Source organism: Acanthochromis polyacanthus, chromosome 15, assembly GCF_021347895.1.
Source record: "Acanthochromis polyacanthus isolate Apoly-LR-REF ecotype Palm Island chromosome 15, KAUST_Apoly_ChrSc, whole genome shotgun sequence".
NCBI classification, from domain to species: Eukaryota; Metazoa; Chordata; class Actinopteri; family Pomacentridae; genus Acanthochromis; species Acanthochromis polyacanthus.
Window position 1 is genome coordinate 18,947,589 of NC_067127.1, and position 144,179 is coordinate 19,091,767.

At 39.7% G+C, this 144,179-nt stretch overlaps 3 protein-coding genes across 13 annotated transcripts; 1 reads left to right on the top strand and 2 right to left on the bottom strand.

Moving 5' to 3' along the window:
• Positions 1-2,780: 2,780 nt before the first annotated feature.
• LOC110952671 (sorbin and SH3 domain-containing protein 1) lies at positions 2,781-51,060 on the bottom strand. 9 transcript variants are annotated; one of them, XM_051959720.1, is made up of 29 exons: positions 50,937-51,027; positions 48,434-48,502; positions 37,041-37,083; positions 36,657-36,743; positions 36,141-36,257; positions 35,260-35,366; positions 34,947-35,088; positions 34,693-34,725; positions 33,076-33,218; positions 32,572-32,632; positions 32,335-32,409; positions 29,989-30,024; positions 29,675-29,777; positions 28,548-28,662; positions 26,080-26,163; positions 21,857-21,906; positions 19,696-19,874; positions 16,296-17,753; positions 15,084-15,148; positions 14,060-14,230; positions 13,406-13,452; positions 12,946-13,060; positions 12,582-12,707; positions 12,246-12,440; positions 10,760-10,855; positions 8,970-9,016; positions 8,829-8,881; positions 8,593-8,699; positions 2,781-6,115 (listed from the first exon to the last, which is right to left on the bottom strand). In XM_051959720.1, exons 2-29 carry the CDS (start codon positions 48,485-48,487, stop codon positions 6,065-6,067), a joined length of 3,960 nt encoding a protein of 1,319 aa, XP_051815680.1. In that variant the 5' UTR covers positions 48,488-48,502; positions 50,937-51,027; the 3' UTR covers positions 2,781-6,064. The 9 variants fall into 9 exon arrangements, with proteins under 9 accessions (XP_051815680.1, XP_051815676.1, XP_022052014.2 ...); XM_051959716.1 differs by having other exon boundaries at positions 8,829-9,016; positions 34,693-34,722; positions 50,937-51,025; XM_022196322.2 differs by having other exon boundaries at positions 8,829-9,016; positions 50,937-51,025.
• A 2,101-nt stretch (positions 51,061-53,161) lies between these two features.
• Positions 53,162-69,188, bottom strand: pik3ap1 (phosphoinositide-3-kinase adaptor protein 1). Of its 2 annotated transcripts, XM_022196324.2 has the most exons (17): positions 69,041-69,188; positions 67,814-68,239; positions 66,528-66,883; positions 66,101-66,245; positions 65,827-65,969; positions 65,604-65,736; positions 65,190-65,386; positions 64,900-65,077; positions 64,745-64,807; positions 64,403-64,660; positions 64,250-64,306; positions 62,070-62,263; positions 61,913-61,985; positions 61,532-61,699; positions 59,067-59,137; positions 57,312-57,412; positions 53,162-54,002 (listed from the first exon to the last, which is right to left on the bottom strand). In XM_022196324.2, exons 1-17 carry the CDS (start codon positions 69,069-69,071, stop codon positions 53,888-53,890), a joined length of 2,709 nt encoding a protein of 902 aa, XP_022052016.2. In that variant the 5' UTR covers positions 69,072-69,188; the 3' UTR covers positions 53,162-53,887. The 2 variants fall into 2 exon arrangements, with proteins under 2 accessions (XP_022052016.2, XP_051815683.1); XM_051959723.1 differs by lacking the exons at positions 53,162-54,002; positions 57,312-57,412; positions 59,067-59,137 and adding an exon at positions 60,687-61,354.
• Positions 69,189-92,764: 23,576 nt separating this feature from the next.
• fam204a (family with sequence similarity 204 member A) lies at positions 92,765-112,329 on the top strand. Of its 2 annotated transcripts, none has more exons than XM_022196325.2 (7): positions 92,765-93,142; positions 93,447-93,531; positions 94,184-94,214; positions 94,853-94,958; positions 96,547-96,636; positions 110,539-110,648; positions 110,852-112,329. In XM_022196325.2, exons 1-7 carry the CDS (start codon positions 92,903-92,905, stop codon positions 110,901-110,903), a joined length of 714 nt encoding a protein of 237 aa, XP_022052017.1. In that variant the 5' UTR covers positions 92,765-92,902; the 3' UTR covers positions 110,904-112,329. The 2 variants fall into 2 exon arrangements, with proteins under 2 accessions (XP_022052017.1, XP_022052018.1); XM_022196326.2 differs by having other exon boundaries at positions 94,856-94,958.
• The last annotated feature ends 31,850 nt before the right edge of the window (positions 112,330-144,179 follow it).

A 144,179-nucleotide genomic window follows, 5' to 3' on the forward strand; every position in this document is an offset into this window, starting at 1 on the left:
ACACAAAATGAGAAAAAGAGACAAAAATTAGACAAAAAGCTGCAAAGCGACAAAAAAAATGGACAAACGAGACAAACAATGACAAAAGTGTGAAACAAAAAAAAACAAAAACGATACAGAAAACGAGTAAAGCAAAGCAGAACATGAAAAAATGAGACAAAAAACACAAGCAAGACCAAAAGGAAACACAAAACAAGAAACAAAATGACAAAAATGTGAGTACAACGATAGAAGTCAGACCAAAAAAAACAAAAAAACCCAACAAAAACAAGACAAAATGTTACAAAAATGAGACACTCAAACTAAACTCAACTATAGAACAATGAACAATCGAGTATTTTACTTTATGATCAAAACAACTTGACATGTTCTAGGAATCATTTAAAATTTCTAGTTCTTTAAGTTTACAATCTGCAGTTAATGTCGTTTCTGTAATTATTAAACACTCAGAGAGCCGGATTGGATCCTCTGGAGGGCTGGTTTTGGCCCACAGACCGCATGTTTGACACCCCATCTATAGAATGAGATAAGACAACTTTTTTAAAATTTAACTATTTTACCATCTTCACTTGGCTATATTGTAAATGAGACCCCCTTAGCTCACAGTATTGAGTTTAAAGAGATGCTAAAGAAATGAATTGTAGCATTAACTTGTATAACCGTCCATTGTGGTGCTTGTAGCTTGTTTGGTGCCCTGAAGAAAATCCTCTTTCAGCCCCACAAAGAGACAAAACCAACTACATATTCCCAGTATACGGTGACCTGGTGTACAGTGGTCAGAAATGTCGCCTCACAGATCAAACATCCTGGGAATTTACAGGTCATCCGGGGCCTCTCTGTGTGCAGTCTGCATATTTTCCTTGTGCCTGCCGGGCTTTTCTGGTAGATTATGTGGTGATTCTAAATTGTCTGGAATTGTGAGTGGGCTTGATTGTTTGTCTGTCTGTGTTGACCCTGGAATAGACCGGTGACCTCTTCTGTCCAGGGCGTACTCTGCTTTTTGCCCTGTGCCAGCTGCAACAGGCTCCACTGTCCCATGATCCTCTGCTGGATAAGGAGGGTGCAGCTAATGGATGGATGGCTGGTAGCATTCTGCAGTGTGACTGACTGCATCGGACTGTACAAAGTTAGAGGTGCGGCTTTTAATAGATTCCCCAGCTCCGTCTAAAATTGGCCTTCCTGTGGAAAGACCTGAGGTGACATCAAGCTAAGCGGCCCCTGCTGACATCATACTTCTGAGCTGTCGACCTTACGGACTAGAATGAGGGCGTCCTTTTTGCCCAGGTTAACTGACCTGTGCAGTGATACGATACTGAGGTGATGCGCAATACATGTGTGATATAATATGTGCAAATGTCAGCATTCTGAATTGTTTTTTTTTTATGTGGGAGAACTGTGCCAGCAAGATGCCACCCTGGCTGGCAGCACTCAGACTAAACAATGTGCTACATAAAATAAAAGGATAATCAGATAACAAACTGACAGCTGAGTGGCAAACGGCCCCACCTTTGGCTCCACTTCACAGCCTTTAAAAACCATTAACATGCAAAGTTTGCACATCATGTTGCCACCAGAGTCTTCTCTATTCAGGAGCTGAGACGAGGAGATGATGATCGGGAGCTAAATCTTAACCACAATGCAATAAAAAATATCAACAACAAAAAGAAACAGCTGTTACACATTTTGAAAAAATCCATTCAGGCTGACACTGATTAAAAAAATGGGGTCTGCACAGTGGATCGGTGGTTAGCACTTCTACTAGAAAGCTAGAAGATTGCAGGCAGAAGATTTCCGGTTTGTGTGCCAGTCTGGGCCTGGGATATTTCTGCATGGAGTTTTCATGTTCTCCCTGTTCTCTCCAAGTTTTCTGACTTCTTCTCACAGTCCAAAAACATGCTGAGGTTAATTGGTGATTCTAAATTATCCATAGGTGTAAATGTGAATGAGGATTAAGTGGTGTGTAGATAATGGATGAAATAACCCTCCTGTTGTCGTCATTTACGGGCACCAAAAAATATTGTTTCCTTGTCTGAAAAAATCCCAAAGTTCAGCAAAAAAATCCCCCAAATTTCTAAAAATGTGCAAAACCTTCAGTAAGAAAAATTCCAATAATTCCTTAAAGGTGTTGCTTGAAAGTTTTAATTTAAACAATCCCGCATATTTGGCAAGAAAATTCTTGTAAATATTTTCAAAAAAATTAGTAAAAATCTTCTAAAAAATCCTAAAAATATCTAAAGTGATTACATAAATATCAGTAAAACTTCTGATATTTTCTTTAAGAACATTCACATAAAAATCAACCAAAATCCTGCTGGATTTTGGTTGATTTTTTTGTGAATGTTCTTAAACATTTTTAACGTTTCTTTTTTTCCACCAAAAAATGTTCAAAGATTTCCCAAAAATGTTGAAAATGTGGACATCAGAAGTTTCACTGTGAAAATATACCCCCCCACACACATTTTCAAATGTTAAAACAGGTTAATTTTGACCTGCAGGACGACACGAGGGTTTAAAAAAATGTTTGTTCTATTATATGACAGTCTGCATTTAGCAGCAGTTTGCCATGCAGACAGAAACATTAATGAGATCTCACTTTGTGTGCCACCTCAGTGTGAGTAATGTTCTCAGCCTGTCCACCCCTATAAAAACCGTCTGGCTCCATCACTGAGTGCTAAAATCACAGATGACTAATGTACCAACATATGCTTAAATGCAGCAAAACCTTTACCGCTGCTATCATCCAGGTCTTCACTAGAAATCAAAACAGCTAACACACCGAATGGTTTAAATGGTTTATTAAATATTGCATAATACCGAAGTCACAGCAGTGTATAGTATCTTTATTTTAATATTGTCAATGTAACAGCACTGCAAATTGAAGCAAACAAACCAAACCTGCTGCAGGTTGTGCGTCTTATCAAACCAGTCCATTCTTATGATTATTAATCATTATGCTGAAGCATCGTGTCACACTTTTAGGTACTTGTACAGAAACAGACAAGTTCTTAGTAAATGTTCTCCCAACGTGGAGACTAGGGCTAATGGGAAAGCCGTGGTTACGGTAAATATGTCATGGATACATTTCAGTGACAAAAAAAAAATGCGATGAAAATGAGGCACAGTTTTGTATCTAACATAAGGCATTATGATTCTCACAAATGGCAGCGTAATGTTCAAACGCGTCAAACTTTCTGTGCTCAGTAACGCTCCACTCTGTGCCAAAAATCCTTCAGGCAAATAAACCGCCGCGAGGGACGGAGAGCTCGACGTGACACCCTCATTGCTCGCAGTGTAATTTTTATTTTACATATTTACAATCCTTCTTGTGCCGTACTACTTCTTTTTTTTTATAGCATATTATGTGTACACTGCCTGCACCACATTCATATATTCATACATTCATACATCCTGTGATGTTTCATGGAGCACAGAAACAGGACTTGCTCTGTGTTTCAATGACTGATTGACTATATCTTCTGTTGGAGACAGAAAACCCGTCTCCCTTTGTTCCGTCATGGAAGAGAAGCTATTTTAACAAGGCTGCAGGTCAACAGACTCCCAACCAGTCGACACATTCATGAGGAGCTGCAGTTACAGAGGAACAAAAATGTTTAGCCAGCAGTGGAGGGAAAAAAAACACACAACATGCTTCTGTGGTGGAACAAAATACGTGAACGTTATATCAGTGCTATACAGGCAAACCCACAATGCAGTATATTATATTACGTGTTTTATCTTGCTGAGAAAATATTCCCCTGCTGATGTTGGCAAAATAGTCAGTGGTGATCTGAACAGGAAGAAGAAACCTATCAGTAAATGTCAGTGGATGAAACACCGATTGTACTGAATTTGGTTCAATTAATTCCTCAGTTATAAACTTCATATATGTGGTGCATTTCAGGTCAATGTTTATCATCACTGCACCACTGTAGTGTTTGCAAAAACAAAGACACAGTCAGCATACACTTCTAGATCTAGGAGTCTGACTGTCTTGTATTCCTATAATTCACATTATGTTTCAGATTCGATGTATTCAGGTAATCACAAAGAGCTAAACGAAAAGACAGGACCACTGATCGTCTGGCAACAGCATGTCGGAATTGTATCGGCAGGGAAATGATGATCATGTTTGCACGCAGCTTCTTGGAGCTTCAAAGCAACTTACTTGAAAACACTTTTCTTAGCAATTGCTTCACAAACTACACCCATCCGCTGCGCTGCACAGGTCACAACAAGCGCTGAGAATTACTTGCAGGTACTATTTGACAGCTCTGTCAAGGACTGATGAGCAAAGTGCAGAGACTGATGACAACAAGGAATTTGATGGGAGGGGAAAAAAGCAAGCCAAGAAAAACAATAGCTATCATCTTTCTTTGTGTGCGTGTAGAAGATGCACTGTGATGTGTGGGGTCTGTTACAGGATCCGGTGGTGTTGGAGATGAGGGAGCTCTGTACTCGGCTCTGATGCTTTGATAGCAGAATTGAAAGTAACCTCCCATCAGGGTGCTACTGAAGTTCAAAGAGCAGCATTAACCCTGTCATTACTTCTAAAGGTGCAGATACCGAGGTGGTGGCTGATAGTGTTTCATGCTCCAATCTGGTTTTGTGGTGCATGCTGTACTGATGCTGACCTTATAGTCATTACATATGAAAATGTGTAGACTCTTAATGTTTTCTGTAGGCATTTACATGTACATTTACAGTCTTGTCAGTAAGGGCATGGTTAAAGTCTCAATACGCTTTTAAAAAATCATCATGATAATATTCTAAGACACCTCGTCGGCTTTCACTTCAAACATCAAATAGCTTTTGGTCATCGCTGATTAGTCTGCTATTATCATGTTAGGTGGGATCTTCCTAAATGAGCAGATAGGAAGTTAAGTGCTACCACGCCTGTCCAACGGTTGGACTGAAGCCAGGCGTCTACCACCAGCTACCTTACAGGCATCAGCAAACACAGTTTACTTCTGTTTCGACTTGGAGGTATAAAAGGACACATACGTTGGTTCTGAAAATACAGGGCGTGTCCACACAGTTTCGCTTCACTTTTTTTTGAGACATGCAACACAGTCCATGTGGTAACTGAGGAAAAGAGAAGCTAACAGCACACAGCAACACTTTAGTGTTTCGAGTCATGCGCAGGACCGTGTTAATAACTTCTGTATGAGAACCTTTGGATAGAAAATAAAGGCAACACTGAACTGGTATCTAAAGCATCTGGGCTACACTGAGTTCTGAATTCAATACTGATTTAATAACCATTCAGAAAATCCAAAAGAAAGCAACACAGGCATGTCAGATCAGCTTCTAAAGGCGCTTCATACACAGGGCTTCATGTATCTAAACTCAAAAGAACACTGATTTTTAACAGTGTTCTTTCTAAACTGACAGACGTCTGTTTGACAGCATCAGAGAATGACATTTAATTTCACGTCTGCATTGTCAGTCAATCCAAACACTTAAAGTTTAATTTAGACAAAAAAAAAAAAAAATCAAAGGGATTTCAGAAAATGTTTGAGATGCACAGTCTGCATCACCCTTTGCCAATCACGTGTAACACCTCTGCTCCTGAAAGGTAGCTCATGACAAACAGCTCAACACGCATAAATACATTCTGACTCCTTCAAGGTCCACTTCGGGTAATAAGATCCATGCTTTGATCCACACACTGCTCTGCTGCCGGCCTCTACGCTGAGGTGCTACGTAAACACTTGGAGAATTACATGGAGGAAATGGAAGCTACTATTTGTACAACAAAAGCTAATTTGTGGAAGGCTTTCACGGAGAGATTCCTCGTGTGGAGATGGATGAATTCTGTGAAGAAGTGTGTAACATGTGACCAAGGTGTGCACCGTACGGAGGTTTGGCCAGTGAGCTGTCCCCGTCTTCGCCTCTTGCAGTTTGACATACCTCAGGCTGAACGGATCACTTTCCCAGACAAAATACATTCGCCTGGCTAAAGGACTATTCTAACCAACAGCCATGCGCGATAGTAATGACTTCCCAAGCTTGACAGGCAACCATGTGTTACAGCCAGATATGATATTTTACAGTTTCACCTCCTTCACGTAATTCCCAGGGAAAGTCCCAAACTGTTTTGTCCTCTTCGACGTACCTGCAGAGAAAATAAAAGACTGATCAGGGAGAAGAAAGGAAAGGGACTGTCTCTCTGAGTAAGTGTTAATGTGATGCTAGTTTTACAAGAAAAATAACCCTCGTGTTGTCCTGCAGGTCAAAATTGACCTGTTCTAAAGTTTGAAAATGTGGAAAACAAAATATTTTCACAGTGAAACTTCTGATGTCCACATTTTCAACATTTTTGAGAAATCTTTGAACAATTTTTGGTGGAAAGAAAGAAACGTTAAAAATGTTTCTTTAAGAATGTTCACATTCATTTGTTTTTTGTGAATGTTCTTAAAGAAAATATTAGAAGTTTTACTGATATATATAATCACTTCAGATATTTTTAGCATTTTTGTGTAAGGTTTTTGTTTCTCATTTTTTGAAAATATTTACAAGAATTTTCTTGCCAAATTTGGGGGATTTTTTTGAAAGTAAAACTTTTAAGGGAAACTTTCAAAGAATTATTGGAATTTTCTTCCTGAAGGCTTTTCAAATTTTCATAAATTTGGGGGATTTTTTTGCAGGATTTTGGGATTTTTTTCAGACAAGGAAACAACATTTTTTGGTGCCCGTAAATGAGGACAGCAGGAGGGTTAAAATTCCGTAAAACGCCTGCGTATGTACACACGTGGACAAAATTGTTGGTACCCCTCAGTTAAAGAAGGAAAAACCCACAATTCTCACTGAAATCACTTGAAACTCACAAAAGTAACAATAAATAAAAATTTATTGAAAATTAAATAATCAAAAACAGCCATTACTTTTGAATTGTTGATTAACATAATTATTTAAAAAAACAAACTAATGAAACAGGCCTGGACAAAAATGATGGTACCTCTATAAAAGATTGAAAACTATTTGACCAGAGTGACATGATTAACTCAGGTGTGTCATTTAATTGACATCACAGGTGTTTCCAAACTCATAATCAGTCAGTCTGCCTATTTAAAGGGAGACAAGTAGTCACCCTGCTGTTTGGTGAAAAGGTGTGTACCACACTGAACATGGACAACAGAAAGCGAAGGAGAGAATTGTCCCAGGACATCCGAAAAAAAATTATAGACAAACATCTTAAAGGTAAAGGCTATAAGACCATCTCTAAACAGCTTGAAGTTCCTGTGACAACAGTGGCTCATATTATTCAGAAGTTCAAGACCCACGGGACAGTAGCCAACCTCCCTGGACGTGGCCACAAGAGGAAAATTGATGACAAATTGAAGAGACGGATCGTTCGAATTGTATCCAAAGAGCCCAGAGCAACCTCCAAAGAAATTAAAGGTGAACTCCAAGGCCAAGGTACATCAGTGTCAGATCGCACCATTCGTCATTGTTTGAGCCAAAGTGGACTTCATGGGAGACGACCAAGGAGGACACCACTGCTGAAAAAAACTCATATAAAAGCCAGACTGGAATTTGCAAAAATGCATGTTGACAAGCCACAAAGCTTCTGGGAGAATGTCCTTTGGACAGATGAGACCAAACTGGAGCTTTTTGGTAAGGCACATCAACTCTATGTTCATAGACTCAAAAACCAAGCATACGAAGAAAAGAACACTGTCCCTACGGTGAAACATGGAGGAGGCTCAGTAATGTTTTGGGGCTGCTTTGCTGCATCTGGCACAGGGTGTCTTGAAAGTGTGCAAGGTACGATGAAATGTGAAGACTATCAAGGCATTCTGGAGAGAAATGTGCTGCCTAGTGTCAGAAAGCTTGGTCTCAGTCGCAGGTCATGGGTCTTCCAACAGGACAACGATCCAAAACACACAGCCAAAAACACCGAAGAATGGCTGAGAGAAAAGCGTTGGACTATTCTAAAGTGGCCTTCTATGAGCCCAGATCTGAATCCCATTGAACATATGTGGAAGGAGCTGAAACATGCCATTTGGAGAAGACACCCATCAAACCTGAGACAACTGGAGCTGTTTGCTCATGAGGAGTGGGCCAAAATACCTGTTGACAGCTGCAGAACGCTCATTGACAAATACAGAAATCGTTTAATTGCAGTGATTGCCTCAAAAGGTTGTGCAACAAAATATTATGTTATGGGTACCATCATTTTTGTCCAGCCCTATTTCATTAGTTTGTTTTTTTAAATAATTATGTTAATCAACAATTCAAAAGTGATGGCTGATTTTGATTATTTAATTTTCAATAAATTTTTATTTATTGTTACTTTTGTGAGTTTCAAGTGATTTCAGTGAGAATTGTGGGTTTTTCCTTCTTTAACTGAGGGGTACCAACAATTTTGTCCACGTGTGTACACTGCATTCAGTCCAGTGCTCTCCTTCTTTAGGAATCCTGTATTAAAAACAATGTGACACATTGGAAATGACTACTTCTCCGAGAGGCCTGAGCATGCACATTGCACGTGTGCAGTCCTTTGCTGTCATTTTGCAGAAACCCTATATGGATTAATGCGACACAGTGAGTGTGACTGCAGCTCTGAGGAATCTATCCGGAGGCACATACCGACGAACCAGCCGTCATCGCACTTCTCCATGACGCTGACGAGATCCCCCTCCTGCAGCTCCAGCTCGTCTTCGTTCTGCGGCACATAACTGTACAAAGCCTGGAAACTGGAGCAGCACACAGCGATAAGTTGGCAAACATGCATAGCAGAGGGGACACAATATGTGAACGCTGCCTAGAAATAAAAAAGAAAAAAAAAACTGTGTGAAACTGAAACCGAAACAGATCTCACTCACATTCCACAGCTGAGACGGCTTGGCTCCGGGCTGCTGCTGTGGGACTGGGGTTGCTGGGAAATGATGAGAGATTGTTTACTGGGGTGGGGGTGCAGTCTGAGGACAGAGTCATTATGGTGGTGGGACAGGGTGCTGCAGTACCTCACCGAGGTCTCAGCTATATTCAAGATCTCATTACACACTGCCTCCTAGTAGCGGTAGTAGTCGTCAGAGAAAGACAGACAGCGAGTCCCGGTGGAGGCCGAGGTGAAGTTGAAGGGGGGAGGTGAAGAGTTAGAGAGGGAGGAAGGGAGGGCGAAGACAGGAAGGTGGGTCCGGTAAGTAGCAAGGCAGAAAAGGAAGCGATCCGTTAAAAATCGGGAGGAAAAGTGAAGGGGATGTTGGTGGAGCCCAGGAGAAGAGACATGAAAAGGCAGGACACCAGAGTAGGAGCATGTAGACAGGAAACATGAAATATTAGTTCACTTTTACAGGATACTAGTCAGTATGAGCGTGCAGAAATAAAGGGATGCGGGTATGTACAGCTTAAAGGAACAGTTCAGCATTTTAGGTAGTACTCTTATTCACTGAGAAATAAATGAGAGGACTAATAATACATTTACATCTGTGCTGCCAGTATGAAGATGGAGCCAGCAGCTGGTTAGCTTAGCTTTACACACAGACTGAAAACAAAATAACCTTAGAAACAAACAAAGCTGGTTTTAGATGTATATTGATGAGATAATAGCCATTTGAACAATAACAACACATAATGAGAAAGCCAATTAAAGTAATTAGCTTCATATTGTTGTTTTTTTTTGTCATTTTTAAAAATATTTTGTCACAGCATCACAGACATGAAATTCAAAGGCATCATCCAGTCACATTCAACAATCTTTGCAGCAGGCTTTAGTTAATATGCACTGAAATTTAGGGCTGTATTACGTCATGTTCACAGCAAGCTTCCTTTGTGTTAGCTGGAGAAAATGAGCATCACAACTAACATACTGTTCTACCACTCTGACGCTCAATGCAGCTGCTTATTTCTAACATGACAGCTGCACTTTAGAGCTCTGAAGCGTCCAACATGATAGATGTGCATAATGAAGGACGCTTTAGTTGTGACCAAAGTGAAGTTAATATTATTGATTGAACATTCCCCAATGCCAACAGACTAATCAATTTCTAACCTGTGTTCTATTAGCTGCAGCACCAGCACATGAAGGCCAAACAGAACAACTGCATTTTTGCATCACAAACAGTTACCACTGTAACCGCATGGTTTCATTCGGTGAAATTACTAATGTGTGGCTCAACAGGTTTGCAGATATAGCAGATATACTGCGTCCCCTCAGCTGAGAAACTGTGTCGCTCAGAGAGAATCATCAGGAAACAAGTTGGTGAAGGAGGGATGCGTCTTATAGCTGATATAAAATATCAAAAACTAAACATAGATCAAAACATAGACACTGTAAACTCTGACTTTAGGCTCAACATGTCTTCGTAGTATTCCTCAGCACACCAATGCATCCTATTAAGTAAATATGCTGCACACAACTGTGTAAAGTGCTTCTGTCAGAAATAATGCTAATGTTAATTAGTGGTGCTTCAGAGGTGCTGGCTGGTGAATTTTACTAGCTTCAGACAAAGCTGAGCTAGCTGTTCCCTTATTTTCAGTCGTTGTGCTAAGCTAATGAACAGGCTCCAGCTTCATACTGATAAAAACAAAAGTGATATTGACAAAATTGTTATTTCTTATCTCACATGTCAAACATGTAGAACAACTATAGAAGCCATGATGAAAGTTAAAGATGATGCGAGTTAAATGGATCTTGAAGGTGTTATGTTTGATAATGGAATGACAAAGTCACATAACAAGCAACACATTAGTTTTTCAATTGTTTAGTGAAGTTCCAAAAAAAAAAAAAAAAAAAAACTTTCTACAACCTTACCGCAAATGAGTTAACATTGTTGTTGTCATGGATGTCAAACAGCATCACAGGGCTTCTGGAGCTCCGTCCGTGATAGTCGGCCTCGTTCTTCACAAACTGCAACACATCAGCATGGACGTGTCAAAGTTACAGCTCTTCTGTGGATGTTTTTTTCTTGCTGTAAACATTTTTACACCGAAGAGGCAGCCGGGTTGAGTTTCCCTTTGCGTCAAAATTTCAAATTTGCAACAGCCTTTGAAACAGAAGCCAACACGTGAAACCTATAAAAATGTCACTATGTCCTAAATAAACGGACAACCTCCAGTGAAATCTCAGTTATCACACCTCTGCATGGAACAGAAACAACATGCAACCATATGCTGAATTTTACAAAGACAGAGAAACCTGAGATCAATCCTGGAAGTGCAGGCACAATATCTCCTCTAAGTCTGTCACAGTTAGCAAACGTAAAACTCACTACATAAACACTCAAACACTGTAAAACTTTTGCGTGTTAGTAGAGCACACACCACATGCAGACTTGCAGGTGTAAGCAATGTTTCCAGTTTAACCAGTCTGTCTTTACTAAACCAGCAGATCATCCCTCCATGAGGCTTAAATCACCTTCAGGTCAAATCTACTCATCTACATTCCACACATTGATTTCTGCTTCATTATTTCAGAGCTTCTACTGTAAGAATCAAACAGTGGCCAAAAGCCCACGTTCCACAGTGAGCCTGAGATGCAACACCACACACCATGCAGAAGATACCTCTGCAGGGCTATTCTGCCTGCTGCCCCGGGCTGCACGGCCCCTGTCCCCCTCAGCGCCTTCCCCCTCTGTCAACTCCTTCTCCCCCCTCAGCCAGCCCTCCAGCACCGGCCCGCCGCAAGGGCTCACACTGCGTGACAGATGTGGGGAGGGAGGGGAGAGCAGGAAGTCCTCTCCCTGAGGCGGGGTGAATGTGAGGAAAGGAGTGGCGGAGCTGGGTCTGGGCGGGTAAGGCGGGGGCAGAGGGGAGGCAGATGGGGAGGCCATGGGGGAGACGCAGTATGGGCTGCCGGTGATGGGGGGCACGGGGCTGGCAGAGAAAGGTGGGGGCAGGTACTCGCCACAGCGGTAGGACACGGTGGGCAGCGGCGGCAGGGGAGGGGTGGGAGCGGCAGGAGGGCTTCCACCTCCCACAGTCAGGGAGATCCACTCAGAGGAGATAGCGTGGACCTCAGGGGACACAGAGCGGCGAGGGGAGCGAGGGAGAGGCAGGGGGGAGGTGGTCAGACGATTACGATACAGCTTTTTAGCGCAACGGGGTCGTGGGAGGAGAAGAAAAGATGGAGGCAGAGAGAAGAGGAAGGAAAAGGAAATTAAAGATGAGACAAATTGAGTGGATAAAACAAATCAAAAAGTGGGTGTGAAGGTGGACACAGAAGGGACTACTGATACAATGTGGGTCAATGTGACACCAGCTTTACCTTCAACTGTATCCAAGTTTGGTTGAGTTCTCACCTGAGGAGAAGCGTTGGTGCTGCGCTGTGGCGACTGGCTGATGGGAGGGTCGGGGTATTCCACCCCGTTTTTGACGCGAGGTCGTTTGTGCACATCTACGTAGGTGACGGGGAAGATGCCTTGGCGGTTGGTGCCTGAGATTTTGCCTTCATACCAGTTCTCATCAACTCTGCGAATCAGTGTGATCCTCTCTCCCTGAACACACACAGGGCAGGTTCAGAACATTTGTAGCAAACATGTTGATGTAAAACTGGGAAATGTGTTGTGAAATTAAGAAATCCGTGGTACTGAGAAACGGGTCATGTTCAGTTTGCAATGACTGATCCCACTCCTCACCTTTCTGAAGGACATTTCCACCACTGTGTCTCCATTGAAGTTGAAGCGGGCTACAGCCTCTCCATATTCCAGTACCTGCACTGGGGCACTTTTCTTTGGCTGGGCTTTCTCTGTCGGTGGGAGGAGCTGTAAGAGACGACAAATGAACAAAACAGACTGATCAGGAAAACACAATGACTCGTCTTGACTTGCAGCATCTCAAAAATGCTTTAAATGCAGGTAGAGATGATGAAGACAGTATTTCTGTGGCACTATCAAAAAAACAGGAATTACAATTGGATGTATTATTTAACAACTGTGTCTGCTTTTAGCTGTTGTTGAAATCTTATTGGGAGTAAAAGGAAGGCAGACAAACTGAACACACCTCAACGTAGCTTCGAGGGAAAATACCAACTCTTCCATGATGCTCGCCCTCATACCAGTTTTGATCCACTTGTCGAATGATGTACACAATGTCTCCCTTCTGAAATGGTAATTCCCTGAAAAACATGCAGAAAGATTAGTTTCTCATGTATTAAAAAAGGATCAGATGGGTGGGATTAGGTCAGACTTGTATCATTACCACTCTCCTGCTATTCTAAACAGTAATTTCCTGCGATTGTCAGATTTTTTTGGCAGCGCTTCATTAGAAGTTGGTTACGTCACTTACAGTATGATACATTGTGATTAGCCTATAATTCCTTTAGCAAAGTCTAATCTGTTAATATCTAGATCCAAACAGATGATGTTGTTCAGGACTGCAGTGAATTATAAAGCCTGTATTTTCATTTTAATTGTATTTTGTTCACCCTGTTTACAAATAAATTCTGAGGATTTCCACTTACTTTAGAGATTCTGCTCTGAAGTCAAAGCGAGCCATGGCTGGAGTTCTCTGTGTAAATATAAAAAAAGAAATTGGATGACTCTTATTTTAAGGCTACACCTGCGAAACAGTTACTCATGTCATCATACTGAGTTGGTGAAAGTTTTCCTGAAGACTAAAGACTCATAGGGTTTTCTGGAAACTGTTGTGAGCTGTAAATCTGTCCGAGTCGTCCTTTGAGTGCCCTCTTTGAACATAAATATTCTGACAGTGACAGGAGTGAGGTGCTTGTGACTGACTGGGTTACTTGACCTCTGCAGCATGCTCAGTTTTAAGCTACTGTATGTTATTCATTATAAAACTGTCCGGTTAAGAGAGATGGCACTTAAGTAAATATAAGGGTGCAACTAATAGCAATGACAGTGCATATCACTGGTAAACAGTGTGACTTTGAACTCAAACTGTGACAAACTCAACCCATATTTTGTCCTCTGTCACTGCTCCCACCCTCTAAGTTTTTGACCCAGATGAGAAAGCCATCTGTTTCTGCAGAGGTCGTGCTGAGAAGCACGTCACACTCTCACACACAGGCTGACTCACATACAAAGTGAGCCACGCACAAACTGCCATCTTTCTTCCTGCTTACAGAAGGATAAGACAAGGCCCTGTATTGTACCTCGATGCCCGATTTCCTTTTCTCTGAGTTATCTGTGATGTTGAGCAGGTCTCCGAAGCGCTCATTGGTGATGAACTGGTGGTGTGTCGGGACAATGCTCGTGTGTCGTCTGGATGCTGTATCAGCCTCTTCCTGTTCCCGCTTCAGCCGCCTCTGCTCCTCCAAGATTTTCTGCCAGGAAACCACACTGAGCCGTTTGTTCCCTCTAGATATGGGTCTCTTCAACTCATTTATTCATGTGACACATTTTTTGTAATGTATAATATATATATATATATATATATATATATATTAGACCCTCCAGAAAAACACGGGCTAAAATCCTTGATGATACGAATAAATATGTAGGGTTTTTATGCCATTTTATGCGGGGAAATTGCGGAAAGTTGCAAAGTATGCGAATAGTTGTGAAATATGCAAAAATATGTGCGATTCACCTGCCGTCTGGCCGCGGAGGGATGTGTCCTCTAATCAGACACTGGGACTGCTGCGGGGTTACTGGACTGACAGCCTGTGCTTTGGGACAAAAAAAAGTCGCTAGGAGGCTTTGGAAAGTCGCTAGATTTAGCGAGAAAGTCGCTAAGTTGGCAACACTGGCGCCGCGCTCCGCATCAGCTCGTGCTTCTAGTGTCTGTGTGAATGCGCGAACTGATGACGTCAGGCCGGGTGTCACATAAAAACTCACTCACAACTCCATTTATATTGGTTATAGTTTTCTCATTTTATGCGGAAATTGTGAAATCAAGCGGGACCCAAATATTTGTCTTTTTTTTCGTGGAAATGTGAGATTCTTGCGGGAATTATGTGCCGTTTTGTGGGGATTATGCGGCCTTATGGGAAATAATTGACCCCCGCATAATCAGCGGCATTTTGGTGATTAATGCGGGAATTCATGCGACCGCATAATCGCGTTTTTCTGGAGGATCTAATATATCACTCTTTCACACAGCTCTCTTTACTAAAATAAGGCCTGCTGTGAGGTTGAATTTATGAAATTTTGAAATAGATTTACAAAAAAATTCACCTCTTTGTCCCCATGACGCCTCCTTAATACTTCATCCTGGCTTTCTCCGTGAGCTGGGGACGAGTCTGAAACAGAAACAGAGAGGTGAATATGCTGTTATGCGTCTTCCTGACAACCTCAAGGTAAATTAATGAAACAAAGAACTAAAATTTTCAAACGTTTCCAATTCTAATGAATAAAAATCATAAAACTATACACTAATAATAACCGTGCATGCTTAAATGAACACCATCATATTTGCACCACTAAAACAAACAGCGCACACACATAAAAGAAAAAGCCAAATGTAATCCTGCATGCACATAGGAATAAACACAGAATGAGCCAATATGCGTTCATGAAAAACAAACGCAGGAAAGAAAATATGACACCTACTGTATCTTGGCAAAAAACAAAAACAAAAACATGATCATGGTTTCACTGATGTTGATCGACCAACCAGCATCCATTATTTTACTGAAATTTCACTTCAATATTACCTAATTTGCTCCCCATAGATGTTTCATTCTGTGTCCCAATGAGGGCCACTAGAAACAGCTATTAATGTTTCAGGTTTGTGCCTGATGCTCCAAGTACCGTCTGTTACACTAAAACCAAAAGCCAAAGCAGGAAACATCCTGTCTAGGGAATGAAAAATGATAGATGTCAACAGTTCCAAAAAGCAGAAAGAATACAAAAATGAACACGATAGGACATCAATTTGAGAAACCGTATGCATTTTTTTAACACATATATCCTGCTTAAACATTACAAATGAATTCTGGGATTGTAGATGCATATAGTGCAGGTATTTCATTGTAAAGTAAGGCATTCAAAATTACCGCCTCATCGCTACATCATTGTGATGTAATAAAATACATGTAATGCTTATGCAGCCTCTAGCGCTCATGCATACACCTCAAATCTGATGTCCACTGAATATATACGTTACCAAAAGCTTCCTGAACCTCCTACAGTCACTGAAGTGTTTTGATGCGTTTGTGGGATCATATTCATTCACAGTGAAATGGAAGAGCACCAAACAGCACACTCAGAATGAGATGGAGGATTCCCTGTCACTTTGTAAACACACCACACGGACTACAGATGGAAGGTGGCAGCATTGCTTTGTGGAAAAAAGGAACACAAGGTGAAGATAGAGTCGAGATAAATGAGTGACCACAGAGGGAGGAGGGAGGATGGTGACAGTGGTGAAGGGATGGAAATAGCCACCTCTGCGGTGAGCTGCCAGCGGCTGCAGGAGGTTCCCGTTGGCGTCCAAGCCCTGCCCGTTACTCAGGTGGTCAGTGTTGCTTCCCTCCCCGTTACTCAGCCTGTCCAGGACCTCCAGGGAGGACAGACGCTGTGGGATTAGAGGTCTGAGCTCAGGGGACAGGCTGCTGGGCCTCTGGGTGCCCATGGCTACCTTTGTGGCTAACAGCGTCCTCCGAGTTTGGTGAGACTGGAGGTTCTTCCTCAACCGGAAAGGAGCAGGGCCCATGAGGAAGAGGTTTCCAGGCAGCGTGGTCTTCTTCTCTGAAGCTGGCGGCTTCTCCTGTTGGGTTGTGGCCTGCTGCCGCTCATGCCTGAGGATGGTGGTGAAGCGGGTGTAGGAGGCCGGGCAGGAGCCTTTGCATTTGCTGGGTTTGAGGAGGAGCTGATGGTTCAAGTGGTGCAGCAGGTGGTGGTGGTGGTAGTGGAGGTGGTTGTGCTGTGGAGGGGACGTTGTAAGCAGCGCTGAGGGACTCTTTGATCTACTGACATTTTGGTGGATCAATTCTGGGGAACTTTTACTGAAGATTTGCTCAACTTCAGCCTCTGTGTTGCAAGGGGACTCAGTCCTGACGTTATGTCCATCCTCTGAGGAGGAAGCAGCCTCCTCCACAGTCACACTGTCTGGTGAAACAGCCTCCTCTGCAGAGCTTTTGCCCTCAGTCTCCACTAGGGAGCACACATCTGTCTGTGTGGTATCGGCTACCAAAAGAGACTCCGCTGACACTGCAGACGCCATGTAAAGATGGGCAGGGCTGTGGTTGGGACTGTGGTTGTGGTTGTGGCTGGAGTGCAGGGTGGGCAGGGAGGAGGAGCGGCTGGGAGCAGAGCTGGACCGCTGGATGATCATTTCAAACTCACTGACCCGTGACGACACAGATTCCCGTGGAATGTCACCCCCACCTTCTGACCTCTCACCCCCCTCTGCCTTTGCCTTCTCAAACAGAGAGGCCAGACTGCGAACACTGCCATGGGGGCTACAGCCTGCTGAGCTGGGCCGCTGGATGTGATGCATGGTCCTGTACAGGCTGGAAAACTCAGAGGTGCTCCTTCTAATTGCAGGGGAAACATTCCTGAGACCGTCAGCACACTCAGTGGACTTGTAGTCTGAATGTTGCTCACTCTCTCTTTCTTCTGCTCCAGCATAGTCTGTGTCACATGGCCCTGTGTAGAGATCCTCACAGCTGTGGGCCTTTGGGTGCTTGACAACTCTAGTCCTGCTTTCCTGACCGTCACCACTGGGTGGCAGCAGCTTGGGCTTGAACTTAGAGGGCAGGATTTGGGGTATGCAGGCTTTGGCAGCAGATAGGGACTTCTTAGTCTTACACTGGTTACCTATTGTATTACCGGCAAGAACCGATCGACTATTTACAGAGGAGCAGGGTGAAATTATATAGCCATTCCCACCTTTATAATCCACTGGCAAGCATGCAGGACAACAGAATAAACAACATATTAGATTACAATGGTCACAGGATTACACACATACACACTAAAACAGTCGGGCACATTTCTAAAATAAAGACCGAGTTCCATCAAAAGTAGATGAGAAGAGGAAGCAGACTTGATGCACTGTGCATCAAGCAATAGATGACTGTTACACACTGGTGCTGCAGTGAAGAAATATGCTTTGTAAAAATGGAACCAGAAGAAATGTACTAGCAGATTCTTATATTATCATTATCCCTGCAAACAGCAACGTGACAGGTGAAACAAAAAGCATTAAAACAGCAATATACCATGAATGTTATATGATGTTGGAGGTTATATAGGAATTCTTAACAAACCAATACTATTTAAATCACTTGCTATCTGTTATGTTTTCACGTTAGTAGTGAAATGTCCTCCCTCTGCATTCACCTCCTCCACAAATCTCTAATTTTAGCAATTATAGGTAGACGGCTGCAGTGATTAACGGCTGCTGGCATTGCTGTTAATACACTGCTCCCCTACACAGCTGTAAAATTTAAAATGTATCCTCAGTCAACCTGACCAGTAAAATATGAGTGTCAGAAACCTCTGATAATACTCATGTCAGTTCCTGGCTATAGTATGCTTGTGGCAGCACTGCAGATGGTACTGGGAAATGACACAACACTTTCACATGCTGTGAGGCACGTCTGCAGCACGAGTGACCAATCTGTGCAGTCATATCTGCCAGAAAAACACACACTGAGGAAGCGGACTTGATATTATATCCATGGCAAGTAAAGAGTTACTATTCTGGCCTCTGAAAATCCCTGGAGGAGCTCGGTTCTTAGGAACGTGAAGAAATACAGATATCTTTTTGTTTCTTGAGCACAAGACAGAAACACACGATGTTGTGTTTGGTTTCACGCATTTCATTATTTCTTTCAGATCGTCTGCAAAACCTTCTGTGTCATGAACAGTAATGATCAAGGTGGTGCCTCTGGCAGGAGACTAATGGAGGTGCATGCTAGTCAGTTGACTGTTGAGCCAAATTCATTTACTCCATGGTCATACAATTCAAATAGGTAAAAACTAAAGCAACTACCTCTATGTATATACTATTCTGCTTTTGCAATATTTATGCTTACTTAACACAACAGGTGCTATCATTGTGTCACCTACATCAAACTTTAACTGGGGACAGTAGTTTCCAAAGTGCCTGCTTGTGTCTTCCCAAATGTAATAACATGTGCTGGGTCACACTGTCCCTTTCCTTACATCTCCTCTTCTCCCCCCAAGTGTGTTTCTCTGCCTGGCCATGTGCGCAGGCATTCCAGCTCCTGACCTCACACTGACAGCTGACTTCCTCATGCCTGCCCACCCTCCTGTGTCCCTCATGTTTATCTCAGCCCTGTCTGGCCGGGTTGTGCAGAGCAGAGCGCTGTTTATCTCGCTTATACCTCCTCATCCATCCCCTCTCTGGCCCTCTGTTCCCTGGCGCTGGAACACTCTGGAGTCTTGCCCTAAGCCTGCCTAGCGACTGGCGACACACAACTGGAGCAAGAGGGGGGACAAAAGTCCTCAAGGTTAGCTTCCATCGACTTAACAAGACAACCTCGCTCCCTCCATGAGTTTTTCAAAGCAGATGGCCAATACACGTTTCATGAAAACATCCATGGCATCAATAATAAATCAAAAGCTGTTAAGGGAATGAATGCTGTGAGGTGATTGGCCAATGCTGTGAGGTCTGGGAGCAAAAAAATGTGTGAATTCCAACAGAAAGGTAAACAGAAACACATGTACCCCTGGCTGATGATTTGAACGGTCCAGCATTAGTGTCTGTAACTCACTGGTTCTGTCTCAGCAGGAAAGGCCTTTATTGGCCTGCTGTCTACTGCCTACCACATCCACATACACACACCTTCCATATGTAAAGTGGCTGGTATCCTACCTTTAGAGGAGGAGGAGCTGCCTTGGCGCTTGTTTAGAGCTCGTAGACCTTGTAAGGGAATGTCGCCGCCCTCCAGGACACTCTTGTAAACATGGCGGTCGCATTCTGGAGCCCCGGGCTCACTCGTGGAGGATCCTCTGTCCTTCTCCACCTCGCTGTGACCAGACTTGCTCGAGGAGCTACACAGCAATATAGAGGAACACAGACAGCTAATTAAACACAGTCAAATTCATTCCAAAGAGTTGTGTTACAGGTTTTTGTGATAAACAGAGCCGCACAAATTGGCTAATGAGCTGTCATATGGTTCTAATTTAGCATATCTCGCGGTAATTCCTGTCTTTGCAGACTTGTGGGAGACAAAATAATCAGAGACAGAAAAGCCAAAAAAAAAAAAGCCAAACTTGGGGGGGGTGGGGGGAGTGTACAGAATTTACAGGCTGATGTTGAGGGAAGACAGTGGCTACAACAGATATCTTGGCATTCCAGAGGGGGCCAGCGGGACAGATTTCTATAAATATTCTTTGAACATTCCCACATGGTGCATCAGGCCCTGCCATGCACCTGTACTACTCTCAGGTTTACTCTCCTTCACATGCTGTCATGTGTTACTGACACTGCTCCTCCGTCTGTACTAAAAAAGCATGGCCATTAAACAGACAGAGGCTCCAGTAAGGGAAAATAAAGACCCCTACAAAACCTTTTTGCTGGTGTTAGGAGAAAGGGGAAAACATTTTCCAAAATGTGCTCAACATCTGAAATTTTGCCAAGAGTGTTAAATGCTTGCACAAATGTATGGATACATTACTTTCCTTGTTCACTACCTGAACAAGAAGCTCTTTCATAGTTATTAGAAAAAAAAATCTGTGAAGGAATGACGGTAGGGATCTATAAAAATCACTTTAGCTCCAGGTTAGAATTTATATAAATGCTTAACAGGAAATGTACAGTACAGGGCCCATGCAGGAGTTAAAATAATCTCTTGGGAAAGTTCTAGTGAAATCAAATGCCAGTATGAAGCCTGGGAGAGGCAGCAGCAGTAGTGTAAGAGTAATGTTTATTTATCTGGTCTGATGAGGCGGGCCTTAAAATGCTGTTCATTGAACATGCACTGCTGCATCATGAGGACTCTCATTCAGAGTTCATACAAATAAGATCATTATTTAACAATATCTGCTTGCTGTTGGAGTTGTACACTTCCATGACAATAGCAGTCATTTACACACAGGGGCTGCGTTGCCTTAAAACACAAGGTTGGGGGTTTACAATCAAATATGATCTTTACAAGGAGGTTCTTTAAAATGTCTCCAATTTCAAACAGCCTCCAAGTGAAAAAAAAAACCCATATGTGCCCGCCATAAATGCATGTGCCTTTGAAGGAAGTCAGTTTATGAGCTGAGGTTTCCTTTAAAAACTTTTGGGTGAGTGAGCTTCCACAACCCTTTCATCAGCCAAGTCTTCCTTTCAAATTAACAACAGATTATTGGATTAAAAAGTTGGATTAGGAACCTCTTGTCAAATAGTTGGCCATGATGACATAATGGTTGCAGCAGATGGAAAGTTCTTTGCAGAAATGGAGGGAGAAGTTAATTTTCTCTGGACTGTAAGCGCAAGACAGTAACTGTTGCTCTGTCTTGAATTCTATACATTTTATTGCACAAACAAAAACAGAAGATGCCAATCTCATCATACAGCGACAAAAACATCAAGAGCTTGGGAAGCTTTGCTTTAATGTGAGCTCGCATCATCTTTCCTAATCCAGCTGCTGGTCATAGTTCGGCACACACATGCTCAGTAGGAGATAACGGTTTTTAAGTTATGCAGCAGCTGAGTGACTTCCCTCTATCCCAGTGACATCCAGGTTGCTGTCTTTAAATAAATCACCACATAGCAGCCATGTTTCCAAACTACAACCACCCACCCCACTAAAAAAATCAAATACAGACAGAGGACACACTGTTCTGGTAGCTTTTTGCTTTACTAATAGGATCTCCTCAGGAAGCAGGAGTCCCCCCGCTGCTGGCGGACGAGCTGTACAGGGTGGAGAAATCGCTCGCTGACATTTATCCCCACAACAAGCTGTAAATAACCATCTTCAAACTGGAAGGATGAAGCAAGATTTAAAGCACAAGTATTCCAATAAGAAGGAGAGGCATGGACTTACTACTGCTGCAGGTCGGAGGCTGTTTCCAGGGGACTGAAAGAGGGGGCACTCTGCAACAAACCAAACAAAGAAGTCATTGATACATCCACAGGAAGGTCTCCTCCAGCTAGAACAGAGGCAGGAGCATTAGCTAGGGCCAGATTCTCTCTTCTTTTCCTCTCTGCCGTTCACTCGCTGCTCTGGGTCTGTGTCTCAGGCACCCGGGGTTCTGAGCTTCTCTGGACTGGGCTTGGCATGAAGGAGTAAGCGTGTGTTTTGGCCTGCACGCAAGTTGGAGAAAACAAGCGGCAGTAAAGACAGTGGAAGGGAGGGGGGTGGGGGGTGGGCGTGCATCGGTCAGGGGGCGCCCATGCAGGGAGGGGGCTGTCACAGGCTTAGCCAATGGGCTGCTGTCTCCCAGTGAAGCCATCTCTTTTGTCTGGTATTGAGTCACTCTCATTACCAGTGGACCAGACCGGGAGACAATTAACCAGCTGGTGGTGCAACGAGGCCAAATTACACACACTCACACTCACGCTCAATATTCCACCTCATATACTGGTCAAAATGGACACAAATGGCCAAAGTAAATACAGTACAACACATTGAGTGTAGAAACGGATAACTATGTTATGAAGACAAAGAGCCAGCACATAAAAGGTAAAAAGAAATAAACTGTGAGCACAAAGTGAGTGACTAAATGTTTAAAGGGCTATAAGAGTCAGTGTAGTTGTTATTTAGCAGCAGATATTGTCTCCAAAACACAGTGTCTGTGGGGGGGGGGGGTCCTTCATTCAGCATGGTAGCACTAGCACCAGCATTTTGAATGGTTTAGAGCCAACTAAATTTAGCCCACTGTTTCTGTTGCTTTCCTCTTTTCGGACGTCACAGCAGGTAAAAATAACAGACGCGACATGGGCACTATGAATAAGAGCACAAGTGTTGTTTGCAAATACGATTGCACAATCCCCATCCCAGCCAGCCTGGCCCTGCTGTTAATACCACATCCACTTCCCCACGGCACGGCCAAGCCTCCTCTTCCCACACCGATGACCAGACAAGGAACATTCTGAACAGCTCATTTGCCACAACATGCCTTTCCACTTAGTTGCCAGGGCAGAATGATCATTAATAACCTTTCAGAATAAGTGCCTATCTTTATAAGAACAGAACATCGGGCTGGCAGGTCTATAGTCTGATCTATTTATAAAGCCAAATGTTCCATGTCGACTTGGAGAACACACCAGTGTCATTGAATAATCTGCAGCTCCTTCTTGCGCTGCCACATCTTGTATCCCCCCTCAAATCTGATATCAGGGGTAGAAGATAGTGTCCTCCGACACCCCTGGGTAATTGGGCTTACATACACACTGCATCAATGGAAAGTAAACAGGAAACAAGCATGGAGGGCTTATCTGGGGCAAAGGAATGGAATCTTAATCTGGTTATTTACACGATGCCTGATTAGTGTCAGTTCATGTGAAGTTTTCTTTCTATAAAAGGCTGAAACTGCTCAGTTTCAAAGTAATCCTGCAATGATATCACTAACATCACATTATTCTGTGACAGTTGTGTAACTTTTTTTAATCGACTTTATGATATATAGGTGACAAATAGAAGATAAGGTGTTGAGAATGGAAAAGACAGATGCTATAACTGGTCTGATGTATCAGGTACAGATGCACATAACGGATGACTTGCTTAAAACTGTAACAGTGTGAAAGGTCCAAAGCTGTATATGGACACGAAGGAAGGCCTCTGTGAGTCAGTGGAACACCGATGACAATATTTCTTCAGAATTTCATGTGCATGTTTCCTAACAGGTGCCCCCGGCTACTCAGAGCTCAGACTCCTGTATGCCGCTTTCATATTCAAAATAGCGATCATGAGTGGGTCATGGTAACATGAATCCCATTCTTTCCAGGACCTTATTTGTGTTGATATGTTCTCATGAAAACAAACAGCTCCCCCAGTGTGAAGGGCCTGTTATAGCCTCATCTCCCCTCCACTAAATGCTTAAAGGTAAAGGTTAAGTGTATAACAGAGGTTAAATATGAAAGCACAATGAGCTGACAGGCTTATAGAGTTGCCTCCTTTAGAATATGTCAGGTGGTAGGGGCAGGCTCTATGTAACTCAGCTCTGAGACAGTGTGACAGCGGCTCCCTACGTCAGCATATGCTCGACTGATGGAGTCACTCTGTCGGTTGCAGAGGGTCAAAATGCTCTTCCTGACCATAGATATGCGTGGGATTCCAGTTCCCGCTAGACATGTGTATCGATGAGCCACCATAACTGCCACTGGATGTATTTTCAGACTCCTCCTGAACCGAGAACTTGTCAATATTAATCAAGAGGACCATTACTGTGATTACACACGAGTGTCACTCTTACTCAGTGGCTATTAGGTGACTAGAAGTGGCCACTAGTGGACAAGTAGTGATGATTTTTCAGGTCAGGATGAAGGAGAAAGCAAGACAGAGTGCAGATTACTGAACACATTATTTCCAGTAAGCCTGCTGTTTAGAGGTATTTGGTTGATAACCGGCTAATTAGTAGTGTAAAACCGCAGACTGCTATAAAGATCAAAGGAATCAGATGACCTTTCAGTATTGTCAGAGATGTTTCCCCTTATTGTATTACTACCTCATTAGGAGAAGTGGTTCCTCTCAGTGCTTTGAAGGTACAAATGAGGCTTAACCGAGGCAGAGCCAAGAAGGGTCTTCATTTAACCCCTGAGCACTGTCGTTTTTACAGACTTTCAGTCATATCTCCCCTCCAGTAATGCCAAGTGAACACTGATATGTCAATCAAACTCCAATGAGCCAGTGTGTCTGGCTGAGCCTTAAGGTCAAATACTGCACATACCAGGTGCAGCTTTAGAAGTGACTTTGACATTAAACAGGAGCCAGTCATCAAGCCGAGCTCATCTGGCAAGCATCCAGGCGGCCATGAGACAGAGTCGGCCGCCTCCACCACTAAACCTCCTCCACGTATACACTAACCTGGAACTGGAGACTCAGCCCCTGTGCCTGGCTGATGCTAGGACGTGACCTCATGCCGTAGCCAGTGGTGCCACCTCATATGATCCAGGGTGTGGCGGTGCGGCTCTGACAGACAGCGAGCGAGGAGAATCAACATCTGTTTGTGGGCAGCCAGAGCCACACTTGTCTGGTGCCAACTAAGGCCTGAGGCACGGGTTTGTCATGACACTGAATACGGCTTCAACGTGCCTGCACTCCTTTGGATATTTTGGTAAATATACCAGATAGCAGACAGACAGCAATTATTATTTCAAGTGCAGGGGATTATCCTGGAGCCTAACGCTCGCGTGGACTTCAGCCTCTCCAAGTGAAGAGTGACTTCTGGATGAATCCTCCCGTGCGGGCATCCAGCTTAGATATGTATTGTTGCTGGCAGGATGCACATCAAAATGACTAAAACAAAGCGCTCCTCTTAGGTGTTGAGTCAAAGCCATGGAAGAACAGGATGCTGCTACAGCTGGCAAGACACCAAAGCATCCTATTGTAAAGAAAATATGCCAGTAATAAACAGTCCTGCTATAATTTAATTGTTGATCATGGGCCTTGTGCTGCTGCAGGACTATATTAACTCCTAATCAATAATAAGCCCTATTAAACTTCAATTATCTAAATTGCACAGGGATAAAGGCCACAGCTACCATAACGGTTCAGACAGTTTTCTGTTATTTGAGCTGATCGTGCTCACTCAATCTCACAGATGCGCACAAACTGCTGAGAAACTCTTACCACGGAGGGCAAAAACAGATCTCTGTTGACTATTTTAGATTAATTTAGGGGCAAAATCCTTTGAAATTGTATGAGAAATGACAGTAGCTATTTCAAGGGTTTTGAAATGTTTGCTGCAGACAGGATTGTTGATATACATCTTGAAAAATTATAGAAATTCAAAGAGATTATGACGAGCGAATAGACAGAGCTAAAGTTGATCAGTAGTTTGTCTCATTAAACCACGTTGATGGGACAAATGATAGCAAATTTAGTAAAGGAGGAAACACACTTTCCTCGTACACATGCTACCTCATGACTTTACATGTGCAGGACTGATTAAAAAATATTCATTATAGTACTGCAAGTGACAGTGGGAGAAGGAACTGAAGTAGTCCTTACAGACAGACAGTTTGTTTAGACAGTATTTGAACATGGATGTTATCACATGCAATAGAATACAATACGCTGTCAATCTGAAGACAGCGACCACTTACCGCTTTGTCAAACTCCATCTCTGAAAAGAATTTATACCAAGGCTCATTCTCTAAATCTACATCTTCTGGACTTACATCCTGAGTCTAGGGGGGGCATGGCAACAAGAAGAGGAGGAGAAAGACAAAGAGAAGACAGTTCAGACAGCACAGAATATACACACCAAGGTATTGAGTCTATCAGACATTTTACACTGAGCCATGGTTTCTACCCAACACCATTAATCATCAGCAATATTGTGTTCTCATTGAAGCAGACACCCACTGATTTGAAGTAAATGAAAGAACAAGTTCATGTTTTTTCACATCTATTTGGAATAGTTTGACATTTTGGAGAAAATGCTTATTTGCATTCTTGTAGAGAGGAAGCTTGATATGAAAAAAGAACCAGCAGCTGGTTAACTTAGCTGAACATGAAGAGTGGAAACTGTGGGAAACAGCTGAGTTCTCACTGCACAACAGTAACAAAATCCACCTACCAGCAGTTCTTGAGCTCACTAATTAATATGTAATATCTCATTCATCTGCCGGTCACCACAAGGTTGCCAAGCAACCAATCGACAATCAGGAAGTCACTGTTCCCGCTCAAGTAATAGTCTGGCATGCAGCTGTAATTGTTTTCCTATTTTAGATCTGATATACTGCTGCTGCTGTTTCCCTGATTCCAGTTTATGTACTAAACTAAGCTAAACTAAGTGGCTGAAGGCTTTAGCTTGATAACTGGACTGATTACATGAGTGTGGAGAAAAAATAAAGCATACAAAATAAGCAAATTTCCCAGAATGCTAAGCTTTTCCTTTACTACAGTACTCACATACGCACAGCTACTCCATCTACTAAATGATAAGTCACTGTAAATGTTTCTCCTATCCAAACTGTTACTGTCTACTGATAATCCTGCATAGACAGACCTAACTCCATCGGGCTGCATCAGTGCTCAGTAGGGTCTGTCTGCACATCATGATCACTCTGCATTAGGATTGGTTTGCTTCTATTTCTTTAAGTTAATCACAGTTCTCTACACCCAGGGTGCAGCGACGGTGCCCCTGCAAAGTAATGAATGTTGCAGGCAGAAAGTGAGCACTGTCATTAAAATGGCTAATGTTGTTTGCCACGGTGAAGGGAATTTCTGGAACACTCCGAATAGTGGAAAAGGCGCAGACAACTGCGTGAAATGATCAATGAAAATGTCAGATACCCAAAGTCTACATCTGGTGAGTCAGACTAATCCACTGCAACTCAGCAAGAAAACGATAAAATACAATGAGAAAAATTACACTAAGAAAATTAACACTGGAAGATACTCACTTGATTTGACTGTTAATACTATCCTCTGCTGAACATATTAATACAATTCTGCATTGCTTCCAATACATTTGTTTTAGGAGAGGACCTCTTTGCAGCCAGTTTGGACAGGAGAAACACTTGAATTCACCAAAAAATGTTGCCTTGTGTACAAATGGGATTATGTGTATTGCATTAATATACACTAAAATATTAACCTATCCTTTAAGCAAATCTTTTACCCATTCAGTGTTGTTCTTGTGCTGTGTACTACATATTCATTTCATTATGAACAACATATACACAAGACGACCAACAACATGCAAACTTATTCTTGATCTGGAGCATAATCATTTTTAACACATATACGCCTAATCTACAGGAGGCACCACAGAGAAAAACAAATGGACCCGACAGAGAAAATGACCACCTCCAGCAGCAAGGACACTCATCTATAATAACTGAGCTCGTAATTGAAAAACAAGAGTTCATTATTTTACAGGAGTCCCAGGATGAACTAGAGCAAACTCTGATGAGTGCACTGGGTGGCATTGGGATCAGGCCAGATCTTGGCTAACAACATTTACTAGCTTGATGTAAGAGGGCTTTAGCGAAGCAGTAATTGCATAACCAATTAACTATTTCTTCACAATACTGAATACCCCCAATATTATATAAGAGGGAAATATAAAAAACTTGAAATCTGAATGCAAACTATAGCCCTCAAGGACACTGAAAATGCTGCATCATTTGATTCACCACAAGCCGTCAAGGCTACAAATGAACGTAGGACAGACAGCATTACACTTCATCGGAGAAGAGCACACAGGATGCATGTTCTGTGTCCGTGCTGGGATCCTCTCACAGCGAGCTGATTCAGCCCAATAACCTTAAATTGAAGACAGAAAGACAATGGCTATCCCTGTAAGTGATATTCCCTCACTTGCTTCCAAGTCGGATCGTCTGTCACTGCAACAGGACACCCTTTAGGAATGTGGTGGCTACACATACGTCGCCTTCCGAGCTGTTAGTGAAGCTGCCAGCCGGGAGCTTAGATACAGAGGTGGTGGTGGGGGGTGGACGATGGGGGGAGTGGGGACAGCTCACACGACATGAACACAGAGAGACAGGGAGAGGAAGAGGAGGAGAGAGATAGAAACAGGCAAATGGGCGGGCGGCTAACATACCGTTCTGTCCAGTTTCAGCACCGATGATTTCCCCGGCTCGTACTCAAAGATGCTCTTGGGCTCAGCGCGGTACTTCCTGGTGTCTACCTTTTTATCTGGGGGCTCCCACTCATTCCTGTGGAGAGGCGGGTGTCAGGGAGGGGTGGGGTGTAGGATCGAAGAGAGCCAATCCTTATCAAGTAGTCTCCATGGCAACCAGCATAGGCTACGATGCATTCTTATTTATTTAAATATGACGTCCGCCCTCATCACGCCTGCTCCCTCTCTCCCTGCCCTTCTCTTTCCTCTAATGATGATATGACAGAAAATCCAATTCACAGCTGAGTCAAAGCAGTAATCTGATCAGGTAAACAAGATTGAACCCGGGGACAAAAAGCAGAATGCAGCATTTCCTGGGAGAATTTCTTGGCAGACAGTCAAGGGTAAAATTACTGCTCAAAAAAAAAAAGGACCATAATCTAACCGTTAAATAAGAAATCTCCTATTGCATCCTCAAAAAACGTGCTCTCTGATGTAAGTCATCATGAGCACCAAGGCTGAAGGAGCATTTTTCAGAAACTTTGATAGCAACATATTTAGGATTGCATTGCTTCATCGTAACCACAGAGGAATGAGGAAGGTCAGCCCTCAACATGTCCTCTGCAGCTTTTGTGGGCTGCAGTTTATCCTCCATCACCTGTCTTCCTTCATCACTCCATCACTCATTTCTCTGAGAGCAGATCATCCTGTGTCTGTGCTGACATGTGTTTATGGAGGGGTGAAACTAATCACACCACCAACAGAAACAGGAGGACACAACAGTGGGAGGGCTTTTTGTTGCTCTGCCATGGACACTCTTGTTTAGTAACACCATCACAACATGTAAATAAAGAACAATACAGTGACAGTCATATTGTGAGAACATACACATTGTGGACGTATATGTTATAGAAATGGACAGAGACAGGACGTGTCTCATCAGAAATGTACATATCAGAAGTTATATAATTTTCATATGACTGTGCTTGAAGTATTCTGAACTGTAAACAGCACCTATCTTTGCTAATGAACATGAATAATGCTGTGCTGTGTGGTAAATATCAAAGTGAATGTCAAACGGAGGGTTGGAGCAGATGGAAAATAATGACCTTTTGGCAGAGGGTTTGAGGGAAGAGGACCGTGTTGGCACCGGCATCGACCGGCCTCTTGAATCGACCTCATCGTCACTTTTCGAGCGTGGGACTGCTTTCACTAAAAACAGGCGCATAAATATCGACAGACATAAACAACGTGATGGTCAGAGGCATTAATGGATCAGATGAAGTGTTTACAATGAGTGTGCAAGCTCAATGCCATTTTGGATTAATTTCTATAAATACCTAAAATGGATGATCACAGATTTTTATTTAATTTTATTTGACTGACGGCTTAATTCGAACAACAAGTCCAACACCAAACTCACCATCTTCCAAGTAACCAAATGGGGTGGGACCATCGTCTGAAAGAGCAGGAGAAAAGAAGTCATTCACTATTATGTTTATCTCTGCTTATCTCTGTTACTTGAAAAGTAATGAATATAGCACAATACTAAATAATTCAGTGGGCATTTAGAATACTCTTTTCATCTGTTTTTTTCCCAGCCTAATGCCTTCCATTAGGCCAAACATTACAGGTTCACCAAACAAGCAAAAGTGTGTCAAATCAAAGCACTTTACAGGAAGCATTATTGAGCTAAAAAGAGATTTGAGCATCGTTGAGCATCAAGGCTCTGAATGAGTAATGTGTTGTGCAGCAAAGGGACCATGATAGTCCCATTCAGAGTGATCTCTGGACAAGTCCAGTATTTTGGTTAGATAACATATGCATGATCATATCATTCACAGCTATGGGCATAGATTGTCTTTAAACCCCGGGGAGGACACATTAAGCAGGGATCTAGGTGTCCTCCTCCAGGAAATTCTGAGCATCAAACATTTGATTTCCAGCATTCCGGTTGAATTTTTATGGTGCAATCAGTGCATTATTTGCATCAATTTAAGAAAATCACAAAATTCATGAAATCTATGCCTGAGACCACAGTTGCTAATGGAAGCTGCTAACATCAATCCAGTGATGAACTGACACTGAAAACCCAGACACAGAATGAGAGAATTAGTGTTTGCTGAACACTCTCTTTCAGTCTGCATACAGATCTTGCTTCCTTCTAAAAAGGTAGATCGAAAACCCCAAACCCTTAATGAAAACCTACCTTAACGATTTAAAACACAAAGGCAAACACTGGTTAGTGAAGCTTATTATGAGCAGCAAACAGTCTGAAGGTTGTGTAGAGCCTGAATTCTGATCAGGACAGTCCACGACCTCAATGTAGGACTGCAGCAGCACCTAGTGGCCACAATAATGCACTACCTCCCAGTGGCGGTGGGAGAAAGACTGATCATGCTCTATGTGCTACTATAAGCATTTGAGAATAAGTCAAATAGAAAAAAGAATTTGAGGCTTTTAATAACAGAAGAATAGCAGAAAAAAGAAAGAACATGAGCGAAGTGTTACATTTCGTAAATTAAAAGAGAAATGACATATGAAGGTTCGTGCATCATCCTTGCAACATGTTCTTATCAAAGTGTTTTAGAAAAAACAGATTGAGCTCATCTTGCATGAAGTAATATTTTGAAAAAGTCTCTCACATGCGTTCTGGTGAACTCTAGTCTAGATTAATTATGAGTTTTTGTAAAGTGGATTCTCACTGCCACCTGCTGACGAAGTTTTGCCTGATGCAAACAGGGAATAGTTGCTGTTTGCAGTCTCGCCCTCGACTTGGAACATTTCTTGACTTATCCCTGACTGTTTAGTAATCTTTTCACAGAGTTGCTTGGAATATTTGGCTTTTTTTTGTACTAATGGTGTAGCTATAGCCATAAGTAATGGTTTATCAGTGACTGGACCTTCCAGATACATTTGTCTTCATACTAAACTCAGTTGAGACACATTCACTGCACAAGATGATCTCCAATGTCTAGCACCAATTGGCTGCCTTGGTGTTGAATCAGCTGAAACACTTTCATGAAGGTGATTGCTTATACATTTATATTACATTTTATGTTTCTATTAATTGACATGACTTTATGAAATCCAATGTTGAAAAGCAACGACAAGGAACATTTTCAAAGAGGGTGAATAATTTTAAAGGCATGAGAAGGACTAACAGTATATTAGGCAGGAGCGGTCAAAATGTTTCCGCTCATCAGTGCTTAATCTCACAGTAGATGTTAGGTTTGAATGATGGGAATAACCTCCTCTCAAAGCTATGGATTGTTCCACTAACTGCATTTGTCCCATTCAGAGCACACGTCTTTTCCACAACAGACATTCTGACTTGTCATAGCAGGTAAAGTCCAAATCCTTTCAGTGAGCCAGCAGGCACAATATATGTAAGACCATGAAACTGATGCAGATAAAAAGAATGTTACATTGCTCATTATATTATGTACACCTACCCTTTTCCTACTGTGGCAAGCCAAAATGTCTAGTTAAAGAAGGCCTATTTGATCCAGATTTGTCCATAGTTTTTCCCAAGTCTGATCAGGAAATCTGCATGAAAGTTTCAGTGTATTTAAATCTTTTGACCCTACTGTACGGCACAAAAGTTGGAGAGGCTTAGGTTGAAGCCTTTCAAATACTTTTCACATCGTTAGGTGATGTGCGACATAACCAGATACTATAGATTAAACACAGAGAAAGTATTTGAGAAGGATCAAGATGGTTGCAGATTAGTAAAGCCAACGGGAATGGAGTTATTGCCTTCAGATACCTTTTGATCTCATGTGAATGTCATAGTTCTCTGGGAATATGTAGGTGGGGCGGTAAGGGTTTTCCTCAATAGGCTCTGATCACGGTGATGGAGAGACAGAGGACAGGGTGACATAACATAGAGATACATATAAAAACACACACAAGTCTTGGACAGAAACAGAGAAACACAACAGACAATACTCATCAAACACAGAAACAACACAGAGCAAAAAAGAGCAAAAAGTGACCAACTTACCAGGTATTCTGTGTATCTGCTTGAACATTGTCTTATACCAGTCTTTGGACTTTTCAGTGTTCTGAAATTTTAATACAGAAATTATTATTTATTAAAAAGTGACAATGTCAGACAAATATCATCCAAGCAGTTCTGGTGATTTTCAAGCACACAGTTCAACTTGTACAACTTGTAATGTTTACAAAGATATCATCTCATAAATACGTGTCAGTTCCAGGGTACTGTGATATGAGTGCGTGCATCTACATGAAACAGAACTATTGCCAATGTTATTAGTTACACACGTACTTCTACTGCTAAGAACAAGTAAAAAAAATTCAAGTAATTCTCCTATAATATCCCCTGTGAAAAGGGTTATTGCAAATAAAATAACTAAAAACATGAGCAAATTTAGCTTAAACCAACAATTTTCTATTGCAATAATGAACAGACATCAAAAAGCACCCATTAAACATTCACAGTGAGTAGATTAGTCTTCATTTGACAGCTGGTTTTGTTGCTCACCCGTACAGGCACAATGGGCTTGTTGAGAGGACTGAGGACGGGGGAGTGCAGTGATAGTCGCAGCCTCTTTCCGTCCATGTCAGGGACCGGACTGACCGAGTCTCTCCCAGGATCAGGGCTTTTGTCTCTTTCTGGGGTTGGGTCTGCGGAGGAAAACAAAACATAAATCAAAAAATCCATACACGTGACAAGATTTCAAGTTTAGAGCACATTTCTAGTGAAAAGACAGACAGCTGCAAGGCCAAGCTAAAGAAACGCGTTAAATGAAACTAGACTGACAGTGTGGGCCTTGTGCAATAAATAAATGTGGAAAATAAACACGGCAGACTTTTTTCACAGCAAACGTGTTAAAATGTTTTGCAGAAAAGCACAATAATAATGTGATTTTCCGCACAAAGGGGCCGTTGTGATAGCGTGTCTGCAAGAGTGGCGTAATAGGAACAAACAATGACCATAAAAATCAAAGACGTGCTGTGTATGTGACACCTAGGTTAAAAACTATTGATATATCAAAGGCTGTATTTTTTTCACAAAATATGTTTGGTATGAGAAAAAGATTTTGCATTATATGGGTTATATTTTTGTATCACAGACAACATTTTTGTAATATAATATCTACAATAAAACTGCTTTATTCTTCTGTCAAGGTGAGAGCTGAAGCAGACGGCTGAGACCAGCAGCATCTGTTTGTCTGTAAAGTTACACTAGAAATAACAAGCTGGATTTTATTAAATTTGTTGGAGAGGCAGAGCATAGATAAAGGAAGAACCCATTACATTTAGATGTGGATCTGGATCACTTTTATTAAAATTGTGAGATTGGATATTGGTCTTGGCAGAAGGAACATTCTCTAAATGGTTTAACATACATGATAAATGCCACAAAACTTATATTTCATTTGGAAAATACAGTTTATATTTTGTGCATGCCTACCAAGTGTCACCAAATTGCATTTCTTACAAATGCTACAATGTGGTAAGAGTACAATAAAGATATATTTTTGTATCTCATTTATTGTTTTTCTTTATTTCGTGGCTGTAAAGGCATCTCATGACACAGCTCAAACTTACTGACACCTAAGCTTTTGCAGCCCATATGGAAAATGTAACACTTGGCCTCAAAGAATATGGTGTGTCAGGTATCAATTAAATTAATAAGAGAAGAGAACATACTATCCAATTTGAAAATGTGGAGTTCATGGAAATCAATATATTGCATTGTAAAATCAAACGTATGTGAGGGAACAACAAACTCTAAAATTAAATATGACGTATTCCAGTTGTAATAAGTAGCAACACATGAAACAAAAATGGCATGAAATGTAAAACGAAAAGAAAAAAAATTACATATTCTAGATGTTTCTGTCTAGTCTGGTACATTGTTATTCAGCAAAAGAATGTTCCCTATTTTAACACACTGACGCAAAAAGCCTGACTCATTTATTTCAATGAGGCTTGCATCAAACACATTAATGGCAGCAGGAGGGTGACAGATGGTTCAGTCAAGGAACAAAAAATATTGCCCTGTAATAAAACTGAAACTGCTGCAAGCAGTGCAAGAAATGAAAAAAATAAATTACAAATATCTGTTTGACATCACCTAGACTCCAGTGCATACCTTCCAAATGAGAAAGATGCTTTTGCTGCTCTGCTGTGAGAAAAGACAGACAAGGACATGACAGTGAAATGTGACTAAGCAGTGAAGCAGACGTGTGAAAGCCCTGGTTATATGTAAGACAGAAAAAGCCAAGGCTAATGGATCACAGACACAGTTAAGACTTAGCTAAGAGGACCATAAAGCTTTTCTGATTAAATGTCATGCAGGCAAGTTAATGGCAAACCTGAAAGCCTACCAAAGAGAGGTGTTCTCACCTCTGTTGTGTTGCAGCAGGACAATGGTGGGGTTAACTGAGCTGGTGCAGGGATAAACAAAGCTGGAAGTCGATGAGACACAGTTCTGAATGTCAGTGGAGGATGGAGCTTGATTTTCTTTTATGCTGTCGGGTGAATTACCCTGAAAGTGACAGAAAATCGACTGTAAATGATAAGGAAGAAAATGTTTTCCTAGAAATTTCTCAGACATCAAACCAGGATGATGAAATAAAGAGATCACACAGCTGTCATTATGGTAACACCAATGTGCCAAACAAAGATCTTGTGTTAAATGCGGTGGAAGTAAACGTACCTGGCACTGAGTGCTGTTTACAGGTGGTAAATCAGCTGTGTTGTTGCTGCCTCCCTCAGCCAATCCTGCTTTCGAGCTGTCGCCATTAATCTGGCGTGTCCAGCCACCTAAACAGAGTCCAGAAATCTTTCAGTCTGGCAGCCAGTGCGGCAAGAATGAAAACACTGACGATGACACTAAAAGCCGGTGTCTTTCAGTGAACTTATCATAACAAACCATAACAGATAGTAATTAATCAAATTAATCTCCATTGCACTCTGCAGGGTGTGAATGCTTTCCTTGGTGGTTTTCATGCACAGAGCTGTTAATATCGCCCAGAAAAAGAAAAAAAAAAGATTCTCCCACAATCGCTGAACTTTGTCATGAGAACAAAGTGCCTATTCAGGGAGCTGCAAAGATCGTTTGTTCCAATGGCCTTTATATTCATGCTCTACAACAATTAAGGCATCTCCCCAAAAGACTTGGCCGGCCTCCAGTCCAGTTCCAATGTGTTCTCTGCAACAAACAAGCCCACAGTCAAGGCTGCCTGCTCCAAAGTGCAGCGTGGGCACGACAAAAGAGCTCTTTGACACTTGCCGGAAAATATGAGCAATCGCCCTTTATCATGTCTCTGAGTGTGCCCCGAGCATACACTCCAAAACGTGAGGAGTTATATAATCCTGACATCAAACCATAACTCTGAAAGTTATGTATGGAATTTTTACAACTAAAGAACATGATGAAATGCCTTTTAAATTACTGCAACATTTACATCCTCTCTCCACATTCTACAAGAATGTGTCCTTTTTTCACACGGCCACGCAATTATTACTGTCCTCCAAATATTTTTTCATCATGTGGAGAGTTGTTATGAAACAGCTGTGGCATTCGCTCTCACTTACTTGGCGTTGTAATGACGTTTGGCTCCTTGCTGATGCAGCCCTCATCATCTATGTGGACGAGCGTGGCCCTTAGAGTCACGACTCCTTTCCCTTTGCACACTCTGTTGGGGTCCAGATCTGAACACAAAAATTAGATTCTCACTTTCACTGCTCTTTATTCTTGAAAGCACATCAGTGCACGTCATATTATGAGTGCACTTCTGCTTCAGAGCTGCTGGGAATCCGAGTTATCGCTACCTCATGCCCCAAATGACTGAAATAGAACTGTATCATCCAAACCAGGCCATCAAATTAATATCCTACAGTCCTGTCAAACTAATTACCCTGATCGTACTGTCAGAGGTGAAAGTAGAGCAGCTGAAGCTTCTCATGTATGTTTTTTCCCCAACACGTGTCGTTAAAGGATCGCCACATTGTCAACGAGTGAGTTCAAAAGCCTCCTTCTACGTTTTCTATGTATGAGGTGTCGCGCAGCTGTAGTCTCTGAAAAATTGATGAAGCAGAGGGAAACATCACCTGCGGAAGGAATCAGGTCAGGAGAGCCTTTCATGGTTCTCAGAGGTGTGATCCTGACAGCGCAGACTGTTCGCGGACCTGATGGGACTTCAAAACAGAAAGGACACGCAGAGTCAATAAGACATTTTTGTGTATGGAAAATGCATTGTTCATTATTTCTGAAAGCAAAACCACTTCATTTAAGGCATGTTTAAATGTGCATTTAGATCTGCGCTTTGTCATCGTCACAATAATTAGAGTTCAGATATTTAATGCCACAAATGCACTGGGAAGCAGCGGGTGTTATGAAAATGATGCGTAAAAGTGAACTGATTTAGCTTCATTTTGGCATGTGTGACATGAGGCTCAATAAATTATTTGACGAACTTAAGAGAGCTGACTTACTGGGAGCTGCGCTTGGTCTGACGCTGCCCTCTGCTGGAGAGCCCTGGAGGAGACACAGTGAAGACATTCGATACAGTGAAGTCAATGAATGAGGCTCTATCTGGACAGTGTGTATGGATTAGTGCCACGTATCATTAAGTACGAGCCTGTAGCAAACACAAACAAGCTGAAAGAACACAGCAAAAAGAAAAACATCTCACAATTAAATAACTATTGATTTTTTTCTCCTTAAGCTGTGGGGACAAAGTAAGCAAAAACCGATCGGGTGCAAAGCATCCTGATGAGGTTTTCAATTTTACTTCACTTCAAACTTTTACTGACAAGCAGCTTTCCCAGTGGAAACCCCTAACTAAACATCCATCCATCTACTTGTACTTGATGGCTGCTGGAGTCTATGCCAGTGGACTGTAGAGGCAGGGTACAACTTGGATGGGTCGATATTAGGGCTGGCACCTAACAATCATTCGCATCCACAGGCAATTCACACCTGCCAGCGACAACCTCATAACCACTGACAAGCGAAGTGCATCACATTTATCATCTCATTACAGTGCAATGTTCTGATGGGAAAGCTTGGGCGCTGGCATCCAAGTGGATGGTACTTTGACAGAGTTCCCACCCTTCAACGCACAGAAACTAAAGGGTGCACTGCAAACGTCCCAGTGCCAGGCTACACGGGACACCCTATGAGTTGTTTCTTGGCATGAAGAGGACCACCACAATATGAGGTAAGCGGTTTTGATGTTGTGGCTGATGGGTGTTGAATTGTCAGTTAACCTAACCTGCATATCTTTGGATCTGTGGGAGGAAACCGGCGCACCTGGAGAAAATCCACACAGGCACAGGTCGAGCATGCAAACAGCACTGAACCGTGCTGCCCTCCAATTACACGTGTGGCTTTAAATTGCCATGTACGCATTACGACAAACCCGGCAGCATCACAGAGGCACCACAAGCAGACACAGAGTATCTGCTGTTATATAATATCTCTGCAATTTCTTCACTTTAACTGCATAAAACTCTAGAAACCTAACATCAGACGGACTCTAATATTAGTTGTGGATCAGGGTAAGTTTGGTAACCAGGCCAGTACTTTGCCGCAGTGCTGCTTTCAGTATGCAATGTAGTTTATAATGGTAGATTGGAAGCCCAAGAGCAATATTGCACCCATTAAAAATTTCTTGGTCGAGCTGGCTTGGGTGTCGCCTCTCTTGCAGAAAAAGTGGAGTCACTGCAATGAATAGCTGCAATCGGGGACCACGTACGGCTAATGAAATTGTGGTAGTGCTTCTATGGTTGGGTTACACACTGAAATGAGATATAGTGCAGCCAGACAGGAAGTAGGTGAACTTCAAGTCCTCTGTTTAAATCCAGTGTACAACAATCAAGATCACACATTTGGCCTATATTTGTAATCAATGGCATAATGTAAAACAAGGAAAAAAATAATTTCTTTCAAACTTAACCAATAACTTGGAATATTTATTATGACAAAAAATGATATTACAATGATGATTTCCTCCATCCAACACTGATGAGCATGATGCAAACACTCATCTCACTCATACAAAAAGTTGCAGCAAAAAAAGCAGATCAGATAGCAGAAAGATTTTTTTTTTAAATTCGAGGACTGGTTTTAAGTTCCACATACCTGTGACTAAATATGTTGTGCCAATGTACAATCACTGTGATCAGTTGTAAAAGCAGATATATGTACTGAACTTAGTATTTTTAAGATTACTAACCAAATTGTGTCAGTCATATTTTGATCTGTAAATGAATTGGTACCAAATGTCAGAACCTGTGAGCATATCCAAATGAGAGAGCAGAGTAAACGTTGCAAAGTAACACAGAAAGCGAGACGACACTGCAGCCATCTGTGACAGCCCATCCTCTCTTTGCAGACTCAAGCAAAACGTGCACAGGTGAACAATTGTTGTTGACTTTTCCCTGCAGAATAGAATCTATCTGGAGTTCACGAATGGCTTAACATCATGAACACTTCTGCACAAAAACTGGATGTATTCAGGTTAAGTCTGATAAATTAGTCTATCAATATTCTTGACACAGCACCCAATTTTTTTCCAATATGCTATTAGCAGGGACATAAGAAACCCGTGGATCCTAACTGTGGTAAAGGGACCTCTGGTTCAGGATAAGTGTCTCATAGCTGATATTTAGCCGTTACTGTCTGGACCAGCTCTCCAGTGATGAGAGGGAGGCAGAGAGAGACACCACTGCCATGTTGCATGAACTGGGCCTTTATTTCATTTCAGGGGCAGAGAACACAGTCCACAACATTTGGACAAGTGTTATACTGAAATACGGACCTATCTTGATATTTTATGGCTGATGACAGCAGATTTATCGTCGTTGACAAGCAATTGCCAGTGGCTGCAAATATGTGATGGTAATGTTATTTCTTAGACACATGCAGCAAAGAGAGGTGCTCATTTCCCATGACAACGGTACACTGGACCTACATAAAATCACGAAGTCACAAAGCACTTCGCCATTAACATATTTGCAGTTGAGCATCTCATATATATATTAATACGCAGTGTGTGGCACTAAAATAAATAACAATTTTGAAACGGATCAATTTGCACACATTTTTCACAATTTAAATTTTTTTTTGTTTTGTTGGAGAGTAAAGTAGAGAAAAAAGTAGTGTGAGGTACTGGTGCCTAAGTCATGGTAACGGCACTGGTTTTGTTACTCAATCCTGAACACAAGTCTCATTTTTTGTGCCATTTGTATTTTGATATGAACTCAAAGTATTATCTGTGTTCCCCTTTAAGGACAAAAAGGAAGGGTGCGAGAGCGAACAAACATATGTTAATCTGAGCTGCATCAGTGGAGCATGCAGAAGCAACACCAAGGCACCAGAAAAGTAGCTGTGAAACACTTCCCATCACTCCACCGGGCCTCCCATTGTGCCCTGCCAGCACGACTGATTTAGGAGACGTCCCCATTTAAAAATGCCAGGAAAGAGGCTCATTACGTCAGGATGCAAACACACTCACAAAGGCACTTAAACAGTCACTCGTGCATACGCACAAACACACTCAGACTTTGTTTTCATTTGGGATAATGGTGAAGGAAAAAGGACGAACACTTAGAATTTATTCTGTGATGTTGGTTTGAAATAGCCTTTATTGTTGTACCTTATCTTGTTCCAGAGTTTGTGGGACTAGTGTGCACTCTGTTTACACACAGCAGTAAATAAGCCAACCTGCAGAACAGGCTGGGGACTGATGTTCCAGCTGGAAACCTCCACAAATAGGCCTAAATGGATGAGGGAAAATGGGAGAGATTCCAAACCAGTCCCAAGGGGACAAAAAGCAAAAACCTTTTAAAACATCTTCCAGTCTTGGAGCCGAGCTGTCCCTGAGCATCAGAATCTGTGTATTTATTTCCTCTCTCTCCTTAATAAAATCAACTTGCTTGCTGACCCCCTGCATCCCAGAGAGACAATGCATCCATGATCTCATTTCCAAGACTATTAACAGACATTCCTTTGAGAACTGCGTACACTGATCTCAGCTCTGCTTCCGCTGTATCCTCAGATGAACCCCAACATGGTGAATATGCAACACATCAGAAAGAACATTGTGGGAATGTTTGAACTTCTCGCATATGATAGATAAACTGAAGATGACAGCTTGCAGTGTTCAGTTTGCTGTATAAACACACGAGAGCAGAGATCACCCCTGGCCTTTTTAGGAAGAGATACTTCTGAGCAGAGCCGGGCAAAGAAAACCATCCATCCAGCCTATGAGAAGCTGTGCTGCAACTGTGGTCAGGCCAAGAAAAACAAAAAAACAAGAGGAGACTGTAAAATCTCCTGTAAAATCTTTACCTAAATGCGCGATCACTTCTTATCATGTAAAAAGCCGCTAGACACTCTTTACTTCAGTTTGGGATCTATGAAGCAAAAACAAATTGGTAGGAAGTTAGCTCACTATTTATCTGTTGAATTTGTTCAAAGTTCAATAGATGCTGAACTCACTATCTATTGAATTTGACCGAGAGGCCCAAAGGTTAACAAAATACCATGTTTGTTTTTTAAAGCTTTCTAATCATAGTTTCCATCGGGCAAATGTTTTTTTCTGCAGATCCCTCATAAAATAATGAAATGTGACATTTAGAAACTAGACCAGTCTCACAAAATTAAGCTAGAAATGTGAAAGAAGTACAAATTCCCAGACTTGGGAAACCTTTTCACAGCGTGGGTAATATTTATGCATTAAGTTTCAATTAGGGATTGCAGGAATTATAGTCAGTCAAACACCCTCCCAGCTCAGACCTGTTTTGCTACGTAATGTAGCCAACAAAAGCCAGATGATTCATCCCATTTGCATCTCTCAGTTCCACTACTTTGTGACACACACACACAGACACACAAATCTCCTACTGAATGGTGTAACTAAATTCCTCTCCAAAACAAACAACTCCCAAAAGGGATCTTAAAGCATCCCTGCCGATCTGGACAGATACATTACCCACTTGATGATGTGCACAAACGGTCCTTAGCCCACATAGATCAAGTCTCTGTGAAGGTCCATGAGCTGTCTGGCTGAGCTTTGAGGGTCTTGTCTGGGTGGGACGGTCCCAGCATTGACCTTGACCCTCGCTATGTAGGGGGTCTGTTTGTCTTTCAGAACAGGCGTGTCCAGATGGACCTGTCACCACATGCCACCTGGGAATGTGGCACCCTCTCAACAACTGTGCAGACCAACACATAAAAATCCTCCTCCCCCTCGAAATGCTCACGCAGAGCCAGAAGATGAGAGGCAGAGCGACCACTGGAGGACGACTGCAATGTGCTACTGGATGACTCAACCGTCCATAAGGTCTCCGGCTGATTAATTCCTGTATATACTACCAGTCAAAACTTTGGGGTCACTTATAAAGGTCCTTTTAAATGAAAAGAAAAGCATTTTTTTTCAGTGAAGATAATATTAAATTAATCAGAAATACAGTCTAGACATTGTTAATGTGGTGAATGACTATTCTAGCTGGAAACAGTTCTTTTTTAATGGAATATCTCCATAGGGGTACAGAGGAACATTTCCAGCAACCATCACTCCTGTATTCTAATGCTACATTGCGTTAGCTAATGGTGTTAAAAGGCTAATTGATGATTAGAAAACCCTTGTGCAATTATGTTAGCACATGAATAAAAGTGTGAGTTTTGAAGGAAAACATGAAATTGCCTGGGTGACCCCAAACTTTTGAACAGCAGTGTATATTCAAACACTGTACATGTCTAATTGCTTGTTGCGGTGTCATTACATATGAAGAATCTTACTTTTTGTGAACTTAAATTTGCAACGGTGAAAAGGAAATATGGCAATTACATGTCTGATCTTTGACATTAGCAAAATGTTGAAATCCCCACAACTTCACAATGCAGTTTATATTTGAGGTTTAGTGTCAGCACATGACTAAAAGTGTGAGTGTTGATGGAAAACATGAAATTGCCTGGGAGATCCCAAACTTTTGAACAGTAGTGTACATTCTTAGATCTATGACACTAAAATCTTAAGAATCATCCCAGTAGAAACACTTAGATGAACAATAATAATAAAATACAGTTTAAAATATACTATATTATGGTTCCAAATAACAAAATATTATAAATTACTTTATCAATCAATCATTTCTTAGTAAGAAAAAAAGTTATGTTATATTTCATTGGCAGCAACATAAAAGAGAGAAAAAGGATAAAAACTATTCCAGAAACAATTAAACACTTTAAAAAGTGAAATATGCACATACATATGGTTATTGCCTTTGAGGAGTCTTAAGTCTGTGTATCGACTAGCTGGAGTTCAGTGTGAACTAGCATAGCTTAGCTTAGCATAACATATGGAACAAGGAGGGACCAGCTACAGTGGCTTTCATACAACTTCGGTTTGTGTATGAATGAAACAAAAAGAAATGCAGGTCAGTTACTGAGATGCAGAGGTGCTGGCAGATGTGTTTTTAAAGTCAGAGCCAGGTTAGCCATATTCCCTCAGTTCCAGTTTATGCTAAGCTACACTGACCAGCCTGTGGCTTCAGTTTCACAGCCATTCGTGTGTTTTCATTTCCTCGTCCAACTCCTAAATAAGTGTGTGTCACATTTTTACTCACTGTGGGATAATTTTTCACTGCAATATAAAGTCAAGAATTTCTATAAAAACAGCACAACCATAGCTAGAAGTAAAGAAAATTAAAAAATGTTGTCAGTACTGTATGTCGCAATTATAAATCTACAAATCCTAAAAATAGACAAAACCAAAAGTTGAATTTCTGTGATTATTTATGTTTTAAAAATAATACTAAAAATAAAAAAAATCTGGAATCAACATGTACAACATTTGCCCACAGGTGTTACTACTTATTTTCCTACTCATCTATTTCCGTACTTGTGTCCTGTCTGTTCTGTGTAAACACAGCCTGTAGTTCAGCCCAGTTTAGCAGAATATTCTCTGAATTTTTGTCATGTGACTGTTGGTTGCAGCAGAGTCACTAATGGCTTTAAGTTGTACAGAGGAGCTCCGAATTATGAGTTTGTTACAGAATCTGTTAGAAGGATTTTTTGGCAAATTTTTACATGTGACGTGTAGAATAAGGTGATTTTCATGAAACATTATGATTGTGAGCTTAATTTTTTTCTTAAGTTTCCAGAAAAACAAGTCACATGTGAGTAGTTCAAGGACCATCTGACAGTTGAAAATCCAACAATTCTTTCTGTTTTTATGAGTTTCTGGCTCTAATAAATGGTGTCATTTTGGAGATTGTTTTTTTAAAGAACAAAATGTACCTTTCAAATCTACAGAGTTTTGGGGTTTAGAGGGTTAAATCTCAGGTGTACTGGGAAATAAAGAGAGCTTTACCTGGCACTGAAAGGCCTAATCACTATTATATGAACTTGAATATAACAGACAATCATTTATACATGAAAGTCCCACACTCCTACTTTAAGGAATAATATTTATGAAAGAAACATTATTTTTATCACTAATTATTTCCCCCACCTGCACAGATTTTCCTCGAAAAATTACATTCAAATTGAAGCCATGTGAACAACAGCTCATTCTGAATAGATAAGAAATATGAAAAGATTATCTCTTAATTTGAAAAAATTACAGAGATGTTATTTAAGTCTTATGTTAGAGTAGTAATTAAAGTATTCAAAGGACAGGTGCTTTAGTGTAAGCAGGGAGAAACCTCCATCTGATCAGAGAAACAAGGCAGATAAGGACACAACATGGTTTTATGAATATTGATTTTTCCCCAAATTGATTTCTGAGTTCAATATCTTAGCTGGAGGGCTAGAGTATTTTCTATTTGCAGTAACAATCACTTTATCTGAATCGGCCTCCAGATCTCCTCTGTCTGCCTGTTCTTAAAACTAAAAAAAGGAGGGGTGGTGCTAAGTTGCACTGTGATGTATTTCATGCAGGGGGTCTCTGGGAAACAGTCAGAGGTGGCTTAAATGTGAGCTATGTTAACACAAAAGAGCTCTCATCATCACACGCTCAGCTGTACTACGGACGGAGAGAAAGGCCTCTTACATAACACCGTTTGACTTCTGCTTTGTCAACAAATGGCAGAGAGGGGAGAAGCTATGCAGTGCTGCGCGTAGATCCCACCAAACAGCTCCAAACATGGCTCGAAAGGGCCACTCCGGAGCAGCAGCTTATCCCCCTAATTGAGAAGAGACCCCCACCTCCTCCTCCACCCTCCCAACTCTCTTCCATAAACAGCTTCCTCACTGGACAGCAGCCTGGGATTCTACACATTCCTCAACTGAAGCTATTTGAAGTTCATTTCAAACAACTGCAGCATAAAAGGAAATGTATGTAACTTACATGCTGCAGTCATTATGGACCTCTGAGCAGGATTATACATTCATGTTGATAATGGATGGAGCTTAAGTTAAGTCTGTATGGACAATGCTTCAATGACTTTGAATTCTTTGAACCTCAGCTAATGAAATATCACAGTAACATAGAGACTAATGAGTTTTCAGAGTATACAGTGCACTGTCATGTCTCTATCAGGTCTACCATTAGAAGGTCTTTTTTTGAGGAAAAAAACAAAACCAGCCATGACACTTGTCAATGAAAGATGTGTCCCTGAGTGCCTGGAGAGGATCATGGCCTGCCAGCGTATCCATGAGAAGCCCAGACAGCTACTGGATGTGACCATGGCCAGATCCTTGGGACAGGGAACACTTGGCTGGTACATGTGAAGGTTCTGGGGAGGACTGTCGTTGGCCGCTCGGACCAAACTGCCTGTTACAGACACCGTGTTAGAGAGCCAGACTGCTTACAAGATGCCTGCTAGGCTTTTAAAGCCAGCGTAATAAGAATGTCAGTGAGCTGACAGTTTACCCAGAGCGATACATCTTCACAGCAAGGACTCCAGGCGATCCTCCAAGAGTGAGAAAGCTTGGATCACAGGCCTCGCAGGGAGGATAAACATTGAACTGAATATTTAAGTAACTTTGTGGTGTCTCTTTAGGGGACTTTTAGAGAGTTTACTCTGGTAGGTGCTGAGTGAAAAGTTCAAATAAGAAAATCTACGTACAGTAAAAGACAAAATCGGAACAATATCAGGACAAATGCCTTGAGATAATGTAGAGGTATTTAATTTCTGAATATAAATATGAGACACACACGATGTTTATTTAATGTCATAACTACATAATGAGCTCAGCTGTGCAGCGCAGATTCCTCCTGGCTGAGATAACAGGGCGGACTGCACATTAGGTGAGCAGCGATGACAATTCAAATCATTGTCTGAGAGAGTGCTGAAAGTGTTTCCTCATCTCTGCTGGATGTTTTGACTCCGGCAGGGATTGGAAGCTCTGACTGTGTCCCCTAATATAACTCTCTGAGCGCCTATGTGACAGCACTACTTGATAATTGAGTCATAGGATATGGCGGCTAAACGTGAATATAAACAGCGATGTGATAATCCAGCAATTTTAAGTGCTATGAAGGTATCCTTGTGTGAAATGAGCGTGCAGCAGGACTCCAACTGGTCCCCATCATCCATCTATTTCAGGAATGCCGGCGTCCCGCCACACCCAGAAACAAACACAACAGGCAGCTCCATCAATAACAGCCTGGCTTCACAGGTGGTGCCTCAGATTTTTATTACTGTTTATTAGATTTTGTAGTGACTGAGTCATAAAACTGCAATGCATCAGTGTCATTTGATGGGTCTTGTCTGGTCATAGGCAGATTCTTATTAAAATGTTTGCCAACATCAGCTGTAATGCTGTTGTTTTCCATCAGCTGCTGGCATATATGCTGGGGGAGACGGGTGGAGGTGTGGTGTTAGTGGAGGTGGATGCTGCTACAATCCATCAGCATAGCATAAATTGTCTTTTCACTGCCTTGTTTACATGCGTCCATGATCAGGGAGGCTTCTTTGTGCCTCGGACCTTGAAAAGCCAAAGCATAACACTTCACTTCACCATCCACTTCAGCCAATAGCGGGCGATGGCGAAGGCAGACAAGGGGGGAGAATAGAGGGTTGCCAAGCAACCTGTTGTAACATTAACATGGAGTGAAAACAGAAACCTGGTGTCTGGCTGAAACGTCCGGCCTGATCCAAAGCCATTCGTTATTCACAGTAAAGACAAGACTGTTTCCTACAAATACTGTCACTACAAAGCTTTTTGTTCATGTCATGCAAATATACTGCTCCACTAAGCAGCTGGCATGCATAAAATCTGACTAATATATAAGGGCAGTTTCAAGAATTTTACAAATACAGACGGACATTAAATTATTTTGCTTTTGTGAAGTATTTTTTTTCCCTAACTATGATGATTGATCTTCATTTTCCCCTTATTCTGAACACACGAGCACAATGGGCCAACACTACAAAGGCAATATCTCCTCTAATGAATCAAAGCAACAAATAAATGACACACTAACTTGGCAAAGCAAGCTAATTCTAATGAGGCACTTGTGTTGATTTAACTTGAATAAAAATGACTGTGATTAGCTCATATGTTCTAATATTGTCTGTAAGGTTTTCAAAACACATGGAAATCATCTTGGAAAAACAAGAGCATTTGATCCCGGGGCCAGCTGGCTGTGGCAAATCTTTGAAATTCAGTTTTGAGATTCATGTTTCCGAGGGTTGCTCCTCTCAAATCTAGGGGAACTGTGTAATGTGACTCTGAACAAGCTTCATAAAATATTAACTACTGTGCTGGGTTCACAGAAACAGGTCCCATCCTTACTCAGCACCCTGAAATCTTGATGAAACACATGAAAACACCTGAAAACAAGACTGTTTCTTAGTGTCTTATTACATATGTAACTGACGATAAGCGTGATATTTAAAGGAGAACTATTGCTATCATGATAACATAGCCATAAAGTAATATAAATAATCCCGTGGTAGTAGCCCTTTGATTGACACGCCAACACAAGTACAACATAAAGTGCAATTATGGTTAGAAACTCTCTCTCCACCTCCCAACACTTGTATTTTGTGTGAGGCATTGGCCAAAAAAAGAGACAAGACACACAATATGCAAACTTAAAGATTAATTTGACTGAATTATTTTAAATTTCCACAGATATTGTGATAAAATTGTTAACATTTTCTAGACATGATAATCACATATCTGCTTTCATGACAGTCCTAAGGTAGATCCTTCCAAACTCAAGAAAAAAGCTACTTCACTATGTTTGACCTGCTGTAACTGCGCAGCAATAAGTGTAAATAGTTACAGGTTTTGGCTGCTCTTTAACTAACTAAACAAATGGCTTACGGCTCAGCTGCTGGGCACCAAACATAGGACTGGTGTATCTGATGCATGTACTCACGCAAACCTATCAAACTCTCGGTGTAAACATGCACAACTCCTCTGCTAACATGTTGTAAACCAGAGGTCTGTTTCACACCCTGCTCAACTACCACCTAGTCAATGTTCTTGTGAACCTGAAAAGCATGCTGGACATGTGGGGAGCTAATGGATAGCCTGTTCTTTCTCTGTAAACACTGTCGACATACTGCATATCTCTGCTAACTGTGTCCAGTACGACCACATGATAAGACAGGTCGAGAAGTTTGTGAAATTGTTAAATCTGCCAGCTACACAACAAAACTCTGAAACAGGTGGATTGCAGAAAATCCGTCAGACTCCTTCCCTCTCTGTCCTTGAAGGAGTTTGATTAATTATTTGTGTTAGGGTTAATATTTTATCAAGCTTGTTTAGCGTCACATTACGCAGCTCTCTTGGAGCAAATCATGAATGAAAACACAGACAGAGATGCACCTTCTGTTGACTTTCACAGAACACAACTCGTTGATAGTGGAGCACCGAAGTTTGCAAAGAGAGTGAGGAAAAATTATTTTATTCTACTTACATTTAGGGTCTGTGTTGAACTTGAAATCTGTTTTGGTAGAGGGACAGGCTCCATCCTCCCTATGGTGCTCTACAGGATAAAGTGGATATAGCTAATAGATGGATACTGACATTTAATTTCATTCATAAAGTGAAGCACACTTAGTGGTAAAGGGTTTACACTGCAGGTTGGTTGGACTGAAAATGCTTGAATCCCTTTCACTCTTCACTGAACACCTTTGTACAGATTGCAAAAAAAATAAAAGAAAAATTCCTTTTACCTCCTGCACTGCCTGTAGACACCAAGGTCCTATCACACTTTAACTTGTTTTATGGCACTTATCCAGGTTGTTTTCTCCTGACTAGATCCTTGCCTGTGTTGCATCTACTCTCAGATGTATGTCATTTTGGATAAAAACATCTGCTAAATGAAATTGTAGAACCGTAGATGAACTCTTTCTACAAATTTTTGGTGCCATTTTAGCTCAAAACCACGTATATATGTGTATAATATTTCAACTAGAGCTTTGTTATTGTCATCGTAAGTCTACATTTGTTCGGTGAACCAGTTGTTCATGTCACATGCTGTTCATTATGTGTCTTCGGGACGAACCTGTTTGCCAGACTAGAACATATAGTTTAACATGCAGGCCCATGTGTCAACAGCTGCAGGTAATACACGCACAGTTACTACCGTGCAGTTACACAACATAGCTGCTCAGTTACTCATACTCACAGAGATGCCACTGGAATAAGAAGTGGAAAATCAGAAACTGTGCTAAAACACAGTATTGATAAGGCAACATATCACTTCCACTTGCAATACGTTATTGATACACTGGCAGAAAATAGGGAGATTTTCATTAAACCGTTGCACTAAATAGAATCCCATGACTAATTTGCCAGACTCAAGACTTCATGGCTAGTCATGGAGCTGCTTATCAAACAACTGTGGGAAAAATAAATAGAAGTTCACTAACCCGCAGAAGAAGCTCAAAGAGGAAATGGTACACAATGGGAAAAGCACATTAGTGAGCTAAACAAATAAACTTCCACATGATTGAAATTAAACAATAATGATATTACACGGCAACACTCGCTTAGTTTCCATATGTCTTTGAGGCAAATTTAAAGCAAACTTTGAAAGTGTCGCAAAAAAATGAAAATGAGAACATGTGAATTAGGCTTATTTCATTTAACTGCTGTGGAACGAATAAACTAGACGGTGCAGTGCCATCAGACACTTGTGGTAAAAGCCACTTTATGCATGGCAGTAACAGTACAAGATGCTGGAAACAAAATCATTTGTTTGCACTGGCTAAAAAGCCTTAAGAAGAAGAAGAAGAAAAACAAACAAAATGTGACAAGAGAAAAATGTCTTCAAAAAGTGCTGTAACTTGGGAAAGGTGCAATTATTCTCTCATGTTAGCTGGTACTGGCCATGTTTCATGCCATCTGGAAGCAAGACAATGACAAACACCTGATCTGTCAAGTAGTTAAATGTTTGCTACATCAGAACTTATTCAATGAAATGTATACTCATCTACTAATATGAGCGTTATCGCGTTTTTAAAAGTCAAAAACCAACTCAGCCACTGTAAAAATGCTAAATTGGGTAGTTTTTCCTCAAATTTTGCTGTTTGCTTTAACATAATGCAGTGAATAAACACATAAAATCTGGAATTCTCCTTCAGTTACACACATATTGTGATGTATCATAGAAGATTGGCAGAACCTCTGTATCAAGGTATCATTGTTATCATGCTGTGAGCTACTCTGTGATTCCCTCCCCTATAAAACATCCCCTCAAATCAGCCTCCCATCAAAAATGCCACCCAATCAAACATGGTAAAGGCTAGTCTGACACTTTGCAATAGAGAGCCACTGTTAGGTAAAGTGTTCCTGACACCTCCATGCCGCATAATATGCATTCCATTAAGTGCATGGTCCTGATGTCACTGTGTGAATGTGTAGTAGGCTGTAGTCTGACTCACAATGACTCACAATGACGACCGCTCATAGTAAACCTCACAGCTGCTGCAACTTAAAGAAACACCCGCACCACAAAAGGATGGATTAGTGTTCATAAAATTAACCTCGGTATCATTACACAGCACTGTGATGAATGTGGAAGCCTTGCACTCTCTGATTAAGATTGTGTGTTTCCTCCTGGGCATTGAGCCTCAGAGTGCGGCACCCATGGCGGGTCGCATTTCCCCTGTATGGATCACAGTGTACTGCAGCAACTGTCCCACAGCAGAGCGCCTTTCTGCTGAGGTGCAAAATCAAACCACACCTGGCTCACAGAAGCACTTACATTTACCAAACTCTGCTGAATTGGCATTAAAGAACTGACTGGTTCATACGAAAAAGCATTGTTTTTGCACCATATGATAATAAACTGCCTGGTAACGGTGCTCAGGCAAAATAAGAAGAAAAAGAAAGAAAGATGGCTATATAAGTAAGAAAATCTAAAAAGCAAAACTAAACGCACTCATGCATGATGCTCTAGCAGCAGCTCTCACCTCTGGGTGTTGGAGATCCAGTGTTGTGCTCGCTGCTGCAGACACACTTGACTGAGCTCCGCTGCTCAGCGTCCTGTCAGCGCCTCACTCACCGGCTCCGGCTGCGTCAACACCGCGGCAAACACACCCGCCGGCACCGGGGGGCTGTCCTTCACTGTAACAGCCCGGACTCAGACACTCCACACTAAAGTGAAACAAATGTAGGAGCTGTAGATACATTAATTGTATAACAAAGCAGTTCATACAGTTAAAAAAAAAGCACATTAATACGTTTCTGAATACGGCTTTAGCTGAATTAGCCAACATAAATTAAGGCTAGCATTAGCGAAGCAACTTTTACCCGAGCATTATTAGCATTCATTAAAGTCCCGTTTTCCTGTACGTGGTGACTATAAGTTGAGTATTCTTATTTTAATAAAAAATACTTATCACACTATTTTTATCTCAACCAACTCAGGAGAAAATATCAGACTCCTTAGCGGAGTTAGCTTACTTGCTAACTTTGTAGCTGCTACTGTTGCTGGGAAAGGGTTACCTCATTTACCTCATTCAGGTTCCCTGAAGGTTCGTTTTTGTAACTTTGAGGGAACATTCCTAGCATGTTTACTGCACTTCCCTCAACTGAAATGTCCCAAACCATAATTTTGGAATGTTTTTGGAATTTCACTTTTGGGGAAACATACAGCCAGTGGGTTTATGGTTCCCTGACCACACCACTATAATCGGCAACTCTGCTATTGTTTAGTTGGGATCAAGATTTCTAATTTTGTAGATTTATAATATTACTGTAACTCACTCTTACCTTTAAATATATATGGCTCCACTCACCTGACTATTTGAAAACGGTTTTCAACAATTTTCTGGGAATAGTTTAAGGATGCAGGATGAGGGAACCAAGACTTGGAACATTTTGGGAACATTAAACAAATATATGGAGAGTCTTAACACTGTTGGTTTAGTTCTGAATTGCATTTTTCCAATGTGGGCCAAAACATTTTCACAAAATTGGGCAACATTAGAGACATGCAGAGAACACTCCTCTGACTCTCAGCAATATGTTTGCAAAACATTCCCTTAACATTCCCTGAGTATTACATGACTTGATAGAAGGCACCATTAAAGCTGTATTTTTGTTTAAACATTACAAAAATGCACTTTACAGCTCATTGTTTTGATATGTTTTGCTATGCTCCATTGTTACTATAAAACATTGATTTATGAATGTTATAAATATTGATTTATAAAGCTTATATTGATTTATAAATGCGCACAAGATGTGCTTTTTTTATCTGATGAGGTCTGTGATCATTATTTAACATGTTACTTGAATGTATTTGCCAGCTGGGGTCAGATCAGATGCACAAAAATATCTGTTGAGACATTTCACAGAATCCCATATTTACAATACCACAACTGAGTCTCAGTAATATGTCTATATGAAATGTGACTTAACTGAGCGCGTGTCTTAGTCGTAACTTCTCATGGTTAAAAGGCTTTACTTCTGGTTTCACGGTTAATATGGAACCCAGTAATATGCTTCACAAAGCCTCAGACCACTAAGAGTCTTTTCTTGTTTAAGAGTTTTGATGACCTCTGTCACATCTGAGAAGATGCAGACCTCAATCTCTGAGACATAAGTCGTGGGAAACACACTTCATGGTCGTGGTCCGAAAATACAAAAAAAATGTGGAAGAAAGTTTACATTTTTCACCTAAAACAGTAGAAGCATATAGTCAGCTGTAAACGAGAACGAAAATCAACCTGAACGAGTGCATTAATCTTGACAACAGACAACATTTCACACAGTAAAATCTGTTTAGAGTTTTAACTATGCATCTATATAATGAATTATAAAATGAATAAAATATAATTACACTACCACAGATTTTTCACTTTGATGAAGTGTTTTTCAGTAAAGATTTTATCTTGAAAATTTCAACCAGAAGTCCTGTCAGGCCGCACTTTCTCACACTTTATACACATCCCTCCTCAGAAAACTTCAGAGGAGACAGTTTCTGCAGTCAGGATTCATTTATATTCAGAAGAGTGAAGTCGATTAATTAAACTGCTGTATGCCTCATGGGATGAAAGTGAGAAAAAAGTTTTCACTTACATAAAGATGTTGGGTGAAGGCCACCTTTGAAGGACAAACAGAGAATATAGAGCACCATCAAGTGACCAAACTGTGTAACACAGTTAAAAATCAAGTACCCAGTAAAAACAAGGACAGTTTCAAGTTTATAAAATTAACATATTATCATTGTTCATTATGAAATTCAGACAAACACTGATGTATAACAACATGTTAATTTGTCAAGACACACATGACTGAGATAATCATTTAAGGCATATAATTGTGACAGGAACTGAGGTAAAATAAGTACATAGAATATTGTTACAAAAACTCACAATTAAGTAGAAACACAAACAGGAATATCTAATATATTTTTCTAAAGTCACTGCTCAGTCTAAAGGACATTCCAGCACATGGAAATAACACAATTAAAATTAAAAATACAACAAATAATTACCCTATTTTCAGTATCTCAACACAAAACCCCACAATAACAACAACTAAGTCCTGAAAACCTAAATTCCTTTTATTATTAAGATACTTAACAAGTCTCATGGTAAAGTTTCTTACGGTAAAAACAGGCCATAAAACATATACTGAGTATTGCAGAATCACTCATACAGAAATAAACAGACCCACACACACACACACATTCAGAGAAATATTATGAATAGAATTACTCTGTTAAGGCAAAGTGATGCATACAAATAATAATAAAAGCAAAAAACAAACTGTAAAACTCTCTTTTCACGGATTCATCTTGTTTAATTCTGACAGTTGTTCACAGCGATACACATCGTCATCTCCTCCATCCACCTTTCATAGAAATAACCCTAAACTTTAGAGATTGAACACAGACAGTGCAGATATGAGGCCATCACCGCAGGCGCCGAGGTACGGGAGGCGCTGAGTCTGTCTGTCGATAGGAGGGTCTCTGAGGAAGCGCCCGAGTCGGGCAGGATATGTAGCGCTCATGAACCACCTCTGGCACCCTGCGACAAACAAACATTATTGGCTCTGATGCTGCAGCAAACACACCGTGAAAGTTGGGTAAACTCTGATCTGCAATTTATGATCACCACTAAGTAAAAGAGACAGATAAACAAAACAGCATTTAACAAGAAACAGCTATCATGTCATATATGTTACTGTCCAGACTTTGAAAACCAGTGTTTCATATCCTGAACCATTTATTTATCCACTGTAATGTTATAGTTAACATTTGGGTACACTTCACTCACCCTGGTAAGCAAGTCACAGAATTATACGCTGGTTAGATAAATATATGAAGTATGCTTTTATGTTTTTATCACTTACAATTATTGCTACAATAAACGGTTTATAATTATTGGAAACAATTGTAATTATTACAAATGTAATTTTTTTAACAAATACAAATATGTCATTTTTAGTTAAACTGTAATCTGATAAAACAATTGCAATTATATTATTTAAAAATATAAAACATAATATCTAAAAATCTCAAGTTTTATTTTTAAATTGCTTGTCTGAACTTCCACACAAAAGTTACTTAAGATTATCAGGCTGGCGGGGAAACTGTGGAACAAATAAATGCTTCTTTTCTGTGACTATTTTATTCATAAAATTCTTGCAATAAAACCTACTGTACATGTCACCAAAAAATAGGAATACTGCGCTTTTCATTCACAGTTCACAAGTGCTGCTGCTGTTCTTTTTGTTTGTTTGTTTTTAGCTTTCATTGATATGAGAACTCATCCACTTTAAATATAATCATTTGTATAAATTTAAGAGTTTGTACAGAAATTACTATTATTATTACTATTTTAAAAATAAAAATAGTCCACTTACAGTTTGTTTTATAATAACTGAACATGTAAAAAGCATAGACAGCATTTCTATACCACATTGAAAAGTTAAAAAGTCATATTCTTATTTTAAATAAACAGTTATTGTGTGATGTGTACTGAGTCAATAATATGAACATCCTCTGGAATATGAAAAGGTATCATAACATTCTGTTTCGCATTTTCGCTGGACTGTGGTCGTTTTATGTCGCTTTTTAATTTAAATGGATTTTTAGTGTTACATTAAATGTGCCCTGTATTTTTGATATTCCACCTGTTAGAGCACCAGAAGTTGTGAGGCACTGAGGGAAGTCTAGAGATGGTTTCCAGAAATCAAATAACACACAAAAAACTGTTACATAACATGTATTTTAGCCCTAATGATCAAAAAAGATTATAAAAGAAAAGAAAAGAAAAGAAAAAGAAACAGTCAGAAAGAAAGAAAGAAAGAAAGAAAGAAAGAAAGAAAGAAAGAACTACTACTACTACTTGACTGTGTAGTGTTGTTAGAAGTGGCGGTATAGGCAGATAATAAACAGAGTAGAAGTAATCAGAAGCAAAAATAGTTGAAAGTCAACAGCTGAAAACGAAAAGAAGAAGAAGAAACAAACTTTGTCTATTAATGAGAGAAAAATAGTCTTCAGGAACTGCTTTAAATCGGGAAAACCGTAATTATTTAAAGATACCAAAAGAAGCATAAACAGCTGATCAGTCATGCGATCATTGCCGGTACGTCAGAATGTATTCAGAAAGGTTTTCCAATAAAGCTCTTATGCTATTTTTTGAACAGCTTAAAGCAAGCGTAAAAATTTTATTGTGAAATTGGGTATGTTTAGTAAGTGTTGGAATTTCCATTAACTTTTACAGGAATACTTCAAAATGCACACTAAAACCATGTCACAGCAAGTGTTTGAATGCTTCTAGGTCGCTGAGGTTTGGAGTCACCGATACTTTGGAGGGTGGGGAGATAAATAGTTTGGGAACACCTGTGATATGTTACTGTACTGATTATTTGGTATTTAACTGTATTAATCACACAGTGTTATCTGGTTGCTGACAGATAATACTGTATCACATCGTCCTTGTCAATTGTATGTACATGTACAGTCTTATTTTAAACTTTTCGTTTAAAATAAGTTCATGCAAAGCCTCAAAATGAAGAAAAAAAGGTCTCGATAAGATCTCACAGTGCCATGAAATTAGCAAGAAAAAAAACTGCACAGGCAGATTTTATCACATTATTTCCGGCACCTCAAACTTTCTTTCTTTACAGTGTATTGAAACTAAATCTCCCAATACTAAAACCGACAGAAATCGAATTGCCTGCTTTTCTCAAACGCTTCCTCAACACTAAAGCTCAAATTTTAACTGCATTGTGAAGTTGTGGGGATTTCAATATTTTGCTAATGTCAAAGGTCAGATATGTAATTGCCATATTTTCCTTTCATCATTGTAAATTTAAGTTCACAAAAAGCAAGTTTGTTCATACACAACGACACCACAAACAAGCAATTAGACATGTACTGTATTTTAATATAGACGACCGTTCAAAAGTTTGGGGTCACCCAGGCAACTTCATGTTTTCCACGAAAACTGACATTTTTATTCATGTGCTAATTTAATCACACAAGGGTTTTCTAATCATCAGTTAGCCTTTCAACACCATTAGCTAACACAATGTAGCATTAGAACACAGTAGTGATGGTTGCTGGAAATGTTCCTCTGTACCCCTATGGAGATATTCCATTAAAAATCAGCTGTTTCCAGCTAGAATAGTCATTTACCACATTACTAATGTCTAGACTGTATTTCTGATTAAATTAATGTTATCTTCATTGGAACAACTGCTTTACTTTCAAAAATAAGGACATTTCTAAGTGACTCCAAAACTTTTGAACGGTAGTGTACGTGTCATGTTCAACAGCTGAACAAATGAAAAGTGTATCAGAGTTTAAACCTGACATGCTGCTGTTGCCCACACGACCTTTTAAAGCGATAAGAGACGCAGAGCCTCTATCAGTTCAAGTTATCAGCCTGCACAGCTTCACAAATTTACAAGAATTCATTTCAGGCATAGCAACAAAAAAGAAACTACTTTTAGAATTACTTTGAACTTTTCTTTCAGCGCTGTTCTCGGTAGAAGCTGTCACCTCTGTGTATGGAAGTTATTTCTGTGTTTACATCAACGCCCCCTTTACTTTCTCACCCTGGCTTCCTCTGTAGCTCACAGCTGTGAATCACTGGTGGGTGAACGTTTCCTCTTTATCGTTTATTGCCTCACTCGTTGTTACTTGTACATTTTTTAATGGTCTCTCTGTCTGTTTCTGTCACACTTTATCACACATTTATGATATCTGTGCTTGTATTTTATTTTCTATTAGGCATAGAGACAGTGCAATATAATATATTTGCGAGACTGCATTGCTTTGTGCACAAACAGCATCAGTGATGTGACTCACTGCGTGTTAAACTGACCTTTCAGGGATCCGTGGAGGAATCCTGGGTGGAGGAATGTGGGGCGCAGCGTCGGATGGTCGTGGAGGTCGCGGTGGAGGAGGGAAATTTTCTATTGCCTCCTTGAAAAAAAAAAATCTAATGTGTGACTTCACTTCCAAATAAAACGGTGACCAGTCTAATAAACACTCTTTCCTGTCTATCACTTTTACACATTTGGAAGTGGTTTCTATAAAAATAATCACTTCCTACTTTAAAATGGTTTAAATGTAACTTGTCCCTGTCTCTCTGACTCTCTCTCTTCAACCCCTCTTCCTCATTCACTGCAGCTGGAGCACACCAGCTCACCCGTGACTCTGCTCAAACACCGTAAAACAGCTATATGATACACACTTGTTGTACTGAAGTAATTTCTATCCACAAACTAACTCTTTAGAAGACAAAGGCACAAAAAGGGATAGATTCCTTTGGGTTTGTTACATATGAAACCCCGGCTGTCTGATCCTGTGTTGTTGAGATTGTCGTCAGTTCACTGCAATTTCAAAGTGGATATGCTCACATGATGTTGATTGTGTTAATCCCATTGGCAGTCATCTCCTAAATTAATTTAATTAATCGTCAGAGAATCACTGAACCAGCTCTCCATCTAACGGCTCACAGGTTCCTGCAGCCCAGAGGGATCTAACCCAGGTGGGATTCTGAGGAACGATTAAGCTGGTCGTCGAGGAAATTCGCTTAGCTACTAACTGCTTTCTTCGAGACGCCTATCCCGCTTCCTCTGATAATTGATCTAAACTGAGTAGCCACTTTTGATTGGTTAAATTCATTTACCAGTCCCATCTGTTAACGGCAGCTCTCCTCTTAGCGGATTTGGCACTTGTTAGATTGCTGGACGTACAATTTAGACGTCTGGACATGAATAACCCCATGCATAAGGTTAAAAAAGGCCACCCACAGCAGCAAAGACTTAAGTAACCTTTCAGAACGTGTTTAGTTGTAATGCACACATTAACCTGACTTTTTACCACCAGAGAAAATATATACGTGATTAATCACCGTGATAGGGATAAAGTGAATTTCCAATCAGTTAACTTTAATTGCAGGACAAATGTTTTTTATAATATTTCAGCAGGGGCGCAGCATAAGCTCATAAATCACAAAACTCAATGAGACTGATTCAAAACACAAACATTAATATTCTTCCAATTGATTAACGCAACTCATGAATGGAACTATGCTTACTGCATTCATGATATGTCTCTTAAGACATACAAAACATTGTATAGACATGTTAATGAGGTGAAAAGCATGATTTTAATCAGAAGGGGCTTTCAAGACCAACTGAATAATTAAATATTAAAAAAAAATCTGTCAGTGTATTCATTAAATGGCTGTCACTTGCTTCATTACATATAAGACTCTTGTGATATGAGTAGTGGTTTCATTTAGTGTGTAAAAACGGAAATCTTCAGAAAGAACACCCCGGCTCTGATTATACCCAAATGATTTTGAAGCAACGACGCCAAGATTTTACAACAGAGAAACACATGTTCTAAATTCTAAAATATAAGTTTATCTATACTTTAGGTAATAAAAAAATGAAAGTAGGTGGTAAAAAAATAGTGCAGCATCACAAGAGAACTTGAACTCTGAGTTTACATCAAAAAGCTGTGATGAACTGTCAGGGGCAGCACTTTGTCATGCAAGTCTGAGTGAAGATTACACCTTCCACAGGCCATGAAGATGCAAATGCTGCCATCACTAACTGGGACTCACCTCAAAGTCGGGCTCTGTCCCGCTGCTGTAGCTAAAAGTGCTGTGAGTGCTCAGTCGGTTGCTCTCCGTGCCTGGTGTGAAGACAAAAGGAGGTTAATCTGGCAAGAAAACACGTGATTTCAAGTTTGTTTGAGGTTCGTGCTTGTGGTGAACTGTGTCGTAACAGTACTTCGCCAAATGTGGGTAAAAACGTCTTGTGAAGTCTCAAAACAAAGACGCTACAGTTGTACAAAATGTCAGCAGGGAGAGGTATGAGCGACGAGAGCGAGAATGAACACAGAGACAAGTCGAGAACAGACGGAGTAATGTGAGAATCATGAGGCTGCCAGCAAATGATGCTTGAAATCCTGAGAATATATCAGCTGTTTAAAAAGCACAGTATCTGACCTTTTAGAAAAAAATCCTGAATGCAAAATAACAGTTCATATCCTTACTATTCTATCAGCTCTGTAGAAAATATAAAAAATATAAAAAATAGATTGAGTTCAGAAAAACTGCAAAGAGAACAAACAAATAATAACTATACAGTACTGAATATTATTTATTATTCATTTTATTATTAATATTATTAATTTAATGTCTATCTGATCTTATTGAACTGGTAAAATTAAGAAAAATAAAGTGATTAAAAACAGTGACAAACTAGAGCAGGCCGATTTTATCACAGTCTTTGCAGATCTTTCTTTCTGGCCACAGTGTAGCCGTCTGCTGCACTTGGCATTCTGGGTATTTCAACACTGATATCAAAGGTTAGAATTGCCATATTTCCCTGTTGCTGTTGCATTTCAAAATGAGGAAATGTTTTTGGCCATAAAATACAAAGACGTTAATGATATTTGAAGCTACAATGGGTTGAGAGATGTGAACAAACATAAGCTTTCAAAGCAACCTGATATTCTTCATGCACAACAACGACTGACGCAGTGTGCTATAATATGCTAATATAGTTTACAATAACTAATCAGCCACAGCATTAAAACCTCCAACAGATGAAGTGAAAAAAAAATAGATCTTCTTGTTCTGCTGGGAAACTTGGACCTGCACAATATTAGGCAGGTGGTTTTGATGCTGATTGATGTATACGTTTAGTTCATTTGTGTTAGGGAATTTCTGCGATGTCAGGTGAGGAAACACCGGAGGCGAACTCAGGAACACTCAGATGACTGATGTAGAGAAAAAGGCTTTACTGAATTCAGGAGAATTGACATAACAAGTGCATTGTCAGTATCAACTCTGAGGAGTCTCTCTGTCCTTGCAGGGTTTATACTGTCTGAAAGAGAAAAGAGGCAGGATCTAACCTTGTTGTTGTTGCTATATCAGCAAATAGTTGTCTGTCTGAGCAGTTGGTGTGCTTCTGTGTGTCTCCAATTGTAGTCAAGGGATGACCTTCTGTATGTTGGTTCGAAATGACCTATTACCTACAATTTTTCCTTAACAATTTGTAGTATGCTGTAATATGAAGTGTACTGTTATACATATTATCTTTCAAATAAACGTAGAACAACATCCATCTTTTATGGTACATAAAATGAAAGATCTAGCTCTGCTGACTACAAATATTATCACTCTTTTTTTTAAATCAACCTATCTATCTTTAGGGAAATCAGAAACATCCAAAACCTTTACAATGGGTTTCGTTGTCTATCTTTTACTGAGCAATCTTCGGAACAGAGCTTGTGTGTTTTTTTTTCTTTGTAGCTGAGTCTGGTGTATCTTCTACTAATTCAATATTCAAAGCTTCTTTAGAGATTTCATCTTATTTGCATTCACAGAGGGAACACTAACAGACTAAATGCGTCGTAGAAATGAGGCACAGGACTTGTCCATTAGTCAAGACATCTGTCAGAAATGCATGAAGCCGTTTTTGAATGATTTCAGCAAACATAGGTTCTAATAAATATGAATTTTCGAAAATGTCTAGAGTCAGGCCCACCCTGGCCACTAGTTAATCTAATGTTGGATTATTCCCCTGGATTTAACTTTTCCTCCCACTACTCAAGCTACACCCAGCTAGTACCACTGCAGTTTAGTGCCTCCATGTGAGCGCTCTAGTAATCCTTTCTCTCAAATCCTTGCCGAGTTCCTTCAACCGCAGATAAAAGAAATGCACAGAAAAGACCGACTGATGATCAGAACTGGCACTTCTCGAGCCCTGTCACCTTCAACAATTTCCTCCACCTACTTGCCTGAGTAATGTGGAGGCAGGAACTCAAACGGCAGGCAGGTAGAAGCGCCATGAACAGATCACAGGGCTGCAGCGACACACACATGCTTGAAGTCGAGAGCATCTGACATACATTTAATAGGAAGTGGGAGGAGAGCCACACAAACAAAAGAGGAAAGCAACAACTGAGAACTTGCACTGTAGCCATCTTGTTTAGTTGTATGTTGAGGACACAGTTGTGATCACGGAGCCATAGCGCTGACAAAAAACTCATGAAGGAAAAATAAGCATTGGGACTCACTGGATGTGCTGGAGGTGCTGCCTGTCTTCCAGCTGCCCCTCTGGATACCCTGAGCTGGTGTCGGGGGCAGGGCCATTGCTCTGGGTGCAGGCTCATACACAGCACACTCTACTGTCACATTGGAGCCCCAGTATAAGTTCCTCTGCAGCGGAGCACTAATCTCATAATCTAGGAGAGGAAATCCACACCAAAGTTTAGCGCTGACAAACAACAGAATGTTATTTTTCATCATTTGCTGCCCAGTAACTTGTCATTTTATCCCAATAACATCTGCTCATAGTTAATCCATCATGGAGAGATGTATCAAAGCTGCATTACAGCGATTTGCTTCCAAGAAACACAATGACTATATTTCAATATTAAATTGTGAAATTATTCTACCGAGTTCCTTCCCTGTCTTCTGTCTCTCTTTGTGACGTCTGGTGATGCTGTTTCGTAATTTCTTCAGATTTTCCTTGGGGAAAAACAGACACGTTAGATTTATTGCCTGAAAATCCATCAGCACATGTCAGATCACAAATTTAGCATATTTATCTACCTGCTGATAGCGTATGGAGTTCGCCCTCTGCTCATGGTCAAACTGCCAAGCCTTGAACTCTTGGACCGCTTCATCGACAGTGATCTCCCCGACTTTTACCCTCTCCTGCAGGGATATGAGCTGCCTCTGTCCGGGGGTCTTCATCCCAGCATAGGGGTCATAAGCAGGTGTGGGGGGTTCTACCACAGGCCGAGCTGAACGGGTGGGAAAATCAATCAACATCGACATCAAAACATTATAAAATTCTCCACTTTGTAGTTTTTCCAGCCAAGGAAAAATATCTGTTTGGATTTCAGTAATTGGCAAAAACACTGCAAAGTAAAAATAAAATGCTGCATGGTGATGAGGTAGAACTAAGCTGATTGGTTAAACTGAACTTCAATTGACAGAGAAAAAGATGCACTAATGTTTGAGGAACAGGACTTAAAGGTATTCAGAAGTTTTAAGAAGCATTTCAATGTCATAAAATGGCAACATTTAAAGGACAAAGAACTAACTTGTTATAACAAAACAAAAAGAAACACATTTCTTTTCATGTAGTCATGACTATAAGGCTGACTAACAAGCCTACCACAATAACAACAGTACTAGGAGTTGTGTACTGTCTTGCAAACGGGGTTGAACTTGAAATTATTTTGTTTTTCTTCGAGTGCAACATTTCCACAGTTAGTCAAATGGTATGCTCCCACAATATCACAGGCTAATTTAAAAATAAGACGTAATAATTAAATCCCTGAAAACTTTTATTCATTAAACTTTATTTTCAACTCTGCAGAAGAAGAACCTATTTTGTTGATCACTGTTTTGAGAGTGTCGTCTTACTGTATTACTGTAGTTTCATTTGTTCATTACGCCGCAGTGCCAGCTCTGATATTTTACAAATAAACTGATTCATAAAATATTAGGCTGTCAGTTCCTAAATAATTTCTATCATATTGACTTGTAAAAGAGGAAAGAAAAGATAAGAAAAACACAAATGCAATTTTCAACTTGTCTCTATTTCTAGCAATGGTTTTGCTTCTTCTACAGTGGTGCTTGGTTTTATACTGCAGAAAAAAATTATGTCACAATGTGACGGGAGCAAAAATAACAATGACAACAGCAAACACCCAGGAACTGCTTGTGGTTCAGAAGTTTAATTACATGTAAGAGGGCTGCGCTCCATTTCTGAAAGCTAATTCAGGAACTCTGGTATTGTACACACTTACTGTCATAGCTTACTAGGATGCCAATGTATTATTTTTTTTTGTTTTTGCTTGTATTCTTAGCATCCTTTAAGTTTAATACATACACAATTTGGGGCAGCAACATGAGGAGCTAGCATTTTGTACACCTGTGCCTTAACTGCTGCATCAGGTCTTAATGTCTTTTGCAAAAAACACCTAGAGGCACTGGAAGGAGAATATTTTTTTCTTTGATAGCTACTTACTCTGAGACAAACCTAAAAATGCCCTGACATACATTTAGTTGTAACCATTAAGCTAACTAACTAACTATGTTTGCTGGTTTAATTTGATGAATTTGGTATCACTGAAACAACACTAATACCACAATGGTTCATTTACGGTGGATTAGATAGAATCAAGAAGTTAATATTCTGTTTTCCATTTATGCTCATGAGTAATATTTTACTAAAATTAAAAAATCCAGCACACCGTTGAGCACAGCATGAGTAGGTATTAGATCAAATAATGCAAAATATTGAGAACCTACTTGGCCTACTAAATCCAAAAATGCCATTTGGGTCTATTGTTTTAAAATGTAAACTTGAATTTCAAATGATGACATAACAGGAGTAGAAAAGCACTTAGAGAGCACAGTACTCCACCAAGACTGCTCAGTCGTATCATTTCTGACAGCTTGAATTTTTACAAAATTCCTGGATCCAGACTATAAACCGCATCACTGCCAAATTCTAATCACCTGGTCCTTGCGGCATTTCTGACCGTCCCTGAAAATTTCATCCAAATCTGTTTATCCATTTTTGAGTAATGTCGCTAACAGACAGACAGACAGACAGACAGACAGACAGACAAACCAGCGCCGATCGTCATATAACTCCACCAAGGCTCTGCCTCCTTGGCGGAGTAATTAATCATAGCATTTGATTGTACTGGATGACATCAAACTCTAATAAATAAAGACAAACAGATTCTAACTGTGAGTAAACTGTACTTTACCTGCAGGATATCCAGATTCCATTGCGTTACTCTCGGAAATGCCTTTATCCGAAAACACTGTAAAAAAATTTTAATTATCTACTTTTGCCTAAAGATCACTTTTATTAAATACATATATAAAATACAAATAAATAAAAACAGTCTGCACCATACCTCTAGAGATGTATGTTACAGGCTTTTCAGCGTCAGACTCAGACTCTGGTCTGGGGATGGGGGCTGGTGGACGGTTCAGGATTGCAGGTTTGTAGGTGCTGTCTCCATCTACAGTATCGTAGATGTCTTCAGGACAGAGGTTGTATGGGTCCTCCTCTTCCTCTTCCCTTTCATCAAAGCTTTGGGGGTCATATTTTTCCTCTTCCTCACTTTTAAAGTCTTTGTTGTTATCCGGGACATCTGTGGCATGTGGTTTGGCTGAAGGACACGAAGTAAGTCTGTTACAAACAGGGCTGGAATATCAAACAGTATTTCTTTATATATATTTATTAGGATGTATACCTTGGAAGAACTTCCTGAGCATAGCTTCCTCAGGGTTCTCGTCTACAGCAGTCATGACCTCATCTAAAAAAACAACACCATCAGCATCAGCAGCCGCCAGTTTTGCAATTATTAATCAATGTTACAACCAATAAATGAAATCAGGTAAATCTTACATAGGTCCTCTGCACAACCAGGGTCAATCTCCAGCATCGACTCGTATATATCCTCTGAGCAACCTGAGTACTTCATCATGATATCCTGAGAGGTAGCCGACATCATCTCATACACCTCTGCACTATCGTCGGTGTTGATGGTGTCCTCCATGTGAGATTTTAGCATGTCTGCTGTCTCCTGGATTTGTTCAAAGACAAAACATGACACTTACAAAAACGTGACTGCCAGACGAAAATAATAATTGGTGGATACTACAGTAAAAGAAAAAAAAAATCTTCTCTGGACTTACAACAAAATCATCGATGAACTGTCTGAGATCATTGAAGCCACTCTTCTCTGCCAGCTTGTTGGGGTAGTCTCCATCCTTGTTCATCACACTGTAGGCTTGCAGAGCCCCGGGACACTGAAGGAGAATGGTGGTCAGCTTCTTCAGGCCGTACTTAGCAGCAAAGTGGAGCAAAGTGGGAAGCTCCTCGTTCCGCTGATCTGAAGCACAAAAAACAAACAGACACAACCTGTTACGTGACTACATGTCGACTCTCAGGCGCCACTTTCACTTTCTGTTACTTCGCCGAAAAAGCTCAAAGAGGCATCGCAGAGACAGAACAAACTAAGAGGTTTACTCGTGTTCTTGTAATACTTTTGCAAAAACAGCAGCGTTGTAGCTAAGTGATGGAACAAGAAATGAGAGTATCAAACTTACATGCCGACATATTGGCTTCTTCAATCTGTTTGGTTCCAAACAGCTGAAGACCAGCTGCAGGCATCCTGGATTTTAATGAGTCAGTTAGTATGTTGTCCAACGATTCTGTTGTGTTGGATGTCAAGTTGAAGGCCTGGAAGTAAAAAAAAAAAACATTAAATAAAGACTACATAACCTGCAAAAGAGCAAACAGTGTTACTTTGTGTAAGACATAATGTCACACCTGACAGAGGAAATTGACAGGATCAGTGGCATTTTCAAGATACCGACTGACTTCTTCCATATTGGTGTAATATGTAACAGGCCTCAAGCTGATACATGATTGGTCAGTGTATAAAGTGAGTGATGCATTTCCAGCAGGCATTTCTAAAGAAAACAAAATAAAATACTGATTTAATAACGACATTAAGTCTAGATGCAAGTTATGGAGATCTTGTATTGAAAAGTAAAACGCTATGCAGCAGTTTAACGTCACATGGCTTCCTCTAGATACTTACCCGGTGCAGGAACACTTATCGTGTATTCGTTCAACATGGTGCCTTGCACTCTTTTTGTAGCTACATTTTCAGATGAAAACTCCACCTCAGGTAGCGACTGATCATCTATTTTGTGTGTGAGAATGATGAAAAGCGTCTCCTGTTCCTTAAAAAAACAGAGGTGAAGCAGAATAAAGCAGCATGTTAGCAGTTCTTAACAATTGGAACTTTAATAGCTCATATCTACAAAACAAGGACTGGGGTAAAATATTTCATTGATTTCAGCATGAATTTTTGTTCCAATGCAACACCATGTAAATGCTAAATATATTTGTGTGCAAACATTAAAAAAAAAGTGAAAATTAATCTTAGTAACACACTCAGAGTGTCTGTGATAGACACAAATATTGCCGTTAAAATGATTATTATGTAATTGCTTCAGTCTTACCCCACACAGAACTCTGTTTGGCTGAACGGTGAGACAGGTGAGGTGCGTGGGTGAACTCATTTCCTCGCTTGTTAAACTCCCTGTGTTTGCAGGCTCTTCATCCTTCAGGACTGCTTCTTTCTGCTCTTCTGACACCACTTCCTCCATTTCATCAGGGGTAAAATTTTCAGGTGAAGCAGCTGCGGTCAGGTCCGACTCTGCTGTCAGGTCCGACTCTGCTGTCAGGTCCGACCCTGCTGTCAGGTCCGACTCTGCTGTCAGGTCTGACTCTGCTGTCAGGTCCAACTCTGCCGTAAGGTCCAACTCTGCTGCAGCTGCAACAGCTTGGCTCTTGTGTTCAGCCAAAGCTCGTCTACCTTTAAATAAAAGACACACAGAAATTTGTTAATTTTTGTTGTTACCTAAATATTCTAGAAATACATACCTTTAATTCATTCTACACAGATTAAAGATGTTTTACTGAGTCAATAAATATTCATAGACGGCTTAAGGATCCACGCATAAAACAACCTACTCACTCGCTTACTTCTGGTGATAAGTTTCAATTTCGCCTGTTAAATTCTGAGGTACTGAACTTTTGCTGTCACTCTAACCCAGCAGAAAGCATGCAGATATAACCGTGTCCACCTTTTACAGAAATTATTTCTTCAGACCAAATAAAAACGGCTACTTCTGTGAACCGTACTGATTAAACATTGTCTTTAGAACAGCAAGATGCTTTTGATGTTTTTCCAGCATTTCTTGCCAATTCTTGAACACCATATGCAGCATGAAATTTTACTCACTCCATTCTAGTGGATCAGATTATGACGTTTGAAGCACAGCACATGAATTCTATTTATCTAGCTACCTTATCTACTAAGCTAGCTACCTTATATACTAAGGTAGCTAGCTAACAAGACGGCCTTTTTGAGACATAAAGTGAATCAAATTACTGAAGAATTGATCATTTTTCAAACAAAAACCAGTATAGACATGAGTGTCTGAGATCACTGTGATGGAACGACTGAAGAGTGTCGCCACAAATTCTAACAACAGATGATTAAAGCTGCAATAAAATGTAAATAATGCCTCAGTTCAGCTTTAAAAATGTAAAAATCTGCAGGTTTAGCAGTACAGCTAAATGACACGTCTTTTGTAATCTGGAAGAACAGAATTTTTAACTGACTGTTTCTTCTCTGGGTCTCTGAGCAGTTTATGTGAATATTGCATATTTTAGACATGTATCTATCATAATGCAGCGTTTTGTGTTAAGAAAGGATAAAATGTGATAAAACATTGCATACTGTCAGTAACTGATTCCAAAATGGTGGAAAGGTAAACAGAAGGCTCGTCGTCAGCATAGAGCTTTCTCCAGCTCGCCCAGTCTCTAAGTTGTTCCTCGTGTACGTCATCCTCTGATATGCCACATAACAGCGCCACCACTCTGTGCGGAGGGTAAAGCAGCCTCTCAAATGCTTCCTGCAGTTCGTGGTCACAGAGGATGTCCAGGAATTCTCCTGTGAGGAGCAGCACAATGCACTTGCAGCTTTGGAAAGATTCAAAGTTGTATCCGTGGAGCTGATCGGCCGGTCCAACCGCATACAGCAGAATAGACCTTTTGTGGAATTTCCGAGAAGTTCGCAGGATCTGCTGCAAATACGACGCCCATTCCTGTGCCTCTGCAGTGTGCAGAATTAGCAGCTCATATGTCGAGAGGGAGTCAGAAATTGCTGAAAAACAGAATACATTAGAGTGTGGTTAGTATGTACAGTGCATGTATTCAACCGGCTGGCAAATTGCCTTCGCAAAGCATAAAGTTGGAAAATATTAATCATTAGTTCCTCTTAAACGTTGCTGATCCTGCCGCACCATGTCAAATGAATCACAGTCCTGCTCAAAAATTACACTAATGACATGACACTGGTGATATTATGTGTTGGTTCCATGTTTCAGCAGGTAGTGTTTGTCATGGAAATGCTCCACGACATACCAGCTGTCCGGCCGTGGAATGTCAAGGTTACTGTGGCTGCAGAATGAATGTCCGATCTGTTTGATATTTCAGTCCAGAGCCAACAAGGAGTTGTGCAAACACTGCACTGTGTCAACACTGGTCAGAGTAATTTTGTTTGACTCATTACAGTGTTTAATCAGGTCAAGTTCACCTCTGTACACGCTAACTGGGAAAGAAACTCAACATGAGTGTTCACCTTCATCACAGCTCCTACTAATGACAGGGCAGCGAGACCTGCCATCTGTTTTGTAAATAGCCAATAACATGACTGATACAAACCAACATATAACTTTGCCTACACGCGACAGCTAAAATGACAGCTTCCTCTTTTGAAAGCTCAGATAATAATTCTCAATGAAAGTTACTCCAATAAAATTCAATTAAATAAACATGTATTCAAAACACAAAACATTCTGAAAGAGTAGCCAATACTGTTTAACAACAATGTTTTTAAGTACACTTTTTTTTAAATATATCTTTACTGATCGAAAGTAACTTAAAAAACGTAAATGATATTCACCTGATTCAGTGCTTGAGATGGATTCCTCCATGGTTGTAAAGTCCTAAAAACGAATGAAATCACCGCACAAGGTGCATCATTCGTCCAAAGATTTCCTTTTGCTGTCTCAAGTGTGCTGCAGCTCTTTTAGTCGTCAACTGAGACTACATCAGCTTTCACCAGCTATAGCCCTCTGCTCTGTAGTATTAATAGCAACGCTTAGTTTCCTGATTTTGGTGACTCTACCCCACTTCCTGAAACACTTGAAGAAGTGAGAAAATGCACCACAGTCATGTCAGAAAGTGCAACATCTGTGCAGTTGCATTTGCTGTTCGACCTTCATTAGTCATGTGTAGAAAATTCAATATAAAATTATTATGAATGAAATGAAAAGAATGGCTAACTAAGAGTTGGTGTGTTGAATTTTGAGACATGTAGAAACAGATGAGAGAAAAACAAAGCCTCTAGTCTTTTTTGTAGGCTACACTTTGGATACACTTTGTTCTCTATAGTGAAAGTATAACACACAAACATCAGTTCACCTGTTGTGTGAGTCAAATTTCTCTTCCGCTTTTTCACTTCCTTATCAAGGTGCAGTGTGTCTGGAGAGTTTCATAGTCAGAGTGACACTGTAAGGTTTAAATAAATAAACTCATCTCAGAATAGTAACACCATGACAATGCTACCTACAGGTACAGTGGTGGTGACATTAAAATTGCTGTAGGTTTAAAAAAAAACTAAGCATCCACATAAATTGTTTCTGTACTACTGTGAGGTTTAATAAGTAAACGATTACTGTGGCCACTTCACCAAATAGCAGTGAGAAACATAAAATGGGATGTGTTGCATGAATACACACACACAAACGCACACACGCACATGATGCATTTTTCAAGTGAAAAAGCAAATGACAAATGAAGTGAGTCAATGAACTGAGTGAATCATCTGTGTGGTGCAACTGTTTCTCAGTATGTGAAGTTCCAGATTCCGACAGTATTTCTCCACTTTAACAACTGATTACAACCCTGTATGGTACCACATTAATACAACCACTAGAGGGCAGGAGACACTCACTCACATCAGCCATGAGACGGTCTCCATCACTGGTTACTATACAGACAAACAGAAGAAAGCAGTGAACACAAGGCATACAGATGGAGGGCCCAGGTGCGTCTACACACGTGTCATACTATGTTAGCTAAAGAAACTCCACAACATAAAGTACATCTTGTTTTCTAACAGCAGGAAATCAGTACATGTGTCTTTACTTGTAGGGAAATGCAGCTAACAAAAACAATTTCAAACACCAATTCTTTCTCGTCAGCTTGGCGTGGAACTAAAGACATCAGCAGAGGAAAATGATTTTTGGATTTCTGCAGACGGGAGGGATGACTTCAGTCTTCTAGATGAACATGAACACAAGACAGCTGTCTTGCTTTGGATACATTGACTTGCATTGTTAAAGGCTAACACTTTACTCATTTATGGAGTCCAGTCTTTTTCTTTTGTTGTTGGGAGACAATATTTACTGACCTTCATTTTATTTGACAAGAAAGGAGAAAAAGAAAACTACAGTAGAATTAAAAAAAAGTTTAGCTGACAGTCGTACAATGCAGTTCATTAAAATTATATAGAAGCGAATGTACAGTTGCACACCAGTCTTTGATAACGCCAAGTGAAGATGATTATGACGATGATTAATGTTCAAAAATATGGCTTATTCTTACTTTAAAAAAGAAATTTTAGGTTAGCTCTCACAAACAGACTTAAATTCCTCTTTACTTGCGCTGTAGTCTCCATGTCGACTGATTGATTGATCGGTCAATTTGCTTTCATTCAACCAAATTTTCATTGGTTGGACTATCGATGTTAATTTTAAAGGACACAGGCTTTACATCATGTGCCTACCAAGATTAATCGATTATTTTTAGCAGCAGGAGGAAAAGATTAGTTGTGAAAAACCCCAAGTTTTCTCAACTTGGCCAACCTGATGTAGACTGCTAGAACTAAGTTGTGTTCAGTGACCATTTACTCGGAGTCAGGTCCATCCAACAGACACCATGTCAAACAAGTTGTTGTGGCTGCATTTCGTTGAAACGAATGGCCAAAAACTTGTATAAACTCAGTTTGCATATCACAGCTGAACAACCAACATGGCATAACATGTAAAAATGGCAGGTTAACTTGTCTGCGTTGGGATGTTCTGCCAACTTTTAACGCTAAGTATTTAAATGTGGGCATATCTGAATTGACATATTGCACGACATTGGGTCTAATAATCTTTTCAACAGCTTTAGCGTCTGCCAGAAGCAGCAGCTACACCCAGACTGAGCTAAACCTCCTTTCTTATCAAAACACAGTTTATCACAATGGGAATTGTCAAATTCGCTGCTCAAGACATGAGGTCTGTTAGAGTTGTGAAGGGTGAAGGCTTTAAGAAACTGATTAAAATTGCAGTGATTGTTGAAAGCTCCTGCAGCTTGGTATGGAATTGATTAGAGAACAACCCACATTACCACCTGAGCCACAGCCTGACTAAAACTTTGGAATCTATTTCATTATAATATAACAACACAAAAATGATTTAATGTGCTGTAAATACTAGCTTTGTGGGTTTATGATTAATTCATTTAGGCCAATAAGGCTAGCAGGTAGTGTGTACTCAGTGCATTGTGGCAAACTCAGTTCATCTAGAAATAATGAGCTGATGCATTTCTCCCTGCAACCAATCAGTTTGTTGAACAGTAGGTATGACTGACTGCAGCGCTACTTTTTACACACGTTTATGCTGCTTGTCATTCACACGGAAAGTGTTCTGGGCTAAACTGGAGTTACATTTTCCTGGCATGACTTGGACCCACTAAACCAATTAGAAGGTGAAGTAAACGCCAAAAAACACAAAGCAATCACGAGTGTTTATGAGCAGTGGATGAGAGTTGATGAACCTGACATCACAGAGTTGATGAGCCCAACAATCTGCTCACAGCAGATTGTGCAGCACCTCAAACTGTTTTTTCCATCAACAATACACCACGTCATCACAACTTTTGCAGAAATACCTCACCAAATTTAAAAAAATTTTAATTACATTTTTTTGTTACTGTTGGCATATATACATGTAGGTTTGCCCTAACTGTTGAGTTTCTTTAGTTGTAGTCACAAAAGAGTTTATTCACTTGTCAAACTGTGAATTTCAGCCACGAAATCAATTTACACAGCCTTTCCTTTCTCCAATAACACAATTAGTTTTGTTTCTGCTTTAACCTCTTTCTCCAGTGCAGACCTTGTAATGGCCGCAGCAAAAGTTCACCGTCTGACTTCTAAAGCTGCCTGTGAAGAGCAGGGTGATCCATGACCCGTCTTTAAGTACAATTTCCTGTAGAAAAAGAATCCCCTAATTTCTTCTAAATCTGCCATTAGCTACCATAAGCATGACCGGCCCGTTACCTTTTGTTTGGGCTCCCTTGAAACCACTATCTATTAGGTGGCTCAAATCAAATCCCTGCAGCCTGAGTTTAATAAGAGAATATTTTTGCTCCTATATTTTAACCTTGTTATCCAATATCCTGCCTTTTCAGTGCTCAGTGTATTTTCAGTACACACTACTAGCGAGACCTGACATCCTGCCTCTCGCAGCACAAAAGTTCAGACACAGACTAACAGCTCTTTGATATTTGTTATACAGGCACTGGATTAGTCAGTGGTATATACAGAACAGTTTACTCTGGCCAAAGCCAACTATACATTTTTAGCCTGACCCCTCCCTACAGAAGATGTTAGTCCAGCTTCTCACAATGAGGCTCAGAATAAATCTGCTCTACTGTGTTTGACTTATTTTAAAAATGTAATTTATTTTCGTAATGATTTAATCCTGGTCAGAAAAAATTCTGTAACTTCTTTTATAGTTAATTCATTGTCATTTAGAGTCCTGGAATCTCTCTCGTAGCTGACAGACACGTAATTACTGCAATGGGTACAAGAAAATTGATTTGTGCCAATTTTCCAAACTGCATTTGATTTCAATAATATAATATGTGGATAATATGCCTCCTGGGTGAAAACTTTGTATTTCCAGAGTGGTTTTTTTTTTCAAGAAATGGAAGAAATGCAGCTGTGTTTTTACCCGTGATTGATGCCAACGCATTTTTACACTTTGAAACTGAGCTCATGAAATTTGCTGTATTCATAGAGAAGCGTGTAATGATTGAAAACGTGGAAAATATCAAAACTGAAGAAAGCACTGAGCACTCCCAGGCAGGAAGCTGCACCAGAGGAGGGGGGACAGCACTGTACATCTAATATTGCCGACATAATGGTCATGTTACCGTCTCGTTTACTGTACTTCCCCATCCCGGGGAAAGCTCTACCTCATATCTGTGCTGCCTCTGAGGCTGTTTGGGAGACTTTTAAAGTGGAGGAAACTAGAAACAAAGCACGGTCCGAGGAGATGGAGTGCAATCTTGAAATGGAAAACTGAAATGGGGAAAGGGTCTCGAGCTGAAATGTTATTTGGATGATAGCCTGCATAAGAAAGGAACTGTGTTTGGTTTCTCATTGAGAGTCACCAGCAGGGCTCATTGTGATAAGAAAATAAGTCTAATGTTACCTGATCTGGTATAATGTGGACCAATTACCACTCCATTGCACTTCATTACAGGACTGTAATAGGGCCGGGGGTCAGTGCTTGAGATGGAGTGGCAGAGGAAAATTGAGTCGTCATTGATAATATGATAAAAACTGACAGTGAGAGGCCCCTCCAACAAATTATTGAAATTTACAGTTGATAGGGAAACACTATAACCTCATTTGGTAAGCAGCTGGCAAGCACTTGTACAAAGCAGGTCCTCTAACAACAATGAGAGGCTTATGGAGAGCGAGAAATCCAAAACTATCACAGAATAGTTTTAGACTCCCGCTCATTGGCCTCTGGCACTGAATGTGCATGTATTCAGTTTTTAGAAATATCTAAAGTTACACAAACTCCTTCAGTGAACAGTATTTTTCTCCTAAACAGGTGGATTGTGGATACTTTGTGTGGAATGACATAACCCCTTATTATATGTCGCAACAATAATATGCTGGCAAAAAGTCTTCTTACACAAACAAATCAACTCTGGCTGACATTATTTTCATTCTTAGTGTTTCTCCGCAGTGGAATAGCGAAGTGCAGAGACTAACAAAATAAAAATCTCAGTTTCTGTAAACCCCCGTGTTCTTGGAAAAGGTATGGAAACCGTTTGTTTGCCTCAGTTAAAGTCCCCCCATTTGAGGTCTCTTGAATAAATAAATCTAATAAACTACCGTCAGACATACATTTTCAATCCATCAAGGTAATCTGATTCTGTTTACCTGAATGGGAACTATTCTAAAATGTTATTAAAAACTTAAATGGAGTTTAGGTGTGGAATAACTAGGCCCAGGAAATGATGAGCAAACAGCAGGATAAGATTCCAATTACTATTAAACAAGCATTGCATTGACTAGTAAAGAGGAAAATAGCTTTGACATTTTCCACAGCCGGAGCTCCCACCTGACAGGCTTTGTCGTGGGAGAGCACGGCAAATTCAATTCATAAGCTTTCAGACATGAGGTGGTAAAAGCTTTCTCCTGAAAAATTACTTAAAGGTCCGTTTTCAATTATTAGACCAGTGGTCAACATATGTTTTACAGATACTTTAGTTGGAGTAATTGTTTATGTTTTTAAATGATGCGCCAGATTGCTGAAACCACTAAGGCGAATAGAATAGATAAAGAAATAAGAATTTAAACATTTTATTATACATTACAAACTGAATTAAATACACAAGACTAAATATTTTCAAAATGCACCTTTCCAGCTCTTCTCCTAAAGCATTTCCAATATGTCCCAACATTAGGAATTCAACAAGGCCACCAAGTCATTACCTTGTACTGATGGAAATATAATTTATGAATCATTTAGAGGACCAGTTAAGTTTATCTCACATATCTAAATAGGCAATATATTGAATGCATGCTTCATTGATCAAAACTGTTGTGGAACAATTTATCGAGCAACCATCATTAACTACTATTTAAAGATCATTTTGCTTTCATCTACAGTCTCCACTCAGCTGAAATCACTTCAACATGATAAGGCAGTCAATTTGGATGTCAGCTTTGGCTACAGTAATCACACTGGCCACTAGATAAGTGTGACTTTATTTATTTATATTGAGCCCTGTGCGTGTCTAGTTGAAGATAATAGTTTCATTTTCCAGAGAAAGTTTGCCAGCTACCCTCATTGTGGAGTAAATGTGACAGATTTCTGCTTCATTAGGATTCATTGGGCTGACAAAGATGGATTCATAAGATGAATCAACAATAGCAAAAGCAATATGCAGGATTCCATGAATCTCTTTACTTTCCTTGTAGAGACTTAAATAAGTCCCTTACAAGTTGAGATTTACAGATCACAAGTGACAGCAAGGGAATGAAGATGAAGAGTCAAAGTCCTGAAGGAAATGGTTCAAGAAAGGTTACTCCAACATTTAAACATGTGCCGTAAAAAGAACACATTTTACATTTGTTTTGTTTTTTAAGGAAATTTCTCTTCAAATTCAAGAAAAAAAAACATATTAGGGTAAAGCACTGTCAGTGACCTGTTTAGTAAGAATTAAGGACTCTTGCAAGCGTGTTTCTTTTAAGAATTTTTGGACGGCTAAACACTCAAATGCTGCGTTTAGAGACAACCAATATCTTCAAAGAAAAAGATTTTAAAATGATCTAACATGCTGCTAAATGGGGTTTCATCTACCAGCTTTTGTATTTAGGTTCTGGGGAATTTAAATGGTATATTGTGTTAATAATATAAACTATTACAAGCATCTTTAAAGGCAACTTAAAGACAAATATATAGCAAGTCGATAAACTGGACAATCCATCCACGAAGTCGCGCTTTTGTCAATAGTTTATCACTTAAATTAATAAATGAAACTAAATATGGGCTTTTATAAATGGGAATTCAATGGAAACAGTTCTACACACATTTTTTCTTGGTGTCTGCATGAACTCTGTCTTTATCACCATATAGAGCTTCATAAACCTTATTGTTGTAGCCCTCCTTTCTCAGTTTTAAATATTGTGTTTGTATTTTTTTCTGACTAGGGTCTGTTGCTGATGGTCAGTGTGATACAAAGTGCCAGCTATAACCACTCTATCTTCATCATTTTCCACATTATCTCATGTTGCTCTTTGAACCTTGTTAATCTGATTTCCTGAGTTACTTTGTAGATGCTAAGGTCAGCTGCCTTCAGTTCCTTTTGCTTGAGAGCAACAACCGTATGTGTCACTTCAGTGTTTCCTCCAGTGTTTTGGAAATATTGGACTTTTCACTCTGCAACACACTCACTTTTTGCTAATTAGAATTTTATTTGGGGTATTTTTGATTATGTCAAACTGGTCTACTTCCAAAAATCATCTGTGGCTTCTGATTGGCTCCCAGTGTTTTCCTAGTTGTCACTGTGCCAGGTAAGACTGCTGCTCCAAGCTAGTAAAAGTAAAATTGAGAGGAGAACCTACAGAGCAAAAGGTTACTCATCCTACTACTTTGTTGCATGTTACAGGAGTTGAAGCAGCATTGTTGAAGGATTACAGAATATTAGGAATACTTAAAGGCGTTTCTGCTTTGGCTGTGTGCAGTGGAGGAAGACGGGAGTGACGAGACAGCTGGGGATGTCAGACAGCAAAGGTCATGAAAGAATAGAAGCATAAGGCAACACTATACATTAAATGCAGATCTGATGATGGCATTGAGTCCAAATATGTTCAAATACAGGCTGGTACAGTAGTCTGGGTTAAGCAGAACTGGCATATGGCCTTTCAGAACCTGATAAAAGTTCCTTCACAGTTCCGGTGTGAACATGCCATGAATGGATCCTTGGGGATCATTTCTTTGGGCTTTTCAAAATATCACCAAACCTGTTCCTACTAGGCGACTATGGAGGTTTTCTGGAAGTCACCCGAGGGGTTCATGAAGTGCCACATGTGGAGGAGCTGTGAAAAGACCCCCTGAGAAAGTTTAATTTCTAAAATTAAAGTACATACTTACAAAGATATTGCACTACAGAGCTTGTTATTACCAGCGCTCTCATCACAGCACAAGGATTTTGCACTTCCACAATAAGGCACAAGAGGTCAGAGTTCCACTACAAATATTATGAAATACCTCAGCGTCTAATCCACAGCTACTGTATGCCAGACATGCACTATTCATCGTTATCATGAAGGCCATTGCCTGAAAGATGTCTGTTGAAATAAGTTTGCCTAAAACATCATTACAAATCCAATTAATACTGTCATTAAACTAGATGAAAATGGTGACAACATTGTGCGGTCTGAAATTCTTTTAAATTACTAAAAGCTTGTCCTGGACCAGGTAGCAATGTAATTTGTCAGTGATGGTGAAATGTAGATGTTATCGAGGAAGGTAACGCTGCGGGCTTCACTGTTTACACCACGAGCTGCGCTGCTACATTTCACTCAGTAATTATCAGACTGAATTTTAAAAAATGGAGACTTTATGTTTAAACTGCAGAGTATATCTGAACATTGTTGCTACTGATGTTAACAATACATCATTGGCATGCAGAGTAAATTTAAAATTCATGTAGGATAGCTCACTGTAAGCTGATCTTGTCAGCAGTGTTTTTACAGAAAGCCTTTGTCCACAGTCCATAACATGCAGTACCTCTGTGACCAGGTCTATCTTGAACAGTCCTCTTCTTGCACACAAAGACAACATAGCAGCGCCCATGTCATGAGGGGATCAGAGGCCAGAGGAACTGACTTAGTGGAATTTACCAGCTGATAAAACCTCTATTGTTTGCAAAAGGCACCTCTTAATGTTTCTTCTACCAGACTAAAAGTTAATGGAGATGCTGGCTTTAAATGGCAGACTTGCAAATAATTGCAAATAATTGTCAGAATATATTTATAACAAACATTAATTTAAATCTATGTATCATTTGGTGTTATTAGCTTAATTTATTGTAGAGTAATATAGAAAATATTGACTATAAAATACAATATGTTCAATTTTTATTTAATTTGAAAAATCAAATTCCTAATTTGTCCAACTGGATCAGCCAATAAAAACAAGCTCTTGTGTTACAATATGGAATGTAACTGTGCTGTCCATAAAGCTGCCACCCTTGATTTGTTATAATTTCTGTAATTGTGAGAAATTGTGTTGAAATGGTTAAATTGAACATAAAATCTGAAGCTGGGGCAAAGACTTCTGTCACATGAAGACTTACACATAAAGACAGTGCAGATGTGAGACTGTGAAAAGTCAGATGAGGAATTTAAGTTCCTGTGTTTTGGAAACCAAAATTGAAAGACAAGTTCATTTAAGGTAGCAAAGCCTAATTAGGTATCTAACATATACGTAAAACGTCAGTTTCTAATGGGCAAAAAAAGGTGCTATAACCTGAGAACAACTGCTTTTAGTGGAGCAACAACTAATCAGTTAGTTGTAATCTATTAAATTAACTGTCAATACTCTTAATAATCAATAATAGGTTGGAATAATATTTAAGAAAGAAAGCCTAAATTCTCTGACTCCAGCTTCCAAAAATTCTTTACTCCTCTATGATTAACGTGAATATTTTTAGTTTCTGAACAAAACAAAACATTTGGGAATGCCAGCTTGGGCTTTTAGAAACTGACAGACTTTTCTTCAGAATTTCCTAACAGCTCCTAAACCAAACAGGTTATAGATTATTCATGAAAATAATTACCATTAATCAACATTCAAATAATTAATTCTGATTTCTGAGTTTTTACATCACAGCACCAACACTTAGAAAATGTAAGGCGGCTGTCATGTTAAATATTACATTGTAACATACAGTGTTAAAAAATATGAAAACTGCACAGCGACTGAGTAGCCTTTATTATTTTGGTAGCTGGTATACAAACATTTTTTAAAAAACAATCATTTGTCCCATTCAGTGCCATGTAGGAGAACATGAATACTCACAGGAGAGCATTAATACCATGTATTCCATTACAACTAATCTGTTGTCTTGTCTGGCTGTCAGAAAATGTCCTCCATCTGACACGCCATTCCCATTTTCTCCTCCGTCATTGACGACATTGACACTGAGAGGATTACGGGGTAAATCAATAAACACCACTGCTTCATGAATGAGCACAAGTCTCAGTGAAGTGATACCTTCACACCAGGTTAGGCCTATTTACCTGTGATTCCAATCCACAAAAGGATCTTCAGGACCTGTTCTGTATAGTTAAGATTAGATGTCACCACGCCTAACCATGAGAAGACACCTCACTGCTCTACAGCATAAATCCACGTCGTGTTGGACAATTAGGAGGTGAACATCGGCTTCATGTTAAATCAGGGACAGACAGAGCAAGTATGAAACTGCCCAGACATCTCAGTGTTATCTAACACAAAAGATTCTTCCTTCTAATGCTCACCTTTCTCTGTAATAAGCTCGCTATCTTTGAGTATATCCTTGTTGGAAGCCTTCATGCTCATGTCTTCAACTAGATATTATTCACTTCCTGCAACTTTAGCAACTTCATATTTCTATTTTCAGCTGGAAAGTAGATCTCTAACTTTTAGCAAATGGCACGGGACAAGAAGAGGCAAGCCTGCCGACCAGACAGACGAGCGTTCCACTCTCCAGCTCTTAACAAGCATAGTAATACATCAGTCAAAAGCAATAATTTTACTATTAATGAAATTCCAATTTGCCTTCAGTGCATTTCACGTTGACATTTTCCACATTGCAACAGTGCTTTGATAAAGTTTTTAAAATGCAAAAACGCATCTAAGAGGCTAAAGACCAGCCCGGGTGTCAGCGTGCCTGGCAGAGGACTATGGTACTTAATTTTTATCGCCATGTGCCCGGGGCATTGGAAGCCTGAATGTTAACATTGGCTCCATTTTCATTATCATCATATGATTATGGATTTTACTGCATTTAGCTGATAATACAACTAGGAGCTCACCTTAAAAGAAGTTGCTCGAAGGTTTCATTTCTGCCCAAATGAAATTTTCATTTGACAAACAAGTATAATTAGGCTGCACTTCTTGTTCAGTGTCAGTCTGTTTTCTGATTGAACTTAGACCAATTTGCTGCCACTAAATGAGTTTGAATAATTTCCATTCTGAATGTCTTGGGGACATTAGCTTTAGGAGTGCTAAGTGGCAGCATGCTTTTTGAAGTTGCTGATTATTTGATGCCACCCCTGTCTACCTATACGTTTTTGAGCTTACTTCAAAGTTAACGAGGGTAAAAAAAAATAAAATAAAGCTCCACATAGCCTACCTTGGAGTACAATGACAATTTGAAAGTGTTTTTGGCCAGGTCTGGGAGGCAAAGTGAAAATTACTTTAATAAGTGTGTAATACACTTCGTTAGCTTCAATGCTCTTTGCTTCTTCACTTATTTCTTTCATGTGGCCACTTTTATTGTACTGAATGAGCAGATTTGTTTCTGTTGAAACTGTGCACCTAATAACTAATATTGTGGTATCAGTTTCATTACACCTGCTAATTATAAATTAATATATTATGAATTATGAAAACTGCGACAGCCTGTTCTTGTAGAGCCTTTCTGTTAATGATAATAATATGACACAGTTCAGTATCCATACTGAGCAAGTGGTAAAGCCGCTAACTGACTGGTAGGCAGTTATAACAAAGCCTTTACCCTCATGTCACGTTTATTTCCCACAACAAAACAACCATAAATACATCACGAGACAAAACTGTTGTAGATTATCTGCTCTTGGCATCACTGTAAAACTCTGCAGCCACAAGATGAGAAACAGCAGACCACTATGGATGGCAGAGAAAAGTGGGGTTATTTGTGCATTTTCCCTTAATGGATTTGGTAGATGACCTAAAATCTGAGTAACAGCTATTTCAGTAGAGGGTAATCCAGTCATCCACAAAAAAATAATAAAATAAACACCAATGTGCAGCAACACCGAACGAGGGAACAAAAATGAGTGAGGGCAAAAGAAAAAGAGGATCACAAATAAAGCTCAGTGTGGGATTGATGAGAGGGAATGGGGATTTTGACAATGTGATTAAGTAATGGTTCCAAAATGTGGAAGTAAGGGTAAAAAGGGAATAATTTACCAAGCATAAGAGCACTGCATGTCAGTAAAGGGTGGAATTACATTTCATTATCATAAATAAGGAAAACCAAACTGTAGCTCAGTCATGAGGAGTTTACAAACTGGTGAGAGAAGCCTCCAACACAGCGGTAAATGTTTAATCCAAGACATTTTTATTGTCTGCATTTGAACATTTGAGGCACTGACTAGTTTAACAATAATAAATATTTAAGTTCTATGAAATAACTGTGAGGGTAATTAAACGTGCAGTTATGTATAAAAGATTAAAAAGAGCAAAGCAACAACACATTCATTAAAAAACCACATCTATTTTTCATGCTTTTTTAGGACTCCTAACACTGTGAAGGAACTCTGTGTCCAGAAACACAAGATCAAGCTCCATCTAGGTTCTCAAAGTGGTACTAAACAACAGAACTACACACAGAGGACTGCTGGACTAATTTGACAAAGGGCCCACAGACCACTACAAAGTGGAGATAATGGATGGAATCAACTCAGAAGACTGAATTACTGTGAGTCCAAAAGGACTGCAGAACATCTGCAATTTATTTGCATTGTCGTCAGTTTTCCAAGGAAGAAAGAACTCACAACTCTACAACAAGATGACTTACACAACGACACAGTGCGGCTTTGTCAGTCCTCGTACCAATCGCTCAATTACTACTAATGGATAAACTATGTTTCAACGTATAGCAACATTATTTTCTTCTTAGAGTGAAATCATAACACCAGTGTTGTGCTTATGCTGGACGTTAATCTAGTCTGTAACTGAAAGACACTGGAAATGACCATTTATCTGCCACTAACAACTGATTTCTATGGAGGCTTTTCATTGGGTTTTTATGCACCGAGTGTTTTGACTGTTTCAAGTTATTTTCAACTGCATTTGCCAGAATAATAATCTATCACATGGACTTCATCGGGAAAGAAAGTCGTTGATACTGTAAAAGCACTATCCATTTGAAAAAAATCACGTGTAAAATAATCTTTTTTTAGACATTGCTCTACTCAGAAATGGCAAATGTTCAGGAAACATGCTTTGTCTTTTCAAATATAAAGCATATAACAATATTACTGCTCTGTCTTCCTGTTTTCTGTAGCCAAAGAGCTATAAACTGATGCGACATGCAATCATTATTATGAATTCTGTGTCAGACAGATGTGAAAAAACACCTCTGAATACTATCCCACCTGAGCGCAGACTTTTAATCGACATGGGGAAATTTTATGCATGAATCTACGTCTAGTGTAATTCTAAGGCAGCACAAAGTGTTGACTTTTACATCTGCCATAATGATTACCGAGAGCTTCGCAGCATCGTGGAGACAGACTGAGTGTTGCTGCTGCTTTCTGCTGCCTGCGTTTGAGATGTTGGTGCTCTACGTCTTAACCAGACGCAGCACAAACTACTGCTCTTTGCCACATATATGTAGGATGTCATCACTAAAGTAAAACGCAATGACAGTGAGACACATCACAAGGAGCAGCTCTGAAATCAAGTGAATAGGTGTATGCACTTTTCTGAATCAGGTAAATGCTGTACCAATGTCACACATATGATCTGTTTTATTCAGACTCGTTCAAGTTGTTTACTCACACGGCATTGCTAGACTCTGCTCTGCCAATGCTGTGATCCTTATAGTAGTAACGTGTAAGCGTCTTTGCTCTCTGCAGTTTCATAACAAACTGATCTTCAGTCGTATATTACACATCGCAACACCTTTGCCCACTAACTGCATTGCAAACAAAAAGTTTTGGAAGCAATTAGAACAAGTTAGAGATGATTTGTCTTCTCCCCTGGTAAGGATTTCTAAAGATTAAATCTCTCTTAACTCACTCCACAAACACAAACAGCGATAAAGCCAGAATCAGATTTTGGTATCTGCAGCCCACAGTTTGTATCTCTATCCATAAGAAAGCTGCTTAGCCTTGGCAGCTAGCGGACATGTGAACTGCTCCAGTGGTAGCAGAGTGCAAAGAAAGGAAAAAATAAAAAGAAAACACAACTGCGCTAACTCATAACTGAGCTGTTGGGAGCACAATGAATAAACAGGAAGAAACAATGACAATGATTTACAGCTATAATTACTGAAGGCCCTGAGATCCGTCAGTTTAAGCAGCCTTTTCATCGTTAATAGCAGAGTAGATCGTACGCTATTGCTGCTGGGAGTTTATTCAGCTTCAATAACTATCGAAATTCTCCCTCCATTCAGATCTATGGCTAAATCCCAGGTGAGTGACAGGTGCCAGCTACAGGGCTGTTAGGAGAGAGCGTTTGTTGATATAACCGTGTTTTCCTCTCTTTGAGCGACTGATCTGCAAAGGTACACATAAAGGCCCTCCTTCAGCAATGTACACAGAGCACTTCGAAAGGAGTACATAAAAATGCCTCCCCCCTCCTCCTCCCTGCAACATTAAACAGTGTGGAGGGGGTGGGGGGGGGGGTGCAGTGGGAGCCATGGGGGGGGGGGGGGGGGGGGGGGGGGGGGGGGGGGGGGGGGGAGGAGGAGGCTGGGGGACTCAAACAAATGCTGGAGAGTGGCAAGTTTGCATTTGCCCATACCAACAAGCTCCTATCTCATTAACAAACCGCTGAAATAAAAGAGTGCTTTTTTGGCTCACAGCTATAAAAAAAATTATCATAGTGATGATGTTCCTCAGCCGTCAACAGAGCTGTGATAACGTTGTTTGATGATGACTTTCCCATGAATGTTAAGCAGCCGCCGCGGCAGAGGAAAGGAGCTTATCAGCGCCTAATGCCCATCTCTAATTCCTGCCCTTCTTGAACTAGCCATTTTCTAACAGCGTTAACTGTCAAATTTACATCCCGTCTTAATGCCACTAAAGAGTACGGGGGATGAAGAGTAAATGACAGCAGTGTAATGAGGAAGGCAAGGCATTCCTTCTCCCACTTTCTCTCCCCCTCTCTTTCACTGAGGAGAAGGAGATTTCCACAATATGGGGGCTTCTTTCCCCCTCCTATGCCATGATGCTGTGATGGAGAGCTTACCTGTGAACTTGCTGTAGGTGTGTGCATGAGCTTAATTATTATTGGGCTCTTTTGTGAAGGAAGGAAGAAATAGAATTTTTTCAAATACACAGCATACTAAATATTCCGACAAGGATTCTCTACAAATGAAGCAAATAAATAGCAGGTGCTCGAGAAGCTAAAGGTAAAAGAGATCAACTTGGACTGAAAATCGCTTTTGCTATTAAAACCTATCATGTTAATGTGATAAATGGAGGCCAGCGGGGTGTGTTTAGAAAACAGCAAGCCTAGCAATCACATCATATGTGTGCATTCACGAAAAGAAAGCTGGATTTCCACTGAATAATTCTTTTTCAATTCCTTAACACAAGAATAAAGGTAATTTCTATATATTATTAACATTCACTGAGCAACGATAATGCTGCTCCTCTGTAGTTTACCTGACTCCTACAGCTGTATCTTCATCACATCGATGTAATTGCTTTTGACAGGCTTTAGTGAAAAACAGACGCCCTCTTATCAAATCCCTTCCACCAACCCTCTTCTAAATGTTGCGTTATTGGTCCCCGGTGCCTAGAGCACATAATAAAACAATACAATGAATTACATCCGCATTTTGATTCAGTACATTTGAGCTTTTGTTATCTGGGAACTGACCACTTTAATTCCCTCTTTCTAAATTGGCATTCCGTGCAATAAGTCAATTAAAAATGCTGAACCATTGCAGGAGACAATCACTTTTACCATTCAAATATAGTGACGGGGAAATTGCAACAACGTCACTGTGAAAACAAATTTGCTTCAAAATGATAGTGGATAACCTTTATATATCTACATATATATACATATGCGTTTTACCTATTTTCCCCTCATTACTTTGTAATCACTTATTATTAATTTATACCCTAAATGGAATTGATCAGGTGAGTGTACTTGCCCATTTCCAAAGGAAATCTCTGTTTACGCACATTTATGTTCTGCTCCTTTTATGCAAATTAGACAAGTTGAAAGTTTTCTAATGTCTGCATGTAATTTAAGATGGCATTTAAGCCTCCTACCCTAGATGCTATCACCATAATTAATTCATCAGGTAATATTTCCCATTATTCCAAGACATTATTTCATGTCAGGGTAAGTAATGAATAGCTACGAGAGCACACACACTATTTAGACACAAAAAATATCACCGTCTTCAGTGTATATAATACAGTAGAGTGCTGGGAATAACAGAGTGGGAACATTTATGGAAATGATAATGACAGGAAGTTCAGAAATGGGGACTGAGTGGTTGTGTAAAAGCAAATGTGAACTGTTCAGAGATTCACTGGACAATCAGTGAGGGGGGGATCCTTATTTAATATTCAATCTTCACTCTCACACAAGAAAATTGGAATAAAGAAAAACAGAAGAAAGGTTGTCCCTTCCATCTGTGCTGCTATAATCAACCATGCAAGTGAACCTATGAATATGTAGTCCATTTCATCTGAGGGGTCGGACTCTGGTAGGGCAGGCCAGCCAAGATTAAATCTCAGCAGCTCATCTGATTGGACCATATAAAGATTCAAACTGAGCTAATTTCATGCCGATCTGGTTGCCTCCAGTGAAACTATCCAACAGGCAACGGGATATAATGATTTGCAAAGGAACAGACAACAGATAAATGGTGAAATGAAGTTAAAGGGCCTTCTTACCTTTGAGAAGAAATATTTCAATTTAAATGTATCATTTTATCAGGGTAAGGTCCTCCAGCTTTGCAGCTCTGAGATTACACCAATTAGATACCAAATATGAGACTAACTGCAAATGAACAAATGTCTTATGCGCTCCTGTTTGGCGTTATGCTGTTCAGAGACATTCAGTTAAAGCCACACTTAGATCTGCTACATGCTTTTAACAGCTTTACACTGTCCATAAGAACATCTATTATCCTGAAATAACTTCATTTATAAGTCTCAAAATGCCTGACTTTGCTTTAGGATGGTAAATTGATTCCTGGTTTTGGTCATTAAGTCTGACTAAAATAACAATTATATATATATTTTTTTAAGCTCAAAGAATGTTAGATTTTTTTTTTTGCAGCAAATCATTAAATATCTTATATAAGAGTATATACAGTCCTGGTTAAAAGTTATTAGACCACCCTTGTTTTCTTCAATTTCTTGTTCAGTTTAATGCCTGGTACAACTAGAGGCATATTTGTTTGGACAAATATAATGATAACAACAAGAATAGCTCATAAAAGTTTCATTTTAGAGCTGATATCTAGACATTTTCCATGGTTTTCTTGATAAGAACCAAAATCACCTAAGTTCATCCATCAATAGCTATGCCTTTAGGCATTCCATGTTTTCTTTTCTGTCTGTTTTAGTCACATGATACATACAGAAGTATGTGCGTCTTGGCATTCTCTCCACCAGCTTCTGACATAGTTCTGCTGTCACAGCAGCTTATTCCTGTAGCACAAATTGAAACTAATTTGCTTTGTTTTTGAGCTTGCGGTTCTCTATTTTGCGTTTGATGATTTTTCGCAGGTTTTTTTAATTGTATTTTGATCTGGTGATTGAACAGGCCAAGGCATGGTTCGAATGTTCTGATTCTCCATCCAGGCTTTAATTGACCTTGCCGTGTGGTAAGGGGCATTGTCTTGTTGGAAAATCCAGTCACTGGAGGCAGGAAAGTTTTTCAGCTGATGGAAGAAAACTGTTTTCAAGAGCAGTCCTGAACATGACCTGGTTCATTCACCCTTCACACAACTGTAGTTGCCCTGTTCCACCCACACTGAAACAACCACCGATGGTCACTGATCCACTATTTACTGTATGGGCAAGACAGTCTGGTTTGTAGGCTTCTCCAGGCTTCCTCCTAACCAGTAAGTTGGCTGAAGTGGGCATCAACTGAAAATTGAACTAATCACTGAAGAGAATCTCAGCCCAATCCTTGTGATCTCAGCAAATAGTAACAGTCTTTCTTCTGCCTTTCATTGGTGAAGGGCTTCTTACTGCCCTGTGTGACTTCAGACCGGCTTCAAGAAGTCGGTTTCCAACTGTCCTTGCCAAACAAGTCACATTTCTCTACAGTGTCCACTCATTTTTAAGATCCCTGGAGGTCTGACAACGATTCCTGACACAGTAACGGATGAGCCCACGGTCATCTGGTGGGGTAGAAAGACGTTTCCTGCAGCGACCAGCTAGCAATTTTGTAGTACCGCGTTAGACTTGTTTTTTCTTGGTGTAATGAACAACAGTGCCAAGATGGCTGCCTTCGTAGCTTCACATAATTCTTTTGTTTTAGACATTATGTGAGAGCTGACAACTTCTGAGATATGCTACGGCTTGAATGTAAGCAGGAAACCACTCTAGGCCTTTGCATGTGCAGTGCTGCTGATGACATGAAATGACCTCTTACATACCCCAGGGATACAACTAAGTTGAAGCATGTCAAATAGGACATAAAGTATGATGGAATCAGCTGCATTTTTTGACGTGTTCATTGTATTCTTCGGGTAATATACCTTTAGTGGTACCAAGCATTAAAATGAACAAGAAATTGAGAAAAACTAAGGTGGTCTAATAATTTTTCCATGACTGTATACAAGCATTAATAATCTAATTCATACACATACAGAAATAATAATATTCTTGTTGTATGAAACTCTTAGCAGACTATGCCCATTGTACATGTACTGTAAATATATTTATGTAAAAGCACTATCAAAGCAACATTATTGGCATACTTGTATAAAACCATGTATTTAGTGTACAGTATATATGTAGAATATAGATAGTTATTGGTCCATCTGGTACCTGCAGTGTATATAATGGCAACATGTTTGCTTGTATTTGTTTAACTTGCTTTTGTTGCCTTTGTTTAACTGTCTGATTACATTTTCCTATATTTTTCTTTTATCTATGCACTGTCTAGTATCAAACATGCTGGCTAATAAAACTAAAAATACAACTAATTCAGATTTTTAGGCATGCAAACTAAAGATACTTGGGGAAGTGGTGCTTTTGAAAATGTTTTTATCTACATTTGAAGAGTTAATTACTAATTAATTAACAAATTACAAAAGAAAAAGTAAAAAGAGGAATCCATTTTTTTTAAAGTCCTCTGATTATTCGATTCGATGTTTAACCTTATATTATATTAAACCTCAAATTATGTTCATGTGGTTCAAGCAGCTAAACATTTTTGCTCCTTTAAAGTAAAAATAGTACATCAGTATCAAACTCTGAGGCTGAATATTTCAGCTAAAAGATTACCTGACTCAGTGTGGATAAACCAGGAACCATCTGGAGGACACAGCGCTGGTTTGTCTCCAACCCTTCCTTTGCTCTGCAGTTTTGCTGCAGTTGAGCTCTGCCTGTGGGCACAATAGATTTGACACAAGAGTGCTGATGAATCTCATCAGTTTAATGTGTTTATGCTTGCTAAGCCCTAAAAGCTTATTGCTGTTCAATGGAGTGCTACAAAGTTACCTAATTTCCCCCTGGTCGTCTCTCAGCACGCTGCCTCTCTCTGGGTCTGCTGGCAACACAGACTCCCAATAACATGATGTAGTCTGCAACCTGTGGAAGACAGAAGGCACGCTGTGTCTCACTGATTTGTGTTATCGGGCAGAGAATGGACCTTGACAGAAATACAGTGAGCATAGATATTACTGTTTTTTTTCCACCTTAAATTCAGCCCATGACTGTCTCTCTCCCTCCACATTGATCCCTTTTTACAGCCTTTTCACAGTAAGTGCTTTAGTCTTATCTTCACTGCCCCCACCTCGCCTGTCTCATATTCCAACCAACGAGGCTGGCTGCCTATATGACAGCTAACACCCAGTATTAATTAAAATGTCATGCCTCCAAATCAATATTGCAAAACAGTTCAAACACAACTCTTTGCCACTGCTGTGATAAGTGCTTTTGGGTGACAGGTAAGTCCAAAGAAAGAGATGCAAGAGAATGGTGTGACGGAATTATCCAGAGAGAACACGTACATTAAAATTTATGACCCCCCTATGTGTTACTTCATCGCTCACAATTGCAAATTATCCACACTGTCATGAAGTGTGCGGCGCTAAACTGACAGATCCATAAGTCAGCAGCAACAGGCCAGGAGGCTTGACGCAAGAACTCTTTAGCCTCACGTCTGACTGCAGCGCGTTAAAAGTGACTAATACACACTCATTTGGGAAGGAGGCTGTCAGGGATTTATCGGTGCTACTAAAAAAGCTGGAATCCATCTGATTAGGTTCATGTTAACTTTGCTCTATTAGGACAAAAACACCAAAAAATATGCAGCTTATTACCAACTAGTTTCCGTGGACCTGTGCGACACAATGTCTACGCTTTAACCATGGAAACTTTCCATGAAAAAGTCAATAATTTTTTGCAATAATCCAACTATTATAGGGGTTGATTCAAAACTTTGTAAGGCTGTACGTGTTGGCACATACCCATTGAAAGACAATGTTCAAAAGCCACGCTCAGGATACGGATAGAATGTGACAAATTCTGTCAGAGTAAATATGGTTTAATAAATGAATTAGCTTCATAAATAATGGCTGTAATGACATTTTAGGGGACAATAAGCCTAAGCGTTGTCAGGAAATAGTTGATGTATGAGTTTCATGCCTCAGCGGTTCCTCAAAATGAATAGGCTTGGGAAGATAGCAGGGGCCTGCAACCAGCCTATTTCCTCGAATTATCTACTTGTTGTCAATTTGCACAGTGGAATTACACATGCAAATTGAACTGCCTGCACAAACACCACTTGGAGATGATAAAAACAAATTAACAAAGGCTATAGAAGGAGGATTTATTTCACTGGCTAACCCAGGTCAAGCAATACATGTATTTTACGATTGTGTGTACCCAATTTTGGTGTAATTATATCAGCAAATTATTCTTTGTAATCTTATTATTTTTTCCCCAACCTTCTCCTTACACACATAATTAACTTCCTTCATATCCTCACGACAAAAAAAAAAAAAAAAAGCTTGCCGCTGCATCAGAGTAACACAGTTTAATCTGATTTGGAGTTCATTTTTATCACCTTTTTTCGGCTGAAATTCCGAAGAAGGTGAGAGGTGAACAGTTTAGCGACACTGTTTAGTGTAGCTGCTTGGTAAAGGAGCAGACACATCTACACGGCAGAAGTCACAATGTTAAAATATATATAATCACCTCTTAACATCATCCCTCATACTGGGGAGGAAATTAAGAGTCCCCAGACCTCCACGTTTGCTATTAGATATCTCATTTACTTTGTACACACAGTGCTAATCTGCACTAATGAATTCTGCCACACCAAGCCAGATCGAGATGACTTAAAATTATTACCACTTCCACAGATATGCCTTTCCTCATTTGAGGCTCAATTTGGCTGGCTCGCAAAAACAGTCTGTCACAGTAAGATACTAATAATTAGGGTTTTAAGATGATTAGTTTATCTCTGTGCTCTTACAGTCCTGCCTCTTATCCACCATGGCCAAAACTTAATAAGAGGCTCTAAGTTTTAAACAGCCAACTCCAAATTACCAAGAAATGACAGAAATAATGAACTGGAGCACATGCCAGGGAGAGAGACACAGAGAGCGAGCGAGGGAGACACAGGGAGATGGATGGTGGGAAAGCTGAGAGACATTAATTCAAGTGTGAAATAGAACACAAAGTCGAGTAATCAATAAGGAAATGATTCAGACCTGTAATGCCAAAATTGTTTAGTACTACCAGGACTTTGTGACTCTCATTTACCTTCAGACGCTGATGTGCTCATCAACTTGTCACACACGTAATTAAAGTCACGATAATGCTGAGTGAGTGATACCAGTTAATGGTTGCATATTTCAGAGGATGAGATAGAGATTTTACATGTTCCAGATGACATTCAATATAGCATAAGCCGTATCAGCCAACTTTAATATGCGCTGCAGCTTGCAAAAGTGAACTGAGTAAATCTCTCATCTTCGGCTAGAGGAAGGTCAAGGAGAGAGCAAGGTCTCCAGCTTTTATTTCTTTTACATGGGGGCCAAAAAGACCTAAAAACTATTTTGTTAAAGACCAAAATGTCTCACTGAAAGCTGGCATTGAATGTCTGGTCTGATTCATAGCCTGTGACCTGACATTTTTAGATGATTTAGAGTCACTGTTAAATAACGTATTATTTTCTTTAAGTGTCTAGCTTACAAATTAGGTCAATTATAAGTTTCCAAAGATCTGAGTTGTGGTTTTAAGTTTATTACTTTATTATATATCAATTAATCTGTTGACTATTTTCTTGATCATTTAATCAATTGGTTGTTTTGTCTGTAAAAGGTACGAAAGTGTTTAAAGTAATAATTTCAGTGCTTCTCAAAGATAATATATCTTGTTTAAACAAAAATCAAAACATATTCAATTTATTGGTATAGTGGAGGAAGGAAATCTGAAAATATTCCCATTTGAGAAGCTAGAATCAGAGAATTTAGATGTTTTTTTTCCTTTAAAACATATTCAACTGAACAATCAATTATCTAAAAAGCGCTTAATTCAATAATTGACCACTAACTGATTAACAGACTCATGACTACAGCTTTGGCATATTTAATTTAGCAAAACAAATAGAGAGAAGCTGCAGGAAATACTCACAATTATTTGAATCTGAAGCCACTAAATATGTTACATTTTTGCTTGATTAAATCCTTTTCAAAGTTATTCAACTATTTAAATTGTTTGTAATTCATTTTGATTTGCTTTTTCAACACTATCCTTTTTATATCTAATGCTTTGACAAAGACTGTGGCTTATTTAAATTTGAAATGTCGGGAATACTGTTAAAGTTAGTGAACAAATTATCCCTCTATGTCTATTCAAGCATAGGACACAATACTGCAGGTTAAACTTCAACAGTTTTTTTTCCAGAAACTTCTTTTCTTTTCCTGAATTTAGTGTCCAGCCCACCTTAGCCTGGCTATTGACCTTTACCTGTACACATGGCGTTATATGCCTCTCTCTTTATGTTACATTCATATGGCAAATAAACTACAGGCTATAATTTATGTATATTACTGGCCCTGCAATAAGATGCAACCAAAAGAAAGCCTAATGTGAATGAGTGTGAAAGAGCAATTTAAGGGTAGATGCCTGTGCCAGTGCCAGGGGCTATACAAGATTTGCATGCTAATCATTCTAATAATAATGTAATGCCCAGAGCACTTTGAGCAAATTGTGAACCATTGGTCATAGAAGGAAGCTTATCTCGCCGAGAACATGACACAAATATAGGTTAACATTTGAATGATTCCTGGTAATTCACGGACCTGTCAGTAGCCTGGCTCACCTCAATTAGAAATGGTCCACAACAGCTTGTTCTTCACTTTACTTTACAGGAAAAGCTAGCTTAGAGTGCTACAAGTCCTAAAATGTCCTTAAATGTGAGCTAAAGTGTCATCAAACCCGGTCAGTTACACATAAACGCGCCATGTTAGCCAAAATACACAAACAAAACCTAAACTTGTTAAACACCGTTCTGAAAAAGAAAACAGCCAATAGGAGCTTTTGTTTCGTCTGCGTGCTCTGCTTTGGTAAGACAGTTCTGATTGGGCAGCGTACTAAGCGCTGCTCGGTTTCAGCCAATGAGTGCTTTCTAACGAGCAGCGTCACCGTGTTTACCCGGAAATGAGAGTCTCCTACAGTAACTGCTGTCGTTTTACCGATTTCGTAGCGTTTTAATATTAGTATAATTAAAAATTACAGTATAATATGGACGTAAAATTTTGACTCGCTATGTACAGCGGACTCCTGCCTAAAGGTTTAACCGAAGACGACCTCAGTCCAGATGAAGAGGCTGAGCAGGAGGATGTGGAGGAGAGAAGGGAGGGTGAAAAGGGCTCTGTTGAAAATTTGAGCTCTGCGGCGAAAAACACAAGCTCGGTGGTGGAGACACAGCCGATTAACACTGCCAATGATGCTGACAGTGATTCTCCGACATGCAGCATGCCTGGTATATCCCAGGAAATGTGGCAAGTATGTCGTTTTTGTATACATGAATTAAACTAAAGCGTTTGTTGTGTGAGCTACAAGCAAGCTAATGTGGTTGCGCTGCTGTCTGGACTTGTAGAAGTAAACCTAACTATCAAAGTTACATCCTTAACACTTGCCATCGCTCCAGTATCCCCAGCCCTCCTTGAATTTGAGCTAACAGCTAACTTGAAGTGATTAATGAGAGGCTGAGAAGCCCTGTTAGACTTTAACACAGCATTGTATGTGTGCAACAGAAAATAATTCAAGGGCTGTGATATTGTGAATTACATTAGTGTGTCTATTTAAGAAATTCCAGGATCTACGGAAGCAGAAAGATGAAATTAAGATGATGAAAGTCCCTGGAAGAAGAAGAAGAAGGCGACACAAGAAAGGTACTACAGTAGAAATTCAGTTCTGTTTTTTTTTTGTACCTGTTTTGGGGACAAAAAGCATCTGAATTAGTATTTGACACAAAAGGAAAGAAAAGGATAATAATACTCAGCCCTGCTCATGATAGGAACGTAGATGTATTTTTTTCAGGATCAATACCAATCATGATTATTAGTTCTAAAAGAGAGTGATGACAATAAGTGTAACCAATCTACATTTTACAGTAAAAATTAAAATATCTTCTTGTCAAGTAATATAGAATAACACATACCCAAACACCTAACTTCATTGGCAAGTCTCTGAATAGTGATACTGTACAAATGTTTAATTAAAAAGCTAAATTTTCACCCTTTATCCTGCAGTTGTGATAGGCTATTTCTCATGACGTGTACACATTCAGATAGTGATGTGGGTGAAACACCAGAGAGAGAGAGAGGCTGCTGCATCAGAGCCAACATTTTTGTGTTACGAAAGATAACAATACCAGTAATCAGAAACATGCTGAATATCACATCAGATAATCAGTCAGGCTGTTAGTCAGTCGACCTCTACTTTTGATACACCAAGTATACTTTAACACTCTGTTTGGCTGGTGATGGCATGTATCAAATTGTTCTCCAAACCTTTAACTATGTCTTGTGTGTCATTTAACAGGAGCAGAGAGTGAGGAACCTACAGAGACAAGGTACAAGCACATTGGAATGGCCACATGGGGCAGTTTACAGTAATTAACTGGCTATAAATAGGAAACCTAAGTGGGACACATTTCTGCGGCTAATTGTCAAAATATACAAGCAACTTGTGTGCGAGTATTGGTAGTAAATGCGCAGCTAAAGACATGGACTGCAAGGAAAACAAAAGCTGGTGAATGCAACACTCCTTGGCAGATGGCTCTAAAATCTCATCAGGTGGATGTTTACACCAAATACATCAGAGTCTTCACATTTTCACGTAATGATAGCAAGACGATTTTCATACCTTAAGTGAATCCACTGGTTACCTTGGTAAATGGTTGTTTTATGATACACAGCATATGGGTTTGGCAGGGAACATCCAAAAAACAGCGATCGTTATTGTTAAATCATCTACATGTCTGCAAGTTTTAATTATCATCCGGTGTGACATCAGCAATGTCAGACATTTAGAGTTCAATTTAACTCCCATAAACTCAAAAAAACAATGTTACAGTGAAGTATGAAAACGTAGATCTGGTTTCAGCATTAGGTGAAGTCCAGTTAAAGGTCGAACACTGAGTGGAACTAGTGAACGTCCTTTGCCTCATTGTAATGCAGTTCTACATGTAATGAACATTTTGTCTGTTAGCAGAGAGTGTCAGGTGAAGCGGGAGAAGCCCTGGGATGAGCTGCAGCAGTATTTTGGTGTAAATGATCGATTTCATCCCCCTGCATGTTCCAAACCTCCTCCGAAGGTAACAAAGACTGCCTTCCAACTTATCTTCTGAGGTTTAACACTGTGTCTGTCGTCGCCGTTACTAACACCTTCACATCCTTTGTGTTTCAGTGCCACTGTATCTCTTCATTGTTTCATGTGATCTGACATATGGATTAGAAGAATTCTTATGGTAACTCAGCCTGACACTGAGAAGAATATTAGGGATTATGCTCAGCTACATTTAGTGATAAGATTAGGATGAATCTCCTTTCTAGTGTGGTTCAGATTAAAGTGAGATGTAGTTTTTTTCCCCGCTAAAACATAATGAAAATCTAAATGTTGCTTGACAAAAGAAAGACAGAGTTACCTGGTGCAGCTTCTGTAATTGCAGCTGGGACATTCAAATGAATGGTTTGGTAACAGATAGCAACGTGCTGCTTCTTCTGTCGAATTCATAACTTTAAAAAAAATTAGAACCAAACTTTTATCCTTTCAGATGCATTTCTGCACTTAAAGATGAATGAACATTTTATGCAAAGGCTTGCAAATTGCCAATGAAGCAAAATATTTGCAAGCTTGATGAATGTTATGACTGACCCAGCGAGTAAAAACTGTTCTCATTTCAATTTGAAGTCCCTTTAATGATTATTTTGGAGTATTTTGTACTTAATTTATCTCAGTGCAGCATAAAATTAAATTTTTGCTGATTTTAGCCCCATTTTGAATAGGCTGACTATGAAGGGATAAAAGAAATGATTAACAAGCTGAATGAAACAGAAGTTGTCACATGAACATAATGAGACCCTCCTTCATCCCTCAAATGCAGATACTTGTAATTAATATATCTATATATATTTTTCTTTAATTCTGGCAAGTCTTTCACACAATCATTTGAGGAAAAACTAAATTGTGTAGCTGCCAGTTGTCATTATACATCTGCCAGCAGCCTTTCTTCAGTGACCTTAAACACTTTTCATGGCATGAAGGATGTTTGTTTGCGAGATGCACCAGACGATAATTGAGATCACGAGTCAGGTTGTATTAATGTCAGCTTCACTGTATAAGCAGCAAAATGAAGCATGCTAAAGCGACGTGAATCGACTACAGTTGCAAAGAAAATAGTTCTGCTAATTTAGTGGTTTTAAACCTGATGGTATTGTTCCTGTTCTTTTACAGTGAGTCAACAATACATCAGAGGGGACACATTAATAATTACAGCCTCTTTCCGGTGTGTTCTTGTACCATGATGAAATTTTTGGGGCTGAAGAAATCTGGTGCTCGGCTTCCTCAGATAGTCACATCACAGCAGAACTGCCTTGCCATCAGTAACCGGGGGCTCCTCCGCACCCCCCTCTGCTTAGGCCTGTAATGGAAATGTGTAATTAAAGAGTCACATTTATGTTTGGTAATCTCCTGTAGCATTTCTAAGATTTCCCCACTAATATCCAATCAAAAAGGTTTTCATTTGTGAAGCAAAATCTACATATTTGTAGTAATGGCAATCATATTAAAAATAAGGCCCTGAGGACTTTTGAAGTTACTCTTTGATTTTTTTTTTCTCGCTACCCCATTTCAAAAAAAAAAAAAAAAAAAAATCTGAATTTTTTTTTTTCCCTCTTCTGCAGTCCGGCCTAGAAAAGAGCATAGAGAGGGCCATAGCTGAAGGGGACATTGCAAAGGCGGAGGAGATGAGCGACAGACTCGCCACTCGAGAGGTACGTTGTGCTGATAAGAGATCTTTGGGGTGCTCCCGCTGTGACAAATCAGGCTAATGGATCCGTGGCCATTTCTGCTGCAAAGACATAGAGGAACAAAAACACACGCAGACATCCACCATTCAGTCCTGCAGCCCTTTTCCATTGAGTTAATGGAAAGCCCTCCCCTTAGTTTTGAAGTGCTGCAGTGTCTAAAGGACTTTTGGCTCTGCTTTTTAATGAAGGGTACATTGCTTTCAAGCCAACTGTTAAATCATTCTCCAGGTAAGAGTTTCATACCTTTGAAGTGTACATGTCCCTAAATGCAGTGCCTGAAGTTTTGTAACTAACCGCCTTGGCAGGCATCAAGGATCAAGTGGTTTGAAACTAATTTAGCATAAAATGTAGCCCACACACACATATAATTGTGGTTAAAAAGACACACAGCCGCGGTGTTACTTCTCCACTGGGGGGAATTGCCGCACTTGAAGCATCAAAGTTAAACTTCTTTGTTTTATGATGCATGTTGCTTACAGCATCACATCAGCTTTTTTCATTTTATAATAGTGGCAACAGAGAGATGGGACATACTGCAGGCTCAGGTTTTATTGTCGGTCAAGGTTTTCAGCAGAGTACCAGGGACCACTGGTTCAAGAAATATTTTAATGGAATGCCATTTTACTTTTGTCTTTTAATTACTCAATTTTGCTCGACATAGAAACACAAGAATCAATCATATCATGTCACAATCCTATGAGTTTAGATTTTGGCCACCAGTTTGAGCTATTTAAACATAGTTTTTTCCAAGATATGTTTATCTTTTTTTTTCTTCTGCAATACCCATGAGACGTCATTGCTACGGAGAAGAAGCTAGTCAGAGGCACACATTTATTTAAAAGCTTTGCCATTCTAGTTTCAGACAAAGGAGCTCATACTTGTTTAATTCTTCCAAAACTGTGTATCCAAAAATGAACTGATTTAAAGCAATATTTCAACATTTTGGGCATAAACTTGCATAAAAATATATAAATATAAAAATAAATACATGCCTAAATTAACTTGAGAGTGCTAGTCCTTTGCTGCATGCTAAATATGAAGCTAAATCCAGTAGTCTTAGTGAGCTTAGTTAAGCACAAAGACTGGAAACAGCTAACCTGCTCTAACCTTTCCATTGGTTGCCTGGCAACTGCTCCCAGCGCTACGATTGGCTGTTTCTCAGCAAAATTCACCTTTGAGTTGTAGCCAACTTCTGCTCTTTCGTTTTTATGTCTTTCTATGTCACCTTTTGTGTGTGTGTGTTTTTTTTTAAAAGAGTCGTTAATCTATGATTTGTTTTGAGGATTCATTTGAGAGTTAATGGGGAATCGTGTAGCAATATCCGAGAGAAAAATAATAGAAGTTTTACTTGTAGTAGAACCAGCACTGCCTGAAATAGTCGTCCCTATTTTTGTTATTCAATAAGACTGCACGGATGAATCACAAATCAGAAACAACATACGTGAAAACGTGTGACCAAAAAGATGATATTCAGCGTGTAATGGCACCAAAGACCGTAAATAATAGTATAAAATGTGTGTTTTCATAATATTTAACTGGTAAATGTTTTCCTGTAAAATGTCACCCTCTTAAAAGAGTACCGGCATGTTGGCTCCTAAAACAAGGTTCTGTGTTTGAAATGAAAAAAGCAGTTGTACCATTCATTGAATTGGCATTACATATGTGCCCCGGTATCTGTAGTGTGTAATAGACGTTGATGTGCAGCATCAGAGCCCTTTCATATTCCCATCTTAACTGCTAGCAGAGTGGTCAAATATGGGGGAGTTAAATGTAAGCTCTTGTGAGTGGCACCTGCGCTGTACTTTCAGAAAGCCTCTTAGAGCGCTGGTGGATTGGTTTTAGTCTGAGCTGAGGTTCTCGCCTCCCTGGCACCTGCCTTGTGTCTTGCCAGGACCGTGATGGGATGTGACAGCAGTTTGGCAGCCACAGCTCATTGTTTAGCAGCGATAACTTCATTTCAAGAGAGTATAGAAGTGACCATTTTGAAATCCCGAAAACCTAGGTGATGCAAAGTTGTACGTGTTTCCTTCTGAGCAGAAAAGAAGGCAGTCCTGTGTATGGTACATAAAAAAGAGGACAAGAGATGGCAGCTAAAAGCCAAAAAGTCTGAAGGATTCTGAATCAGTTAGAAAGGATTATAGTATATCTTAAATGATGCAGCCTGTAATGCAGATAGCTTTAAGACCAACGTGTTTGTTTACAGCGCTCCTGTTCACTTTTGACAGGAGCACTGTGACAAACATTTAGAGGATCAATAATCTCCACTGTGGCCAGAATCAATTTCAAGGTTATAATTGAGTGGCTCATTTGGTACGGAATGGCTTAGATGTTTAATTTGTTTACGGTCATAACACCGAGACATGATTGTGGCAGGCTTTTCACTGGAATGGTAGGAACAGGTTTTCTTCACAAAAAATGCAAAAGCATTCCGACAGCTGTGAAGAACTAAAGAGGCCTGTTTGTCCCTCTAGGCATTGTTTTGTAAAGAAAATGCTGGTACATGTTGGATGACAATGTTTTAGTGTATTTTCATCCTCAATCTAACGGATTCCCACTTATCTCCTCAAAGCAAAGGGAAATGGGAGGAAGATAGAGAGCTTGCTGTCAGAATCCCTTCTTTTATAAGACGAAAATGTTTGTTTCTTCTGTTTTGAGCTCCCTCAAATCAATTAATGATTTCCATTTGCTCTACTTTCTTTTTTTTTTTTTTTTTAATCTGAACATTCAAACAATTTGGTACAAACCTTTTTTGAAGGCTCCTTACAAATTCCGAGATATGTGCTCTTTCATCTGTCAAACTTCTGAGACGCGCTGCTTGGATATTGCAGGTTGAGGTTTTTTATTCTCATTACAGTTTTTCAATGTTTCCCAAGGCTGAATGTCTTTGTTTTAGATTAATTCATAAAGACATGTTTGGTTTTTCAAGTGAAAGTACTGACGCCTCCAAAGATGGTGCAAAGAAATCCCATCCCCTTTTAGGTAACAAAATATTATTAGTGTCTACATTGCTTAGACAAAGCTCCCTAATGTATTTCTTTAAACTGTGCAGATAGGGTTTCTTTTCTCATAAAGATGTCTGTTGATCCTCCTCGGCACGTTTAGATTTCTTTTCACAAGCCTAAGAAGACACAAAATAATGTGAAAAGCTTCTTGCCTCTAAAGCAGTCCTAGTAGTTCAGTAGATTAAAAGGTGCAAGTCCTCCAATTAAGAAGACTGGGTCTCCATCCTTTGATTACTGCACATTATTTTACACTGCAGCAAGTTGCATGTGGGCTAATTAATTCTGTAATTAGCATAACATGGAGTGACTGACACATAACAGTATAAACGGCTCAAAGCCTGTCAGGAGGCTTGATAGCATCCAGCGGCTCATATTTGACAGACAGATTTTTCAGCTATTCCTGGTAAATGAGCCAAAAAGATGATTACTGATGAGTACCGCAGAAGACTGTGGGGCTTCCAGAGTCTGTGGTTTGGTCTGTCGGTGATTAATTGTGCAGTGTTTGCCACTGACATTTCTCTGTTTCCCTTTGTGAATTTCAATCAGGCATTAGATTTCTGGGCAATTTCTGTAAAAGTAGACTGACCAGAATATTTGGATCAAATAAAGCACCAAAGTCATGCACTAAGATATCGACTTTTGTCATTAATTCTTTGCAGATGGCAGTAAAAAATTAAGCTAGTAAAATGTATTCAGTTTCAGCAGCCTCATTTTGATGTCACAAAGCCACATCATCAGCATACAGGAATAGATTGAGAAGTTTGGGCATTTTCTGGTGGGGCTGGTCTATTTTTGCCAACATGCAGGTATTCAAACAGGTCATCTCATCTGCAGCTACATAGCGGTGAAATCCATAATAGCACGCAGTGGTTGCCATCACAACCGAAATTATGTAGTGCAGTTATTATTGAATTCTTGTTAACAGTATCTATCATAGGAGAAGGGTGAGTAGCATGGTTGCCAGCTTTGACTGCATCAGCCTTATAGCCTATAAGGAATGTAATAGTTGATAACAAGGCCAATAATAAAAAATAATTAGTTAAATACTCAACCAAGACAAACAGGCAAACACAGCTCTGAAAGGATGGAGGAGGAACCAGCACAGATCTAATTAGCAGAGCACTATAACACAATACATCATTCATACAACCAGGTTGGATTACTTCATTCAAGTTACTTATTGTTGCATTACAATAAGTAGAATGAATGGCAAGTCTGCTGCAGTATTTCAGCAAGGCATGCTGTTAGGTTTCAGACGATCACTACACTAACTCAGCTCTGCCTTTTCTTCTTTTTGTACACTCAAACATCAGAAAGGAAGCCTTGGAAAATTAAGACAAAATATTAATTAACAGATTTAGTGCATGTCTTTTTTTTTTTTTTAATATATGATATTTTGATCAACACGTTTTGTCTGTTCAATTTTGGTTTACAGGATGCTTTTTTGTTGCCTTTCTGCTCCTGTCAACACACATAACGCACTCATGATCATCTAGATTTAATATCATTAAGCTAGGAAGAGTAAAGGCTCTAAAGTTGATCCCCATGGAACACCTTATGTGACCTCATTCCTGGATCTCATTAGGTGCTTTCTGTATCTGCACATAAAATAAGATTACTTTGGTATGATAAACTACCAAATGAGCAGTTTAAAAATCCCAACCACCTTAAATTCATTGAGTCAAATTAGACAATTTACTGTATCAAGTCTTATAAAGGTGGACTGAAATGATTTTCTGAGACTGCATTGGTGTTTCAAATGAAGATTTAGTGCTACACAAATAATGATCTTTGCACCCTAAATCGAGAAAATAAAAATCAACTCAGCAAGGCAAAATTCGCTTTGTCTGCTTTCCACTTTGCCACACCAATCTTCCTTCTGATTGTCGTATTTCATTCAGCATCATCCTTACAATAACTGTTTGTTTCATAAAACAGAGCCACCGACTTGCTTTAAAATTGTCAGTCGCTGTACTTTATATACAGTAAGTGGGTATATTTCTTGACAAAAGACCGTCATGCTGTGTTAGAGCTTACAGTTCCCCTGTAGCACTCATCACAGCTATTAGTGTGGCATTACCACTTCAAAACAGAAGCTCTCTATAGCCTCTCACAATGGGGGATGTCAAGTCCATTTCATGACTTCCAGGAGCTAAACAATATGTAAAATTTAAAAAAAAAAAAAAAAAAAAAGTAGTTGGATTGCTGCTGGCCTTGCTTGAACCACCAGAGAAAGAAGCACACCTGTAAATGGTCCCAAATACAAAGAAGTATGTATGTTTTAAAATGCAGATTTTCTTTTGAGGAGTAAACATCCACGCTGTATGTTTCAGACATGTCAAGTGTTGAACTGTTGGGGCAGTTTTACTCTTTTCTGGTTGGAGCTCCAAACACTACCAAGTGTCAACTAGAGCTGAAAATAAATCGATTTCTTATCAAAATTGTAATTTTAAACAATTGGCAGATCTTACAAGCTGCAGTTTGGCAGCATTATGCAGTAAATCTGGCCCAGGGTTTAAAGCCTTTGGTTTTAAAAATTCATGCTGTTCTTCTTGTGTGTGTATTGATTGTGTCATGTGGTAATGCTTCATCACATTTAACCCTCCTGTTGTCTTCATTTACGGGCACCAAAAAATATTGTTTCTTTGTCTGGAAAATATCCAAAATTCAGCAAAAAAAAAAAAAAATCCCACAGGAAGAAAATTCCAGTAATTCCTTAAAAGTTTTATTTTAAAAAAATCCTTCAAATTTGGCAAGAAAATTCTCGTAAATATTTTCAAAAAAATTGTAAAAATCTTCCCAAAAAAATCCTAAAAATATCTAAACTGATATAACAGTAAAACTTCCAATATTTTCTTTAAGAACATTCACATAAAAATCATAAAATGTTTTTTTTTGTGAATGTTCTTAAAGAAACATTTTTAACATTTCTTTTTTCCACCAAAAAATGTTCAAAGTTTTCCCAAAAATGTTGAAAATGTGGACAGCAGAAGTTTCACGTTTCACAGTGAAAATAACCCCCCCCCCCCCCCACACACACACACACACACACACACACGCACACATTTTCAAACTTTAAAACGGGTCAGTTTAGACCCGCAGGACAACACGAGGGTAAGCATCTATTACATACTGAATATTGAACTGCTCGGCTAAAAAAACAATCTTGCAAATCTAGTCGCAATAGTTGTTGCAGATCGTTTAACCTGCCTATGATGCTGCTGCAATTGATAACACAGTTCACAGAAGTCAACTGGATGAGGCTTTATGAGATTTGAAGTCTTGTGAATGTTTCCTCCAATCAGCTGACCTCATGGATGTATTCAGAATTGGTCATTTAATCATTAATTTACTGGCTAGCTTTCCGTCCAGTTCTGGTGTCACTCAGGTTTACCTCATTACATCTACCTTTATTATCCAACACTTTTTAATGTCTTATTGTCTGCTGTTTCTGCAGAAATAAATGGAGTATAGAAGCACAGTGCATTTCTGTTGTGTTGTGAATGTTGTTGAAACCCCTAGCAGTATTTGTGTTAACCTAATGTAGCCTCATTCATGAGCGCTGCCTTCCTGCAGTCTGGATGGACCTTTTCCTGGTGGATTTTTCTTCAGACCTCATCATGATTAGTCAAAATGGTTCAAAATTGGTCTCTCCCAACAGTTAGATGGTCCAATAATTAGCCACATGAATATGTATTAACTGAAGCCCTTTATGGCTTCTGTAGCTTTTGAACATGTGGATGGTTATAATATCCCTCATTATGTTCAAGCTCGTATTTCAATAGAAGCAGCAGCTGAAAGGAAAAGCCCCACTGTCCTTGAAATCTACCCTTTGGAAAGCCTCGCTTAAATGCTGTGAAACAAAGGTGGCGCAGCATTTTGTCAGAGGAGACATGGTGGCTTAGTTGAAACAAAGAGCTGAACTAAGAGTGTTTCATGATATTTATGTTATTTAACACCTTTTTTTTTTTTTTCTTCTCGCCACCTTCTCCCTGCCATGCCCCGTGTTTGTAATCAAAAAATTAATGAGCAGTGCCTTTGTGGGAAGTGAGGCTTTATCAGATCCTGACTTTCCCCGCCCCACATCAGAGAAGGAGTCTGCCTCTGTCTCCCCTGCTCGCCCCCCCCCGGGCCACCTCGCAGAGAGTTTAGGGAAACTCTCCTCTTTGTTCATTTTTCCTTCAGCATAAGCAATTTATCACTGAATGAACTTTTATTGTATCTCGGGATGACTCACATTAAATTTTCGCCCATTAATTTTGAAATGGATTTTGAAATGGGTACTAAGCTTTTATCAAATGCCTGGGAATCTCATTTGGATTATTGTATTTCATTAATTACTTGATAGACAAAGCATACTTTTCAATGTAGATTTGTGTGCTGTTTAATTAATTAGCATGTTTTCTCTTTTAATTAAAGCCATTTTTTTTAATTAAAGCCCACAGCAAAACACATATATAATTTGTTTGTAATTAGGCCTTAATTGGTGGTAGTGGAAGCTTAGCACCCTCGGTTTCTTTTTTCATGATTGCCATTTTATTGCCAGTCACTCATTAATTAAACTGTTTTTTTCTAATTAGCTTATAAAACTGTTGATGGCATATTATTGTAAGTGTGAGTTCAAAGCTTGCTAATAAGCCTACCCTACTCAGAAGAGGCAAGATAATGGAATGTGCACAAAGCAGGCGAACTTTCAGAGATTTTTTTTTTGTCTGCTCCCTAAAGATGACATGTCATGTGTATCTAGCATCAGATTACTAGAGAAGAAAATGGAGACGTGGCTTTTCTTCTGCGCCTTCCCTGGAGTGGCTGTCTTTTTGCTTGCCATGTAATTCTGTTTGTCAAAGTGGAGGAAAAGATTACAAAAAGCTCTTATGAGGCCGTGCCGACAAACTTTTGTGGGAATATAACTCATGAAGGTGATGTTTGGACTGTCATAGATTTAGCAGCATAATTGTTTGTCCTCTGATGCTGTCTATTCAAGCAGCCATTGTTCAGCTAATAAACAGATCCCAACGCACATGAGCAGGAAATATTGCAATCTACTGCCTTTATCTAACAGATACAGTTATCAGTAGCATTATAGAATAAGATTTTACACAAAAAACATATAATGAGCTCATAAAATATGATTTATTTATAAATAAAACCACCCTACGGTATATAAAATTACCGCTCAAGTTCTTCTTTGACAAATACTAAATTAATAACCAACTGTTTTCAGAAGTAATTCATCATTTAATATACTTTAAATGCAAAAATGCCAAACATTTAAGTTGCCGAACCTCTGAATTTGTCAGGATTTTCCGCTTTTTATTGTCTTAAATTACAGGAAGCTGAATAATTTAGTGTTTGGACTTTGGGTTGGACAAAATCAAATGAAAGATATCCTTTAGATAGATAGATATATTTTGGTAGATGAAGAAAACAATCTGTAGATTAATCATTTAGACAAAAAAAATCACTAATTGCAGACATAGTTTAACTTTATTACCTTTTCTCCACTTCAGAAAACTACAGCAGTTAAATGCTGCTCATTATTCAATTGTCAAGAAGTGCTTTTCTCTATTATAACTTATTTAAACATTTTAGCGCAGGAGTAATTTCACAGCATTTTAAAAGTATCTTTCTTTTATTTTGCAAAAAAAGCTCATGACTTTCACTGAGATGAAAAGAATTTAAATGCTATCAAATTTTACAAATGATTAAATTTACAAGTACTTTTTAAAAAATAAGTCTGTCTTTCTTGTCTTCCGTGATATTAAAAGTGATATCACTGGGCTCTTAGACTCAACAGTTAATCAGGTAGATAAACTGTAGATTAATAAATAATGAAAATAAACTTGGAGGGTTTTTTTGTTTGTTTGTTTTTCACATCAGGGGATTCTGTGCTTGATGCACATCTCTCATCTTTTCTCTGGTGTGTTGCTTTACTTTAGAGACTTTAAAATGAACTAAGTGAATGAAACATTGTATTTCCTTCCTTTCAAATGCTATATGGGTGGCACTGATTGACCCCTTGATCTTTTGACCTTGCCAGTGTTGCTGCAACACTGAGGCTCTGCAGCCACAGACACTTCATTCTCCCCCCTCCGCCTCAGTCCCAACAAATTATGCTGAAATAACACACAAGCTGCCTAATCTGATATTCATTCCTTTCTTATATAGCCCTGCTTTCCAAAGTTGACTAAGGCCACATTATTTAGGCATTAAGGTAGTGTGATAAGGGAATTAGGCTGGTCATTAATCGTTTACACGTCAAATGCAGCAGAGCAGCTCGGGGAGGTGATTTAGCGAGGCAAAGCCATATAGCCCTTGTTAATCCACCTCTCACACGTTTTAATTGGAAGAGGCTTCCTGGATAGGAAATTTATGAATGGGTTTAAGGCCATTTCTTCCTTAAAGCCATCATTTATTTCATATTGTTAATAGGAGCTTTAACACTTTATCCACATGGAGACGTATTTTTCTCATCTTTCATTCAGCTATTGTTCTTTTTGCACTTGCTGTTTAATTGCCACAATGTTTTTGCGATCCCTGTGCTACTCGTGTATCAAACACCTCCGAAATGACGCAATAAAACAGACACACAAATGAAAACAAAGTGTGGAAATGTTATTAAGATAGACTCGGTATGAATTGTGTATGGGCTACGCAGCAGCAAATGCATTTTTTTTTTGTATCAAGGCCCCATGTTTGGGTCTCCACTTGAATCTCCATGACGACCCAAACATGAATGAACAGAAAACGGTACTATTGACTTAACCCTCCTAGTGGCCTTAAGCTGCTGCTGCTGCAGTGCCAGCATTGTGCAGCATGAATTTTTTCCCTTCAAATCTTCCAAAGGTCAGAGAATTAATCCTCTGAATAAACCTTGTTTTTAGCAGGGCTGTGCACAGGCCACACAGGAGAGAGAAACAAGGTGCAGAAATACGCCTGTGATGGACACTTAATTGTACATTAATATGGAGTGGAGTGGGAAGAATTGCCTTTTAGGAGCCACATAAACAAAGAATGCAGGAGGGTTCCTGTCTCCTGCCTTTATCCTGCTTTGTACTTCCATTCTTATTTTTCACCAGCCTCTGATGTGAAAGGATTTGGCACTAAGATGCACGCAAGGGGAGGGGGAAAAATCCTGAAAAGTGGATCAAAAAAGTAAATGAAAAATAATGTCATATTACTGAAAATATGAGAGGCTAATTTGTGCCGACTTTTTGCTAATTTTGTTCTCGCCACAGAAAGAGGAGCCGTCACCTGCTCGGCGCCACAGCGCTGACAGTGCCAGTGATCCATGAAATAAGCTGCCGCTGGCTTTGTTCAGATAAGAATGAACAAATCTGCACAATGTACTGCTCTCGGAATCTCATTTTCATACTTGCATGCAGGCTAAAAGAAATAAGCTGTTTGCAGGCTTGATTAATCAGACATTTGAGGGTTTTTTTTGTCTCTTTGATCTGTTCTGTCTCCTAGGTAACTTGGTTGACATTAATGTTGAGCCCCAGTAAAGACAATCAGGCAGTGTAGACTAAACTGATAAAAAAAAAGGGGGAAAAAATTAGAGACCTTTAATGCTTTAAATATAGGAAAGGCTATGTTGTGAATTTAAAAGAGGGGGAAATGAGGGGCATGAAAGTGGGTTTTAATTTTGCTTAGGGAAGGCGTGTTTTCAAGACCTTTTGCATTTCAAATGCAACCCCACAGGAGAGCAGGTTAATGTGGGTAATCCTAGTGTAGGAAAAAAGAAAAAGCTCTGTCTGTAAATCTCCAAATGAAACCATTTAGCATCGTGCAGTTTCATTTGATTTGCTCCCAGAATGAGCCAGTGTGTGTGTGTCTGTGTGTGTTTTTTTCTCCAAACACTGAGAGCAGGAGCTGTTCTCGGATTTGTCAACAATTTAATAAACGTGTGGTTTATAATCTCCGCATGCATCGGAGCCTCTCGGTGGCGTTTAGCACCTACGCCACTTCAGCAAGGAGCGGGGAACACCCTGGAGCGCTTTTATCTGCTCGCAAATCAACTGCAAATGTGAGAGCAATCACTCGTTATAACTCTCTTTTAGAGGAGAAAACATGATTTGAGGAATTTAAAACCTATAAAACGGCAAAGAACTGGAGAGCTGTCATAGTATGCACGCTTCAGGTTATGCAGACGCTCTCACAAATCTTCCAGTGACTGTATAGATGAATGCCTTGAGGGCCCAGCCGGAGCCCAGTACTTGCAGCCAGCCGAAGCCCTTATCTTAAATCCAAGCAAAGTACCATTAATCTTTTTGAAAGACCTTTATGGCTTTTAATGTATCCCAAATTAGAACATTTTACACCCTTGGTTCCTGAAATATGGTGATAAAAAGCCTTTAGAGTTTAATTTTTCCTGCCTGCTCGCTCTGACCTGCTTAATCCCAGCATGCATTAGGAGATATTTTAGTTTCAGTCTTTCTAATAAAGTTTATCCCACTTAATTATAATTGAAACATTTTTTTTTCCAGCAGGTCTTTTTTTTTTTCAAGTGGCGCAGTGGTGGCACATTTCTTCATTACCTTAAGACTTTCTTTCCCCCCTGATTGTACTCTGAATATTACAGAGAATTACCCAAAGGTTTGGTGAAATTGTTCCAAGTTGTTTATCAAAGTTTGCCTTTGCTTGAATAATAAACCTATCTCAGGAGTGAAAGAGGAGGCAGGATTTTTCCCTTTGTTTCCTGTGCTTCTGTGTGACTGGGGTTATTGGGATTATTCTGCTTCACAATACACACATGTCTTCCCTGGGATTTGAATGTTTGCCTCTTGCAGTCACGGTCATTCTCTTCACTTCTGATTTCAGCAGCAGCCTGCGTTACTCCAAAACAGAAACAGTCTCTTTTACATTGGGTGACGAGCTGAAAAAATGCATTTCTGGATATGTGCAGCATTTTCGAGATGGGAGAAAAATGTCAAAATGCTTGACATTGTTTCTCTCATTGCTTGTTTATTTCATTTGCACATTAAACATGAAAGGAGCAATCTACGAGAAATTATGTGTGGGAGAGACTTCAAACAAAAGGCAAAATAGATTAGAACAACTGTAGTAAAACAACGCTGGTGTAATTTGTGGAGCTATGGGGCATTTCAACAGCCACAAAAAAACCACGTCTACTCTCATATTCACCTTTGTTATTGCACTGTTATGTTTATTTCTTATTTCATTTTTCACTGGCTATTCCCATTTAGAGGTGTTTACAATATGCAGATTAAAAACAGTTTGACGGGTTGAATTTCTGGAGAAGACGACAAAAATCACTGTGTGACAGTTGTTTCTTTAGTTAATCATTCATAATGTCAGATGGGAGTGAAATATGCTCATCATTTCCCACAGTGACATTGTTTTAGAAAATATGTACATCTGAAAAAGTAAAAAAAAAAATGTGAATTTTCACAGCTTTTCTTAAAGAACAGACTTAAATATTGTGAAATTTGCATTTTTTTTCTTTTTACAAAGACAGAGATTGAAAGATGCGGTTCATGATTCTTCAGAAAGATTGTTGATGTTTAGCTAGTTAGCATTTTTCTAGAGTTAGCATTTACCAGAGTAACCGTTCTTCTTGCTATCATTGCCCCATTTCACCTCGTACGGTACAGAACATGCTGGAACAATGTTGTGAGCCACTTTGTGTTTCCCATTTACACATTAACAGAGCTACAGCTGCACACCTGGTTTTATATCAGACCAGACAGTTACTAGACCGGGAAGAGATCTTCACGGAATTTGCCAAAAAGTGTATTTGATTGGAATTGCAGACTCCACCTTTAAATTTTTGCCACTTTAAATGTTTAAATTTATCATTCTGTATTACAATGGAGGGTCCAGAAAGATCCTGCAACTGATGGTCTGACCTCCATAGACCTTTGGGCTGAACATCATGAAGTCAGTCTGGGGTGACATGAAGAGACAGAAGACAATGAGTCTCACGAACCCACAGAAGAAGGTCTCCAAGATGTTTGTAAACCATTAATGCCAACTACCAAGGATATCTGGTGCTGTTGTAAAGGCACTCTGTGGCCACATCGAGTATTGGTCATTTATTTTTGTTCCGATTTCTGCACTTTAGAGGGATCTTAGACAGTACTGTACATTGAATAAAACATTCCAGCTGTTAAATTACTTATCCAGCAATGTCACATTTATACACTACTGTTCAAAAGTTTGGGGTCACTTAGAAATGTCCTTATTTTTGAAAGAAAAGCTTTTTTTTTCCAATGAAGATAACATTAAATGAATCAGAAATACAGTCTAGACATTATTAATGTGCTAAATGACTATTCTAGCTCTGTATAGAGGTACAGAGGAACATTTCCAGCAACCATCACTCCTGTGTTCTAATGCTACATTGTGTTAGCTAATGGCGCTGAAAGGCTAATTGATGATTAGAAAACCCTTGTGCAATTCTGTTAGCACATGAATAAAAGTGTGATAGCAACCATGAACTTGCCTGGGTGACCCTAAACTTTTGAACAGTAGTGTATGTATGTGATTACACGTGACAGATTTTCAGATGATCAGTTTATTCGTTCCACATTATATTCCTTTTTGGCATTGGTATATATATATATAATGCATGCCTTTGTGGTGAAGCACATTAACACTTTTTCCTTCTTTTTCCTCTGTCTAAGGTGTGTTGCATTTATCACCAATCCCAATATTGTATGCGTATTGTCATGTAAAAGTTGCTGAAGTGTAGGACAGCAGAGCATTCATGGTTTTGCTGTGGTGTGGAGGAGGCAGCAGAGACAAGAAGAAGCCACCCTCACACATCAGTCAGGAAGGTTTTTCTTGCCACAAACTGATTTCCATTCTCTAATGGTCCTCTCGTCTGTCTGCCTCTAAATAGATGGCTGTGAAAATCGCTCAAGCCGCTGATTGCCGTGACTTTGTGCAACGCAAACAGGAAGAGGAAGCTTTGAGGGCAGCGCAGAAAAGGAAGAAGCAAATAGCCTGGGGGTACGACGTCTCTCTCTGTCCTCATGTTTATGTTTGCCATCATTTCTGCCATATGCGGCACTCTGGGTTCAAGTGCATTGGCGATGGAGCCACTGAAGCCTGAATCAGCCGGACTTTGAGTGATTGCTCATGCAGTGATTGAAGTTGACAGCTAAAATGCATTCATACAGGGCCCAGTGATTGAATGTGTTTCTGTGTTGCAGGTTTGAGGCAAAGAAGCGATGGGAAACCAAAAGCAACATGGGCTACATGTGAGAAACATGGAGGAAAAGAAGCAGGACTTTGATTTTTGTAGCTAATTTGATAAAAGTGGTGTTTTTTTTTATAGTGAACTGATCGTGTTTCTTTTTATTCTTCTTGTATATTTTGAAGACTTCACACCAGCAGCATGTGAGGAGGGGGAAGTCACGCTGTTGGCTGTGGAGGAAAAAAAAACCCAATCCACAGCGTACAAGAGAGAGAAAAAATGATGGAGCATTCAAATTAATTCCTAAGGCGCCCATTGGTGTCTGCATTGTGTTATTTTTCATTACATTTCAGTGATTTGAGCGTTCTGGCCTCTTTTTTTCCCCTTCAAATTAAATCTGGTGTACATTACTGGATGATGCGTTTATTTATTGCTGTAAAGTGGGTTAATCATGAAGGCGCTCCTTTCTTCTTCCGAGGAAGAGAAAGGAAAGATTAGGGCTCTAATGCAATGTACAGGATAATGTGCGATAGGATTTGGGAGTAGAAAATGAAATTTGGCTGCTGTAAACTGTTGTGAGCAGTCGTAAACTGGAAGTTTGAAACAGAGGCTTTGCTGTTGGCCCTCGCCCATGCTGGGAGACTCGCTATTGTTTCTCGGGCTGAACAAGAGCCACGCGCTGTTTCTCGAAGCCTACACTTGCCGCTCATTGTGCGCTGAGCACTCTTCAGCATCTGTAAACTCGTCTAAAAACCCATCGATTTTCCGTTACTTTGATCCTTTTTGATCTGCAGCGTTTTGCCTCCGCAGCTACTCAACACTTGTGAAATGCTCATTCAGATTCCAGGAAGTGTTAATTGCAAACAGCATGCAAAAAGAAGCATAAGAGAGATAATTACTTTTATTCATAATGCATGCTTTTTTTTTCTCAAACCATAGAAAATGATTGCTTTGCTTCAAGGTAATGAGAATTAAAATTAATCCACCTAAGTTGTTTGCATTGCACATATTTGGGCACTTTGTCCCCTGGTGAGATGGGTTACTGTCATAGCTCTGCTGCGTAGGCTGAATCAGTACGAGGGAAAATTAACAAAACATCAGCATTAAAAGTTTGTACGCAATTATGATCCAAAACACCTGAGCTGAAGAAACCTAGATAGGAGCGTAGAAACACAGAATTTTTAAAACCGCAGCTTTTTGTATCATTTCTCATCACATGACCGCATGTCTGAGAAGCTGTCAGTTGGTGGGAATTGGTGCTAATTAAACTATTAATTATCTCTGTAATGAGACGCAAGTTAAAACTGTGTTAAGCACATCAAAGTACAACATGGGATTTCTTCACTTTGATGAGTGCTATGAAAAATATATCTTGACTGAGGAGTGAGGAAACATCAGAGATGCTTTATTAATGGGACAAAGGGAAGTAAAAAAAATTTAGGGCCCTTTAAAGTTTTGAGTAATTGCTTAATAAAAAGGTTTATTTACAGAGAAGTGGTGGTTGCAGGTGTGATTATTGCATATTTCATCGATAATGCACAAGAGTTTTTCAAGGAAGTGACGTTCTGTTTGAGCTACTCTTGGATTACATTAATCATCTCCATGGAAGCGGCTGCCAGAAACAACAGCCAAAAAGCATCAGATTATGCGTTTTCCATATGTTAAAGACGTCTTTTTAAAGCTAGCAGATGTCAGCGAACATGACCAGCGCTGATGCAAGAGCAGCGCAGAGGCGTATCAATAGCATCTCACTTTATTAATCTCTTTGAACACAGCATAATGCCTTGAGCAGAGATGATTCTGCTTTTAAGCTGGAAAATCCACTTTCCCCTATCGTCGTGTTGAGGAGCTGTTTTCAATAGTCTGTTACTGGAGGCCAGTCTTAGCCCCTGACCTAGGCTGATTTGTTGTGAAACTCAAAGACAAATTCCTTGGGCACATGTCGAACCACTTCTAGGAAAAGTGTTTGTTGTGTAAAGCGGGGTTGTAAAAACCAACAACAACAATCCCATTAAATGGTTGGAAAGCTGCTGTTGTATGAACGGGAACATATGTCGCTGGTAACGAGACGTCGGCGCTATCGCTCGCTGCTATCGCCGGCTAGAAGAGGATTAACTCCAAGGAGAGATCTCCAAGATGCTGCTGATAAAAGGCTAGCGATGTTCAAAACACCTCACACCTAGCGCACAGTGTAGCTCAGAGGAATGGGGCTTTGTTTATCTATTGTTCACGTATTTCATATCAAATTTTAGCTGCAGTGTTGTGTTTTATCATGCAAATTCAACTTTTTCACACTTATTTCAATTATGGTTCCTTTTGGAGGGCGGGGTTTTATACAGTGAACCTGAGAGGCAAAGCAGCATTATGACATTTCATAAAAAACATTGATTACACTACAAAATCTGTTAGAATTAGAGAGAACTAAATTAACAAAACAAAAACAAAATCGGAGGAAATATGTTTTAACCCTTGTGTCATCCTGGAGGTCACAAATGACCCGTTTTAGTTTAAAAATGTGGGGGGAAAAAAACATTTTCACAGTGAAACATCTGATGTCCACTTTTTTTAACATTTTGGGGAAATTTTTGAAAATTTTTTAGTGGAAAAAAAGAAATGTTAAAATATGTCTCTTTAAGAACATTCAGAAAAATATCAACCACAATGATTGATGATTGATTTTTTTTGTGAATGTTCTTAAAGAAAATAAAAGTTTTACTGGTATATAAATCTAATCACTTTAGACATTTTTCGATTTTTTGGGACAATTTTTACAAAATTTTTGAAAGTATTTACAAGAATTTTCTTGCCACATTTGGTCGATTTTTAAAAAAATAAAACTTCTAAGGAATTATTGGAATTTTCTTCCTGAATCTTTGCAAATTTTCAGAAATTTGGATATTTTTGCCAAATTTTTGGATTTTTTTTTAGACAAGGAAACAATATTTTTTGGTGCCCGTAAATGAGGACAACAGGAGGGTTAAACAAACATTTCAGAATAACTGAATGTAATTTAATTTCCAGCGTTTGTCGGCTTTTCTGTTTTACAAATGTGTTTTGTCAAATGTTATTTGTTGCGTCTCAGGCCCTCCGTAGAAAAACCTAACATGCTAGTTTTCACATGATATTATGTCAATTATGAGCACATTCCTGCACACAAGAGGTATTTTTGTTCCCTTCCCCTCAAAGCAACACACTGTGGGAGCGACAGGCAGCGTGGATGTTGACATATTCCTTGGCTGATTTAATGACCTGCTTAATTCTGGCACGTCTGCAGCCCTCTCAGATGTTTTGCAGTTTTAATTAGTGTAATCATCGCTCTTGAAAAAGGCCACAGGGTTGTTTAATGGGTCATGTTTGTCAAGATGCACAGAATTATAACACAAAAGACATGCCATTTATTTAGTGCGACAGTCTTCGAGTGATTATGGGTGTCACAATTGATAATTAGAGGAAGAATTGATTCATCTGAAAGCCAAAATGAACCTCGGTGGTGTGAGGAAATTAGTTTGACAGTGTTTGGATGAGCAGTGTTTACACTGCAGTGTGGCGGTGTGGGAACACTTTAGCACTCCGGTGCTAACTGAAGCAACGTGCACACACTCGCTGTTGTTGGTGGAGACTTGATGTGACATCTGGAGCAGCAAGTGGATATTTTCAGTTGTGACAAAACTTCTCATGAAATTATCAGTGCACTGTTTCATTCTGCAGGCGTTCATCACACAATAAGCAAAGGTTATGATTCCAGTTTTCAGGCAGCAAAGTACAAAATGTTTTAAACAGTTTCCTCAAACTGTGGGAATTAGGTCAAGCTAATAGTTCTAATTTACAAAGACTGTTTAAATGCACTTCCTCCATAATTAAAAACCATACTATACTATGTGGGTTACATATACGCTCTCCTAATTGTTTCTTAGTTCAAAACTGCTTGGAAAGCAGCTATTTTATCATTGAGCATAACTTGTAGAACAAAAAAAAATGAAGATGAACTTTCAATTAATTTTCTTCTTTTGCTATCGTGAAATAAAAACATTCCCACGCACAAATATGCTGAGCATGCACTCATTATGTATTCATCTTCATTCTGCAAACCACATATTGCATTTTATCTGAATGAATTATTAACCAAGTTAATTAATATTTCAGTTTTCTTTATGGAACCATTTAAGAGGCCCAACAGAGGTAATGACATCTTAAGCAGGGTAGGTACCTGAAAGAAAAGGGCGAGGAAGACATCCTTTGTTTGACCTGTCAGGGCCTGCAAAATATATCAAAATTATAAAGATCTGAAATGATTTTAAGAACATGTGGATTTATGACCTCCCTCTTGCAATATTGTATAAACATTCCTGTACTGTATGCCTTACACTGACCTGGTTTTATTTCTATGCACCTGAAATCCCCTTGTATCTTAAGAACGGACACAGCATGATCTAGAGCAGCCGGAGGGGATTTACACTGAGAAAATGAATTTAATGGTGTAATTAACATTACCTTGATTTGTCCCAAGAAAGACCTCAGTGAGTCTGGCTTGTGTGGTAATTTATTGCAGAGTTCCTATATAAAGAACACTCACCTACTGTACGGCAGGTAATTACAAACGCAGGCTTGATTAGAGGGAAAGAAACTGCTCCACACTTGTTATTGATCAATTAATACCTTGGTAATACTGTAGTTACAGTCCAAATAGGCAGCGGCAATTCAGCCTACATTAAATTCATCTTTAGATGCATGGTAGCACCCTCTTAAATAAATTTAAGAAAAAAAACTCATTTATACATAATTAACTTTTATTGGGGTTTTTATGGATGTACATTTAATTTTAAATACCTGGTAAAGTCACTTTTATGTGAGAGCATCTGATATTACACAGTTTTGGTCTCCCTTTCTGGTGGGTTGTAGCTTTGTAGGAAAAGGAGAGACTGTTTACACACCAAAGTTCTTAATAAGATGTTTCAGTTCAGACATTATGTGCCTTCTCTATACATTGCATTGATATGACAGTGGTAGAAGAGCAACCTTCAAGGCTGGAAAATAAAGCTAGTAATTCAGAAGTGCCAACAACTTGAATGGCCACTGAGGTTGTTTCCGAAAGTGAGTTGATCCCCATAGATCTCCATGTTAAAATGTCCAACTTAACTGCAGAAACAAACATGTTTACAGCTGGGCACAAACAACTGTCTTCATCTCTTAAGATAAATTCCCCAATAACAACAACTATGAAGGTTGGTCAATTTATAAATAGCTGACCAGTGGAAATTCGATCAGGATATAAAACTATTCATATTCAAGCAAATAATCGCTGATCATATCATCTTATGGAACCGCCACTATGAGCTTCAAAACCATTTTTCAGGTAGTTTGACTTACTGGAGACTACGAATATAAACGACCGTTCAAAAGTTTGGGGTCACCCAGGCAATTTCATGTTTTCAGTGAAAACTCACACTTTTATTCATGTGCTAATATAACTGCACAAGAGTTTTCTAATCATCAGTTAGCCTTTCAGCACCATTAGTTAACGCAATGTAGCATTAGAACACTAGCCTAGCTTAGCTAGACTGTATTCCCATTATAAGGGATATACGGGAATACGGTCTAGCCCTCCTCCATTGACACATTTTGACAGGTTTTCAAGCTCCGAGCAGATCAGACCGAACCAATCAGAGCACCAGAGGCGGGAGTTAACGATGCGTCATCTTCAGGGCCGAGTTGGCAACCGCAACAGAGCGAGGTTTCTCTCGTGCGCTTTCCTCTGTTTTGCACGGGCTGAATTTGTCCTTAAAACCTCAACAAGAAGCAGCTCTTAAAGCTTTTCTTTTTAAAAAGGATGTATTTTTAATTCCGGCAGGCTGTACGATAGAATGCGTAATGCTGCCCTCCACTGTTGAAAGGGAGAGCTTAGATTTTCCTCAGGACCCCTGTACGGCGAAGGAAGCTGTTAAAACTACAAAACATCATGGCGGAAAGGCAATTGTTAGGTCGCTTAGTGATTGCGTCACACATGTGTTACGCTGATTGGCTCTCTCCAATTCAAGCTGTGATTGGTAGTCCAGCCTCTGGGCTAGATTTGGTTCAATGGAGCAGTTCCAGACTGACTTTATGTGTATTTCTAATACACAATATAAAGGCTGTCTGGTCCCCAGGCAATGAGAACACAGGAGTGATGGTTGCTGGAAAAGTTCCTCTGTACCCCTATAGAGATATTCCATTAAAAATCAGCTGTTTCCATCTAGAATAGTCATTCACCACATTAACAATGTCTAGACTGTATTTCTGATTAATTTAATGTTATCTTCATTAAAATAAACTGCTTTCTTTAAAAAATAAGGGCATTTCGAAGTGACCCCAAACTTCTGAATTTTCCAAGTATATTTCACACAACATTCCATAATCTGCGAGTTACCATTTTAACCCTGAGAAGTGATGCTGATCTGATACAATCATCTTTACTTGGAGTTTATTTGTCACATGTTTTTATTGCAGCAGCAGTTTTAACAGGTGACTTCAGATGTCTTAACGTCCATTAATGTAGCTTAGAGGTGATGCTAATAACAGGTGTGGCTTTATTCTATGTTCCTGACAGAAATAACTGACAAGCATGAAAGATTCCATCATCATGTAGTCGTAACAATAATAAAAGCTGCCACGCTGATGCCAGATCTTCATTTATACACTGTTGTCTCACCAGTGCAGTCTTTTGTGAGCCCTAATGTTGTCATGTTGGAGGCTTGTCTAACAGTCCTGGCAGGCCTGATGAGCAGGGAAGCAATTTATGTCCAAACCCCAAGGAACTCCAAACTCTCCCAAGTAATTCCCTCCATTCCGACTCCTTAAAACCTTGTCTCGACACAAACAATAGCAACGCTTTGTAAAAGTGACTTTAAAACCCCTGCCAAGCATAATTTATCATTTGAATGACAATAGACCACTTAGCACTCCTTAAATTATTTCTGTGCTCTATCTGCTACTTGACTGTCTTTGTGTTGTAACAGCGGACGATCATTAACGCCACGGGGTGATGTGGTGCTGTCTTATCTCAGGCTTGGTCCTCAGAGTTTACTTTAGATAGAAACTGCTCAGCCGTGACAGCAACAACTTGTTTTTTATTCCAAGAGTAGTCTAAGTCATGACTTATTAGATTTAAGTGTAACAGAGTGAACAATGCAGAAAGTAAAATTAGACTTTTAAAGAGGTTTTGTCATGTGAGCGGCTTCATGTGATTCATTTATCTTAAACATTTTTAAACGGGCAGTAGCAAAGAACAGTCTTAATTGTAATAGTGGTCAGAAGAATGAAACTAAGGAAAACGAAGATGTGGAGCATCATGGAAAAAACAGATTTCAGCAGTTGAAGAGATAATATGGCTGCACAGTGATCAGTGGTTAGCACTTTCCACTTGTAGCTAGAAGAGCCCCGTTTCGTATCCCCACCTTTCTGGGATCTTTCTACATGGAGTTGACATGTTCTCCCTGTGCATGCATGAGTTTTCTCCAGGTACTCCTTCCTCCCACAGTCGAAACATATGCTGAGGTTAATTGGTGATTCAAAATTGTCCGTAGGTGTGAATATGAGTGTGCTTGTGTCATATGTAGCCCTGTGACAGACTCGTGACCTGTCCATGGAGTCCGCCGCCTTCACCCTAACTCAGCTGGGATAGATTCCAGCTACCTGCAACCCTAATGGGGTGTATAGATAATAGACAGATGGATGAGCCAATATCAATTTAAAAGAAAATGCACTTTGAACTGACACAGACACATTTGCATCTCAGAGGGCTTCAGTTCACTGCTGTCTGAGATCTAACCAATGAGCTGCCTGACTGGAACACATGGTGATTTGTTCCAACTTAAAATCCACCACACTTATGATTCAGCTCCCAAACTTTTGCTAAAGGACGCGTCTGGTCATATTTCATATTTTTCTTACTGTGAAATCTGCAGTGCACCACTTTAAGGTATAGAATAACATCCATTACAACCAAGCTCTCTATAAACAAACTCACACAATCCTGATAAAGTCTATTAGTGTCAGGTATATCTATCTATATTTCACAGCATAGGGTTCAACTGTGAGGTGTAAGTCATAAGCACGCAACAGTGTGTAATTACTCAAACTGCCTGAAGGGGGAGAAAAACGTTTTGCAATGAAGACTTAACATACCCCATTAATCCCAACAGTGAGTTGACGGTATTAGTAAGTATTGTTGGTGGCTACAGTATGATCTTATCCATTCTCCACTGTTACCAAAAACTGCTAAAATCCATAGCTGTGTATATATGAAAGATGGATAGAAACTCCGAATCTAAAAGGTGAAGCCCACAACAAGGTGCCTTAAATTTGCATTCTTTCTCATGACCAACAGGGGGTGAGTCCACTGGTTCCTCAAAGAAGTTTAATTATATAGAAATCTAGTAGAAAATTGTCCTATTTCTGCCTTGATCTGTTACCTCAACAAATCTTTTCTGAATGATATTACCGACTCAGTAGCTAGTTTCAAGACCTTTGAAACACAACCTGACGCTCATTTGGTTAATTCTGGCCCCATCCAAAGCAAAGTAGACTACAAATTAGAGCAGGCTTTAGGGCGGAGCTACCTTGTGATTGACAGGTTGCTAGCATATTGCCATACATAATGTCCTTAAATTCTCCACAGCTTGCACATTACTGCTTTTAAATGAGGAAGACGGTGATAGCCAAATTTCAAAGGCTTCAAAATAATTATCCACAGTTCAATGGTTGATACAGTCCTCCTGCCAAAAAACTGCCACAGCACCAAATGTTGATGAGTCCGCATCTAAAGTAATTCCCAAAAACAAGAGCAAATATTTGTTTGGCATTTGCTAAAAACTGCAGTGTTCAGCTGTTCTAGGAAGTTTGTAAGCTTTTTTTTCCAAAATGTTTGCTCGTGTGAAAAAGTATTGAGGCAAATTCAACACCTTTTTTCACCATTATTTGTTTTTATAAGAAACATATTGCATGTCAGCCTTTCACCTGAACTTTAACCCAAACTTTGTTTCAATGTTCAAAGAAAATCTGTTCTGAAAGTATTCCATATGCACACTGCAACAGCTTTTTCTGAGCTACATGATACCAAAGTGAAATAGTGATGTCATTTCAGTTTTCATGCACTATTCTAACTGAAATTCTGTAGATGATATATGGGTCATTTAATGCACAATTCTTCAAAATTCAGCCTGGCACATCTGTAAATTTGGAAAGTTTCGCATAAATTTAAGTTCTGTAGGTCTGAATAGTGTTTGATCTAAGAAATACAATGTTTGAGTACACTTTAAAGGAAGTGTTTAAGATTTTGAGAAACATGCTTTCTTTCTGATGGTGCAATGAGAAGATTGATAATAATCAGATACCTGTCTATTGAATATAAGTCTGTGGCCAGGAGTGTATTAGCTTAGCATAAACACTGGAAAAAAGGGAACAGTGAGCCTCGCCCTGTCCAAAGCTTGCCAAGGTATTTTTTTAATATTTGTTTGATTCAAACATTTTGTGTGTGTTTATATTTTCCTGTCTTTATGTTTAGCACAAACACACATGTGAACAGTTACTTTTAAAGTACTTGTACTTAACTTGAGTATTTCAGTTTTGTTCTGTGCTACTTTCTACTTTGTCTCTCCTCTACTTCAAAAGTAAATGATGTTCTTTTTACACCATACACTGATCTGACAGCTGCATTTACTTTGCAGCAGACTAGGATTTTAAAAAATCTATGATATAGTGAACAAAAAAAGCAGCCAGAGAACTCAGTACTATGCCACGACTGCTCAGTCGTTGTATCATTTCTGATGGATGAAGTCTTTAATAGGAAAAAATCACCTTGCAGTGAGCACAGGTGTGTGTTATGCATGTGTACGTTATGTACGGATACCGAATCGCATAACCTAAATATGTAGCAGGTGGCAGGAACTGATGGGACTCGGAAACACCCCCACAATTTAATCAACTGTTCCTTGTATCATTTCTGACAGATAAGTCCACAGCGGTGGATTTGTAGTAGGATCGCAATCATGTGATCGTCAGCAGGTAGCTGATGTAGTGTTCACTTGTTGTCATAGTTACAGTGAAACCGTGCCATTGTCTTGCAAAAGAAATCTTTAACAAGTCCGTGGATCCAGACTATAAGCCGCATCACTGCCAAAATCTAATCACTTGATCCTTGTATCATTTCTGACCTTCCCTGAAAATTTCATCCAAATCCGTTAGCCTATTTTTGAGTAATGTTGCAGACTGACAGACAGACAGATAAACATAGGCAGATCATCACATAACTCTGCCGCATTCCTTGGCGGAGTAATAATACAAAGAATACAAAACACAAAAAAATGCTACTAGGTAAATTAAACCTGACCAGATATAAAATGAGTAAAATCAGATCTACCTCAGTGAGCCACAACATGCTAATGATACTTGCAAGTTCTGGCATCATAATAATCCAGTAGTATAACACATAAAATGAATTATACTTTCTGTGCATTTTGCAATATACAATATGTGATACATTTAATTAAGGAAGGTTTGGAATGTATGACTTTAATTTGTAGTTAAGCATTTTTAAATCGTGGTCTTGCTGCTTTCATTTCCACCACTCCATATACGCTAGATATCCGTTTTCTCATATCACTCTCATCAGAGAAACATATCTCAAAATGCTGATGGTTTTTTTTTTTGTTTGTTTTGTTGTTGTTTTTTACTTTAAGAAGTCAATGTCAGTCACCACAAACTGTACTTGGTCTATTATTTTGCTTACTGGTGATAATACTAAGAGCACTAAGAAGACAGTAGAAGTATTTTATTATCTGGTAATCATCTAAACAAAATCTCATTTAAAATTCTCTCCACGGTCTGACCTAACAGTAAGGGTCGTGTTCTGCAGCAGACAGGTACCAAATTCCAGCACCTTGTGGCTTTGTGGCCCATCGGTCCCGTCTTGTTCTCCATACAGTGATAACTGCCATAATGAGATTTGCCATTAAGAGAGAAAAGAATGAAAAGGACCCCAGCCATCTGTATAGCTCACCATGGTAAAAGGCTGAATGCTATCAAGCCAGAATTCAATCGCTGAATTATAGCCTCTTTGTGTGCGTAGGGCTAGTGAGTACCTCACACTATATTCATTTCAAAAAGGCCTCAATTTAATTAGTTCTCATATGTTGAAAAATTCATGAATTTGTCTGCAATTCCTGCTGCCATTGTTGGGAGTGACTTAAGCAGTGGTGTTAGGCTTTCAGGCGGTTTGGAAGGAAAAATAGCCCCCCACAAAAAAGAAACAACTGTTTATGTAAATAGACACTGCGTGTTTACTTGGTGGAAGAAAGCGGGGGCCCTGAACAGAGTGCTAAGCTTAGCGTGGCTCTGCCAAAGGGGACCTCTCACCATCAACTTCAGTCTTATTAAACTGATTACCAACTCCAGCTAATTAATCAGAGACAGTGCCCTTTCTTGTCATGCAGGGAGGGAGCTCAGCGCGCCTCACAGAGTTCCTCTCTCACTGCCTCCCCCTCCCATCTGCTCGCCTCTGTTCCCCCTTTCTCCCTTTCCTTTTTCCTGCTTTGATTGAAGTAGGGGAATGGTAATTTTCATGCATCATCTGGGCCGGCAGGATGGGAGGACAAGTAGTAATTACGTTAAACAAACAAGGCCGAGATTGCTTGAGAAGCTACCTCTTTATTTAAGCTCGCGAAATAAGAAAACAGGCTGAGAGCATAATGGTTTCAAAACACATTTTACAGCCCATTTTGTTCATTGCGTTCGATACGGTTTTCATCTTAGATAAGGAGTCGACCAAAAAAATTTTAAGCGAAGACATAATTGCCATTTAGTAGTAGTTTGGTTCGGGTGCTGTAGCGGTTCAGTGTTTTTGGATGTGATTTCCAAACCTTTGGTGGAAAGTGTGGAGATGAGCAGAACCAACATGTAAAGAGACACTACTATTAAACCAGGTGATTAAGTTACAATATTCCTAGATCCATACAAAATGCGTTGCTTTGGCACAAATACATAAATCTGTCCTGTGATGTGCAAACTTAACATGCTTAACTAACTACAGACTTTCTAAAATCTGTGTTTCTTTATATACCAAAGGTGCCACTACCTGTATAACATTCAGATTATTTAGGAAAACTCAAATCCTTTAGTGAGATGTACTAAATGAATAAATACACATTGGAAGGTTTTTAAGGTTTTGATTAGAACAATGTAGCTTTTTTTAAGTATAAAATGGAGGGGAATTTTTTACTTGATAACTAATTGCAGAATAATTAGGGAGACTTCCTTTGTTCAGTTTAAGAGCCCTTGTAGTCAAACAGGTACATGGTCTCTTTTTCTGTGTTTTTTGTCTGATGCTTGTAAACAGCAAAAACCCAAACCAGCCTTAATTGGACATTCATTAAGTCAGTCCATGCATGTAAACATAGACAAGGTGTTTAGCCCCTTCTGTGCAGCGTGCATTCAGTCTTTTCTCCTCCAGTGCTATTCTTTAACCGCTAAACCTCTCAGAGTTCAACCCTCCCCCCGATCACTCCTCATTCCTCTCCACAGTCTCTAAACTTTTATTGCCGTTACAGACGTTTGCAGGCTCGTGTGCAACTGTTTCTCACTTTACTGGCTTCTGTGTTGGAGCACAGTTTAATGCTTTCTCACAGTTGCTTTTAATAGTTTAGTAAGTGTTAATTGTTCTGCTTTCGGCTGTTTTACTGTATAGCTGGTTGACACGTGTCCATGTAACTTTTCTCCTCTTTTGACAATTTTGTTTTTGGATATGCGAGACTTTCCTCTTGATTAAAAGGTGTTTTGTTGTGATGCATGTTTCATTTAATTAAACACAAAACATTTCTTACTCATTATTTCTCCACCTGCAAAGAGGTGTTTTTAGGATGACTGGGAAGGTTCCATATACGACTGATATGGACAGGCTTATTAGTCATATACTATGTTTAAATATTTCATCCAGACCGTAAGTATCTAGCTGGAGCTTTTGCTGAAGGAAAGAGTGCTTTGTGTTGGGATGGGGCTTGAGAAGCTCAGATCCCCATTCTCCCAACTCGCACATCCTGCTGTTCTGTCTGATTGTGTCGTCTTTGTCTTAGCTGATGTGCTCGCCTCCTCCTCTGGAGAGGCTAATGCAGGCCCTTTTTTCCCCTGCAATCTCACCAAATGCCAAGTGTAACTGGTGCCCTATTGCTCCTAATTAATGCGTGATTAAAGAGTGAAATAAGGGATTCTACCAGTGATTTGTTTTTTCAAGGAGTAAGAAATTAATCCCCTTTGGATCTTCCAGAATCATTTAAGGATTCTCCTTGTTCTGTTTATCAAATAAACCAAGTAATTAGAGACTTTAGATAAGTAGGCTAAATTGATGCCTGCCCTATGTCTTCCCAAGCTAGTATTCGCTGATAGAAACAGCTGTGTTGCTCTGGTAATATGCGGCATTATACTTGTCCAATAACAATGCCCTTTGTGTTTGGTAGTCATGTAATTACACTGGGGAGCCTCCTTGACCTTGGTAAGCACATCTATCTTTCTTGTGGATCAGTGTATTTCATTTCTTAACCCACAAAGATACATCACAAGGGAGTTTACTGACATCCCCGTGAATGTAATTCAGGGGACAGACTGCATTACTGGCAATGCGCGATTGTGTAGTATGCAATAGTGCAGTTATCCAGGCTGATGATACACGCACAGCCTCCAGCTATTTAACAGCGTAATCCTCAGCTAACTTATTGTAGCTGTACTGTATCTGGAAAGGTAGCAGAGTGATTTTTATTACTTTCACCTGGGTACCCAGGGGAGGTATCTTATCTCACCACTTGGTTTTATGCAGTTGGGTTTTGAAAGGTCTTCAAATGTTGGAAATTTGAATTTAGGCTCCATGTCTGACCAGGTAGACACACGAGGTTACTTCACTTTGCTCCTTTACCGTTCTTCCCCCCTCCCGCATGGAATGGGGTCGACCATTTCTGGTGTTGCATCAGTGTTTCCAACACTGCACCTGCAGCAGTGTCCAGTCTGAGACCTCAAACAGACACTTTGAAGCCGAGCAGGGCCGGGCTGTTTAAATGACTTCATCTTGTCCACAGAGCCCTGCAGGAGTCAGGAATTTTAGGAGGAGTAATTCAAGAGTGCAAATTAGAAATGTCCACTCTTGAATTAGTAAATTGTGCTTTTAATTATGGCTACAGCAGCAGAAAGTTACAAATTGTTGTGTGAGCAGCAGCCTCACTCTTTGTCTCTTGAGTTGTGTAAAAAAATACAGTTAATTCCTTCTTTTTGTTAGGCTATCATCCCATTCATTACATATGTCCTTGTCCCCTTAACAGTGTACCTACACTAATTTCAGCTGTGAAACAGCACTTGATTTTGTTTCAGTAACACCGTCCAGCTCTGACTGCAGGAGTAGATATTTTACTGTGCAGTCTAATGCAGTGCAAAGTTATCAGTGACAGACCATGGACAGTCTAATCAAATTAGCTTGAATTGAATGCAGATTCATACTGATTTTAGACAAAGAGAGACAAATATACATTCAGTTTTTACCACTGAAAATTTGTGACTTATCTCCCTGGTAAGGCTTCAGTGTATGTTCAACGGTTACAGTGTTATTATATTTTGTAAGTTTGGATGAATTATTCATCTAGATACATGAATTAAAGGTACCTTATTTAGTTTTCTTGCAAATGAACTATAGTTAGGCTTACACTCAGAGCTGCTTCCTTATGCCTTCACATGATGCAAACAAAACTGGGACCTACTCTTAAAGACAACGATCTCCAGCACTACAAATGGTCAAAAACACAAATTACCAAGTACAAATCTTTTTTCACTATAACTTATTCCAAGCCAGTCTATGATTTGTTTGCAATATTTATCAACATATCTTTGCTATTTTTTATTTAACTGCGTTATTGTTGATTTTCAGTCAACCCATCAAATACTGTACGGGGCAGGACTGTCACTATGGTAACTTGGAAAATTAAGAAGATGCTTCAAACATGTTACAAAATTAAGGATTTAAACCCAAAGCATGACATCTTCCTAAAGCTGCCTGAGTCGTTTTGTTCCCTAAATATAAATAAGCAGTGATTGAAAATGAAACTTAATTCAAAGAATAATGGCCCTAAAACAGAACATGAACACTAATTTCCTGGGTGAAAGTCCTGCTATGGACTTATGACTTAAGTAGCCTTGTCTTGCAAGAGGTGCAACCGTACCATTCTCCACAGCGTTGCCTCATTAGCATTCTGCTATGGGTGGAAGAACCTCTGGTGGTTTGTATATCTTTAAACCAATCACAGTCATCTTGGGCCACACTAAACCCAGGATGCAGCGACGTTGCCTCTATAAAATACTTTTAGGGTGATTATTCTGGTGGAACATTTGCATGCAGGGGGATGAATGCTGTCTTTTAAAACGTCCATTCATAAAATTTGAAATTTTCAGTGTAGGTTGTTACTCTGAAAATGGTTTGGTTTCTCGTAGTGATGGAGATTTAGAGAAAGTTATGTGAAATGAAGCAGAAATGGTGTTTTTATACCTAAAGTCTAACGATTCAAGCTACCATCTCCCCTCAATAACTTTTACAATAGTGTTACCTTTCAGGAAGAAACCACGCTTATTTCAAAATGTAAATGAGAATACAGTTTAGTTGTATTGGAATGTCATTATCGTGATGAAAGGATTATCCAGGCTCTGCATCTTTCTAATCATTCCAAGAAAAATCCAGTGTCTTAGTAGAGCTTGTTCACAAACCTACTTCGTGTAGAATCATTTAAAAACTGTATTCATAACCTGCTTATTGATTAACGCATTGATTCTTAGGTTTAAGGTTCCTGTGTAATTTTAAATTGGGATAATTGTGTGACACCGACTTTCGTAGCCCTGTTATGCCATAAAGGGATTAGCACCTCAAGCGAATTAGCCTACCATCCAGTTACCCTGTTGGCATCATTTTACTGCTGAGAGATGTTTGTCTATCATTATTGGAAAGATTTGTGACATACACTGGCTCTTTATACACATTTCCACAACTATTATAGTCAGTAATCGTATGAGTAGATTAAGCACGTGCTGCTTTAAATCACTCATGTTTACCTGTTTGGTTCACTGTATTATGAGCTTGTTTTTCCTCCCTGCTCCTTTTTTTCCTCTCTTTCTATTCTAGTGACTTCTTCTGCTTTGCCTTCTCTGGGCACACGGTCCGTCTGTGTTCTTCATTCTTTTATGGCAGGCCTAGCACTGAGCCTTCCTCTAATTAGATCAGGAATTATGGTATGGATTAGGTGATGGAGGGGCATGCCAGTTCCTCTGACCATGGTAGCTATTTCAAGTCACCATTTCAAAGTTATGTGCTTAATGCCTTTTCTCCCCCTCCCCTCCTTGCTTTGCATTATAACACAGCTGCAGGAAGAGTGACAAACACTGTTAATCTCTTGTTTGCTGGCAGTCCATTACAAAGGGGTAAAGCGGGATTTTTCTCCAGCGCTGTAAACACTCAAAATTCAGCATTGTCCATTACCTCTTAAACACAGCTGATAACAAGCATCATTAATTAAACTGTGGGAGTAAGTGGGGTTACATAAATTGAAATTAATAATCGGGCGCAAACAGAAATAGAATGCATGTTTCCGAATTGTTTCCTCAGAAACTCCCAAATGTAGCTACGTAGATTAAGAAGGTTTGGCTCCTGTTTCCCTTGTGATGTTTCCACCAATCCTAGGGATAGGTTTAGTCATGGAGTGCTCCTTTAATTTGTTTGCCACATTCTCACATTTTCTCAGAAAAAATGATCAAGTAGGCATTTAATTACTTTAAGAAAATAAATCACTTCCCATAGCTATTGTGCTGCTGCCAAGTCTATTGCACATAAGCTGCAAAGAACATGAAATATTTCACCACTTGTATTTGAAATGCACTGTCGAGTCAATTTGTAGCAGACAGTGGCAGGAAATATTGACTCCAGGTTGTCGTCAGGGAGAAGGTGGACACCATTTAGCCTGTAAGAGCAAACTAAAGCATATTTTTGACTTATTGAAACATCATAATGAACACAGGAGGCTGATAAGATGCTCATTGCTGGCCATTATGTCACATTTAATTACATCACGAGACCTGTATTCCTGTGTGTAATCGCGAAACATCCGTAAGCAGAGTAGCATGATACAAATCAAGACTAGCATGTTGTGTTTAGAGAGCTGACATCACATGAAACACTAGCGAGCCCTCAGAGGACTCGAACAAGCCTGACTGAAGACGCAGCAGCTCTGTTGTCAGGGAGCATCATGTCATGACATGCCCAGACAGGAGGCACATAGGAACTGTACAACTAAAATGTTTGATCATTTAATTAACTTAATACTTTTGAATGGAAAATTCTGTCATTTTACATCAGTATAATCCATTCTGTGCTGAGTATAAATTTTACAGGTGAACACTGGTGAAGGATCCCATGTGTGAACTGCTGGCACTGAGGACAACTGAGTTCACTTTCATGGATAAATAACAGCCACACTGGGATATGATTTCACCTTTGGGAAAGCACCAATTCACCTGATGAAGACTGATAATCAAAATCTGACAGAAATCTCCAAAACTCCCAAAAGGTGACATCAAATCCCTGGAGGGCCAAATTGAGCGATGTTTTGGACAAACATCTGCCAAAAGCCACAGTTGAAATCCATATGGCTGGGAGTTAATTGGCGCGTGCAGGCCCGGGCTTGACGTGAGCATGGATACATAACAGCCTGTGTGGGTGGGCAAAGGTGGCTGGAGGTTTGAGGTCGAGTTTCGGTCCCCTCTCGTACTGTTCCACACGGGCATCCTGGAGTTTATAGCGCGAGAGGAGATCTTGCAGCACTTCCTGCAAATGGCATGTTAAATGTCTCATTAATGCCGGTGACCTCAGCCTAATCTATCGGCCATTTCCTTACAGGGAGAACCATTGTTGTCCTACCGTAGTGACCATTCCAAAAGATTTGAAGTGATTTTAACAATTTAAAGGTTCCATGTAGGTTTTTTTGTTTTGTCATGTTGTAATTTTAGTCAGTAATCTGACAAAACAAGGGAGAGGAGGCATCTTTGAGTGAGTTTGGCAGGTTTGCCAAAGTCTCTGTAATAAAGAATCACAGTTTTCCCCCCTTAGGTCCTTCCCACATTGGAGAGGCTTGATTCATTAGGACAGCTGGTCTCTTGAGGGAAATCTCAAGGGCCTTCTAACCATACAAGTGACGAGGATAACACACAAAAACCCTCAGAAAAAACCTCCTTATACTTCACTGGAGCAAAAGACTACACTGACATCATTTGCATGATCTTTTTAAAAACATCTTTTCACATTCATTCACGGCAAAACAAATGAGCTCTCCCCATCAACAAATTGCCATAAGCGCCCCACCCCCACCAGCCATGTGGGAATTTCCATTAAAGGCGTTTGAGTCAGAATCGGCGTACAAATAAATGACGAGCTCCTGGGAAATCATGGAAACAAGCAGATACATGTTAAAACTCAGGAGACGCTTCTCATTTGAGCTGGAGAGGGCTTCCCAAAATCCAGATGTGGTGGAAGCAGCAGACGGGGCTCAGGCCTCCTCACCAGTAATGAAGCAATTAGACAGACAATTATGAACACCTGTGACGCTGATTGGCACCATGCGGCTCCGTCTCCTTCAGCGGCGCTAAAGACGCCTGAATGTTGCTAAAGTTAACCTCTAACAAGGCCTGTAATGACGGCCAGGGCCAAAACACACCACACCGATGCACACACACACACACACAGACACACACACATACATCCACAAAGACACACTCACAGGAGGTTCGCATTAGGAGGACGGGCTCATCCCACACAGCCGCTTGCGTCATGTATTATTGAAAGCAGCTCTTGTATAAACACAACTCCAATAAATTGGGGTCTCAATTTTTCTGATTCATTAAGGTTAATGCAGTTTTAATTAGTGCTTGATTTGAAGCCTATTAGACGCAATTTATAAGTCCTTTTCGGGGACCTGCAAAATGACGTTGCGTGGGATTAATATGATAAAAGGCACAAGTTGGAATTGTAGTCCCTCCTGGGTTAATGCACAGACTCAGGGATTCCTCTCTTTTCACTGTAACGGCTTGTTTATTTGCACAACTGCTTTCAGGCACATTAAAACAATCTAATGAATAGAGAGCTTTGGCTTCAGGGATTGCATCATCCATTGGACGAACAAATGAAATGGTGGTTAGGCTGTGGCCTGATTAAAAGGATGCTCAGGAAATAGGCTCAAACAGCTAAAGGCTCTCTAATTATAAAAAATATAGCAGGGCTTGTGACAGCTTTTCACCTAGTGTAGCAGCTCTTTCCTGCTGGTGTTGTTGATTTAAATCAAACTTGAAGGTTTGGTCAAGAGGAGAACTGGCGGTTACTTCAAGCACTGTCGCGATAAAGTCGCACATAAGATAACAGTTTGCTTTAATAACCTTCATTTAAGGACTATATGAACTCATTAGTGGGGGTGGGGGATCAGAAAAGGGGGAGGTTTGTGTATTTTTAATTTTTGCTCAAGGAAGAGTAGTCTATATTTGTTCAGAGAGCAGAGGAGGATCCCAGATTTGTATTTTGTTCAACCATTCTGTGGTGAATGAGGGAAAAAAAAGAAAGTGCACCACCAACAACATAGTTGCTACTCGGGCTCAGTTCACCCATCCAGCAGCTCTAATAGACCAAATGCTATTGTTTTTTTTGTTGTTTTTCCACCAAAAATATCAATAATGCTGGAACGCACAAACATTCAGACGCCCCTCCCTACTCTAACTATTTTTACACCGTCCCTCAGGACAGGATAAAAACATCTAATTAACCGGTTATGAACACAATAGAAAGCGGTTGTAAGCAGATATAAAGACACATTTAAGTGTTCATTAATGTAGTAATCACATACTTTTAACACTCATACATCTTATAGCAGAAACTATCAAGATCATATATTTATATGTTGCACAGTTTCAGAAATATAATCTTTTGGAATAGATAAAGTTTATGGATGTTTGTGTGGATGGAAAAACCAATATTATATACGTATATCATGAATGGATAAAGATTATAGATAATTCGTGGAATCGCAGATTTTTAAAAAATAACGTGATTAGAGCTCATTTGCTGGTGTACCTAGTGACTCCACATTTTTTTTAAAAAGTGTAATGAGTATGTTCAATTTCTCATTATCAGTCAAAACTAAGAAACAAGTGTAGGTACATTTCTGCTACATTTACTAGCACTTTGGAATAATCCAAAACATGCTTTTATCTTACTTGCTTTTTTAGTGAAGTACGCAAATCTGCACATGATAAGATCGCAATGGAACCATCAGCAAATCAAACAATAACAGAAGATTTAAAAGCTAATGCAGGAAATAATAAGAGCCATTTGTTATGACATAGCCCCCCTTCACACTCATGTATCTAAATGACCACTTAGTTCAAACGCCTGGAAATCATGCTTTTGTTATTTAGAATATCAAAAAATATCACTAATATTGTCTTTGTCAAATGCTTTGAAAACATCTTTATAAAGTGCTAATTTAATATCATTTTTTGTATTTTGCTGACAAATTGTAAAGTATTGCATTATTCATATACTATTTATTTACACTGAATTACATACAATCAAATTAACTGTCTGACCAGCTAAAGATGGAGAAGTTGCACAAAAAAGACTTGTATTTGATGACAAATATTTCAGTAAACACTGTAAGGGTCCATATAGTTTCTTTACAGTGTGTTAAAATGTGAATATGTGTTTGTGCTTCTAAATACTAAATAGCCAGGTGAATATAAAGTGGACCCATATCGTCACATATTCATACCTCAACTGCCGTTTTATTTTTTGCTCACACACAGGTTGTGTGAAACCACAAAACCTCCTCAGTGCTAAACAAACTTTAAACAGAACCACTTTTGCTTGTGAAAGAAATGCAATGTTAATTACTTCTCTTCTTTTGAATCTTTCTTTCACATTAAGAAGCTCAGCAAGGTTTGATTTTAAAAAAAAAACAACAACAAAAAAACAAAAAACACCAGCCACCAGAGGCTTACTTTGTCTCTGGTTCCTGGGTTGCTAGCATTACCAGGTTGTACTTTCAAATACTGAGACTGGAAGCTGGAATTTACAAGGAGACCGTAAATACATCACAAAGCAGTGTGATCATCCTTTCAGCAGGAGCGTCTTTACTGCAGCTGGGCCACACAGGTGTTTTGAAAGCATCTTTCTTTGCTCTCATACAATGTAAAGCATCAAAACCAGAGCAAACAGCTAATAGCCCCCGCAGCTTCAGTATGACTGATAGTGAGCAGGCTTTTGAAATGGTATCAGTGCAGTGGAGATGGCTGGAAATTACAGGAAGAGAGGGTAGAGCTGAACTGCTGACAGCAGGAGTCACAATACATTAGCAGATCCTCCAACTGGCTGCTCTTTCTGCAAGACATTCCCACTGTACTGTGTGGAATTGTTAACACACGCAGTTTGACATTGTCACTGCTACATTTTTTTTTCACTCTTTGTGCAGGAAAATTGTGCTTCAACGAGGTTATGAGGCAGGTGGAACTCCTGCATTTGGCTCGCAGGTTGTGGTGGAGAGCTCTCAGTTTTGCATGTTTGTAAATTGCCACCAGAAGTGAATAAAATGGTCCCATCTGTAAACTGCAGCTCCGCGGGCCCACTTCAGAGACCTGAGATCAATTTTGGTGCATTTATTCTCTGAGAGAGGCACACAATGGGAGTTCGCTGAAGATCAGTTTTCAATTGGATAATAGGGTTGTGAAAAGAGGGGATCTAGAGGGCATTGCTTTCACACATTCTTATGGCTTCATATCTCTGTAACACGAACCGTGTAGCGCTTCAGTCTCAACACCTCTGTAAGCCGTTTTTGTTCCCCAAATCAAATTCAATTTGCACCTACAGGGCTGTTTCGTCTTACATTAATATATTGTCAGACCATATCGAAGCCACTTCTTAATGAGATATTCAAACATAAAATTAATTTCAATCATATCATGTCACTGTTTTCTTTTAATTTTACTGTCATATGTGTCCAAAGCTAGGTTTCAATCAAGGCAATATGTTTTTCTATCGATCCATCTGTCTGTCTTGTGACTTTTAACGTTAGTGCAGAGCAGCTAGTGGAGATCTGGAAAGTGCTGCTGACACTGTCCTCCTCCTGCTGCTCTCCTTTAACCCACTGCAGCCACTAGATGGAGTATGATAACCACAGAGAGGCTCTCCCAGTGGGACGCCTCCAGCTCTGGTGGGTGCTGCTACTCCTGGCAAGAGGTGAGGAGAGCAAATCGTTCGCCAAGTTTACCACAGATTCCTATCAGCCTCTCATTTATTTATGACTGTTTCTTTATTTGTGCAGATAATTCTCAAACTGATTTAATGTTTTGCTCAGTTAAGTGTTTACTAGTATTTCTAGACAGCGGCAGTAAAAGTTAAATTGTAAAAGACTGCTGGTGCTCCTGCTCAGTTCAGCTGCAGTAGCTACAGATTAAAGTAGCATAAAATGGTTGATTAGCAAATGACCTCAATAGTTTTGCAATTTAGAGCTCCAGATTTTGCCACATTTTTAAAGCAAGAATAACTAATATTTTAAGTTTTTGCAAATTTTCTTTTACATCTATTTTATGAGAATAAAAGAAATTGTAAAACTATAAGCAGTAGTAAACATGTGTTTTAGCTGATTTGGGAAGGAAAAGAAACTCAGCTCAAAATAGCTTGATTTAGCTTGATTCAACAGTTTATTTAATTTAACCAGGTGTGATTATTCACTTGAATATTCAGCTCACATGTACTGTAATTTCATTTGCATTCTGCGCTCGGTTTCAGTTACTTCACACACATTTGAGTTACGCACAAACACAAACGCTGTGACGTGACCTACTCCTCTGCTCGGATCACGACCTGATTCGTGGACAGTGAACTTTAGAGTCGGGTCATAAACAACAAAAAAGAACTTTGTTTAACTCATTGAAACGTCACCTCTGAGAATGTGAAGTCTGGTATTCTAATGACGTTGAAGAAATGAAAACAGATCAGTCAAATGTGCTAAAAATGTATGTTTTCACATGCTTTTTTAGCAATTAAACTGACAATCGTAAATAAAACACAAAATACAACTATTATACAGTAATTAATTTGCTCATTGGCTCAGCTATGATGCTCTGAACGACTGCAGTGTGATGAACTTGTGTCTGCTGTGCTAGTGGTGCACAAACTGGGGCTCTCGGGGGTCCCCAGTATAACAAGGACTTCTTATTTCACTCGAGAGTTTAGGACAAAGATGAATGACTGCTCTGAGTTTTTGGTTTGTTATCTCCAACCTACAGTTCAGAAAATAACAAATATCTCCAGCTGATTAGTTGAGGATCTCTCTCAATAGTGTCCCTACTTTGCATTGTTACATATTCAGCACCATGCTGTCAGCCAATCAATAACAATTTGTTAAAAAGTGGAAAATGTGCCAGATAATAAGTGAAATGTTAATTTGCCTTTTGAATATATTTCATTTATAAAACCCAGCTGGAGTACTTGTGATCATAAATTAAAACCATGAATGTTTTCAGAAAGAACGTCTCTCTGAGCTGCTGCACAGCGATTGGTAAAAATCGGTCAAAATTCATAGTGTGTTCTGTATTTGTGCCTGCAGTCGTTGAAATGGTTAAACAAATATTTTGGGCTTTAAAAAAAATGACCTCTTATAATTGCATTCTACTTGTGAAGACTATTTTCAAAGGCTGCTGTATTATATTAGCAGTGTGTGTGAGAGACATAGAAAGAGATCTTTGAAGAATATAAACAGCAACATAATTTTCTTGAGCTCTGTAAATCATTTCAGACAAATTGAAAGTACAATTTCTCTTGCCACTCACCAAGCTTCTGGATGCAAAACTCTTGTAATACCTCTGATATTCCGCAAAAAAATGTCTTTAAATCACTTTTTATATCCTGCTGAAGATAGCTTTGAACTATATATATTCCTGAGCAGATAATTGTTTCACAGTCCCCCAGTTTTATTGAGATGTTATTGAAATTTAAAAGTATTCGCTGCGGAGCCTACAGTAATAACTCTGTGGTAGTCATATTCTAATGATCTGGGTAAGGGGAATGTATTCTCCTTTATCTGCATTAATGCTTTTAATGGTTCACAGAGAGTTCATTCACATCAATGGCCAAAATAGATTTATTTTACTTGGGGCACCTATGTCAACAGTAGTTACAGGAATTACTCTGGATGCAATCCCATTATAGGATGTCAAATATTTTGATGCCATTGGTAAATGGCAGAATGGTGTGAAGGACAACAACTGGATGGCAATTCTGCAATTTCTGGATCAGAATAAAAAATATACAGCCTGTCTGCTCACCTTTGCAATCTCAGGGCTCACCCCAGCTGGCAATGTAATACTGAACAATGAATTTTAAATAAAGTCAAACATTTGCTTCATGCTCCTCTACAGTTTAAACAAGACATTTCTGATGGAGACGTGTGGATTTATTGTAAGTAAGAGATATAAGAGATAACTTAATCCCCAATTGGATTGTAAACCCCACCTCCACTTCATATGGCTCCACCCCTTCGCACCGCTTTCTTGACCTTTTGTCTCATTTCTCGGCGGGTAATGAATGCTTTCGGACTATTTCAGACAAAAAGATCTTGCACATAGTCCAGAGCATTGGAATGTCATATCAGAAAATCACCCAATCAGCATGCTGGTGTTGAGAGCAAACAGAGAGCGAGGCCGCAGCACGCACAGAACAGTGGTGGACTGGGTCGTCTGGATGTCAATATAATAGACTGGCTTATGATGTGTAAATAACACACCACTTAATGGTCCTCTCCCAGTCTGTCAGAGCATTTTGAATCACACGGAGGGCAGCGTCTTCCTCTCCTCTCTCCACAGGGTCTCGTCATCCTCTCCTCATTCCACTCGCCTCTTTTATCCACAGAATATCAGAACAACAGCTAAGAGACATTGTAAAATCAAACATTATGAGAGCTTTACGGTTTTACTAGAAGGTTTTTTGAGCGTGCGTTAATATATTTTGATAGTGGAATAGTGGAGAAATATGTTTTTATGTGTGTGCTCCAGTATAAGTGCAAATTCAAAATATCATTTCTTCTCCTAAAATAGTTTCCACCTCCTTCAACTAAAACTAGCACTGTTTTATAATTTTCCCTCCTCTCATCATTTCACAGCATAAAATCTAAATTATTAGATATATTAAGAAAACAACAAAAGTTTTGTTTTCACATGAACATGAAAGTGTTGCATTAGTATTTTACTTGTAAAAAAGAAAATATGTTGCACTGAAGCACATTTCTCTCAAAATGTACATTTTGATGCATTTAATAGATTAGTTATTAAAGAAGTTAATTTAAATAAGAATAAAAGCACACATGTATATATTCCTAAATGACAATTTGTTTGAATTCTTTGTATTAGATAAATTAGAATATCTAATATTACAAACATTCTTTGACTTGTAGAATATGTTTATGAAACATTTGCATCAAAAGGGTGAACACGTGGATGTTTAAAATGCAGTTATCATTTTTACACTTTTGGTGTATTTTGCATAATTCATTTTCATTCTGAAGGTGCTAAAACACAGGGGAAAATTAAATTAATTCATCTTTTTAATTCAGTTTTTGTTTGCCTCCTCACTTTATTATTTGTTGCTCAAGCAGAATAAATATACTTTAATAAATTCTGACTCTCTGAATGTAAACATTAAAATCCAGCATTTACTAAACGTCATAATTAATTCTGCTAGATGAATGAGCGCATGCAGAGCGGCAGACATACTTAAAAAATACTTACAAAACAATGTGCCCCAGAGACATAATATGAGACATAGGCTAATATTTTTGTGATTTAATAATTACAATGCACACTTTTTCTGTAAGTGTTTGATGTTGGGGGTCCTGACAATGGTGGAAAACACCATGACATTTATGACAATAGCCTTGAAATTACAAGACTAAGTCAATGACACACTCTCACTGTGTATTTGCTTTATTTGTTTACAAATTTGAACAATTTTCATATTAATACAATGCAGTGCTTTCTGTGTTAATTTCACACTTTGTGCCACACAAATGAGCCGCAGCTCTCTGTAGTTAAAAGTTAGAGGAGGTCCTATATACTGATACCAAAATAAAAGAAGTATGACTGCTGTTTAAAGCATCCACACACACACACACACACACACACGGTAATGTGACGGTGGTGCTGCATAAAGACACACAGGTAAATACAGGGTTTAAGTCAGTTGTATCATGTGGAGTCACTTAGATAATAACTTCCAAGATGACAAGTCATTCACACCTGCTGATGACATACATCAGGTGTCATTACTGTCCCTTCCACTATAGACCCGCTGTATATGTGATACTCTCCCGCTGCAGTAATAAATAGACGTGACCTCAGTGAACATATCACTCATGAGCCGTCTTTGATTTGGTCACTATTTCCGTCAGACCCAGGAGACAGCAGCAGTTCCCACATCCACTGACCTTGGGAGTCTCTTTAGAGCTCGTTCCAAACCCGCTGCTCAAGGTTGCATCCAATCTGTCTGTTGTTTTTCTACATTAGCAAACTTCAGCCCTCCTTCGCCCCGGAGCTCCTCTTGAAAACTAACACCTGAGTGTAAGGGCTGTAGTGAGAGGTGGTGTGGGAGTGCAGGTTGAGGTGGGTCAGATAGGGTGATCAAAAACAAAGCAGAAGGATAAAAAATATAATTTTACCTCCCCCATAATCCCGGGCTTCCAAGAATGACCTTTGATCTTGCAGCATGTGTGGTATGCTGAGCCGCCTGCTCGTGCTGCATGCCGCTCTGATCCTGGGAAGCAATCACCGAGCGTACTGCTATCAGAAAGGCTGCTGGGGAAACACTCTAAGCCTGAGTCTGGAGGTGAGCGCCGAGCAAAAAGCAAATGTGCAGGGATGGAAAAAATAACCAAGTGCAGCCAACCACATAGAAAGCCTGATGGGCCAGAGCACTGCATGATAAAGGTAAAGTGGATACTGTATCTACAACATAGCCTGAGGCTGACTGCGATTCAACAGCAAACAAAAATGGAACGATCTTAACTGGTGAAATGCTGGCTAAAAGATTTCCCCACTCATATAAATAGTAGCTGTATTAGTGTACTAGTTTGTAAAAGTAAAAACAACAGAATCTTGTGTGTTAGAATTTAGTGACATGGAAAACTAATACCTTATGAGCTTAGAATATTTGTTATGGCTGAAATAACTTCAAATTATGCTTTTTTAAATTAAAATGTCCAACTCGATTGACACAGAGATACATTTCTCAGATGTTTGGAGTGTTTTAAAATGTGTCAAGTCCAACCAGTGAATGTGTAATCACTGCTTCACAGGCTCCATCTTAATGCCGTGGGCACAGCAAATTCCCTGCATGTGCGTTTATTTGATTGTTTAAGAGCGATTTCCGGAAACCAAGTTTTGGACAGGCCAGGAGCTGCCTTGTAACAATTATGGGGTTAAATGGCAGTTGGCCACACAGGAGGGCATTTGCCTGCTGGCAGCCCCTTCCTGCTCTGCAGGGGTCAGAGGTCACAGACTTTTCAGGAAAAGTCCATTTCTCAAGCACCCTGAAACAGGTGGAGGTCTGGACAGCCCTGTTTACTTAAACAGCACAAGGAAAATGGAAAAAATTAAACCAACAGCATGGACTGTGGCTCTTTTTGGTCATGTATATTCTGCCCTGTATCTGACACTGATTCTTTTCAGGATTCATTAACGCCTTCTCAAAATCCAGTGATCTCAGAAACCATTCATGTCTTTTTAAGACTTACAACGAGAAGCTGTTTCATCTACTTTATAACAACTCTGATTGAATGAGAGGGAAAATGAAGATGTAATAGTGAGGACTCGAGTGCTAGAAGTAGTGTCAAAAAGAGTAACACTGCTTAAAATATAATAATGACACTTATGTTTTTACAACTGCATCTGTAGTTCTTCAATCAGGGGAAAGGGTTAATGCACTGAATTAAAAGAAAAAAAGGGCAAAAGGCAACCCGGCCGAACTCGACCCCTCAGTGCTCTCACTATTTGGATTGGTTAAATCGCCGGGACCTGGAGCTGAACCCATCAGGAAGGGCTTAAGTGTTTAGGATTAGGGATCTAAAAGGCATTTGGAGGCCCTGAACCAAACCCGCAGGACTGGGGCGGAGGAGAGCCTGGTGTTTGGCCTGCGCTGTAATCAAACAGGGGGAGGTAGGACCTTAGCACACCTGCAGGAAAGGCCCACAGCAAAGAAAAAGGCCCCAGCAAGAAAGGCAGGCCGGGCAGCAGGGCTTTTTCTGTGGCTGCAGAGTGACAACAGCTGGGGTGGTGTACGGCAGTGTGGCCCAAGGGCAAGGTCAGCCTGGTGGACCGGGGGGAACAGCAGGCGGATTGTTTTCACTCCACCAGTGAAAACAGCAACCGTGGAGATGCTGAATGTGCCAGCTGTGATTGTGGATTTTTAGTCCACAGCCTGACCCCATATTAACACTATGAAGGGAAGCTGGATCGCTAATGACCAGTGGCCTCTGGCCTCACCTGAGCTCCTCCCATACAGCAGCCACATCTCTGGACACGCTGCGGGTGCATGTAAGGAGATTTAATGCTACTCATTTACACCATTTAATGCATTTAGCTTCTATTTCTAAATTAGATGTTGATTAAATGTTGATTACTTTAAATTTGATAATTCCATGTTCTCTAAACTGGAATGGACTTTAATAAAATAAAAATAATTTCGTATTTTATGAATCATTGTAAAAAGTGTCATTTAATTTAGACTGAATTTCTGGAATAGGTTGGTGTGTGGTTGCAGCACACAGACAGTCAACCTGAATCCATCCATGAAAGCGTCAGGATTCACACATGTCCTCGGGCTTAATTGGGCTGGACAGTTAACATCAAAGAAGCTGGGCTTTATATGTAATCTGTTCGCTCCTCTGCCACATTCTCATGCCGGCACTTTTTTTATATGTTCAAACGTTGTAATGAAGGTCATTCTCCATCAATTCACTTTGATCTAAAATGACAAAAATTTAGCATTTTAATAAAAAAATTTCTTCATTGCTTTCACCGCTCGGCTTGCTGTCGTCTTACACACCCTTTTCCTCACTTTTTCATTTTCTCCCCTTCTTTCTTCTAGTCTTTATTTCCGTCTCTCATCGTGTATGAAAACAACTCAGCTTATATAAGGTAAATGAGACTATTTTGAAAAAAAGATCACAATAAAAACACACTGCGAGTCGCATAATCAAGGCTCTGACATGCCCTAACACCTGCAACAGATATATAATTAAACTGTGTGAAACTACCATGCTTTATAATGATTAGCTACTTTTATAGATGGTACAGAGTCAATTATGTGTAAAGTATAAAACATTTTTCATGATAATAAAACTCATCTCTGTGGAAATTCCCTCATAGCTGACTAAAGATTATCATTTAGCCTCTTAAATTGAAGGGAAGTTTGTTGACTTTGTTTATTGCCACGCCAGTCTAAATCAGGGGAAATCGACTGTAATAGTCCGTTGGAATTCTTTTAGAAATAACACATTTGCGCTGAAAGAAAGATGCACATCACGGCATGCTCAGACACCATCTTTCGCAGCTGTGTGTTTCTATCAGTCTGTTATAATGAGAAATCAACTGTCTGCAGATCAGCTGCTGAAATGCTGTAACGAGCCATGAGCGCTAATACTTGAGGATCAGTTGCACTGGATGAGGCGGCTTTATCCAGTTATTAGGGTAATGTAATGGAGTCTCCTAATCCAAACCCACCAAACCCTTCCACCGTAGGGGGCACAATAGTGAGGCAACACGTTATTCCGGCACAAAGCTGACTTCCCCGCTAATGTAGCAGGACACTGAGGCTCACGGCCTGTTCAAACAAGTCCTTCACAGTATCTCCCATAAAATGATTTTCTCCCTTCTTTCTCTCTCCCCCTTTTCCCAGCTAACTCTCTCCCCCCCAACAAACGCTCTGCTGGCAAGGCATATTCTACGCTCCTTAATGCCAAATTAAACCCCAACTCTTTTATTTTAAATGAGAAAAGGCAAAAGAGAGTGCTGACAATCTTGATTAGACCAAATAGAAGGAGGGGAGAGAAGAGGAACAAAAATTAAACGGTATTAAAAAATATAGAACATTACATTAATGCCGTCCGGCACAATTGGTGCTAATTGGCAGATAATCCAGGAGCTCTGGGCTGCCTAATGCTGGGCTGAGTATATAGGAACAAGCTGGGCCTCTTGTCCTCTCCCACCACAGAGTCCTACAAGCCATGGGACGGGGTCAGAGCGCGGTGGAGGAGGAGGGATTAGCACTGGCATTGTTGGCGCTTTCCATTGGAACATGACCTTGACGAGAGTTTGGTTCACCCCCCTCCTTCCCAATATTCCAGCTACATGAACTTTAATAGGAGCATATTGGGCAGTTTTAGTGTGCCAAGAGAAACACACGAAACACAGAGACACCAGAATAAAACCTGACATTCCAACACCTTTGAATTTGAACTCACTTGGGAAAGACCTCTCTATATTTACACAACCCCGCACTACAAATAGCTTCTCAAGTTCGGATTATGTATGGATTTAAACAGAGTAAAGGGGAATATATAATTTATGCACAAACGTAAGCTCATAAAAACAAGATTTTGTTAAAATGGAATGAAAACAGTTTATCCTGGATGCTGCAAGTATTAGAGCAACAGTTTTAATAACAGTTTGGGCTCAGAAACAGCTGCTCCATCTATAACAATAAAGTTAAAGTGTGCCAAAATAAGAGTGGGGATCCAAAGTGCTGTGGGAAAGCCAGTAAATGTTATGTGTTTTGAAAATGGTTCCGATAATCTTTATCCTAATCCCTTAATTGGGAGTCAATGTGGTCTCCAGTGAACATACAAAGCCGCTGGCTGGAAGGAACTCGGGACACAGAGAAGCTCTTAAAGGGGACCATCTACACCTGGGCGATGAGCGCGCTTTTCACTACTCTGAGGAGGCTTTCAAGCAAGTCCTTGGCTGTGAAAGTTCCCATGTTAAAAGCACTACCTATTAAGGTACATCCGAAAGAGATGTATTTCCGCGCAGTGTTTGAAGATTTCCATTTGCATGAAAAAAGGGCCTCTGCAAAACTGTAACTTGTGAACTGATCAAAAGCCAGAGGCCGTTCTTGAGTTGAATGGCTTTCCCCCTTTGACACGAAAGAGGCTCTCTTGAGGCGCCTTCGCGGCGGTGGCCTTGGAGGTTAGGAAAATGTAGCCCCTCAGACCATACGGGACTATTCTCTGGAGTCCAGACAACACTTGAGTCTGCAGCAATAGAAAAGAGCCGGTTTGCCGCTGTGGATCAGCACTTCAACGGGCCTCAGTAACATCTAACATTCCATCAGAGGGCTTTTACTATTCCTATGGCCTTTCATGTTGAGAGGACTGTGTGTGTGCCTGTGTGTGTGTGTGTGAATGTGTGTATATTATGTGTGCATATACGAATGTCTACGCATGCCAATGGCCATGTTGTTTTTAACATGCTAATATTATTTCAAAAATACAATAAATCGCACAGCAAATATGCTATTCCCAATTTAAAAACTACAATTTTAAGATTGCTTATGTCAGAAAAGTCACGGTTAAATCTCTTGTTAGGAGTTCTGAAACATAAGAAAGTATAGCCATGCAAAGCAAAATAAATGTCCTAATAGGGGTCTTACAGGTCACACACACATGCACACACATCTTTGGCTGAATGTATATTGGTTCAATCCTCTCTTGCAAACATCTTCAAAGTGCAAAGAGGAGCGATAAGAAGCTGGAGCATTTGTTATTCTTTCCAGGTCGATTGAATGTGTTTTGACTAGATGCTTAGCTTGGGAGGAGAACTGTGGAGCTGCTGAGCTCCGTCACGGCTGGGAGAAGGCTTCACAACAGCGAGGTGTCCACTTAGCAGAGAAACCGCCGAGCTGATGGGTACGTGAGGCTCCACGGTTGTCAGGCCACTCCAGCCACAACGCACAGACTCTTCCCACTCCTCCACTACTCTCCTGCTCTGTGACTCAGCTGGTTTCACTTAGAGAACACGGAGAGAGCGGGTCACAGGGTCATACCATGACCTCATCAAATTAGCCCCAACCGAGTGAGGTGTTTAGCACGAGTTAAAACAAGTAATCTGAAGGGCATTAAATGCAAATGCGACGACCATATGCCCACTTCAAACACGATAGCTCCTATCCAGCCGCTCTCCCCCTCTTGCCCTCTCACATACACACAGCAGAACCATTCACATGTCTCGCAGAGTGGGGGGCTGTTAAGATGACAATGGGTTTCTGTCATGCCGACCAGGTGCAACACATTTCAACCGCTGTTCTGAGCTGTTTGATATCTGTTAAAGGAACATTTGCAACAAAAAGTCTGCAACTGAATTACTCTTTGAAAATAGATATCTCTCACGTTATCTGCATCAATATCACGTTCTTCTTGACCTTAAACTTGGAATATGGAAATAAAGGAGAGATGCTTACAAAGGTTATCCAGCAGTTCAGGGAGGAGAGAGGAGAAGAAAAAAAAGAGAAAACGGCAGGGTAATACTTCGGCTGTGCTTCATAAACGCTACGCCATGTGCCCCTGTTAGAGGGAGTGAGGGCCTGGTCAGGTTGTGGAGATTATGGGCGAAGACTGATTTTGCCCCCTCGGGCTGTGGCCGGGCTGGGAACATGTGGCAGCTCATATGTGCTAATAAGCACCTGTGGAGAAGGAGGAGAGGGAGCAGAAAACCCCCGCCGGGCTCTGCAGCCGTGCCACCTGCACAGACCTCCACTGTGCCTCTGACTCAGTGAGGCTGGGAAACCTGACGAACATAACTACCACTCAGACACAGCTCTGGAAAACTGGAAAGTAAGATATGTTTAGTGCTCGCCTGTTGTTGCTGTGTGTTTTTGTGCCAGAGATCACTCAAGCAGATACTGACATTAGGACAGTGTTGTGCTTTCTTTTCTTTTCCTTTTTCTCTCTGTTCATGCTTACAAGTTCTTGCCTTGTTTAGTTCAAACAAACATGTTGCCGCTGCTGCAAAAAAATGTAAAATAAATCCCTCCTTGCATAGCACAAAAAGTGGACTTAAATGAAATTGTCACTGAGTGATTTAAATATCTGTAGGACAAAACACCCACTAATGATGAGTGCTGTGATATGACTGTAGCCTGTACTGTATACCAACTGAATTTACAAAACTCAATGATGCAAAATAACTCTTCTGAAATGTGTAATGAGTAGCACATT

Bases quoted from the DNA above. Each gene is read 5' to 3' on its own strand.
- LOC110952671 (XM_022196322.2), bottom strand. From the start codon at position 48,487: ATGGAGCCTGTCCCTCTACCAAAACAGATTTCAAGTTCAACACAGACC. The intron at 21,907-26,079 runs GTAAGTGGTCGC...GGTTTGTTGCAG, and splicing joins AGATGGAGTTTGACAAAGCG to AGTGCCCCCTCTTTCAGTCC. The intron at 14,231-15,083 runs GTGAATTTTTTT...GTTTCCTGGCAG, and splicing joins GGCGTCATGGGGACAAAGAG to AAAATCTTGGAGGAGCAGAG.
- pik3ap1 (XM_022196324.2), bottom strand. From the start codon at position 69,071: ATGGAGGAATCCATCTCAAGCACTGAATCAG. The intron at 65,387-65,603 runs GTAAGTTTGATA...TTTGTGCTTCAG, and splicing joins AGAAGCCAATATGTCGGCAT to ATCAGCGGAACGAGGAGCTT. The intron at 65,078-65,189 runs GTAAGTCCAGAG...GAACAAATCCAG, and splicing joins AGTTCATCGATGATTTTGTT to GAGACAGCAGACATGCTAAA.
- fam204a (XM_022196325.2), top strand. From the start codon at position 92,903: ATGTACAGCGGACTCCTGCCTAAAGGTTTAACCGAAGACGACCTCAGT. The intron at 93,532-94,183 runs GTACTACAGTAG...GTCATTTAACAG, and splicing joins AAGAAGGCGACACAAGAAAG to GAGCAGAGAGTGAGGAACCT. The intron at 94,959-96,546 runs GTAACAAAGACT...CCTCTTCTGCAG, and splicing joins GTTCCAAACCTCCTCCGAAG to TCCGGCCTAGAAAAGAGCAT.